Raw genomic sequence first — 131,084 nt, 5'->3', positions numbered from 1 at the left:
AGTCTTTCAAGTGAACAATGCAAGATTTTTTTTTTCTTTCTCTCACTTTTTTTGCTTCACGCTGCACTCCTTGTGTTGGCGCTGAGCAGAGATGGGAGTTTGCGCCCCTCCGCCCAGCGCTGCGCGGGGGGGGGATTACAGTCGCATTTTATTGTGTTGTGGTTTGCAGTGTTTTGTGTTGTTTCCTTTTAAATTTGATAAAAGGAAACATCTGAAAATTGAAATAGTTAAAAGCTGAATTGTAAATAGTTGATTTTTGTATATTATAATTTATCTTTTTTTTATATTTTGTGTGGTGTGAGTAAATAAAATAATATTTATATATTAAATATATATAAATAAATAACATTTTTTTTACATTAGTAGTTCCTTTTGTGCATAATTTTATATTGCTGCTGATAATAAATTCATTAAAGCAACAAAACGACCTGACGAGCCTCAGGACCGCTCGCCAGATCGCACTCCCAGTGTTTTGTGGATGGTTTGTACATGAAGCAGGAAACAAGCTGACTACTGAAGCCGGGTGAAGTTAACAGTTAAAACCAGTTTATTCTGTTTCTTGTGTTTTCAACATTAGTATTAATATAAATACTCTGCTCCATCTGAATTAAGTATTTACCAGATGAAAAACTGCAGCGCAGGCAGGCAGATGTCGACTTTGTTTCCATGAACACTACAGCTTCATTCAAAGAAACACAGATGAGACTATAACACAGAAATTAAATGTTGAGTCTGCTTTCTATGAATAAAGTTACATTTGAACATTAAACAGTTTCCACAGATTGCTTACCTGAGCCTGATTTTGTTTTTTAACATGTATGAATTGTGTGTCATTCGTTGTTTGCTGACGTGTCAGACTCATCGCTGATACGCAGACGTTTTTAAACGTGTTGTCGGTCAGATCAGCAGGACGAGAAACGGTGGGAGGTCTGGGCTTCGAGTGGATTCATCTGTGGACCAAGTGAAGCACAACTTCAGACTTTTGTGGTGATTTAATTTTTGAGAGAACAGAAACAGACAAAGACTTTTTTTTTGTAGTTTTGCTTCTTAACAACATCACAGTGGATTTCAATCAGTCAACACATGATAGAAGTTATGAGTGAACTTGTAAAAAGCATCAGTTCTTATGTACAGTGGCTAATTTTCAGGTTACCTGCTGAAATGTGATTGGTCGATGTTCCAACGACTATAAATGGAAAAAAAAAACTGACATGAAAAAGGACCAAAATGTTCACGTTAAAGTGCAGAAATGTACCTGAGTAGGACATGCTGCCAACAAACATGTTACAGGGAGACTACTGCACTGACAGCAGCTCTTCATGTTGACCTTCAGATGGACAGAAACGTCCACGGTCAGCTGATCCACTTCAGACTCAGCTGGTGTGTTTCAGAGGATGTCGACGAGCTCCGTGTTGAGTTTCAGGTCGTTTGGTTGAGCGGTTCTCGTATTTTGGGCCAAAGATGTTTCCTGTTGGGGCGACTGCTCCACTCTGTGTGCAGGGGGAGGAGCTAATACACACACACACACACACACACACACACACACACACTTGTTTCACTAACTTTGTGAGGACATTCAGTGGCATTAATGCATTCCTGAGTCTCTTATGTTCACGTTTAATCACCACATGTACACATGTGGTGATTAAACGTGAACAAAGGTTGTTTTTTTTCTTATTACTAAGACGTCAGGCTCTCTCGTCTGCACAAAGAGTGGCTGCATCCAGAGAAAACCATGCTGCAGGTCCCTGAAAGTAGCCGCCACCACTCAGTTGGTAACAGAAATCTGAACCCAAGCATTATTTTTCTTACTGTTGTAGCAGTCTGGAGATTTCCTCTAATTCAGCCATGAATACTCAGACCGTTGAGTCCTTTGCAGCTTCTACAGGAGGATGTGGCGGCCGCAGGGTCCATAAAAATGCTGTTTCAGTGTCCGTGTGTCAGCTAACCTGGCTGATAACCCAAACCTCTGACTTCAGGAAGCTAACATTTCAGCAGGCGTTACGCTAAAGCTGAAGTTTCGAAACATGGAGGCCAAAAACTAATGTATAAAAGATGATTCAACTTTTAACCCATTAGTTCATTTCTGTCTGATTTTCAGATTAAGAGTTTCAGGGTTAAAGGAAGAATTTGGTGAATTTTGGGTAAGTTTGGCACTCTGAGGGTGAACATGGGCACACTGGGGTTACATACTGCTACTGCAAGGCTCTTTTAACCTGAAACCAATTTTATTTTGTTTTAGCTGCTGTGTTACGATGCTGAAGTTCAGACAAATGAAATCCACAGAAAAATCTGTGAAATATGTGAGATATGTGTGGCAGCAGCACACAAATCCGACATTAAACTCTTCACATGGAACAAAAAACAGAGCCTGAGTTTTTATTGTCAATCACACGAGGTGAAACAAACAGAAGACGTTCTTACAGTGTGAGTCAAGTACAAACAGACACTGACAGTGTGGTGGGGAGTGCAAAGACACATCAGGTTTGTATGAAAGCTATAAAATCTGGTTGAAGACGGAGATTAACGACGCCAAACTCGGACAAAACGAATCTCTGATGACCGAATGGCCCAAGAATGTCTCTCGAAGCCGTCTTTGAGGGTTTTTGGGGACCCTGTAAGCAATGAGACTTTAAAATGAGGTTCTTTTCTCCCCGTTTCCTGGAAAAGTTGACATTTAGGAGGTTTTTCCCAGCTGGCGGCGGTGGCCGTTGCTGTGGAAACCAGGCTGCCTCAGAGAGCTGAACCCCACGCAGGCCGCCTCGGTGTTTGTCTCCCAAGCGGGCCCACCGGCTGGCGCCGAGCCCACATACCTTCCCTCGGCTCTCAGAGGCCAGAGGATAATGGAGGAGGGGCGGGGGCGCTGGTGGCGCTTTAATTGGCACAGACAGCGATTATGTTCAAGGTGAAGCTGCTGAAACTCCCTCGGCCCACCATTCAGCTCTCTGAACCCCGCTGCACTCGTTCCTCTTGTGTTTATTTGCATGCAAGGCGACCCTTTAGCTCCACACTAAATAACTGCTCTGACTCTTTACCACGACTGCAAAAGTCTGCACCACCTTTCAAAAACCTCCGCACTACCAGGACACCGTGCACACGTGTTTACTCCTCACAGTACTGATGCATCATGGGATCATAAATTACTGCCAGCGTTCTCTCCCCGGGCTGTCAGACGACTGAAACACTTTGTGCTCGGCCGGTTTGTGGGAGTGGGTACAGCGAGTCTCTGATAAAAAAAAAACTATTTTCAGCTGTGCACCATAATTCAAGATTAGGCACAAAAAACCTGCCGAGATGAATTTAATGAAAGCTGGTGTAGAGGCGGAAAAACAGGAAAAATTGATGCAGAATCGGACGAGTTTAAAAAAGAAAAAGAAAAAAAGATTTTGCACAGCATCATTTCTCTGAGTGCAAATTTTAAATCAGCCTTAAAATAATCTTTTTCATTTTTATTTTAATTTTCATTTCTTCTCGTGGCCACTTTGGTAGAAAAATCCTTTAATTGTCCCACGAGGGGAAATGTGGGTGTAACAGCAGTAAGAAAGACACATATACAAACAAACAGAAACACACACAGTTTTTACATATTTATATCGAGGACTCTTGGGGCTGCCTTCAGCAGTGAGTCCGCCCTCATACACTCCTGTGTTCAGCTGTCCAGCAGAATTAAGCGTGTTTGGTCTCAGTGGATAGTTTCCTGCTCACGAATGATCCAGCTGGATACTGGATTTAGGGGCGTGGCTACTTTGATTAATCAAGTTTGTTAATATTACCTGAAAATTCCAGTATCATCCAAATATGGTCACTTCTTACTGTAAAACAAACAGACAGAAAAAGCAACAGGACAGTGGTCCACGCACCAAAGTTGTTTCTTCCAAACGCAAAATCCAGAAACTAATGGCCACGTCCATCTTTTATGTACAGTCTTTGTCCGTGTGTGACGTATATTTGAATCCTAAATGTTGCGTTGCAGCTTTTTCCAAATGCACGTGACAGTTTTTGACAGCTCGCTCTGCTCGGCCTAACAGCAGCATGAAGGCTCGACACGTGAAACTATTCATGGCTTTGTGTGGAGCTGAAGGGGTCTGTCAGGGGTTTTACAGGTGAAGGAGACCAAAAACGGAGCTAAAAGACGGCGTGTCGGTCAGAGTGTGTTGAGCTGTCATTTTTAACCTTTAAAAATCTGTTTGTGATGTTTCTCACTTTCAGCTTGCTGGATGAAAACGAAGAATGAAGACTAGTCCCGCCCCTCGTTTGTTCAGTCAGAGGACGAGGTCTGAGCGTGAGCAGCATCGCTGGGTCTGACGCTGCCGACATCAGGACTATCGATCGATGATCGATTACAGCATGTCGGTGTGCTGAGTCAAAACAGTTTTATTATCTTTGAGTTTTTATTTTACGTTTTGAATGAATAGAAACACAAAGCACAACAGAAACACGTCAAACTTTTAACTTCAAACTGTGAAAATCTTTGACTTTCAGGTCGATTATTGTTTCATTTTTGGAGTTCGTCGTCTGCCCAACTCACAGCAACAGTACAGAAAGGTTTCACACCTGTCCTCATGTACGGAAGCAAAGCTGGGACACAAACAGGAAACGTGTCGACGTGCTTCATCGGGAGGACGAGGAGGGTCGGATCGATGATGTCACATCAGGAAAACAAAGGGAAAAGAAGTGGAGGAGGCCGAAGGAGAGAAGCCATCATGGGCAGAAGGAAAGGACGAGCTGCTGCGCCGAGGGAGAGACCGAGCATCCTGGAGGACCACGAACGCCGGCGCCATTCAGCAAGGCACTAAAACAGAATCTGACTCTACACCATCGGCCTCTTTTACCCGGCCGCCGTCGTACCGGGCAGAAAACGTTTCCTTTGTGGTCGTTGTGTTGGTGCTGAGCTCATGAGGGCCGCCAACAGGATCCTTTTCTTTCCAACATAGGGGCGTGGCCTGTGTGACTGACAGGTGGAGGTGACACAGGCGAGTGTAGCAAGTTCTTTGGTGTGACGCTGCTGCACGCTTTGTTTCTTTACTCCAGTGTCTCCAAAAACCAAGATGGCGTGACCCAAAATCCAAACTTGAGCCGCTGACGTCACCGTGGCTTCGGTTTCTGGTTTGTACCAATCCGCTGCAGTTTCACTAACAGCGGGCGGCCGGACACCGCGAGGTTAAAAACAGCGACCTGGGTTTGAGTCCCACCCTCCTCCGTCTCCTCCTCGCTGCACCGTCAAAGATGAAATCCTCCAAAATGAGCTTGATGTTTTCACTCTGACATTGAAGACAGAAGCTCCACCTTTGTCAGTACTGAAAATAATGACCTCACGACTGGGATTAAACAGCGACCGCTCTCTCACACTCAGGGTTTCGTATTTAAACTCACGATTCGTGCAGTTCAGTTTTTGCTCAACACAGAAGCAGTCTTAGTCTTTTCTGTTTTCCTTCGTTTAAACGAGTCTCATATCCACTTGGTTCCAGTGAAAGAAAATAAGACGCAGGAACAGAAAAAGTAGGAATCTGTGACGTTCACGCACATACAGGATGTTTGGTTCAATCTCACACGCTCTTATTTTGTAGTTTCCAGCAGATAAATCGTTGCTGTTTCTTTGCAGTAAAAACTGGAGGAAACAAAAGGTTTCTCTGGTCCTTTGTCCAAACCTCGCTGCTGTGTGACGGCGGGGTATCGATTGATCCATTGATCAGCATCTACATCGGGACGCCTGGAGGAGGAGGCAGACACGTGGACAGATGGAGGACAAAGGAAAAGCAGAGGTTCACTTCCCATCTGTGGTCTGTGTGTGAGACAGAGCGTCTCCCCTTTTGTCCATCAGCAGTCACGTCTCTTAGTTTTCCTTTGGGATCAAATAGAAGCTCCACAAATCCAAACTCTTTGTCATTTAGTTTGTCTCTAAGCTCCTAAATCTGCATCCTCCGATGACTCGACGCGTTTGGATCCTCTCAAATGAAAGATGTTTATCAAGAAATTATGAAGATCAGACGCTCCGAATGTTTCCGTCCAAGTAAAGAGGCGTCGGGATGTTGAAACAGATTAGAGCAATAAAAAAACTGTGTGGGGGTGAAACGAGCTGAAGATCAGCTCTGAACGCCGTGACCGCGAGCTTTAAACCAGCATGTGTGAGAGCACCTTCACAGAGCTTTAAAGGAAAAGCCCGAAGATCTCACATCACCAGGCATTAATCGTTCTTTGGTCCCGTCTCATTCATACACGAAACATCACGAGACCTGAAAAAGGGACAAAAAAGGAGAAGCTGAAGTTTAAACCCAGTTAAAGATGATTAATTTGCTAACTGGACTCCTTCAGTATCCTGTGTTCCTGGAGAAACTAGCACAGGCGTTGCTCTGGTGGGATTTTTATCCCATTCTTCCAGATGAATGTGAAAGTTTGACTTCTGTGAACTTTTGCTTTTTTCCACAGATTCCTTTGGTGATTGAGTGGGCCGCTGCAGCAGCTTTATTTTCCTTGGCTGTGTGCTGAAAATCAGCCTCACACCACAATGTTCCCACCTCCAGACTCCACTGTTGGAGCCTGATGGGCAGTATGGTCTCGCCTTCAAACACGGTGAACAATGACATCCAGCCTCGTGTGACGGATCCTCCCAGGAGTTCGTTGGCTTTAAGCGAGGCAAACTTGCTTCCCGCAAGCGACCCTTCACTCTTCTGACTCCTCCGTCAGGCGTGTCGTCAGTAAGGTTCAGAGCGGCGAGGATGTGAAGGTTTTGGGAGATTTCTTTGCTTTTACCTGTGCGACAAACTGATGCTGAAAACGTTTTATCGGCCATCAGTCCGCCTCAGTCAGCTCATATCAGTTTGGGGGCCGGCTTACTTTCTAATCACAGGTTTCAGCTGTTTCTTGGCTTCGTGCCTCTTCGCTGTGCCATTCGATTTTATTACACAGAGGTAATTCTCACTGAGCTCTGAAACGGGGATGCTGCTCCTCCACATCCAGCCACGGTAACATCTGACTGAGGTGCCTCCTACAGGTGAGGCGTTTCAAGCATGTCCAGCGTGGAGGAGGCCCTGTTACACCTCTGAACTCTTTTATTGCACCAACTCTCAGGAGGATATGTTCTGCAGCTGCCTCCCTCCCCACTGTGATGCAGTATAAACAATGTTTTTATGACTAAATGTGACCAAATCAGAGTTACTGTTGAGTTTATAAATGTGTTTAACGGACTGGAAACATCTAAGAGACATAAGATAACTCTGAGTTGTGTTTTCACTGGTGGATCAATCAAAAGCTCCTAAAGCACGTCCTGTGGTGCTGTCAGTGTTTCAGACATTATTTAGGAACTGTAGATTCGATTTTACATGTTTCAGTCACATCGTGAGTCTCTTTGTGACATCCTCCATTTCAGTTTCAGGGAGTCGTGACGAACAAAAGGAACCTCTGATCAATAAAACATCTCGTCGTGACTTTTTCTTGATATTTAGTTTGTTTTTGTCAGACGATAATCTGCACTCGCACCGTTGCTTCCGAAAAGCCGTTCTTGTTCTGCACGTTCTCAGTGTCAGACTTTTCTGTCTTTGCTGCTGAAGCTGTGTTTTCATTGAGATTATTAGATTTCTTTCTCCTGTCTGGGTTTTATTTTTACAGTTGAGCGCAGACAAAGACTGGAGACTTCAGAAAGAAATATTTATGAGTCTCAAGGGGTTAAAAGTCTGCAGGAAAAACACAACTCGCATACCAAACCAATGAGACGGAGCCCCACGGTGAGTTCTGTAATCCAGAGCAGAAACCGAAAGACACCGAAAGACACAAAGTCTGCAGGAACACAAACGTCTCACAGAGGCTCAAATGTTCAAAATGAAGTGGCTGAATCTAAACTTTCAGCTGTTTTAGACACAGAAAAATACATTTCCTCATAAGGTGAATAGAAATGCTGATATTTGAATCAGACTCTCAGCTCATCATTCAAACTAAAACTACATTTTTTATTCCCAAAAAGGAGCCAGAGTTTGAATCTGAGCACAGATTTACAAGCTGAGGCCGGCAAGCATTTCCAGTTCTTTCCAAGGAGAGAGAAGAAAACAACAACTATATTTCGAAACTATTGACTGTATGTAAAAATGGATGGTTGCCACCTTGAAGTCACCATTGTTTTAAAGCTCCTGCCTGTGACCGTATTTGAGTTATCAGCTAACACGAGCTAGCCTGGTCAGTAAGCTTATAGCTAATTAACAGTAACAGCTGAAAAGTGGTCTCAGAGAGGCTGCGGCACAAACACAAATATATAACATCATAATTTCAATAAAGATGGCGAAGACTACAAAATTATGTGAATTCAGGGTTCCTGATGGACACGTTAGCAAAGAATAAACTAGTCTGCATGTTTCATTAGTTTCACAGTTTTCTTTTTGAATTATTATAATTTGAAAAACTATGTCAGATGAGAGGTTGATGTTATTCTATGACTGGTGTAACAAAACAGTCACTGATTCGAGTCTCAGCGTTTGCATTAACGCTGAAACATCTGACAGTGTTGTTATTATTTGTGTTAATTTAAACATCAGTGTCGATTAACACACTGAGCTTTGGTTTAATTGAACTACATCACCCTCCTTAAAATTCATCTCATTGTGATGTCACCTCCATGAGTTTGGTCATTGGTGTCAAAGGTCAAACCTGCATGTCTTCATCTACAGACCTCTGTAAACAGCACGCACACACACTGTGAGTAACAGTGCTCCTGCAGCAGACTCAGGAATGTGCTCATTTCCTCTTCGGTTTGAGTGTTTGCTCTCAGGATGCCTTTTCTTTTTTTTAAAACACGGTGAGTTTAAAAGTCCAGCAGCAGAGGAATGTGTGTGTGTGTGTGTTCTTGTATTACTACTGTTGTGGGGACACAACTCTGTCTAATCACTCACAACACAAGGACCTGCGTTTCATTAGGCATAAAGCTGGCAATAAAAATCTGAGGGCAAATATTTTACTTTAAATTTAGACTCAAAACTATCTGGAGGATATTTTTTAAAGAATGTTTAATTTAATCATGATTAAATAAATAACAATTAAATAATTATAATCTTAATTACATTTTTACATGACAACAAATTACACAGAGAAGCTAACATGAGAGCAAAAAGATGACTCGAGAAAACTGGTCAGTGTTTCTGCTCTCCATAATAAAAGCTTCCACACGGGACTCAATTCTTCCAGGTCTCTGGCTCCATCTAGTGGTCGGATTGAGGAATCACAAGGTTTAGAAAAAAATCTGGAGGTCATTATTGTTTCTGTTCAACTTTAAAAAGCAGGAATTTGCTCAAAAAAGAAGAGCAAAAATCAAAATGATGCTGAAGAGTTTTCATCATCATTCATAATTAACATCCAAAAATTAAGTCAACATAATTTTTCCTATCATATATGTGCAGGGTGGGCCATTTATATGGATGCACCGTAATAACATGGGAATGGTTGGTGATATTAAAGTCCTGTTTGTGGCACATTAGTATATGTGAGGGGGCAAACTCCTCAAGATGGGTGGTGACCATGGTGGCCATTTAGAAGTCGGCCATCTTGGATACAACTTTTGTTTTTTTCAATAGGAAGAGGGCCATGTGACACATCAAACTTATTGGTAATGTCACAAGAAAAACAATGGTGTGCTTGGTTTCAACGTAACTTTATTCTTTCATGAGTTATTTACAAGTTCCTCTTTGTTCACAGCCATTGACATGTCGAAGAGGTTAACACGTGAGGAGCGGATCGAAATTGTGTTGATATCTGGTGAACGCAGTAACCGGGTCATTGCAGCAGATTTCAATGCAAGACACCCTACGAGACCACCCATCTCCCATGCTACAGTTAGCAAACTGCTTGCTAAGTTTCGTGAAAGTGGTTCAGTGTTGGATTTGCCAAAATGTGGACGCAAGAAAACTGTCACTGATGAAGAAACATCAGTGGCTGTCCTAGCTTCATTCAGCAAGAGCCCACAGCGTAGCACTCGCCGCATGTCACTGGAGAGTGGCATTAGTCGAACATCCCTTCGGCGGATATTAGCTACTCACAAATGGCACCCTTACAAACTCCAGCTACTGCAGCATCTCAGCGAGGACGACCCAGATCGGCCACAGAATTTGCAGAATGGGCAAAACAAAAATTGGAACAGGACCCTCAGTTCACGCAGAAGATTTTGTTCAGTGATGAGGCAAACTTTTATGTGAATGGTGAAGTTAACAAACAAAACCACCGCTATTGGTCTGACACTAACCCACATTGGATGGATGCCTCCAAGACTGTTGGAACAACAAAAGTGATGGTTTGGTGTGGTATATGGGGTACAACGATAGTGGGTCCATTCTTCATCAATGAAAACCTCAAGGCCACTGGATATTTGAAATTGCTACATGATGATGTGTTTCCCTCTTTCTGCACTGAAGCTGGCACGTTCCCTGAGTTTTTCCAGCAGGATGGTGCACCACCACATTATGGGTGCCAGGGCCGAGCATTCCTAGATCAACAGTTTCCTGGAAAGTGGACTGGTCGTCGTGGGCCAGTTGAATGGCCCCCAAGGTCTCCCGATCTGTCCCCCTTAGACTTTTATCTTTGGGGTCATCTGAAGGCAATTGTCTATGGTGTGAAGATACGAGATGTGCAGCACCTGAAACTACGGATACTGGATGCCTGTGCTGGCATTTCTCCTGCGGTGTTGCTATCAGTGTGTGAAGAGTGGGAGAAGAGGGTTGCATTGACAATCCAACACAATGGGCAGCACATTGAACACATTTTATAAGTGGTCAGAAACTTGTAAATAACTCATGAAAGAATAAAGTTACGTTGAAACCAAGCACACCATTGTTGTTCTTGTGACATTACCAATAAGTTTGATGTGTCACATGGCCCTCTTCCTATTGAAAAAACAGAAGTTGTATCCAAGATGGCCGACTTCTAAATGGCCACCATGGTCACCAGCCATCTTGAGGAGTTTGCCCCCTCACATATACTAATGTGCCACAAACAGGACTCACCAACCATTCCCATGTTATTACGCTGTATCCATATAAATGGCCCACCCTGTAGATATCCATATTATTGGGGGGGGGGGACGACACTAAGTGTTATTAGTATATTTAATATGTATAAGGATACAAAAAAATTCTTACATCATTTCTATTATTATTATTACACCTACACTTGTGATGTTAAATAATCTGACATTAAATTTACTATTTTTAACAAAAATTTATTTAAAAACAACCCCCCCCCCCCAAACAGACAGAAAAATGTCCAGAGTTACAGATTTAGAGACCAGTTAGCAAACATCTGTAAATGCTAACCCCTGGCTGAGTGGTTCACGCTAACAGTATACACGGGGAAAAATTTGCTTACCTGCAAATATCGTACAGCTTTTTATAATCAAGTTTACATCTGATATAAAATAAGAATAATGTCACAATCAAAAGATTATTTTAAACAGTTAATTCTTATTTTGCTTACGGAAACAAATGACTTAATATTTGTACTGCTGAGCAGGACAGGACAGGCTGTCTGTAACATTACTGCTTTTATAGAAGTTCTCTTTTGTTACTTTAGTCACATTTTGTGTTTTCATAAAAGACAATTTCCAAAAATCTTCAAATCCAACTTCCAGCGTCATTTAAGAGGAAAACTTTGTTCTAAAAATAACCCACACAACTTGTAACTCAAAGTATTTTGAAAGCTTGATTAAAAAAATAAAATAAAATTCTAATTTAATGAAAGGACTAGATGTTACAATCCCTGATACCGTGTTGCTTCAAATTGAGAAAGTCTTGAGGGATGGCTACTATGAGGGAAGGCAGCCTGGAAGCTTTACCAGCAGGACACAATAATAATAATAATAATAATAATAATAATAATAATAATAATAATAATAATAATAATAATTCCAACTTCATATATTTCTACTTGTTAACATCGTCTTCTGTCATGAGTGAAACGCTGGCTGCTATGGAAGCTTACTTTTGAAACTGTTTGCAGCAGTAAAAGAACTTTTACTTTGAAGGTGAAAGGTCTCCGGTTCTGGTTTGCATTGGCTTTTGTTCGACTTTCTCCACAGCTCACCAGGTAGTGTTTTCAAAGAAGTCTCCCTGTTTCATGCAAACTACGGCCAATCTTCTAGCAACCAAAGCAATCACAAGGCTTTCGGGGCAAATACTGTGAAGCTGTGGTTATCAGATGGCAACTAACCCGTCTCTATGCCTCTGTGACCGAAACCTTAGTTTGGTGTGTTTGGTGTAAAAGGTCAACTAGCATTAGCTGATCACACAAGACTCCACCCTCTCTTCCAAATATGGTCACTTGTGGCTCCATAAAACCGACACAGCAGTGGCTGAAATGTTAACGTCCACTGTGACAAACTTTTACATACATTCTTTTTAATTTGCCTGTAAAACACTATAAAGATAGTTTATTCTGAGAAATCTACTTTACTGCCATAAAAATTCTATAAAAATTCTTGTTTTCTTTTGAAATTCTAACTCAAATATTTGAATATCATCTCATACAAATTTCCGTGACATCGAGACTTTTCCATCTGAACACCGTCCTCAAGTGAAGGAACATCGTGAATACTGGAGGAAACATTACAAAGGAATTATTAACAGATTACTTTTATTATAAATATACAGTGTTAAAATGGAATGGTACCTGACACTGCTAGCTGTTTACAGAAACAAAAAGGAAGTTCTGTTTAACATAATCAATCGAGAGGGTTTAAAAACAAACTCCTGCAGTTCAAATCAAACATCTCGGGGAAGTGTTCGTTCTCTCCGGTTGACTGAGACCAAAAGTTAAACTCAGGTTGCAGAGAAAAAAAAAAAAACACGAGATGCTTCTGCTGATCCAGGGTTCGTTTCCATGGGAAAAACAAACAAAAACAAAGCGGGACAAAAATCATGAAAACAAAAACGTGTCAGGTGATTTAAAAATGAGATCACAGGCAGATGTGAGTGAGACATTCGTCAGTGTGTAACATCCAAGAGTTTTTAAAGGTGCCACAAGCAGCATTTTTAACACCTGGAAACATTTAATTTCTCTGCCAGAGGACCATACAAGGGAAATCCCCTCTCTGTGATGTCATACAGAGCCAGGAGGACTTAGACCAACATTTGAAACTTTGATCTTCTCCTGGAGCAGGAGATGTGCAGCAGGAAATAAAGAAAATCACATAAGTAGAAACAACAACGTCCCAGTTTTTTAAATCTGCTGAATTCTAACTCAGTTTAAAAAATTTCTAATATTTTTTTTGAAACACTTTATTCGGCCAAACATTCAATAGTTTATTCAAAAATACAGAATTGATTAAAATAGTCGTCTTTAGGAGCATCTGACATGTAGCTAATTTTTTGACACTGATATAGAAGCCAGAGGAAAGCTTTCTCTCTTTTTAACAGTCACATTGATGCAGCAACGTCAGATGTTAAAATGTGGCGTGCAGCACCTTTTAAAAAAGATTTGATCATTTTTCTTCATGAATGTCCGTCCAGCTACTCGGCGTCCTCGTTAGGTCCAGTTTGCTCCAACAGACGGAGCTGAGCGAGCGTCCTGCCTCCAACACCGCGGCTTTACCTCATTTCACCCAACAGGTCAAAGAAACGCCATCCGACTGCAGGAGCCGTTGTTCAAGTCAATGTTGTGAAGGCCAATGAGCTCATTCGCCTGCAAGTATCAACTCCAATCCAAAGTATCAGGCACTTAAATTTGAAGAACTTTACAGAAATGAGCAGTGCCGTTTGAGTCTTGATGCTGGAGTAGTGTGCAAAACACTGGATATAAGATCTGCTGAACATGCATAACAAAATGTAAACATTGGAAAATTTAAGATCAAATGGGAAAAGAAAAAAAAGACTGAAATTATACCTAAAGAAACTTTAACAAACTCAGTTTAAATAACCAGGAACAAACCTAGTCTCACACTGGTTTCACCTGATTCTCCAGCTCTAAACTAGAAGACCTCCCTTCACCTGACTTTGCCTCGTCAACAATAAATGCAGCTAAAAATTACTTACTTAGTTAGAGATTAAAGAGAAAACTGGTCCAGTGGAGTTATGGTTTGACTGGGAGGCGCCCAGTGAGAAGCTGAGGTGAATCAAAGTGAACGAGGTCCTACGACAGAGGAAGACGAGTTGATTCAAAGGTCAGGATGACATAATGGCGAGTGAAGCGATTTTGTGAAGAAGAAGAAAGTTTTGTGAAGTTAACTGCGCTTCAAACACCTGCTTTTTGGCAGCGAGGGTACCCTTAGTGACAAGTTCTAGCACCTCAGTATTAATCGACAAAGACGTGGATTGAAAATCATTGAAAGTTTCCGGGTTCTTCCAAGAACATCTGAACATGCAAAGACCACCCTCGCTAACATTTGATGCAAACCCAGTCATTTTGCTAGTTTTGAAATGTGACCTCGTCTTCATCGGTTACTCCTGGGGTGCTTTTAAGGGGTCATCTGCACACATGCCACTCTACTGTAGGCTTTACTGGCTGCTGCCCCTCAGGAGGCTTACAGCAGTTGGACAATCAGAGGAAAGCAGGCTTTTCAGGAGGGTTTCCTTAGAGACACTGGAGCTAAAACAGCTTGTTTTAGACATACGATAAAGTTAAAGCCCAGTTTAATAAAAATAAGGATTATTTTGAGCTATGAGTCATGCAAAGCTGCTCTGGTAGAGTTGAAGAATAAAAATAAAGGAAATGAGCAGAATCGGTCCCCCTTTGATAAAGTCCTAAGTTGTGCGTTAAAGTAAGCGGTACAGCTCGCCAAAAGCTAAAGGTGCAGGTGGAAAACTTTCACACAACCACTTCTGTCACATTTCTTGTGTAAAATCGAGTGTAAAGCCTGAAAAGACACGCTGCGTCTGCAGGACGATAAAACCGAGTGTACGTGCGTTTTTTGGAAATGTTTGGAGGTTTATGAACTCGTTCCCTCTGAAGCGCCTCACCTACAATAAATAAAGGTGTACTGACAGGAAGAAGCAGAGCCATTATGTACAGTAGTTACCCTGTTCTCACTGTTGTTACTGCATGAAGGGGAATAAGACTTTGTATTTACCGGTATTCACCATCGTCTCCTGGTTACTGCTCATTTTCCCCACGAGTGAAGAAGAAAATCCTGAAGTCCTAAAACTCCGACAGAGGTCACGGAAAAGTCCCGGTCGAGTACTTTGGTGCGTCTGCCCAGCTACGACCGACTGAGTGTGTACATCTCTACTCGCGTACTCATTCACAAACGATTTGCCTCACATGAAGCCAAGAGTCGAATAAATCAGGAGGAAAAAGTCCTGCACGTATTTTCATAAACAAGCCACAGTTTCTTTTAATTAAAATAGACTTTCTTAAAATTCTCAGGAAAATTAGGTCGGCTACGAGGAACTTTTCCTCTCGACACGTGATGGCGATGAAAAGAACAACAACAATAATAGCAACAATAATATGGCAACAAAACTAAGCAAACAGCACCACTTAATTTCGGTGTCGTAGTTGATTCGACTACTCGGGCAGGAAGAAAGGAAACGAGGAAAAGCGAGTGTGTACAGTAGGTGTGCAAATCTGAACCAACGTCTGTGGCAGAAAACAAACAGGAAAAGGCGACTTAAAGGGATACCTTGATGTTTGTTGGGTTTCATGTACGCACTTTAAATGACAGGATGATGATGATGAAGTGATGAAGGATCCGTTTCGCAGTCTTTGGTGGAGCTTTTTCCTAAACACGACTGAATCAAACAGAAACCGAACCAACAGGTCCGACGCGCATCGGAGAGCGGTGCAGAATCGTCTCGCCGCTCCCGCAAAGGACGGCGCCGCTCTCAAAACGAGATGTAATGAGGTCCGGATGGAGACGACTCGAGCGCTCGTGAAGCCGCAGGAAACCGCGACGAGGTGATCAGAAAGTCCCAGACATTGGCCCGTCAAAGGACCGGAAACCTGGTTTCACATTAAAGATCCTCTTCTCTGAGAGGTCCAGAGTTGGAGCTACGGAGTCGCACTCTGACCATCACGGATGGCGAGCGTTCGCTCTACGAACCAGACGAAGACTCCAGACTTCCTGACAGGCTCAGCAGGTGAAGTCCGTCATGTTCTCCACATTCATCAAGTTGTAAACCGTGAATTTATCCCTCACCTGCACCAGGTGATTCCTAATCTTTGCTCACCTCCTGAACCCCTCCCTCAGATCCCTCCGTCTGAGTTTGTGCACTTTGAGAAATTAAAAAGAAGCCAAAAAATCAACGCTGGAGGTCAGCTAGTGCCTGCCTCCCGAGCAGCTGTGCTGGAACTTTCTGATCTCACGCTGCCCTAAACACCCCTATATACGGATCAATCCGCCACTAAAAGTAGTTCCTAACAGTTTGTAGGAGTTGAGGAGAAGACGTGTTTTAACAGTTTAACTCCACATGCTTGGCATCCATCTATGTGCGTTTATGGACTGGCCTCCTACCCTAATGCATGCTGGGATACTCCCCTTGAACATATGAAGCAGGCGAGAAACTATAAAAGAACCTGAGGTAGTCTGAATGCTTGGGCTACGAGTTTGGTACGAGCTCTAATGTGAAGGCTGGTAGTGATGAGGGCGCCATCGTAGCTGCTGAGGGTTTTATAAGGAAACCAATGAGGTGGAGGGTCCGCGCAGTCGTTACGAGCTTAACGAACTCTGAGAAACACTGAAACGCCAATTTTTCTCAGGCCTGGAAGCAGCTCTACAAGAGAGCTGAGGGACGCAGGTCCATCATCAAGGTATCTCTTTAAGAGAATGTGTTTGAAGCCGGCGACGAAGCAGCTCGCAGGCTGATTTAAGGCACGTGTGTGAGAAAGTTTACATCATTAGAGCTAACGAACAGGACTATAAACGCTTCACTTAACGAGCTATAACGTGAAGACTGAGAGGAGCTGCTTCTTTTTTCTTTTGCTCACGTAACATCTAAACACCTTATCAGAAAATAACTCTGTCTCTACAGACGTAGAGTACAATTTAAAAGCTACAAACTACAGTACACTCTTAATGCTAGTTAATGAAGTCCCGATGCATAGCATCACCCATAGATGGACACTGATTCTGACTTTGTGGATCTCTGACGGCGGAGTCAATCGTAGTGTTATGGAGGTTATGGCAGTGTGTGTCCGAGTCCGTGTCTCGTCTCCGGTGAGATGCGTGATTGTCATGAGCCGTCGTTCCTCCGCAGAGTTCGTCCGACGACGTGAGTGGAAAAAAACTAAAACGCGAAGAGGAAGAGTTGGTGAAGATGGAGAAACGAAAGCTCCGCGCTCCCGTGGGTTCAGGCGCTGACGTGATAGGGCATCTTCCAACAAATCAGAGCGGCGGGGGTTAAAAACACTGCGTGTCAGCATTGGCGGCGCCGCGGCTGGAGCAGTCTCCGCAGTCTCTCCCTTCCATCGCCATCTTTTCTACTGCCACCTCCTCCTCATCCTCCTCCTTCACATCTTTTAGCGGATCCTCTCCGCTCTCGACTTTAGGGACGAACTTCCCGAACCGCACGCCATTCAGATCCTCCTCCAGTTTGACTTTGAAGGGCGGCAGGCCGAGCAGGAAGGCCCGGATCCTGCTGGGCGAGCTCAGATCTGCGGGTTCATCCTGGTTCTTCATCTCCACCTCGACCTGCCCCCCTCCTCCCACCACCGCCGCTCCTCCTGCTGCACTTCCTGCGGAGCTGGAGCGCGTTTCCTCAGCTGGCTCTGTGAAGCCGGTCCTCACTCTCTTGGCCGGCAGCTGGTCGGCGTTCCCATTGACGACGGCCCGGCTCGGCTCCGGCCCTTCCGCGGCGGGTCTCTTCGGCGTGAACCGTTTGCTGAGGTTGAGGGGCAGCGCCTGCTCGGGGGGAGGGGTGGGCTTGGTGTTCAGGTCCTGGGAGAGAGCCTCGGACAGGCACCGCGTGAACATCTGCAGCTGGGACGGGCCCAAGCAACGAGTCCTCATCAGCTGACACACCTGAACGCTGCAGTCAAGGTTCACGGGAAGGACTCGGAGGGGGGGCATGGGGGGCCGGGTTCTAGCCTCTCGCCCGCCTCCTCTCAGCCCCCCCTCGTCCATGTTACACCCTGAGCAATGGGTGTGGTGCTGCTGGAGGGGGTGGGGCTGTGGCTGCTCCCCGCTCGGGTGAGGGGTGTCTGGGCTCCCACTCTTCGGCTGGGGGGTGTAGATGATTGGATGGTGCTGGCTCGGGTTCTGGGGCGTCAGGGCAGGGCTCTCGGGGCCCCTCTGCAGTCCCAGCCGGCTCCTGAACACGTCCGAAGGACACAAGCCTTTGATGGGGCTGAAGCCGCTCAGAGAGCCTCTGATGAAGTGGCGCGGCAGCGCGGAGAGGAGCACGCCCGTGGCGGGAACCACAGACTCCCCTCGCTCTGTCTTCACCTCCTTCGGTTTGGGCTGGAAAGAGATGAAGGGGCCGGCGAGGGGGGCGAGGTCCGGGGTGAGGGGCATGGTGATGGGCAGGATGGCCGGCTGCAGGGAGCAGAGAAGGAAATGAATCACATGCAGTCAAATCAAACCTCCTCACAGGCGTGTACGAGTGTTTCGTGGTCGTTACCCTGTGCATGCCGCTGGCGGCAGTTCCTCCGCGGCCCACGGCTGGAAGCTGTTGCTGCGTCATCTCCACCGCACTGCCTTTGACCTTCGCCTGCTGCAGTGCCAGCAGCTTTGCCTGAGCGAGCACCGTGGCCTTGTTTCGCGTGCCCGGCGGCCGGCCTCGACCTCTCTTTGCCACCATGGTGCCGTTCGGGTTTGGGACCTGTTCAGAGGCAAGAGAGGCTGGAGGTGAACCAACTAAGCCAATTAAAGCAGTGACGTTTGCAGGGTTACTGAAGTGGTGGTGGCTAGCAACACAGCTATGTTAGCATAACATAAACACAGTGAAGCTGGAGGATGAACGCTAACTTTTTCCACCTGATAAAAGTTAACGTGAGGGTTCCTGATGGTTAGAGACAAATACAGTCGCATGGCAGGATGCTGTAAACGGACCAAACGTCAGTCAGGAGAACAACTGAGATAATCCATCCACAGGTGAGTCATTAATATACTGCAACAACATGGGAACAGAGCAGCTGCCAGAGAATTCAGCATTAATGAATCAGTGGTACAGAAGTGGAGGAAGCACAGTTTTTGGCTTCCCCCATATTCCAAAAGTGCTTCATCTCTTTGCTATGACTGTCGCCCGCCATAATTTGCAGATGATGTTGTTTGCAGCTGCTGCCATGCTTTCGACCAACACAGGGGCAGCTTGATGACACCATCAACATGCGCTATCGCCGTAGAGCGGTATAAATTTCTACCGTTTCTACCGCCCACCCCGAGGCGGCAGTGTCAGCGTCCCCCCATCACAGCATCACCCGAGCATCTGTTACGGAGCATCAGCGTTCAGCAGTGTTAGTAACAGATGAAAACAAAGCTGTCAGCTCACGTCATCATGCATGGTGGGAGAAGCAGCAGCAGGTGGTGTGGCCATCTTCCTCTCCCGGGGTCTGGGTCCCGGCTTTTTGCCTCTGGGATGTGGTCTCCTGCCTCTGATGCCTCTGGGCTTCAGCACCACCGGGGATTCTGGGACTTTAAACTCTGCTCCGCCCGCTCTGAGGTGTTCTTCATAAGGAAGCATCAGCCTGAGACACAGAAACCTGAACTTTAGCATGTGGACCCTTTTAGTCACAGGTCAAAGGTCAAGGGTTTAGTTTTCAGTATTTCCATTACATCTGTCAGGATATTACGGAGCCAGAATAATAATGTGCACAGTAATGCACATGGTCTACTCAGGTACAGGGAGCTTTCCTGCTCTCTAACACTAATGACCGCTTCATCCAGCGCTGACCTCTGCTGGATGAAGGTACGAAGCCCACTGGCTGGTTTTCCTCTCTGCTTCCTCTCGTCACTTCCCTTTGCTCACTTTTGAGTGTAAAACGGTCTGAAATGCTCGGTGAGCGCAGTCAGAGATGATGTCTGTCTCACCTCTCGTAGTGTCTCCTGGTGCAGGTCGCAGCGCTGGTGCTGCCGGGGCATCCGCCCAGCTCGTTGTAAACCACTTTCCACAGACGGTCTGTCGTCACCTGCCGCACGAAAACAAGCAGAAAGTCAGATAACGAGGAGTAACCCTCAAAGGACTGTGGTGACCGGTTCACGATAGTTCAACTGGAGACTCCCAGGTATTCAGCCTGCAGTGGAGACCATGCACCAACTCTAAGGCCTTCACCCCACTGCAGGCTGAATACCTGGGAGTCTCCGTCAGCTGCCTTTTGATCCTGGAAGAGGTCGAACCGCCTCCGACTCCTCAGAGTCAAAGTATCAGAGTCGACTTTGAGAGGAAAACTTGACCTAAATCCTGGTTTACATCAGTTTTAGTGCCCCCTACTGTTTAGACACGTGTAACTACATCCTCAACCATTTGGAAAGGGTGACGACTGATTTATACTTTTAATTTTGTTGGCAGTGGTTTCATCTACAAAGACTCTTCTGTGGAACCAGCTTCCAGTTTGGATTCAGGAGACAGACACTATCTCTACTTTCAAGATCAGGCTTCAAACTTTCCTTTGTGCTAAAGCATATAGTTAGGGCTGGACCAGGTGACCCTGAATCCTCCCTTAGTGATGCTGCAGTAGACGTAGGCTGCCGGGGGATTCCCATGATGCACTGGGTGTTTCTTCTGCGATCACTGTGTGTTTATACACCTCTCTGCATGTAATCATTGTTATTATTAACCTCTGGCTCTCTTCCACAGACATGCAGCCCCATAATGTGTTAATTATAAAAATCAATGCAAAAATGTTTTAAAACACTTTGTTGGTGATAATTTTAGACGAATAAAAACTGATGTGACTTCAAATCCAAATATCTGCAGAGATGATCTGATCCTGATCTTCAGCTCTGGCACTTGTTAGCGTGAGCTTCAGACGCTTCATTAATCTCCACGTTTGTATTAAAAACAGCAGTGTGACAAAAAGCTGACGTCTCTGCGATCAATGGAGACGAGGCCAAACAGACGCTCTGCAAACATGTGGACAAAGTCAAACTCTGCAGTGGATCAGTTTTTATTTTTGAGCCGTCTCCATCGTCTGTGTGTTAATCCTGATGTAGACCATCAGACGTGCAGCGACACTGAGACAAATTAAAACTCATCTGTGCAAATGAATATTTAATTATATTTACAATAAAAACTCCAGTCTGGCAGTTACTGCATGTTTCAACTCTTCAGGTTTAAATGTGGACCGATAACGTTTTAGTTTGGCTGCAAACACGTTCAGTGTCGCCGGTTTCAGTTTCACTTTATTGAGGGAGCGGCTGCAGAAACTGAACCAAAGGTCGGATCATGTCTGATCAATTTACACCGTCAGCACATCCACCCCACAGGGGAATTTAAAGCAGTCGGACAGGAAAGACCGCTCGGCCTCGAGTCCCAGGGCGCCTCATCTAAATAAGCTATAAAACAAAACCTGATGAAACGCCTCGAGCGAGCGGCCTGCTGTCAGCAGACTAAAATCAGTGTTTGCAGTTTTCTCAGCAGGGACGGAGACAGAGCTAACGAGCACAAAAACTTCATGATTTCACTTTAAAATAAATCCCTGCAGGCTGATTTATAATCTGACCTCATCCTCCTGGATTAAACCAAACACACAGTCGCACTCAGATGTGCCGTCCTCGCAGGTTCGATTTAACCTCACGTGAAACAAACTGAGCTGAAACACGTTCAAACTCTTTATTTAAACCTCACAGAAAACCTGAAAAGTATCATAAACGAGTTTTTAATAACAGAGTCGTGCAGCTTCCCGTCTTTATGCAGCAAATCAGCAGCTCTTACTATTTTAGAGAAACTGAAATAAACTGAAGTGACTCACCTTTTTGTAGCCCCCGAGCCGTTTGACCACAGAGTACATGAGGAAGAGGTCGACTGAGGACGGCGGCGAAACATCAGACATGCAAAGGAGACACAAAAACATTTAAAGCAGGCGGTGAGGACACAGCGGAGGCAGGATGGTCCTCACTACACGAACGTGGTTTCAAACCCCCCACAGATCAAACATGGAGTCTCGATGAAGCTCAACAGTCACATGTTTACCTCTGACACGGCACCCAACCTTCATTCAACACCACAAAACTTTATTTAACACGCAGTCAGAGCACATCTGTCTCTGGAAGGAAGGAAGGAAAGAAGGAAGGAAGGAAGGATGGATGTAAGGAAAGAGTGAAAGAAAAAGGGGATGAGAGAGAGACAGGGAGGGAGGGAGGGAGGGAGGAAGGAAGGAAGGAAGGAAGGAACGAAGGAAGGAAGGAAGGAAGGAAGAAAGGATGGATGTAAGGAAAGAGTGAAAGAAAAAGGGGATGAGAGAGAGACAGGGAGGGAGGGAGGAAGGGAGGAAGGAAGGAAGGATGGATGTAAGGAAAGAGTGAAAGAAAAAGGGGATGAGAGAGAGACAGGGAGGGAGGGAGGAAGGGAGGGAGGAAGGAAGGAAGGAAGAAAGGATGGATGTAAGGAAAGAGTGAAAGAAAATGGGGATGAGAGAGAGAAGGAGGGAGGTAGGAAGGAAGGAAGAGGGGATAACAGAAGGAAGGAAGGAAGGCAAGGATGGAAGGAAGAGGGGATAACAGAAGGAAGGAAGGAAGGCAAGGATGGATGAAGGAAGGAAGGAAAGAGTAAAAGGTCATGAAGGATGGATGAAGGAAAGAAGGAAAGAAAAGGAACGTTCTGTAGAGCGCGGAAGAAGAAGCGGCGGCGTGGAGGACTCACTCTTCTTGAAGCCCAGGTTCGGGACTTTGTGGATCGGCGATCCGTGGCGGTCCATGAAGGCGAACAGCTGATCGAGGAACAGCTGCTCCTCGGGGTGAGGGAGCCAGTCGCCGTCACAGCCAACCTCCACGCTGCCCATCACGTTCTCCTGAGGGGGAAACACGCAGTGAGACCATCATTGCACGCCTCAGCACTTCCTGTTATTTTACTCGTCACATTAAAACTGATCTGCGCCTTTATTTTGGCGGTCAGAAACTGAATCTATTAAACGACTTTATTTGCTGCGAGGCTCACATGTTCACGTCTGCCACTAGAGGGCGCTGTGAGAGGCCTCGCAGGTCAAACCTCGGAGCAGTTTAAGGATTATAATCCAGCAGCGCTCAGAGACTCGAGCGTGTTTGTTGCTTCGTGGATCCAAAGCCAGCAGCTCTAAAATCCACTTCCATATGTGAGTGCTCTGGCTTTCTTAAATGAACAGCAAACCTGCCTCTGCGTGGGGGCACGAATGCATTCAAAGCACTGACAAAGCGACTGGGTGCACGTGTGCGCTGAAACAAAGCAGCTGAAACTGCACGCCCAGACCTGCCTCACAGCAGAGCTCCGAGCGTCTAATAACAGAGACCAGGTTCATGTTTTTACTCCAGTCTCACAGCTCTGCGGGACCAGATCTACTTCCTGAAAGGATTTGATTTCACTTTCAGCAGAGTTTGTATTATAGGAGGATCTGGAGCCTGAAGCAGAGCTTTCTGTAAACACGCCGTAACGACGAAGAGGAGCCTGAACGTGACAGTCAGCGATGAGATGATCGCCACACGCACCTTCATCCTCTCGATCCACGACTCCGACTGGCTGGAGTTTGGCGAGTCTTTGCTGTCGCGGCCTCTCCTCTTACGAGGTCGTCCTCGCAGACTGAGAGAAGGACATCCTGCAGGAAAAATAAAATAAAGGCGTAAACATTTACAACATCTCCGGAGGCCTTCCTGTGTTTGTTTGAGGCGATCTTTGTGAGGCATTTACGAACTAAAAATCAGAGAACTAAATAACAGCACATGGCTCAGGTGCAGCGCTCTGCTGTGGGCGGTGGTCTAAAGGGGTCACATGACGGAGGTTATCCGGTCTAAAACGGACACAGGATTTATTCATTTAGCTCCGAGCGCAGGGCGACAGCAGATGATCTGATTTACAAAAGTTGAGCAGACTGTACAAACATGTCAGACACACGAGGAGGCTGGTTTTATCTTCCGATGAGCACTCGAGCTGCTTCTTCACCACAGCAGGTCATCTGCCTCCACCTCACCCCGTCCTCCTCCGCCACACCACCCTCTGCATGTCCTCCTTCTCCGAGGTCGTCCCCTCTCCTCCTCAGTGGATAATCTAACAGGTTGATTTGAAGCCTGATCTGCTCAGTAAGCGTGTTCTTCTTCTTCTAAAGCACTGATGTGGACAAGTTTATCCAACCTTCAAATAACCTGAAAACATCTCACTACAGGCTTTTATAACCAGCCTGCAGACACCAGAGAAACAGCTCAGGACTCTCCAGCAGGTGGCAGCGTTTCACAGGCAAACAGGAAGCTGTACTGAGGAAGGAAGTGATGCTTTCAGGTCAAAGGGCTTTCAAAAACCAGTTATATGTTTCATCTTACACACAAACGTCGCCTTTCAGCAGCAGAAAACATTTATGGGCTCAAATTGTGGTCATAAATATTTTGCACTTGTAAATCAGGATTTGTATGTGGACCAAAAAATACGTGTGAAACTCTGCACTCAAGTTTCAAGTTACAAGTACGAATTTTGACCCTATTTTTCTTCCTTTCATCTGATTGGTTAATGTCATGTCAATCACAAATTTAACTGTCCAATCAGAGAACAGATGGGTTTGGCTGTTTGAGGGGCGCTTTTTTGAACTGCAGGTCCTTGAAGGGTGATACAGGTTGAAGCTGGAGGATCTCTATATAAATATCCGATATAGCAGCTAGGTCCGCTAACTTTCAGCAGCTGTTGAAAGGATAAAGTTTTAGTATATCAGTGGTTAGAAACACATTATTACTTTAGGATTAGTTTAACACAAAGTCAGGGCTGACCTTAGTCGACTAATCAGATCATCATCCATTGGACGTAAAACTACAGCTTATTGCACCAGCAGCATCTGCTCTTATATAACTATCATTAGCTTACAGCTTTAAGTGTTTCAGGTCTGTGCTAACTAAAAATAAAGACAAGATGATAGTTTATTAAATTTTAATGAAATTTGCAGATTGTTTCGGTAAAGTTTAATAAACTCCTTGCTATCTAAAATATAACAGGACACTGGAGTAAATTCTGGAGCATCTCACACTTCTGATAATCAGCTGTCTGCTTGACGTTTATTCAGCTGTGTAAAAACTATAACTTTAATCTCAGACAAACTGATTTACTCAGGAACAAATAAAATACTAAAAAAGCCAAACAATAACATTTTAAGTTATCTAAGTGACTCATATATCATGTTTAACCTGAGTAGCGAAAGACGGCGGTGGGTTTGAAAACAATTTGCGGGGAGTCCGGTGTTCTCACGGCTCTAGTGAGCCTAGCCCCCGGCTCGCTATCGAGCTAGTGGGTAACAGACGTCTCCGAAAACGTCGGAGCGCTTTTGAAAATATGTGGTGTCTTGATAAACTGAGCAGATATTTGAGGTTTACACAGCTACATTCTCGCCTGAAAATATGTTAAACGTTTATTTTGTGACCCAGAAAGAATAATAAGAGTAACATTAAAACTAACTAGCTGCCGCCATTGTTGGAAACTGCGCTGGGCCGCGCTATGAATTCTGGGACACAGCTACTTCTTCTTCTTCGGGGTTTAACGGTAGCTGACATCCTTGTACATGCAGTGCTGCCATCTTCTGTTTCAGTCCGTTATTACACTCTTAAATCCTGCTACTTATTCCTGCGGCTTTTGTGATCTTACAAAGCTTCAAACGATGCGTCGACTATTAAATCAGTCGTCGACGATTTTGATAGTCGACGTAATCGTGACTAGTCGACAAATCGTGGCAGCCCTATCGCTAATTCATAATGAAGAAAGCTTTGTAACCATCCCCACTAGTGAAGACTGTCTCTGGAGGTCCCTGTATTAAGCAGGTAAACCTGTGACACAAAAATCACCAAACTGAGACGACCACAGACTGTTTGCCTTCGTGGTGATGAAGGAAAACGCTGGGCTGGCATGTAAAAGGGCATTTATTCCCTCCGGACCTGAAGCTCCATAAAGCATCCATCTGTTCTCTGATTGGATTGTCAAATTTGTGATTGACATGACATTGGCCAATCAGATGAAAGGAAAAATAATAGGGTCAAATTCGTACTTGAAACCTGAGTGCAGAGTTTGATACGTAATTTTTTGGTCCACACACAAATCCTGATTTAAAGTACAAAATATTTATGACCACAATTTGAGCCCGTAAAGATTAAACAGTCATTCAGAACGTGATGTTTAGACCGTATGTTTGTTATTCTAATGATTTAAATCCATCACACACAAACGCTGTCAGCACACTCACTGAACTGCCAGGAGAAGCCGGAGCTGCTCTCCAGCGTCGGGTGGTTGAAGGTGTCCCTGCAGTACATGACTCGGGTGTTGGGCGTCACCTTGATGCCTCCCAGCGCCAGCAGGTGGGGGTCCTGCAGGGTAGACCCCCTTGCTCCGTCCTGGATGCGCCGCTGCAGCGAGCGGAAGCGGCAGTACTGGGGGTAGCTGATGACTTTGACAGCGTGATGCTCCGCCGGGCCGTCTGAGGGGAGGAGACACAGGTGGGGTTATTTTTGTTTCGGTGGCTTTAACTCGTTCGCTCCGTTATGCTCTGCAAACACAGCGTTTCCCACTTTCCGTCAGGCCCCGGATTTGTCTCCGGGCTCTGAACATCTCTGTATACACGACAAACACGAGTATCCCAGTTACTGATTACCGCTGTGCAGGCGCCGGGGGTGTTTGCAAACACCAGGCGGCACTTTTGAGATGTTTAATTTGACGTTTCTGTAGCCGTCACCCTCAAATACATCCGATTTGTTTGGGAAACCACTGAAATTACAAAGAAGGCTAAACTGTGCTGCAGGTAGTCGGCAGCATTCATAAACATGCAAACAGCGTCCTGCTTCCTTTCTCAGGACTCTGGATTAAAAACCTCCTTTTCAGTGACCTGACCAGCAGCGCAGCTGACACAGAACAGAAAAACAATAAAAGATAAAGAAGGAGAGCAGCTCCATATAAACCAGCTCGTTCTGCAAAACCCTTTAACCCACTCTGATTATGGTTTTATTAAACATGTATGCACAGAGATAAACAAGATCCCACCCAGGCTGACACTCATGGTTAAAATCCCATCAGTGGGAAACGTGCACTCCCTTTCCACAGCACAGGTACTAAACTTGCCAAGAGTTTCCTCACCTGGAGACAGAATCGAGATTTATGTTTTTTTGGGCCATCGTGATGCCATCGCCATCATGTTCAGGCATCAAGTCCGGGTCCAACCACAGCACCCAGAGAAGTATTTAATCAATATTTACCTAAGAACATCTTTGATAAGCAAAAGATGTGTCGGCATAAAAACTGGTCACAACATATTCAGTTAAATTTTATAGCACAAAATCACAATAACAGCTGCCTCAAGGTGCTTTATACTGTGAGGTAAAGACCCTAAAATACTACAAAACCAATCAGACGAAAGCTATGAACAAACTCTTGGCGACAGTGGGAAGGAAAAACTCCTTTTAACAGGAAGAAACCTCCATCATAACCAGGCATTGACAGCCATCTGTATAACATCACACAGATGATCTTTATAATGATAAAATTACTCCTGTTCACAGAAAACGGCAGCGGTCCAAGTGTGGAGCCATGAGGAACTCCTACTGATACAGGAAGTAAAGCACTGAACATCCCGTTCGCTCTGCTCAGCAAGCTGGAAAGTGAAATTTGATCAAATTCAGAATAAGGACTGAAAGGTTTCTAAAATCGGGAAAACATGTCTATATGTACAAAAACACAAATACAATGATCTCTGGGTGGGTGGCCAGTTCTTTATGAGGAAGTGCAGTGGTCCCACTGTGAAGCCCTGAGGAACTCCTCTGGATACAGGAAATACACAGGAAGAAGATCCAGAATAGAGACCCAAGAGTTTTCAAAACACATGCAGGCTTTATGAAATCAGGATAAAATGTTTAGATCATTTAGGGCTAATTTATAGTTTTATGCCTTCTCTCTGTGCACGTCTTTACTTCTTTTATAGTGGTGGGTAGGAAATGACCACAGCACTGAATCCATCAGATGATTTCAATGATTCTGTTCTTTTAATGCTGCTTTAGCTGCCTCACTGCTGACCTTTCAAAATAAAAGTAGCTCTAACAGGGAGGCTGGAACATGTACAGGAGTGTGACCGGCAGCATTTCCACACCAACAAACTGGCTCTGGTTCACATCTGCAAACATCTGCAGAGAGTTTCTTACTCTCAGTTTTGTCTTTGAGCGGCTCGCTGCTTTTGTCCGTCGTGCCGTTGCTGCCGTCGCCGCTCTGCGGAGGTTTGTGGAGGCCGTTGGTCCCGCACGCCAGCGCCTTCAGGCTGCTGCTCCAACCTGCCGGCTGCGCACACGACCATCGCACCAGGTCCTCCACCCGCACCACCATCTTCCTGGACACCGCCAGAACTTCATCCTGATCAGACACAAACAGAAGATTCAGCGCTGAAGTTATCATCTGCTTCAAACCATTTAACGCCCGACAGGCCGACACCGAGTCGCTGTACTCTGAAGGCGCCAAACTTGAATTGAGCATCACTTTAAAATCAGAATGTGAGCGTGAGAAAAACAAACCCCATCAGTTTGATTAAAGTGCTGCTTTAAACATCTACAGCACCTGTCAAACTATCACCTGCCGATTTGTGTTCAAACATGGAGGCAAACAGAGAGCTAACGTGTGCAAATAGAAGGAAACGCCTCGACTGGTTTGTCGCTGGAGTCTTGACTTTTACGTGAGGAGAGCGAGGGAGATAAGACGGCTTAAAGATTTAAAGCAGAGAGTTTCTAATAAATGAACCAGTTTGAACTAAAAAGGAGAAACCCTTCAAAAAGATGATTGGATGTTTAAAAAGGTGTTTGAGGCGCCGCTTTAACACCGACTGATGCTCGAGGGTCGGCCCTTCACCAAGCTTCATGAGATTTCTGATACCAACTCGTGACGGGCAGCACCGCCTTTCCATCCAGCTGAGATCCACTTTTCCGTCTCCATTAAAGCGTCTTTGATAGTTTGACTCTGCTGAAGTTGTAACCACAGGCCCTCTGGCTCTGCCACAGGTCAGCTTTTCATGTTTGTCTTGACATTTAGAGTTGCTGCTCAGACACACGTGATGATGTGTAAGTCAAAGTGACGCAACACCTGAAAACGAAAGAGGAAGTTTACTACGGCAGGCAGAAGTCCGTGCAGGACTCGCATGTTTTCATGTTTTGGTGAATAACACACTGCTGGAGCTGCGTTTAAAGCTTTTCACTGAGTTTGTTTAATGTAAAGAGAACAGTTACACTTTTGTTGGCATCACGTCGCCTTTGACGACACGGCCACTGATCAGAAACATCCAGTGTGTCCCGTTTGATAAAAAGCCGAGTTTCACATATCTTTGTGGGCCAATTATTCACCATCACACATAAAAATGCAAACGTTAAGCTTTAATTAAACATTCACAGTTGGCGTTAGATAAAGATTCAGCGCGGTGTGGTTGATACGAAGGCGCAGAATCGGGTTTTCGTAGCTGTCAACGTGTTTATTTCTGCTGAAAATTTGGACATTTTAAAGTTTGAGCCTGTGAGGACGGACTCGCCGCAGGAGCCTCGAGTGGACATTAGAGGAACTACAGGTTGTTTGTTTTTCCCTCAGGTAAATGGAGAGGGCTGCTTTAAGGATGGGTGTACAACCTTTACGAGGTATGTTAGCAGGCAGAGACTCCATGATGTCGTGATGATGCAGAGGGCTGGGGTGATAGAGCGGGTGGCGGGGTAGCGTGAGATGACTCCGTTGGTGGCTTTGCACGTCAGCGGTGACGTTGCCACAGCTTTGTACCACTTCGGTATTCTCCTGAACGACAGGTGTTGCCACTCAGACAAAATCTCATCTTTTCAAACTGCAACGTCTCCCCTGAATAATCTGTTAATCTCAGAGCTGCCGGACTGAGAAACCATTAAAATGGTGTTAGAAGCCGATATGATGACCCCACAGCGGCGGCATCCACCAGTGGATGTGAATCTACTCCAGTTAAAGCCGGCTGGGTCTAACTGGTCTGGTACTATCTGTACAAAAGCACAGCTAAAAGCTGCTTTGTCTGTGAAAGAGGAAAGAAAACAAGCGCGAGCTTCCACTATTTCCATTAAACAGACTCTTTGCATATAATCTTAAACTTGGTTAGAAAGCAACCGGACCTGACCTCGTATCGTGTCCTCCTCTGCTCTCATTTGGTTTTTGGCCCATCTTTTCATGTCCCTTCAATACATTGAACTTCCTGTACAAACTGTCTGTTTAATGATTCCCGTTTTATTAGTTTTACTTTGTTAGATTTTTTATATTTTTTCTCTGTTTTTGATTTTAAAAAAGTCTTTAAGGGGAATTAATTAGTAATTAAATCTTCCAGGATTAACAGACGATATCAGAAGAATAAGAAAAGTCACCCATGTGCTGCTCTGAGGAGATATCAGCTGAAGCCGAACTGGAGCTGGGCTGTACTGTCAGGCAATACCAGTTTGGACCACAGGGTGGCGTTGTGGTGAGTGTAAGCTTTTTAAGGTTGTATTTTGAATTAATTTAAAAACATTTAAACACACTGATAAAAACGCTACATGCTCACAGGCCTTTCAAAATAAAACCGAGGGATGAGCTGTGAAGGAGTCAATTTCTATAAATACCTTGGAGTACACATTGACAATAAACTGGACTGGGCTAAAAACACCACAGCACTTTACAGGAAGGGCCAGAGTCGTCTCTATTTTTTGAGGCGACTGAGGTCCTTCAGCATCTGCCAGAAAATGCTGAGGATTTTCTATGAGTCTGTGGTGGCCAGTGCGATCCTCTATGCTGTTGCATGCTGGGGGAGCAGGCTGAGGGTCGCAGATGCCAACAGACTTAATAAACTGATCCGTAAGGCCAGCAATGTTGTGGGGATGGAGCTGGACTCCCTCAAGGTGGTGTCGGAGAGGCGGATGCTGTCCAAGATAAAGACAATGTTGGATAACACCTCCCACCCACTCCATGAGATGCTGGTCAGTCACAGGAGCTCGTTCAGTGAGAGACTGAGATTACCGAAAAGCACCACTGAACGACACAGGAAATCATTCCTGCCTGTGGCCATCTCCCTGTACAACGCATCCACTTAACACACTGTTTGCTGCTACAACTACACATGTTTCTTTTCCAAATATTTATTTATAAGTGACTTATGTATGTATGTATGTATATATATGTATATATTGTACTATTCTTAGTTAGTGTATTGTCTGTCTTGTCTTAATGTTGGTTTATAATGGAGCACTGTAACAAAAAATAATTTCCCCCAGGGATCAATAAAGTATTCTGATTCTGATTCTGATTCTGATTCAACCTCAAAGCTTCCCTAAACCTAACCAACCTAACCTACATGTGAAAAAGAGATAAAAATGGGTCAAATAATAAAAAACGAGCAGGGAAAAAAAGTGCAAACATCTGCAGCAGGATCAGAAATAAGCAGCCATCAGGTCACAACACGGGTGGTGCAAAGACCGCAATGAGATCAGCTACTGCAGCGAATTAAAGCCAACACTCGCCGGATCCCTCTGGGTTTGAATGAGACACAGAAGCTTAATTAAAAGCAGGCCCGTGATGTTATTTTAACCTCAAATCAAACATTAAACAAACAGCACGTTTCTGCTGATCTGGCTCTCAGATGCGCTGCACTTTATGCAAATAAGGCCAACTGCAGCTCATTTACATATGAAGTCACTGAAGTTTCACTGAATCAAAGAAGCCCACAAACATCTGAGTCACCGATCGTCCGGTCTGCAGCCGAGGTGCAGCCGCAGAGGCCTCCTCCCATCCCAGCTCGTCAGCTGTGATCTTGTTGCGTCCTTCAGACAAAAGAGCCCAACCTGCCTCTAAAAAACTCCAGCACCCCTCTCCCCGCCCCCTGGGCTGCAGCCAGGTGAGAGCTCATTAACACCGCAAAGGAGGAGCTCTGCAGGAGTCATGAATAAACAAAACGCTCGACTGAAAGACACACCGAGCTTCCACATCTGAAATCACTCGTCCTGCGAGAGGAGACGAGAGACTGAGGCAGGAATTTATTTTTCATAGTGTAAGAGCCGTGTTACACTTCCTGTTTCCTTATCTAACTCACAACACGTCCTGTCCTGCACCTCAGCTGGTTCAACGAGAACTCGCTCAGCGGATAAAAGCCGCTCTGCTAACGTCAGCTAACACATGAAGCAGCATGCAAGCGTCACTCCGGCACTTCTGCGTCCAACACCACCAACGAGTCCTGAAGACTCACTGAGACACAAACCTTCAATGCCCGGCTCCAAACGCTCCTCAGGTCCCAAAAATCAGAAACTCGAGGAACCGCCGAGACTCCAATAAAACCATCATCATCTTCTCAGTCACGCGGCCTGGAGACTGGTCAGGACAGGGCTGGGTGTCGGTTTTGATCTCTGTAGTTGATCTGATTCGATTCTGACTCGGACAACTTTCAGACTATTATAATTCTGATCATTTATCAGCACGTATGCATATTTTATATCGATGTATAAAAACAAAGCTGACACTTATCAGAGGTGTGAGCATCACACAGATGACTTCGGGTCAAAGGAACTGAGGATAAAACAAGAAAGACACGAAGGAGATAACCTCAGAAAAATAAATGAATAATAAATAAAAAAATATTCTACAGTAGAAGAAAACAAATCATCATATAAACATTACCTGATGCTGCTGAAGTGGAGCCGAGCAAAGTTTGATTTGAGTTCTGCAATTTGGCATCATTTTAAAAAGTTCCATTTCTTTGGTACTGAACAGCAGAAATTAGGCTTTTTCTTCTCAGAGGTCATTAAAAAAACAAAACAAACCACAGCGGCCAGCAGCACTGTTCACAACGGAGACATAATAAGCAAGCAAATAATGCAGAAAACAGATTTGTATGGTAAACTGGTCCCCGAGTACAGAGAGAGAGCTGTGCAGGAAGTGTGATTTAATCGTGGTGGAAGCAAAACTGTAAACGTGAAGCGTAGTTTTCATCTTTTGCTGCTGGTTCAGTGATTTTGGTTGGAGAGAGAGGAAACCTGCAGCATCAGAATCAGCGAGCTGTCGGCTTTCAGCCCTGACGGCGTGTCCGTGCCGTCGGGCGAGAAAGCCGACGTCTCGCTGATTCTGATGCTCGTTTGTGTTCACGTCTTTGTGCTGAATCCGTGTACCTGCTCTCATTTACTGTTTTCGTTTTGTGAGCTTTAACCTGAGATTCTGGCGTTTCTGGGAAAATGCATTTATAATTAAAAATGGATTCAGGATTTAATGAATCGATTTCACTTCTGAAATCAATTTGAATTGGGAAAATCTATTTCTTTGGAACCACGTGAAAACCAGCGGCTGACTGGTTGAGGATGAAACTGGCTGTGATGATGCTGCACCAAAAACCTTTTTCTCACCTTCAAAATAAAAGTTTTCTTTGTGAAACGTGTTGGTGGCAGCAGTAAGACAACTTTTACTTTGAAGGCCAACGTCCAGTTTATGTTTGCGCTGCACTTCCGGGTTCAGTGAGTTGCGAGTATTTGCAGACAAACTGGTGAATTTCATGCAGACTGTGGCGGGCCGGAGAAATCACAGGCAGGATGTTGGCGCAGAACCGTGTCCCTACTGTGTTTGACAGCCGGCTGGTGTCGTGTGACCACGTTTACCATTTTCTGTACAGCTCAGGAGAGAAAAGGAAACCTACAGACAGCGACGATGTTTAGGGATTTAAAGGGTTAATGAACTCAGGTTAGGTGCCTAGAGAGCTGTGGTTAGGTCAGAGGTCGGCCACCTGCGGCTCTTCAGGCCCTCAGCTGTAGCTCCCACAGGCTTTGTGAACAAGGAAGAAGTGGGAATGTGATTTTGTTTCCCTCATATAGTTTTAAAAACGTTGTCATAAATGCACAGATTCGAGCTCACAGCTCCACACGGAGTTTAACTGAGAGGAAAACTGAATGTGAAATAGCTCACTCCCCTCTTATTACAATGATCACACACTGTCCTGACAAATGAGCAGCACTAACTGCTCTTTTATAGATTAGAAATTCAGCTTTCTGATTAAACTTATTGAGTTAAAGTAAAAATCTCATTTTAAAAGCAGCCAGTCCCATAAAAAGCTGTTTTCTGCAAACAGTGGAATATCCCCGCTGAAAATGTGGAAAATTTGGTTGCAGACAAGTCACAGGATTTACATTTGGGTAATGCATTAGCCTCATTCCCAGAGGTTTCTTTTTATAATGTGGAGGCTGAGCTGCAGCCTGCATGTGAACTGTGTTAATCAAAAACACATCTGACCCTCTCTCCCTCTCCTCTGACATCTGCTCGTTTTTTAATCCAACACTTGTATGTAACTCGTGCCTTCAGACACCAGCGCGTTCATTAAGCTGATCATGAAATGATATCGGGCCGCGGAGAGCAGCGAGCAGATGGAAAATATCGTTAATGTTTGCTCCTGAATGCTCGTTTGTTTTAGCAGCAGAGAAGAAAAAAGTCACATTAAGACTTTTTTATCAGCACGAGGAGACGGCGTCCGAAGGTCAGCCTGCTCAGTGTTTGGATTAAAAAGAGAAGGAGGCCGTGTTCCTGTGACAAGGTTACTAATGGATGTTGTTGAAGCATTTCCCAGATTACACGCGGGGACGTTCACTCTGCAGGAATTCTTCTCCGCAGGAGACGCTGATGGAGACCAAAGACGGAGATTAAAGGGCAATTATTAGAATATTTAATGAGGCCAATTTTACCTTCATACTTCAAATATTTGCAGTTACAGGCCCTCAACGTAAAGATGGTGAGGCAACATTTTGGTTTTTAATTCATATTTTCCAGCGATTCAGGATGTCTGTCCATGATTTTCAAATTAAAGCTCCTCCAGGACCGGGACGGACGGAAGTCGACTATATCAGAAAGTTACAACAGAGACTTCCATCAGATCGGCGATTCAGCCATCGGTTTGCTATCCTCAGTTATGACCACGAGATCATGACCGAAAGAACGAAATTGTGGATGCAAACAGTGGAAATGAGGTTTTCTTTGACGCGTTGCTGGGCGCCATAAGCTGGCGTCCACCTCCCGAGAGATGCAACTACACGTCGGGTTGACACCGTCTGCAGCTGTTGTGACTGGCCTGTTCAGTGCCATCGATTCTTCCTGCGCACTTCCAGCTTTTTTCCACAGCAGTGTTTGAATTTATCCTTGAGAGCATAACAATCATCCCCTCAGTGTAAGGATTCAACAAGATGCATTTGATACCGGACGTGAGGGAACGTACGAAGACATGGAAAAACGTCAGGGACGTAAGTTGGTTAGTTTACGCTGCAGGCTCTGCAAAGACTCCCTGCTGAAGTCTGAGTCACATCGACATGAGCCACTCGAGCTGGTTCGGTATCTGACCGGGATGTCTCGTGGGCACGCTCTAGGGGAGCTATTCCAGGTGAACGACCCCGGACTCAATGGAGAGATTAGATCTGCTGTTCGGGTTGGAAACGACTCACATGAGCTGTAAGAGGTGACGAGTGTGAGGGAAATATTGATATCGATCCAGAGGGAATCAGGGCCAGAAGATGAGTCTGGTATTAAAATGTTGGTAAAGGGACGTTTTTCTGAGCAGTCACCTGTCACACAAAGTTTACCCAGAATGCACTTTTTGCATTTTCCCTTTGGTGAATTGTCAGAAATCAGATCAAACAAGCTTCTGTTTCTCTGCTGCACCGACTTCAACCTGCTGCTGTTTATTTGAAGCGTGACGCTGATCCTCAGACTTTGACTTGGATCAAAGTTGATTTGTTTGCAGTTTTTAGCTGAGCTTAAATGTGTTTTCAAACCTGACGTATACACGTGGATATCGCCTGCATTTGTCAAGTTATCAGGATTCAAACGTGAGGGAAAGTTTATACATAACGCTACTTTCACAGACAAGGCCACCGAGGAAAAACAGATAAAACAGTAAATCAGACACACGGACGCCACAAGGTCGGATGCATAGTTACCCAAAGGCTTCAGCACTCCCGTTTAGACCAGCTCTAAACCTCTGAATCCAAAACAAAGAATAACTGAGGAAAACTCATCCCAGAGTTTGTGAGCCACCACCTCGAGGGCCCGAAGTCCTCGTGTTTTAAAACTGAAGGGATCGATTGGACGAGTGAGTCAATAAAAGCTCTGAGATATACTCTGGTATACTCTTTACCCCCTGAAAGCCTACTAGGAGTAACCCTTTGTGAGCTGAGCAGCTTCTGACATATTTCAGGCTGCTAATAGAACCAAACGACTGGGTTTGCATCTCCGCCCAGGCAGCTACCCTTGGAAACACCTGGAAACTATTCTAATGGTCATCAAACCACGACTTCATGGATATATATACACTGAGGGGTCAAAACTCGTCTTTATGCGGGAAAGAGCTGAACGTTAAAATTGACTCTGAAGCCAGCATGAAGCCAATGAAGAGGCTTTGAAACAGGAAAGATACAAGATCGGAAGCTGGCCGTGGCGGCGCTGTGGGGACACACCTGCACTTCACGTAAATAAACTGACAGGGAGGTGACTCACCTCTCCGTGCTCCCTGGTCCGGCCCTTCGGTGTGTCCTCAGGCAGGAAGTAGAGTCTGGCACTGGCCAGCAGGTGGCGCCGGGTCTGGTCCTCCCACAGTAAGGTCACCTGATGCACACGAACGACGTTTATTTTTCAACCGTTCTGACTGATTTATTACATTTACAGCCTCCACACAGAAGCATCTGCCTAAAAACCACGACTGCCTTCGAGCCGAGTCGCTGATACCGAGGCCCTAAATATTAAACAGTCTGTCCACCATCAGCTTGATCAATTATCACAGCAGAGCCTTTGAATTTGAGCCTTTCACACCTCGACTGTGCACCTGCAGGAACGCTTTGTCCCGGCACAGGCGGCAGACAACATTACGCGAGCGTGCGCGGAGCTGAAGCGCTCCACGCCGTGCAGAGTCACGCAGGGGGGAGCACACAAACACATGAGTTCAAGTGATTTTTGTTTTTTTGGTGTCAGAAAAACAGAAAACATTTATTTAAGACCTGAACATAAAACTGCACACAGCCTTTTCTAGGAAAGCGAAACCAAAAATTCTTCACATTTTACGAATGACTTCATCACATTGAGACGAGCTGCTTCCTGGATCGAACCTGCAGCCTCCCTGTGGCCTGGTCCCGATTCCCATTTCCCCTCCCAGCATGCTGCTGGTGTGCAGCCAGCTCTGGGTTTGTGTCTCTGCAGAAGCTGCCCTCGTTTCAACAGGTTTCAGATTTACTGAGTTTTTGCTGAAATTATATAACATACTCACGCTTTTATTAACGAGCAATAATAAAATAAACAGTCTGATAATTTGCTTTGTCACATGTGGCGCTCAAAGTAAAGCTCTTCTCTAATACTTCTATTAGAAGCTGGCGGAGACCAAAAACAGAGGACACGCTGACACTGGGCGAAGGTTCACCATGAAAAGCAGAAGACAGATTAAAGGCGAGTTTATTTTCTTTGAAACCTGAGGCTTAAACCACAGAGAAAAATGCTAATGAGCATGTGCAGAAGCTATTAAAACTTTTGACTAAGCATCTCTCCTAACCATCAAAGCTGATTGGTTTAATGTGCTAACTTCACTTTGGATTAAGAGCGCAACAGAACGAAAAGTAAGCAGCAGGTTAATATCACAAAAATGAGGAAATCCATTTAAAGCTCTGAGCTCCACTGTTCACGAGGGGCTGCCAATCATAAGTGACCTGGCTCAAAGGGGGAGGAGCTCAAACGGCTTGTTTCACGCTGGCAGCTTGCTGCCCACCTGCCTGTCGAGTGACCGATACGGCCTCAGTATGTAAAAAGCCTTCATTAGCTTCCATCAATACCATCAGCCTAAATACGAAGTAATCTCATTACACGAGTCCTCGCTGGCTCAGCCCACGACCTAAATTGACTAAATTTAGCCTCGCCGTGGGACTCAATAAAACATGATATTAGTCTCGATTAGCTCACGTAAGGCAGGAAGCAGGAAGCAGAGCAGGATGGCGACATATTTAAGGCTCGATCTGCAGCGTCGGCGCGGTTTACTCATCGTGGTCGGCCCGACTCAGTGATGTCACACACATGCATTATGGGAAGTGTAGGACCTCAGAGGTTTAATTGGTTCATCTCATCTACATTATTAGGGCGTGGGCACTCTGACCTGGCTGACGTTCTCATCTCAAACTAACATTAAGGAGCTGCAACATCATTTTCTGTGCTCACGTTAAGGACCGACGCTCAAAACACCAAGAAAGTCTAACTTTTCTTGTTTTTGTTCCAAAGCGAGTTTTAAAAAGCTTTTTTCTCCTCCTGTAAGTTCAACACAGAAACAGCTAAAATATTCCTGTTTCTGGCTGCTGATTGGCTCTCTGGGGAGCAACAGCGGGACAGCCGCCATCTGTAGCGTTTCCAGTTTTCCCACAGCCTTCATATCTGCCGTCCTTATATGAAGGCTTAGTGGCTGCGATGCTAAATGCTAACATTCATATTTATATAAACTGGCAGGTGCCTCAGAGATCCGTTCTGCTCAGGTCCAGCTCCTTATTTGTACTTTCAGACTGCAACAGGAAACAGTTTTAGCTCCTCCCCTTGTTTAGAGTCTTCTTCTACCCCACGTAACCGCCTCTCAACGACCACCCTCAGGACACGGTCCCGTTTCCCTCCAGAAACCCAAACAGCGAGCTCAGGAGACATTTTCAGTCTGAAGCTTTCTCACCTCGGCGATGCACGCAGGATCCTGCGGTCCACAGCGGATGAAGTAAAACTCGCCGAGTTTCCACACCTGGACGGGCCCGTCGGGCTGAGCTCGGCTGCTAACCGACTTGTAGAAGGCGTAACTGCCTCGCTGGCAGGAGGGAGCACCCAACCACTGAGAGAGACAGAAAACAGAGTCACAGCCTGAACCTCACCCCACAGGAGAGTTATATCACAATCATTTAAATTCATGTAAAAGACACAACAATCGAATAACGGTCAAAGAAAAATCTGCACATTTTTGTTTTCACAGGTAAGAAGAGAAAAGGTGAGTCCACGAGAAAATGTAAAATGTGTTTATGAAAGAAAGAAGGATGAGAAAACATGACGATACGGTTTCACTGTTTAGCATTGATCAGCCCATCAAACTTCAAACTGAAAATCTTTTGTGTAAAGTTGATCCCCGTCCTCTCAGGGACACTTCCTGTAACATCACACTGAAGTGTTTTAACAAAGAAGCCATTTAAATGCATCACAGGCTCCTTCATAAAAACCAAAACGTTATCAAATCAGCTGACTCCTCAGAATCAGCTGATTTTATCCCTGGACATTAACGTCACTGTATTTCATGAATTTCTACCTTTGCACAATAAAAGTTTTCAGAGTTACGGGACGTTGAAGTGTTAGACGTTAACCACTGAAATTTCAGAGCTTAAAATCACATTTACACAATCTAAAGGTAAAATCTGCTCTGAGCGTCAGCATCACAGGATCTATCGGAGGAAGCAGTTTAATGTCCGTCTGAAATAAGCTTTGGTGTCCTGGATGTTTGAGCTGTTCAAGTGCATTCTGGGTAAAATCTAAAGGCTCATATGACCGTGTGGTTAGAAACCAGGCTCATCTTCCTACTGTGCAGCTGTCTCTGGTGGTCCTGCAGGTTAAACTGGGTCAAACGATCACTGAGGCTACAAACCAGCCCGAATGACACACTGCTGCTCTCCCGGTCCAAAAACCACAATCTTCAGACCTTATTCCTATTTTTTAAAAATAACTTCAGACCCATAAACACATCAAGGCTCTTTGAAGTCAATAAATGCTGCAACGATTCACAGACCTAATATTAGACTTGCCCGATACCTCAGTGATGGAGTCAAAGGAAATGCCTACACAGAGCTCAGAGTCCTCCCCACATTTTCAAGGGTTTGTTTGAGCCATAAACTCTGCACACCTCTGACATCGACACTGATGATGGAGCCGTGCCATCTTTTCCCGCGTGGAAACGCCACTCAGAGACGACACTGTCAACACCTTAAACACCTCTGAGTGACGGAAACGTTCAAAGTTTGATTTAAAATGCCAGAAACTCGCTGACACATTAAAAACACACAAACAGCGGCTGGAGCAGCGTTTTCCTGCGGGTTTACTCTCTCTTTCACCTGCGGCAGCACGAAGGACACACGTTTAGGAGAAAGCCACCATAAACTCATCTGCTGTAGTTAATCATTCAGCCTCTGTAATGCGGAGCCTGCTGCGTTACTCCAAACGGTTCCTGCGAGCGGCTGCAGCCATGTGACCAAGTCATGCTCAAAGGTGTGAATCTGACTGGAGCCAAAATAAAAACTCTGAGCTCAACAACTTTCATTACGACGAGTTTCTGACATCATCACCTGTAGACATGTTAAAGTTGATCTGCTCTAACACGAGAGGCTTTGCATGAGCCAGTGTGAAATAATCCTCCTTTGTCTTATTGTACTGTCCTGAAAGAAGCCACTTAAGCTTCTGCTTCTCTTTTAACTTTCCTGTTGTGTTCGGGTCAAATCTTACTGGCTCCCCCTCGTAAAAAAGGAGGGGGCGGGGCCAGAGAACTTCTAAATACTTACAAACACCTAATCTCTGCACTTCCTGTTTTGAAAACTTTGAAAACAGAAAGAAGGGCTGAGTTTCTAGCATTTTTTAGCTCTGTGTGATGTCACAGAGACAGGAAACCCCTCATTCGGTCGTGTCAGGATCTCAGCTGTAGAACATCAAAGTCAATTCTGTGATAAACTTTTTTATTCTGCAAATCTTTGTGGTTTAAGTGTCTGAGAAAATAGATCAAGTTAAATAAATAAATATATTCTAGATTTTAGGCAAGTGTCCTTGGAATATACAGGATGTCACAGCAGCCGCCATTTTGATTTGGGGCAGGAAGCCAGCAGCTGTGGAGGATTTCAGTTACCTTCAACCAACAAAACCAGCACACTGAACTTTCTGTTGGGCTTTAACTGCACACACAGTCATCCTTTGTAAAGAAGCGCCGCTCACCAATGTAAATCTTTACCTGACCAATCAGCAGGCGTTAGCACTGGTGAAAGGACAGAAGTGCAGACTTTTCCCAGTTCAGCCACATTATCAGTTATATGATATTTATATGGGAAACGGCCTGTATTTGAATAGCGCTTTACTAGTCCCTAAGGACCTCAAAGGGCTTTACACATCCAGTCACACACACATTCACACACTGGTGATGGCAGCTACGTTGTAGCCACAGCCGCCCTGGGGCGCACTGACGGAGGCGAGGCTGCCGGACCCTGGTACCACCGGCCCGTATATGATATAAAAACTGTTTAAACCATGAAATTGACAGCAGATTGTGGACTCCCCCGTGACACAGGAAGTCCAGACACTTCTTAAGTTTCAGTGGGTAACGTTTGAACGTTTACCTCAGCTGACAATGCTGGGTGAGAAGCGCCCGGCCAACACCGTCAGTCTGACAGGAGTCACGTGATTCAGACAAACTCATTTCTGATGACGCGTCGCTGAGTTTTTGAGGACAGGCTGAACTGTTGGTAAGCGCTGCCATTTCTGCAGCAGTTAGCTGCTGTTAGCCTCTGTCTCCACTCAGACCGAGCTAGTCAGGAAAGAGATGCTCTTCACAGCCGCTGTGTTCAAATATGGTGGGACAACATGGCGGCTTCCACAATCCACAAACCCGCTTTAAGTTTATGACAATGCATCAGTTTGTTCAAACATGTATTACATGCAACTACATGATTTATGAGTTAAATATTTATTTTTTATCTATTAAATAACCTAAAAAATTACCTATTGCACCTTTAAACTCTTTCAGGGTGGTGGGAGGGGTGGAGCTAATCTAAACCATCACGTGGCGAGAGGCGGAGTTCACCGCGTACAACAGCCGGAGATGAACACCTTTGGGAAATCCCCTCATCTCTGTAAAAATCACACAGTTCGGAGCCGAGTGTTTGGCTCACGGGAATTAAACGTTCACACGCTGACCTCATTATCTGAAACTATAACCATGTTTAATGTGAACATCCACCATTGTTAACGTCTAAACAGACAGATGGAAAACCCGAGAACGCCACGCCTGCAGTCCTGGCACAATTCATCCTGGATGAGCTGGAAGTTTTTAGAGCCGTCTGATAAGGAATTACAATAGTCCGGCCTGGAAATAACAAATGCACGACTATGTTTCCTGTCTGAGACAGGATGTTTCTAATTTAGGCAAAGAAAGCTGAAAACTCCCTGCACATGAAGTCTCTGATTAGTACGAGAGATTTTCTCCAGGACATCATGACCACGTCTCCTCATTTCTCTTGCCAACCTTCCATGTCTCACTGAATCTTTAATGTCATTAAATATACATAACGTGATCTAAATGAAGCAGAAACCACCTTCTGTTACAGTACAGTAAAGAATCGCACCATTATCCGCTTAATGTACATTAATAAGCTGTTAATAAGCATTTAATATACGTCTTACCGCCCCCTCACTGTTCGTGGGTGTTTACACGACGGGAACAATAAATCGAGCACACCTGGAGCACGTTCATGCATCTGAAAGCCAACACTGTCCCCGCCGCCGGGTGAAGAATCCCACAGCTTTGATTTCACCGTTTTTGTTTTTGTGTGAGAGACCCAGAGCTGAAACGACAAAACCCAAACACGCCTCGGAAACCGAAGGAGGCAACTCCACCGGATCTGTGCCCGTCAGGAGGGCCCTGCGCTGCCATTTTGGATCCTGGGCCACAGCTTCAGTCAGCAGACTGTGTGATTATTCCACACGATAAACCCACAGGAAAAGGAAACGTGCACCAACAACCTCGACTCAATTCAGAACATAAATATTCATATGAAAAAACATGTTTCCAATCGGCTTTTTGGCTTAAAGTTGCTTCAGAGTGCCTCATTCAAAGACGTGTTAGCGCATTGGACAAAGGAAACTCCGGCTCACACGCTTCTGATCAAAGTTTCAGTTCAGGTTTTAGCTTCAGGTCACGTTATTTTTATTAAGATCACAGAGACGTTTTGCAGAAGTGGGCTTCTGATGTAACCACAACTACGTATACTATATACAAACTATTACTTTCTCCACTGACAAAGTCATCGTTATAAAAACTGTCAAACAAATCTAAATGCTTGACACGAGCCTATAACAGATGCATAGTGTTGATATGTCAGATGTTTAATGAATCCATTCTAAAAATAAATATTTTATTCTGTTACAGGTCACAATGTAGAAAAGAATAGTTGGTGTAAACTTTTCTTTGTCCAACAGAGTGAAGCTGCAATTTACAGATGTCCCCTAAACACATCAAAATAAACCTGTTTTCAACACTTTATCTGTTTTTCTGTGTTTTTGATAGAAACTGTTTGAAGTTTAAATGAAAATCTTTATTGTTTTTAGCTCGCATTAGCGACATCACAGCACCTTAACCCGCTTTACTGCAGCCGCCATTTTGGTTTAACGCGTGAAGCGAGCAGAAGCGGAGAACCTCTGTGACCTTCAACCATCCCAAATCTGCCTCGTCCACACACCTGGATGCTTCTGTTAGATGTTATAGGCATAGCAAAACCTATTTATCATCGAGCGAGGGTGTGCTGTGGTAAATCCTTAACCGACCAATCAGCACGCGTTAGCAGACGGCTAGTGTTTGATGGGCAAAAAGCTTCACGGTGAGAAAAAGGATGCGAGTGCTTCTTTAAACTGCACTTTTTGTGTAGAAGTGAGCGGTTATCATTATTATTTTAACTGCTGAGCTCCTTTCACTGCTGTTTACTGAGGCCTCACTCATGAGCGCTGTGACAGGAAGTAGGAAGTGGGATTAGCACGATGTAGAATGGATTCCTTAATTGAGCGAATGATTCAGGTCACATGTCGCAGAAAACCAAATACAAAGTAAATTAACATATTAAGCATTAGACCAAAGTGTTGTTTTTTAAAGGAATTTTAAAGAGCTGGCAGCTGATTTCAGGGCTACATTTATGCAGCGGGGGGTCAAACCTGATGTTTAAGAGGCATTGGGAACGCATCAGTGTCAATGAATGACTCAGAAATGTGCCTGTGTGTGTTACATGTCCTTAAACGCGGCACTGCACTACATCTGGTCCCAAACAACAAATCCATCATGTCTGAAACACACTGGATAAAGACAGGCGAGACCGAGACGTCTCTAATTATTCGATTTTAAATAACCTGCATCACCACTGCAGACGGAGATTTTAGATTGCTTGATGGCTGCAGCTGGACTTTCAGGTGAAAGTCAGCAGCATGTAACATGTCGCAGAACAAACAGCAGATACATGACAAACAAGTATTTTGATGTGCAGAAGATGACGATGCACACGGTGAAACATTTTCTCCATTTTGAATGCTGACTGTTTGTTTAAAGGCTGCATTCCTGCCTAACCCGAGTCTTCTACTTCTAAATTAGGCAGCGCCTCGTTAGCGCTCAGCAGCTTCTGTTAGCTCGTTTTAGGCCCAGTTAGCACCTGCTCCTTTAGCCATCATCCACTGAAACACTCACAATGATAATTGTAAGTATAAATGTGAGCAGCTTAATATCACAGAACAGGGACAAGCACTACTTATGTGAGAATATCTGCTTAAACGGCCCCGCTAACTTGGTATGAACGTCCATTTCCTGCATATATTGTGATTTATTAGAGGCGTAGCTGCTTTGGATTCTCAGTTTGGGAGATTTATTTCAGCTCTAGTTTGAACACATTTCTCCTCAGATGTTGTTTTAAAAAAATCATCATGAAAAAGATCACACAGGAGTTTCCATGAAAGCATGAGTGTATTCAAAGATTACTTATATATTGCTGTGGCCGTCACCAAAAAAGACCAGATCCAATAACGTGTGTGTGTGTGTTTCGCAACACTTTCTGTTTGTGTGCCTCTTGGCGCTGCTGGTTCCCGAAGACGTAAATCTTTAAAAACAGCAGGATGATAAAATGAAAGGAAAATGCACGCATGCTGTTTTATGTAGAACGCAGCAGACATGCTGATCTAGATTTTACAGCACTGCGTGGAAAATACTGCAGCTGTAAAAAACCAAAAAAAGAAAACAAATGCTGCTGTTTGCTGATACTGAATCCATCATCCAGCCTCCACCGCTCTGTGATCCCCGCTCAGAGCTACAGGCCAGAAAAAAACGAATATCTACAACAGCTTTGAATGAAACCTAATATACTCCCCACAGCTGCAGCATGAAAGCTGCAAACGACCTGAAATATTCAGCAAACATTTCTCCCTGACAGAAACAAGGCTGTGGATGCTTCAGATAATAAATAATCTGCAGTTGTTTTCAACAACAAACTGTCAGCATCCTGTATTAAAATGATTTCATATGAGCTTCCTGTTTAAAGCCCCAAAATACTCACGTTACAGCTGCAACAATTATGTGACTGACCCACAGCTATAGATCTATGTGTGTGCGTCTGTGCACAATGTTTACTTTTCATCATTATGGCTGGAATCTGCGCTAAATAACTGTTGGATCAACAGACAGTGACACTGGAATAACAATGAGTCACAGCTGCCCTGATCGTCCATTTATAGCCGACCAGGTGATACCAGTAACTGATTTATAGTTGACGGGCAGATGAGTTTGCATTAGTCGTCATTACGGCACCACATGGACCTCCTCTGGGTAAGCATTCAATTATTTCACATTATTATTCTTAGAAACCAGTTATATAGAATTTTATGTATATTTTCAGAAATTATGGGCATACATTGATACATTTTATAGATTTGTGGTCACTATTAGACATTTTTATATAACTGCCATTATCTGAAGTTCAGCTAATGTAATGTTTCAGTTGAAAGCCTGTTGGGATTTCAACATTGCGTCAATTATAACTGAGGGTTCAGAAAACTACAAAAAGTAAAACATCAGTGTAGGAATCCAGAGTTGACTCTATAAAAGCCGCCACTACAATGTTGATTTAACACACTTTCAGCTATTTTTGGCTACGTGGGTGTGGACACGTGCTGGTTCATGAAAGCTTCAAATTCTCCGATTCCATTTTCAATAATTAACCTTTTAAGACCTACCACAGAACCAAGTCCGCCAGAGCTTATCTTTATATTTTTGCATGCTGTAGTGTAATTTTTTCGGAGCATTTCAAGTTGCTATTAGGGCTGGGCGATATATCGAGTTTTTTAAAAATATCGATATATTTTCATACGAGATATAAGATGTGACAATATCGTTTATATCGATATAGTCTATGTTACGTTATAATTATACTTGTGGAGCCGCAGGTTTGCCTCTCTTTCGTCCACTTTTGTCTCTACGCAACGTTACTCGGCCTCGCCTCTCCTTCACTGAACACAACTCCGCCTCCCCCATAACTTCACCTGCCGGCAATGACAAGATGAAAGCGGAAAATCTCCGTTAGCGAGTTACCGTGCGTGGGGCTGGACGGCGTCAACGTGTTAGCGAGCTAACCGTGCTAACCGCGCTAACGACATGCAGCCAGGAGGGGCTGCACGGCCTAAAATCCTTTCATTTTCTCAAAAATCGACAGTGCGCCTTATGTATGAATTCTGGTTGTGCTTACTGACCGCGAACCGATTTTATGTGGTACACAGCGCTCGGCAATCTGTCAAAAAATGTTTTAACATGACTTTGCTAAGCTACGGAGCTGCACCGCTTGATGGATTGTCGGAGGATTACGGCTACCGGGGAGGAGCCTCGCGGAGTGATACGTACTGTGCTTCAACGTAATATTACCGTACTGTGTGTGTATAAGGACCACAAACTGCACCTGTTCAGAGACGTGGTGCAGCTGTGAAATCTGTCTCTTTGTTATTACGCTCAGCGTCTATTAGTTTACATTTTGACTGCACAATTGTGAGCTTTTTGTTATGCACAAAAACAACATTGTTTTCTTTTATTTATGGACCATGATTATTTAATAAATGCTGATAATTTATTTTTGAGTAATTTCTTCATGTACATCTACGCTGTATATAAATAAAAGTGCCCGTGTGACATCTGGGACACAGTGTGACTAAGAACTCTCTTTTTGTTCTTAACTTATGGCTTTAAAAAAAAAATCGAGATATATATCTTATATCGCCATCCAGCTAAAAAATATCGAGATATGAATTTTGGGTCATATCGCCCAGCCCTAGTTGCTATACACCAATGCAAGCGTTATAGCCCAAATTTTAATAATATGTATGCATTAAGTCCATAGTTTGCAAAAAAGTGCAATAAACTACAAAAAATTTTTAAATAGTTTTTGTTTATCCCTCAAAATTGTAAATACAAAAAAGTTGCACAAAATAGTTTCTAACAACAGGAAATTTGAATGTTTTCATAGTTTTATTTTTGAGATACACCAATTTTTATATGCTGCAGGAAAAACGAAAATAAATATTATAATGCAAATTTGCAACAAAAAAAAAACAAAAAACCCCAAAAAACCAGCATATGCATCATAATAAACAGTTTCCAGCAGTGCAATTTGAGTTCTAAGCATCCCAGAAACTAAACAGAAAAGCAGTCCCTGAATGTAAAAAGCTACATTTTCCGGGAAAATGACGTCACTTCCGGTTTCGCGCAGGTAATGACGGACATGCGATAGTTCGCGCTGACGTCTATTCCAAAGTAGGAAGTGTTATGAACAGCTGATCTTATCGGCAAAGTGTGTTTCTGGAATATTATGTTTTTGTTGCTGCAAGTGCTTTTTAATGCAGTTTTTGCAAAGCTATGTGTGGAAGGAAACCGTGACCGAGGACAAGCTGAATGCATAAGATGTAAGTATAACTCCTCCAGTTTCAAATGCAAAAAAAAGTATTGTTCTACAGAGATTTAAAAATAGTTAGGCACAATTGAGCATGCCCGCTCTGACTGGTTTTAAAGGGTTAAATTATTAATAAACTTAAAAAAACAAAAACAAAAAACATTTAAAATATTTAAGCTTGAAAAAAACAACAACAACAAAATAAAGTATTTTTTTATATTAATATTATTAAATAATTATAACAACTTCCATATTGGCTTCACTTCTCAGATCCACAAGCTAGGTCTAATTTTAGAGATGCTAAAGTCTGCGTTAGCACTGAAGCTAAGGTTAGCCAACATTAGCCAAATTAGCCAACATTCGTTTTCTGAAGCTAATCTGGTGAAAAGTAAAAATGATTTTCACCAGGAGAAAACTATCATCAGTTTATAAAGGCAGTGTTCAGTCTTTATGATAAAAATCCAACCCTGAGCTAGCTTTCTTCTGGCTAATGTTAGCAGGCAAGCTAGTGTTAATTAATACCTATTTTTTATGAGCTAAGCTTTTTCAAGTCAACAAATTAGTGTAAGCTCCCAGAGGTAATCTAATAACTTAGCTTTTCATTTTATAATTGTCTTTGTATCAGCTAACTTTACCAAATAACCAGCACCATATTCAGCTAGTTTACCAGCATCACCAATAACAGAACTGAGAGCTAGCTGCAGCTGTAGTCTTTTTGTGTTTTTGCCAAAATCCCTTCAGGAGCTAACGTGCTCCATGATACCAGGTTAACAGTATTGACTTTAGAGATGAGTAACGAGAGAAATAACTTTCTACAGTAACAGCAAACATTGGGCCAGTTAGCCAGTAAGCATAATATTAATATCAAGGTTTCTGTATTTAATCAATATTTAACAGTATTTAATATAATACTGGAGTATAGTTAACTTGTCTTTTCATTGTTAAATTACTTCTCTTGTGGGGATAGGTTAATTGGATAATCCAAATGGCCACTAGGTGTGAATGTGCGAGTGAATGTGAGCACGAATGGTTGTCTGTCCCTGTGTGTTGGCCCTGCGACAGACTGGCGACCTGTCCAAGGTGGACCCCGCCTCTCGCCCTATGACAGCTGACAGCTTCTCTTGATGATCAACTTAATTTTATATGTTAATACCCCACAAAAACATAATAAAAAAATTAAGCAATGGGAAAAAAGAAACGTTTCTAATGAATTTTCAGTTAATCTTGTAATTTTTAAGTTAACCCTGTGAAGGAAATTACAGTATTACAATACACTTCACATTTTAGCTGAGTCTCTCACTAAATTTGTATTTATAGTATTATATACAAACATAAGAAGAAGATTAGAATGTCTAAGACAAATATCATCACAAATACACTTCAAGAGTCTCATAAACTGGATTAATGAATATCAAGTGAGTAACATCGAAGTATATCAAAAAGTCGGTGAATTTCCTAAATAAGTATTATGGAACCTTTTGGGAAAATTTTAGGCTGATTAATTATGATCAAAGCACCAAGTTTCCCTTAATATCACTGACTAAATATTGAAATATTGATCATTACAGCAAATTGAATTGTAGGGTTATATAAACATCTACAGAGGCCTTTAAAAAGTTTGATCAATCAACACTAACAAAAAAACAAAAAAGCACACGCACCACCAAACTCTTTAACACAATTATTTGGGACTTACTTATTAATACTAGTGACTTGTGACAGCCATACGTGTTTGTTTTTAACATTATACAGACAGGAAAAGGGAGAAAACTGATCAATCGAATTCACTTCAGTGTTAAAAACAGTATGAGGTGCATGAGAAAGGCAACAGAAGTGTAAAACCTAACTTTAAATATACTTTGAACATTTGTTTAAAAGCAGGATTATGTTAATATATTAAAAGTCAGATACCAGGAAGACACAGATTACGTCATATATGTGTATGTGTGCATATGTGTATATATATTCTTTAAACTTGCAAACTAGTCCCTGTAAAGTATGATACGAACTTTAAGATAGAAGAAGAAAGAGGAAATTGGTCATTTTAAAAAAATAATCTTTAAATATTTGGGACCAAGTTTCTGTTGTAGAGCTAAACTTTGAGTCCACCAACTACTGAAGTCCTGATATTAAAGGGAACAGCAGAGAGTTGGGTGGTTTGGAGTTTTTTCCACATTGCGTGAATTGAAATAAATCAGGCAGAGGTCACATTCACCCAGCCTCTTATCCACATAAAAATAAAGAGAGCTCAGTGTATAAGCTCAGGGTGTGGCGGGCCGTGCAGCTGCTCTCCATTTACTCATGATCGAAGATTCACAAAATAAAATCGAGTTCATTTTCTGCTCTTTCCACAGCAGGATCAGCACAGAGGAGACTCTGCTCCCAAACTTCAACCAGTCCTTCCTGTTCGGCCTGTAGCCGCTGTGACGTTTCACCTCCTCCTTCACCCTGAATATTCACAAATTCCCACTCTTCTGTTGATTATCCACAACCCCCACCCTACCCCACCCAGAACGCCCTCCCCCATTTATCCCACCACCACCAGCAGCCCTCCCCCCCCGCTGCTGCAGCTCTGCAGACCAGCTGCAGCTGGCCCAGGATCAATTTTTAGAAAGATAGAGCAGAAAATATACATATCAGCTACACATGGAGTCAGGTAGCAACACTAACAGCACCACAATGTAAAAGCAGACAGCGGATGACATTTAACTACGTCACCGTGGAACTCAGCAGACTCACGAAAACAGAGTTTTATATTAACAGTGTTCTGCTGCTGCAGCAGCACAAGGTCGCCGCTGCTGAATGTCAGAAAAACTCAGCTATAGGAACTGAAATTACAGAACCGCAGGAGATTAAATAAAACACAGCGTCACCGTGGAAACATTGCAACATACAAGAATAAAACACATGTAAGATCACTGGAGACAAATACTGCACAATTACAGCAGCAGCGCGGCCCCAGAGGACAATTATTAAAACACTACAGAGGAAAAATAAACCGTCAGACATGCAGACAGTCACAGAAACACGGGTTTGACGTCCAAGTGAAGAAGCAACAGAGTAAAGTTTTAATTTTAAATGAGTCAGAGTGACGTGGGAACATTATTGACATTAACAAGCCTCAAAGCTGCCATAAAACTGATGTGTTTATAAAATGATACTCATCAAAGATGGAAACATTACATTTAGATGAAAATCACCCCAGAAGAAGCAACAACAACCAGATTTTCTCCGTCCTAATAAAGATGCAACAGTTTCAGCTTTAAGCAGGTTCATTAAGGACCGCAACAACGTCATCTCAGTAACAGACACTTCTGTAAAGCACTCACTTAATACTCTACATTAAATGAGTGGTATAATAATAATACACTACGCACTGAATTAGGGCTGAACGATATATCGCATTTGCGATAATATCGCGACATGATCAAGTGCAATTTTCTAACCGCAAAGGCTGCGATTATACTCTGGACATGTCCAAATTCATGGGCTGCATCCTCCTGAGGCCGCATTTGTAGACCGATTACGTCACAGCGACGCGCCGAAGGCTGTCCAAATTACTACCATATCCCAGAATTCATAGCGCGGCCCAGCCAAACTCCAGTTTCCAGCAATGGCGGCCGCTACTAAGTTTTAAAATTACTCTTACTAATCTTTCTGGGTCACAAAATAAACTTTTAACATATTTTCAGGTGAGAAAGTAGTTGTGTAAACATCAAATATCTGCTCGGTTTATCAAGATATCCCATATTTGCAAAAGTGCTTCGACGTTTTCAGAGGCGTCTGCTACCCACCAGCTCGACAGCTAGCCGGGAGCTCGAGGGTTACTGATGCGGCCGAGAACGGCACAACTCCCGGCACATCATTTTCAGATCACCGCGGAGTTTCGCTGCTCGGGTTAAACGTAATATATAAGTCACTTAGACAACCTAAAAATGTTATTGTTGGGCTTTTTTCAGTGTTTTGTTTGTTCGTGAGTAAATCGGTTTGGCTGAGATTAAAGTTATTAGATTAGATAAAATAAAACTTTATTAATCCCCTGGGTGGGTTCCTCCTTGGTTTTCACACAGCTGACTAAACGTCAAACAGAAAACTTATTAAACAGAAGTATGAGACAGTCGAGAATTTACGCCAGTGTCTGGTTATATTTTAGATAGCAAGAAGCAGACGGCCGAGTTTATTAAACTCCACCGAGACAGCGGCGACGCTAATCAGAACTAGACCGTCCAATTTCACGCCTTTAAACTTTAAAGGCGTGTTTGTGTGTGTGTTTATACAATTGCTATTATGTTTGCACTTTATGTGTAATGTTACTGACTGCAGAGATCAGTAAGATGTGTGTATTTTTTATTTATTAGTTTTATTTATTTAATATTATTTTTTAATTGAATGACTGTCTAGTAGTTCACAGATGTCGAAAAACTGAGTGTGGTAAAGCCACTGATTTTGTTTATGTATATTTCTGCAATCTGCACATTGTACTGACTTTCATTTTAATGTTTACACCAGGGTTCCTTGTCAGCACTTTATGCTCAGATGTTTGTAAGCTAAAAATAAACTATTGTGTATGTTCAAATATACTGTTGTGATTGAAGAAGTTAAATAAAAATGTCAGTCATCAATTCATGCATCACCTCATGTCATCATAACAGAGGTCTGTCTTCCAGGAAAGAACAGTTTAAAATTAATGTAATATAGTATTGGCCATACTATATGATGTATTGCTTGTCTTTGTTTAATAATACAGAAGACAAAGACCTTAAAAAATAATCGCATATTGCATCGCAATCGCAATATTGGGGCAAAAAAATCGCAATTAGATTATTTTCCATAATCGTTCAGCCCTACACTGAATACTGAGTCTCATGACTGCTATAAATATGCATTTTTAACCTGTAATAACAACATACAACTAGAAACATGCCACATACATATTTGATCTAAAATCCTAAATGATATTTATTGGGTCACTGTAAGAATGTTTTGGGTTTATTCGTAATGATAAAAACACTATTATGAGATTAAATATCGACGAGTCAATCCGACTTCAAATTACATTTTAAAAAATGTCAATAACTAAAAGAAAAACAAAATCAAAGCTCAATATTATGTCAAAAAAGTAAGAGATTCTTAAGTTAAGTTAAAATTGTATTTAATTATTAGCATTATAATGCAAAAACACCAGATTCATATCAAAGTGTTGAAGCAGGTTTAGATTTGTAGCTGAGCACCAAACTTATGACTCATCTTCCTGGTGGGAACAACGTGGGGGTAAGAAAGGGTTTGGGTGTCCGACACGTTACAAGGAACATGTTGGGTATTAAATCTTCTATGTACTGATAATTCGTCATTAATGTCACAACATATGTTTATATGATTTTAATTTACTATTCATTTTACATGTTGTTCAAACACGTCACAACTTCGTCATGTCATTACAGTCAGTATGGTAAATCTGTAGGTCTCCACTCAAAGGTTTCTGCGATACTGACGGTCAGATTGAAACGTGTTGACAGTTAATAGGTTCAGATATCAGGTGAAAAATGTTCATTTCACAATTTTATTTATGTTGCAAAAAAATAAAAAATCTTTAGATATCACGATAATATCGTTACTGCGATTTTTGTGAAAGCACCGATTGAAACAACCTAAATATTAGACACACGAGTTTCAGCTCTTAATAGAGCACAATATCTGACGAGAGAACGAGATGACGATGAAGAAAATGCAAAATTGAGATTAATATTCGACATATTCAAGATGGCAGGAAGAGACCGAGTTCCCACAAAATGTTCCCAAACGTTGTGCAGACTGCTAAACACAGACATGAACTCTTCAAGCACAACAACAAACCAGATTAAGGACATAAAAATGAAGGAGGGTAAGAACGCTGTGAAGTCTTGTAAAGTCTGACACAAATACCCAGAATGAGCAGAAAAGTATGGAGGACGTGATCGTGAACGTCTGACAGCGACTGAAATGACGACTTTTTCCATCCCATTATTTTATTTCCTCATCAGTTTCCTCAATATCACATTTTTAGTTTAGTTTTTTTTATTTTTCTTGGATTATAACAAAGGTTTATGGATCTTTTGGATCTTCTGTATGAAAGACAGGCTTATAAAAACCAACCCATCGAATCCACAGATCCACAGTTAGTGTTATTGCGAAATACTGACCTCAATTCTGGTTTTTACCATAAAGAAACGTATGCTGTGCTTTATAAAATTAAGAAAATAATACTGTAATATCATAAAATTAAGTGAATAATTTGGTTAGTCATTGATGGATTATTGGCTAATAATTGACTCAAAATTTCCTGTACAGGACTAATAAACAGTTACAGCTCGGGTGATGTGCATTCAGTGCTACAGACGTACATATCAGTCACAAATATGAGAGATGTGGTTTGGAAAAAGAGAAACGATCATTCCCAGGAATAATAAAAGCATGTTAAAGGTTTCAATGCACTTTTACAAACACAATAATCAGCTTTTTTATACATATACGTGTATATAAGTGTAATAAAAGTGACAGTTAATTAAACCTCAGACATGACCTTTAATATATAATAAGACTGGAACAAATGTCAGTAAATATTCACATCTGAGAGCTGGAGCCAAACTGATTTTGTATTTATTATTTAAAAAAATAAAATCTGGATCAAATTATCAAATTAATTTATCAAAAATTATATTACTAAACACATTTTTCAGCTAAGAAGCTCAGCTGAAAAATTGTAAATGTGTTTAGTCAGGAAATGAAAAATTAACTTATAGTCGTCCAACAAATCAATGAATCATCAATATTGTTGGCAGATCAATAAGAAAATGCAGCAGAAATATTCAAGCAGAGAAAAACAACAAACCACAAGATGAAAATAAAAAATTGGGATTTTTTCCATGAACAAACGCTGATGTATTGACGAAATATTGTTATCAGCTTGTTTGGTAAATCGATTAAGCAGATTATTTGTAGAGATCGAACCTTTTACAGCCAAACGAGCAGGAAAACAAAGATAACAGGATCAAAACGACTGCTCAGCTAACACTCAGAGAGCTGGGATTATATTTTTGCTTAGTGATTGTAAATGAGTCGTTAAAACTGCTACTTTTTCACTCCTCTGTTGTCGACTAATCAATTAACCCTGAGGGTGTAGATGTCTGTGGATATAAGAGCTGTAAAAAACAAGAACAAATACCACTGAGCTCAAATTTCAACAAGCCAGAAACGAAAATGTGGATGATTCTTGGTGAGCAGTTAGACAATAATGAGAAACAGGACTGGGTTATCTTCTGTCCATACCCTGCTCCATTCATCCATGAAACTTTATTTTCTTAATACACAAAGGAAAAAATAAAGGAAGTAAGAAATTTAGTTCAAGCTACAGAAAAACAAGCCCAGCAACTAATCCTACGACTACTGCGTTAATCCCTGGAGTTGTAGATATGTGCAGGTATGGGCAGGAAAAAACAAAAGTACAGCAAGCTAAGACATAACCACAAATCATCTCACGCTGACACAGGAGGAGAAACTTTAAAACCATACACGGGCAAAACTCAACTCTGCTGATTATTTGTGACCCAAATCAAATGATCTGAGACGTCTCGGAGTCTCTACATGTGCGAGCAGGAAAACCAGAAATGTTCCGTTCAAACCCGACGAGCTGAAAAACAAACTTTTGATTTGTTGGTCATCAAAATTTGTATTTTAGTGAATCAGTGGTGCTTTGTGGAGACTGAATAGGAGAACCATAAATTTAATTAAGCTGGAAATAAGAGGATTTTCTTGCTTAAATTGTGATGTGAGTCATTCATACAAACTGGAAATTTAAGCACAAATCTCATTTTTATTGAGAAAATTTACTTTTCAGCTCCACGTCCACAAAGTTTAACCTTAAAAATGACCAAATCATTTTCTGATAATCTACTAACCATAAATCCACTCACTGTTAGCAACGCAGCTGCAGATATTTAAACCACGATATTTGCTATATTATAAATATAACACACCAGTAATCATTCAGGAGCCTATATTCAGATATTTTGAGAAATAAAAGTCATTTTTAAGTAAACACGTAACCGTACCCTGCTGTGCTTCTGATTTATCATCTGAGGACCAACACAACACTTAGTTTAATGTTGGATCATCATTTTAGTTATTAAAATGTGTCCAAGTAGAGATAGTAAGTTGTATTTTTGTCATCTATGTACTTATTACTCAGGTTATTACTCAAACACATAAGAAAGAAACGTACATTTTGACCTTAAAGATCACCATCACATTTGTTTGATTCGTGTTCAGCTGCTAATCTACGAACCAAATGACTCACTGAGCAATTTAGTTTAAAAGATTTAAATGGCAGAAAAAGCAAAAACCCAACAAAGTAACAGCTTTTCTCTTCAGCTCACGTTTAACACACAGCTGCCCCACGCAGACAAATCGGTATCAGCGCTCGTTCATTTCCTTCCAGGATCTAAATCAATTCATCTCAGATGTCTTGACTTTTATATACGTTTAAATACATAAAGAAATTCTATTTACTCACAAGTTCAACGCTGGGTTGGTTAAGTTCTGACTAATTGTTCATCAAAATGTTTGAGGCTCTCCTAATCAATGAATCCATGAAATGATAACTTTAGATTGGAAATCTGAGTAAAGTGAACACAGCACAGAAATATAAACGACTTCTTTTATCAATGAGATCATTGTTTTTACACTTGGGAATAGGGCTGCCACGATTACGTCGACTATCAAAAACATCGACGACTGGTTTAATAGTCGACGCGTCGTTTGAAGCTTTGTAAGATCACAAAAGACGCAGGAATAAGTAGCAGGATTTAAGAGTGTAATAACGGACTGAAACAGAAGATGGCAGCACTGCATGTACAAGGATGCCAGCTGCCGTTAAACCCCGAAGAAGAAGCAGCTGTGTCCCAGAATTCATAGCGCAGCCCAGCTCAGTTTCCAACAATGGCGGCAGCTAGTTAGTTTTAATATTACTCTTATTATTCTTTCTGGGTCACAAAATAAACGTTTAACATATTTTCAGGTGAGAATGTAGCTGTGTAAACCTCAAATATCTGCTCAGTTTATCAGGACACCACATATTTTCAAAAGCGCTCCGACGTTTTCGGAGACGTCTGTTACCCACTAGCTCGATAGCGAGCCGGGGGCTAGGCTCACTAGCGCTGTGAGAACACCGGACTCCCCGCAAATTGTTTTCAAACCCACCGCCGTCTTTCGCTACTCAGGTTAAACATGATATATGAGTCACTTAGATAACTTAAACATGTTATTGTTTGGCTTTTTTTAGTATTTTATTTGTTCCTGAGTAAATCGGTTTGGCTGAGATTAAAGTTATAGTTTTTACACAGCTGAATAAACGTCAAGCAGACAGCTGATTATCAGAAGTGTGAGATGCTGGAGAATTTACTCCGGTGTCCTGTTATATTTTAGATAGCAAGGAGTTTATTAAACTTCACCGAAACAATCTGCAAATTTCATTAAAATTTAATAAACTATCATCTTGTCTTTATTTTTAGTTAGCACCTGAAACACTTAAAGCTGTAAGCTAATGATAGTTATATAAGAGCAGATGGATGATGATCTGATTAGTCCACTAAAAAGCAAAAATGATTGGTGACTAGTCGACTATCAAAATAATCGTTTGTGGCAGCCCTAGTTGGGAACAGAAAAATCGACTTTTTTGGGTCACATTTAACAAAAGAAACTAGCAGAAAAATCACCTTTAAACTGGTTTCTGAGTATTTTTCTACAAATCTATTAATTTACAATCTTTGCAAGCAAAGCTACGTTCACTGTTCAGCTCACATTTAACAAACTGAAGATCAATCGATATCGACAGCGGAGGCGAATAATTTCCTCCAATAAGATCATCTGTAAACATTTATGCTGCTCATATCTGATCAAACACAATCAAGAAACACAACAACGTAACACAAAAATGTCTGCAGGTCATTTGTGTGATCAATAACCAACCGATCAGTGATCTTCAGTCAGACACTCGTCTGACAAAGTTCAAACATAAACATCACCTTGAAATTTGTTTCAGATTCATTTTTATTAATGTGTAAACTCAGCTGAATACTCATTAACCATGAAGGGAAGATCTTTGTAAGCATGGAGGCAGGAAAAGACGCACAACAAACTTTCTGAAGGAATTTGGAGTAATGGGAACACAAAGAGCTGTAACAGACAAACTAGTTCATAGGCATGTTTTATGGGTTCATTGTCTAACCAATCAATCACCGACATGCAGGCATTTGAGTGGGAGAGCTCATTTACACCAACAAACACAAAAATCACCTTTAAATTAGTTTCTGACTCATTTTCGTATCAATGTGTCCCCCGACTCTAATTACAAGCAGGAAAAGGACTCAAACTAAGTCAGTATTTAGTCCTGCAGAACCAGTTTCAGCCCCTGAATTAGTTGCATACATGTATTTAAGTTAATTACAGTGAGAATATATGATAAATGCCAGCATGAAGTGAGCTTTCTGTGTCATAAACATGCCATTATCCAGTGTAGCCCAGTCTACCAGTATCTTTTTCCTTTTTTCCCCCGTGGCCCTGGGGGAGGGCTGAAGCAGTGCTCCAGCCTACCACAGGCAGGGAAATAAGAGGCACATAATATAATCTGAGCTGTGAGAGGCAGCCCTCTGTCTAAAACGCGCGCACACACACACACACACACACACACACACACACACACACACACAGGAATTTAAGATGGAAACCCTTAATCTGCACCATGCCTGCGTCAGTTCTCGTGATATTTCTGACAATAATGCAGTGAGATTTTTTTTCTAACACTGTTTTCAACCCAGGAAGGAAGAGAAATTAAAAAACGTCTCCTGCTTTGCACATAAATAAATAAATAAACTAAATAAAGCGAGCAGTATTGACCTTGGGTATATCCTGTTATTCAAAAGCTCACAAGTTCAGCACTGAAGGAAAAACTCTCAGTGTTGCAATAAATTAATATTTAAACAGAGACATTGTAAAAATATACAAGCAGCACTGGAATATTAAATATCTCTACATCCACGCAGCGCCACACATGGAGCATTTCAGTCCAAATAAATGACTTTTATTTCTTATAAAGCCCACGCTGCCCTCGCTGTGTGTCCTCTGGCGTGTTTCCTGCTCGCTCGATTTTTATTTGATTTTGATTTTTTTTTTGCACTTGAAATAGCCTTGACCAAAAAAAACAACAACTCCACATTTCAGTTCCCCTTCACGCAAACACACAATAATAAGATTCCTCCTTAAAACTGTGCCAATTACAGCGGAGACAAAATGTCGGGAGGATTTGATCATAATATCAATATGCTTCCTATTAAAAGCAACACTGCTCCACCTAGTCCTGAAAATATTTCTAATCTCTAATATCACGTCGGGCTGGGAATTAATTCTCATAAAAATGGAGAACATGTCGATGGCAGCTCGGCTGCTTTTTCTTTGGGGCTGGAAAAAAAACAGGAGGGTAAAAGTTTCCTGATATTTTCAGGGCAAGAATTTAATTTTATTTTGAGCTAATGTGCTTCTTGTTAGTGTGGGTGGGGGTTGGTAGCCGGAGGAAGAAACTGTCGACACGACACACAAAGAAATTAATCATTAACACGGAGAAAATATCAGAAATATTAAACTGGAATTTAACGGCTGGGTAGGATAGGAAACGAGGCGACAGCTCGGTGTCACAGCCCATTGTTTCCCCCCACGAAAAATACAAATATCACCGATTTATTAGGAGCCAGAAAAAAGTTGAGCCTGGCTGAATAAAGTTGTAATTGCAGTCAGAGCAACTCTCCGTGCCTGGGTTTGGCTGATATGAGAAAACACTCAATACGACATGGCCAAAGTAAATGAAATAAAACCCAGAATTCAGGCTTCAATCCGCGCCGACGCTAGCTTAAAATATTCTCCACGTCAACAGGTCAAAAAACGGCCGGCCACCAGCGACATAAACGGCTTTATTTGGAAATTACATCGGCTTTACCTGTATTGCATTGTGCTCCATTGCAGTCCTGCATTCCCCTCTCTGTGAGGCCCTTCTCCGGTTACGCCGCCGGGACTCGCCGACACACAAACAAACGCACCAGAGGAAGAGTAAAAAAAATAAAAATAAAAATAATAAAGCTTTTTTTTTTTTTTTTTTGGACAGGATCTAGGTGTGGCCAAAGTTTGCCACAGAGTACAACTTAATGTTAAAGTCACTCTCACAGCGGAGTTGGAGCATCTTTAGCTTCAGAAACGTGACGTATTTCCGACCGACACGGAACACGAGGGCGGGGTTTACACACGGCAGTTTAAACCCAGTAACACGGTTATTATTTTATTTTACTCTTTACTTCATTCCATTTCAAACAGTTTAACCGCAGCGGCTCCTTTTAGCGGATTCTAAAAAGTAATAATATCGACATGAAGGATGTATATACAACATATAACTACATTAGGTTATTAAAGGAAGCTAATTATAAAGCAATAACTAAAATTATAGCTGTGGCGATCAATAAATTAAAAAATAAAAATAATTCACTGAAATAAAAGTAGGAACAATAGTATGAAAAAATATCTTAGACAACTTTATGTACTTGAAAAAAAGGAAAGAATCAGGAGATGTAATCAGTCCTTATCTCTTTGGGTTGATTTAAATCTTTACCCTGATGAATACCCCCTATATCAGGTTTGTCAAACATGAGGCCCAGGGGCCAGAATCAGCCCAGGAAATACTCGGACTTAGACATTCATACTATACCAACGTTATTAAGTAATATGCAAACAAGTAAATGACAGAACTGATTTTGCCAGCTGCTGTAGAAATATGTTTTTACACTGTCTCCACAGTTTAAAAATGGATTAACAAAACTTCTTATTTTACACATTTATTATAATTTAAACCCACAGAGTTGTGCTGACAGATTCCCTTCATGCATTTTTTTATCATGTACAAAGACTCAGCTAAACCTCTTTAACACCAACATAAATGAACTTTCACTGCTTCAGTCCACTCAAAGTTTTTATAATAACAAAAAATTGTAAAACAAATGCTCAACTAATGACAAACTAAACTGAGCAGCAGTTGGGTCGTCGAACATTTGGGTCCATAAAAAAAGCAACAGGAAAAAAAAAAATTTTTTTATTTCTGGTCCTGAAGGAATTTCCCAACTATGTTTTTAATGCGGTACATCTTCTCTTATGTTAAACCACGTGACTAAAAACATGAAACAAGCCTTTTTTGTTGATGTTACATGTGTGTACCAAATGTCACGCATGCAGGTGAAACACAGCCCCGGGCCTGCTTTATGAAACAATATTGTAGGTGCTGCTTTTATGTGCACAAGCCCCTCGCCTCAAAAAATGTCTACATTTTTCAGGTTTTCTTCACCTGCAACAACATTTTTTTAAACATTTCTGTATAAATTTGACCTCCTGACTAACATGTATTTATTACACAGAGACTCAAAGTAACAATCAGTCAGAAATTAAAAGACAGGATTATTCCTTATCAAATCTTCCGAACAAAACCAAATAAATAAGTCACGTAGCTATAAAACTCTTTTTCTTTTCTTCACCTCTTATCCAAGAGGCTTCTTCAGTTCTCCAACCAAAAGGTGGAGAGTCCCAGGTCTTTAAATCTTAGTGGGGGTTGTCCCCTTTGGAGCTGGTCGTTGACCCACTATTAATCATGCATGTCATGAGCCAAGGTGTGAATGGGACAACCCCCAGTAGGGTTTACAGACTCCTTCTGGTGAAGCATCTCAGGCTACGTCCACACGTACACGGGTATTTTTGAAAACAAAGATTTTCCGTTTTCGTTTATTAAAAAAATCCACACATAAAAGCCAAAAACGAAGGAAAACGCTGCTAGGAACATGCCAAAGCAGCAGGTGGCGCTATATTCCTATCCGTGTAGAAATGTTGGCCAATCAGAAGTCAATAAGCCTGGGCGGGAAAGAGTAAACAAAGATGGCGCATAGAAGCAGAACCGAGTCGTATGTGTGGAGGGACAGTAACTGTGTGTGTATGTGTGAGCATTTAAACACTGCAGAGAGTAAAATTAACAGTAACAATATTTTGTCTATGTCCGCCATTGTAGAAATTCATTTCACTGAAACAATAACGTGGCGCACAGTGTGACGTCAAAAAATGCGCACACCTTTGACACCTCGTCCACACGTAAACGAGTTTTTGAAAATATCCACCCTGGCAGGAGTTTTTAAAAATCTCAGTTTTCAGTGACCAAAAACGGCGTTTAGGTGTGGACGAAAGGCACAAACACGTAGAAAAATCTGCATTTTCATAAATACCCGGGTACGTGTGGACGTAGCCTCAGAGTCCACACTAGTTTAATTGATCACATGACTGCATCATATGACTAACATGCGTCATTCTTTTCGAAAGTCTCCGTTTTTGCTGTCCACACTGCGACGCGATAGCACCGTCTTCAAATGTACGCGTTTTCAAGGGCGTGTTCAAAACGCTGCGTTTTCCTTCGGGGTAAACGCCGTCTCAGTGTGGACGGGAGGTCAAAACGGAGAGAAAACAATGCGTTTTCAAACGAAAAGGCATTAGTGTGGACGTAGCCTCAGAAAAAGTCCAGCTCTTATGAATATCATGATCTGGATAACTGAGAACCTACACAGACTCTTCGTACCATGTTTTTATGTTTTTTGTTGCAGTTTTGAAATTATAGAAGTAAAATAAGGAAAACTGCTGACTTTTGAGTTTTTCTTTCCTTTTTTTTACTAAGGAGGGGGGATTCTGAAGTGGAAGGGAATATGTATATTAGCATAGGGCTACGACACCTTCATTGTTTTAGTTCTATAGTTTCATAATATCCTACAAAATCACAGCATTATTGTAAAGAACTGGAAGGTTAAGGTACCAAATAACCATGGAAGGCCTCTGCAGATACCCACCGGTGGTGAAAGACTCATTCCTCTATTTTTGTTTCAATGACAAACTCCTTAAAATGTCTTTCAGAGTTTTTCAGTCCAGTCTTGTACCTGACCATTTTGAGCATTTGTGTCCAAACATAACAGACAACTTGGCAAAGAAGAAAGTTTTAAATGGTATCTTCAGGCACTTTTTTATTAGCAGCTTTTCACAAAAACACTTTTGTTCCTATTTCTTTAGTCTAATCTATGAAAAATACCAAAGATAACACAGTTTGACATAAAACAGGATTTTTGCACCAACAAGCTGATTCCCAAACAGCTATTAGCTGAAGACTTGGCACATCTCAGCCTGCTGTGCAGTCTGTTATTTAGAATTTGAGGAATCTGAACAAGTGGAGGACAAAAGAAGTGGCCTAAGAAAAACTATGTACAGCAGATAAACATTGTCTGAAAGTCAAGTCCTTAAAAAAACCCCAAAACAAGAGACACATGTGGACCTTCAGCAGGTCTCAGTGCGGTTGTCAAGGAGCCATCGTTAAGGAAGGGAAACAGGTTTTCAGCTCATGCATCGTCTCTCGATGTATGTTTCAGTCATTTCACATTTTCTGGAAAAATGTAAAGAAATGAGGAGTGGCTCAAGACTTTTGCACAGTACTGCAACTCCACAACTATAAGGCCAATAAGAATAACGCTGAGTGTGTGGATAGTTCATCAGTATCCCTGTGACTGTTTTTGAGAGTGTGAGGTCATTCAGGACCTCCCCGACTATATCTGCACTGAAATACTTAAACACACTACAAAACTCGTCGATTAGAGGTTTTAGTAAAGACACGGGGAGATCCACGCTCCAGTTTTTGCCTCTTCACTCTAATCTGACTGCAAAATATGACCGTGTCCCACTGCAAGAGGTTTTATGGACATATGCAACTTTTTCTAACGACCACTACATGACCAGATCCGACCATTGTGCACAAATATATCAAAAATATGCTACAATTTGGCCTCCAGATGGACTTTAATGATGGGGGTTGGGATCATGTGTTGAACTTCCAGAAAGTTATGCAGGATGTGCAACCGTAAAACAAATGAGTCAAACTTTCCTGCTCAGACTTGCACAGAGTTCATTTGTCGTCAGCATTTAGAAGCCTGATGTGTTTTTGGGACACTTATTATGTAATGTTTTCACATTTCATTCTTTCATTTCTTTGTGATCCAGAACCTAAAAGAAAGAAGGCGCTTCCTCCAGCTAATCGTGTTAAAGTGACACAAGTCTGGGATTAAAGGACTTAATAAAGACTTCATTCAGCCTGCAGTCACTTCATTAGTAATAACTGTGAACGTATATTTGAAAGACACGAGGCTGGATCAGAGCAACATTTACAATTAACTTTCCAACAGGATATTGTTTAAGGGTAGAATCGGGACTTATGTTATGTTATGTTATGTTATGTTATGTTATGTTATGTTATGTTATGTTATGTTATGTTATGTTATGGTAGAGTCTATGCAGAGTCGAACTAAAGGGATAACTCCTAACACAGACCGGAGAAATAAAAAACAAGCTTTTATTTAGGAAAACCGAAGAAGCGGGGAGGTCACCCAAAGACCAGACAACAGACCAGAGGACGGTGGGACTTTCTAAACCCCCGAGGTAATCAGGGAAACAGCCAAGGGAAAGAGACAGGTGAAGACAATCAAGCCAATCACAAAACTCAAAGTGAGGCAGCTAAACACAAAGACACAACACAGGCAGGAACAATCCACTCAAAGTCTTCACCAGCAAACAAAAATCACTGATGAGTAAAGAAATGCAAACTACAGCGACACTGAACAGTGACAGAAACTCAAATACAACAGCTGAGACTCCAGAGACTGAAAATGAAAAAGAGGAATCCAAAAACCCAACAGGACTCTGAACAGATCTATTTAAATTTAAAACCTCTAAAACAGCAAACAGTGTGTGGTTTGGTGCTCTGTGGAGTGGGTGTCTGGGTGGGTGGAGGCCTTGGTGGTCCAATACCTGAGACACAAATCTGGATTTAGGGACTTTTTGTCCCTATTTGTTTTTATGAAACGAGCCTCTGCTTTAATGTAATTCTTTTTCTTTACAGTGATTGTGGTTTATTTTACTGCTCTGGTGTGTTTATTATTTTAGACTGTTATTCATTTCACAATTATTTATGGACAGGAGAAAGTCTTTGTTTGAATTGACAACATTAAGGAAATGATATTGGTTATGACTGTGTTAGCGAGCTGAAGGATGGCATTTGTGCTGTGGATGGTTCCTGTTTCGACAGGCAGATGTTTTCTGGATTGTGCGTCTTCTTGTCATGTTGGTCATGTGTGTGATGACGTTGTTTCCTTTGTGTGTCTGTTGGTCTTGTTTTGAAAGAGATTTCTTCAAAGTGTCGATTCAAATTCAAGAATCTGAGCAGATTAAATAAACATACAAAACGTAACATTTTCTTTATATGCACACATATTTTTTATTATTATTATTTTTCTCCATTCCTTTTTCCAGATGTGTGAAAGTTAAAGGAAATGTTTGCAGCTGTCTCTCATTTAACTGAACGTTCGTTGACGGCGTCTTGCTTGGATTTTCTTTTCCGAGCCGTCGGTTGATATTCGAAGCTCTCTGTCTCCTTTTCAGCAGGTAAAAATACTTGTCAGGGTTTAAATATGGCGACTGACTCTGACTCCTGAGTACACAGTGTCTACATTTCCAAGTCTAAAAATAGAGCCAAGGCAGGAATATTGAGCATCTTTCAACAAGGCAAAGGATCTACATGTAAGGAAGTATAACAAGCATGATGAGCAAATATGAGAAATATTCATGCACGCAGGTGAACTTTAATCATATTCACAGCAGGGCTCAGCAGAAATAAAATGAAAATCTCAAAACCTGATGTGGAGCAAAGACAGCAGGACTGTAGATACACTGAGAGCTAATTAGGAAACAAACGCAGGTGAAAGTAATGAGGACGGAGCCGAGGATCGAAGAAGGAGAGCGAGGAACCACAAAGAGGCGCACAACAGAGGTTGTGAGGAGGATTACCAAAATAAAACAGGAAAGAAGCACAACAACACCAAAAACCTGAAGTCCAAAAACAGCTGCAGTTCCTCTGAAGGCCACTGGAGGCTCCAGCAGTTCTCCCAGGTTAACGTGTTTACAGACTGATACAAAACACAGCTGTGGTCTGTGTAGATCCTCCTTCATAAAAACATACAGGAGGATCATTTTAATTTTATAGCTCCTCTAACTGGATGCCATTAAGTTGGGCGGATCGTGTGTTTGATGAAGTGAACGTCTTCACAGGTGCTTACATCAGAATCAGAATGAAGGATGGAGTAAAGCACTAAAGTGGTGCAGTCACAGAATTTTTTATTTATTTTCAACTAAATAAATCTTTAAAATCAGCAGAAAGCTAAAAGTGGAACTGAATCTGCTGTCCCAGCCTCTTCTGTGACTGATAAGATGAAAACTGTTTACCACACAGGATTTACAGCTCCATTCATTCTGCAGTCACTCGAGCGCCCCCTGCAGGAACGAAGAGGGATTTTTGTCCTCCCCTATCAACCACGGGTTTAGTAAGTTGACGTCAAAATTTTTGGTGGGGCGGCCAATCAAATTTCTGGTGTGCAGTGGCCCCCACCCCCCCAGGCTGTCTGTTCTTTAGCTGCAGCCCTGGTTGATCCTTGGATCTCAGTGTTGTTCAGTGTTTTTGCAGATAAGGGGTTAAAATGTAAACAGTTTCTGATTAGATCAGCAGCCTGAAATCATCCGGCATCTCATTAACCAGTTGAAGAAATATTTGTTGAACTTTTTAAAGGAGTTTCTCCTTCCCACTGTTGCCAAAACACTTGCTCATATAGGCTCATGACTCTTGGGGTTTTCACTGCATTATTGCAGGGTCTTTATCTTGCATATAAAGCACACACAATGTGCGTGTACGTGACAAATAAAATTTGAATTTGACATTGAGGCAACTGTTGTTGTGATTTGGTGCTATAGAAAATAAAATTGAACTGAGTTGAAGTCTTCAAAAAACAGGAACTTTGTCACAAAATCCACAAAATCCAAACTTTAGGAGTTAAAACACGTGAAACAGCCCTGCAGACTCTGAGTCCTCATCACTCCAATATACCATCTGCTTTTGAGCACGTGCACATGACGTGCTCACTCCTGCCTCTCTGGTGGTGATTTGAATGTACGCTGCAGTTACCAGCTGCATCCAGCAGAGGGAGGAAGCACGTGGTGAACTGGACCCACCGTGGGGCCAGAGCAGGAAGTGCATGTGGCGGCAGGCCTGGACTGCAGAGCTCAGTCTGCACATGTGAGGCTTTGAGCTCATCTGCGAGGATTCGTGGAAACAAAAGCAGCTTTTATTCGTGTTTTCCCTCTGCTCGCTGTGACACACTCTGAACTACAGGCCAGCGAGCCTCTGTGGGCCCTGGGTACATACTCAGCTTTTCAGGAAGGTTTCTCAGTGAAGTGACCCTGAAGAGCTGGCTGAGTGCTAAAAACGGTGCTTCAGAGCTTCCTTTATTACCTGTTTTATTAGCAGAGGACTCAGGTGAGTGAAACCACGTTAAAACCAATCAGAGGACTTTTAAATAAGTCCTTAAAGTCCTGCAACAGCATCACCGCTTTAACGTGTCAGGAAATATGAAATATCCAAGTACTGAGTGTTAATTATGAGTCAATCTGCACCTCCAGCTTTAAACCATCCTTTTTATTTATTCCCACTGAAGAAGAGTCGAGCGCCTCAGCAGCAGCTTCATCACCTCTCACGTCATCATGAATAAATCAAATTATTTCCAGTATTTCTTTACATTTGAATTTTTCTAGTTTTCTTATACTACTAATCATAAACTCCGTTCGTAAATGGTGTTTTATGATTTATGATTTGCATGTGTGTCCTGTATTTGACCTCCGATGAGGTCAGTGTTTCTGTCTCTTTATATTTCAAACCTACAGATGAACTCTGAACACCATAAAAACTTCTATAAATAAATATGAGCTGAATTAAACTGATCAGAGTGATTTTTAGGTTCTCCAGTTTTCAGCTTCCAGTAGCTTTTCTAAGCTGCCTTTCAGTCTCTTGGGTGAATTAATCACGAACCACCATCACATCTTGGAATTTTTACACATAAAAAACCTAAAAAAGAAAAAAGGTTACATTTTTAAGACAAAGAGGTCTCCATCGTCAGGTTCAATCTCAGAGGCTGGACACGGTGTTAATGATGCGCTTGCACAGCGTCGAACGACTTGGCACAGGAGAAAATTATTTTGAGGGAAGAAAAGTTTAATTTGAGCGACTAAAATTCACTGCTGCGTGCAGGAAATGTATTTCAGTGTTTGCTATTACCCATATACAGACACAGCAACAGCCACTCTCGCTCAGGTCTCTGCTCTGTGCTACTCTCTGTACACTTATAAATGTGCCTCAAAACCAACCAATCACAGACTTGGATGCAAAGATTCTGATTGGCTGTTTTGGTCTCCAGTCAGCTCGCTAGCTACTGCTTTCCAGAAACATGGTCCAGAATGTAGCTAAAGCCATTTTCGATTAATGTGTTATTTTATTTTAAAATATATAATTTTTTCAGACCATTGTTGGTTTAATCCAGTTTAAACCATCCACTGGATCAGAATAGAGGCACAAAAATAACTCCATACAGTTCTTGTACCTGACCATTTGAAGCATTCAAGCCTTTAAAAGACACCAAACTCTTGGTTAGCTCACAGAGTTTCTGTCTGCATGTAACAAACATAAAATAACATAAAATAGGAATTTTACACCAACAAGGTGATTCTCAAAGAGCGATTAACTAAAACCTCGGTATATCTCAGCTGGGTGTGCAGCGTGCTTTTAAAAACAGCAGATGAAAGTGTCTGAACGGCCTTCAGAAAAAAAAGAAAAGCTAAAGCAAGTGTCTTTACTGGAGTAACTGAAACATAATCCTTTTAATCATGAGAGGGAGAGCAGCAGAAACAGCTGGAAACCTCTGCAGGAGTGTCTCAAACATCAAACTGTGTTTTAAAAATGCTGAATGATTTTTCTCTCTGACGGATTCTTTGCTTCTTTCGTTCGCAGCAGTGTTGAGTGTTTGTGAGTGCACGTGAGTGCACGTGAGTGCACGTTCACGGCGGCTCGTTCAAACATCACCGTCAGAGCTCATGGAGAAATCGTCCACCGTCTCTTTACTTAAGCAGTCTGTGAACTGTGGCGTTTCCTCACATATTCTCTTTGCATCATGATGTTACTTCATTGAGGTCAAAGGTCACTGATTTCACCTGTTCAATCATACCTACTGGCCAATTTTCCAGCCTCTTATTGTCAGATGGGCATCGGCACAGCGAGGCTTCTTCTCAGTAGTTTCCTCCTCACCTGTTTATTTGTCATCAGCACCACAGCATCAGTAATGAAAACACACAGGCTCATTCTGATTGGACGGTTTAACATTTTTATTTATTCACTGGCTTTAGTGCACATTGTGCTGCAGCTCTTCTTCTGTGGTTGTTTGTACATAAACTCTTTATTCCCCATTAAAAAAAAAGAGCAGGAGGATTTTTGGCACCTTAAAAAACACATTTCACAAACATCCTCTTCTCCCTCTTTTCTGCATCAGACTGAAGCATCTGTTATCTTTTACTTGGACACAAACAGATCACTGCTGTTCAGGATGACTGGAAATCTCACCAAGCAGCAAACGGTGCATTTCTCTGATAATTCTTAGTCTTGTGTTTTTTATTTATTGAGATTGAGGAAATTAAAAAAGCCAAATTATTTATTCCACTCTTTCTTGCCTTGTACCACCATGTGTGCTGACAACCGTCACAGATTTATGTTAATAAAAATAATCTTAAAAGCGTGACATTTCTCAGGGAAGCTCTGAATTGTTTCCGTTCCTTTAGCCTGTTTTTCATCAACATCATTTTCACACATTAAGGTTTGTAAACTGTCCATTTTTTTAAACTTTAAAATATCCTGTTATATAATCAGAACATCAGCTTTCAGTGGTTATTATTATTATTATTATTATTTAACATTACCGAGTTACACTCACAGTGACACACTGAGGAGGAAAACACTGTCTCTAACCAGCAATAGTGGGATCTGGGCCCCTCTGCCCCCCCTGGAGTATACGCCCCTTGCTGCAGTGATATAACAACACTTATTTTTAGGAATTGTTGCCACCACAAATCCCCCTGAAGCTATGCCCCTTATTAATAAATACGTTTTTAATGGATCAAAATCTCCATAGCGACCTATAAAATGACTTTAAATCTTCTCCTTTTGACGCATCGTTTACTTTTTAATACCTTTTTCAGTGAGTCTTGTGCAAGTTTTTGTGCTTTAAATACTCTGATCAACATGTTTTCTACTTCTTTTCTAATAAAATCTCAACATGATAAAATACCAGAGGATTCCCTCCACCTCTCTTTACATGATATGAACAGTTGCAGCTGCACTGAGGCATAGATTGGTCAAAAATACATTATTGACCCTCTTCCTCCTCCTCCTCCTCATTGTCCTCACCGTCGCTCTCCTCTAGCAGTCGGGACTGGTGAGCCGGCCTCTGCGCCACAGCCGTTACCATGGCAGCGCCCTTCCCGCTGCCGTCCTCCGAAACGAGAAAGGTGATGTCACACTGAGGGGCGAGCAGGCGCACCGCCTTCTGGAGCTTACTGCTGAAGCTGGAAAAGGAAGGAAAGAGAGAGGGAGGTGTTGAAAGGACAGAACTGCCAGATTTCACCGTTTAATGAGTTGCAAAAAACAAAACAAGAAATGGGTTTCTCTAATCTACACAAGATCAGAATGATAGCTACAGGCTCAAATCTATGCGTAGACCCAAACGCGGTGCTGAAGGTACTACAGTGTCTATTAAGTCAAGGCCTATTCATATAGTTTCTCTTTGCCAGAATAAAAAGGATTTGATAGCAGATACTGGATTGACCGATTCAGAAAAATGGGAAAGTTTGTGAAACTCAGGAAATCTAGGTTGGGATGTTCTCTTGGAGCCATTTCTAAATAACCGCAGATTCAGAGATCATCAGCTCAATGTGTCTCCACTTTGAGGGTCTGAAACAAGATCCAAACTGTCCCCCTCAGAAGAGGGAAAACCGGTCAGGATGTTCAGGAACAACCCAACAACCACCAAACTGCTGAAGCACCAGCGTCACTGTCCATCAACTGAAAGGGTGTCCACCAAGAAAGAAGTTCCTCCTTCAAGCTTAACTGAAATTTGCAGCATCCCACATGGACAAGTGCTTCATAATACAGCCTAGGACTACAGGTATCATTCCCGTGAAATTAAATGGAGTTTTATTTTAAATTACAATTTAATTATATTTTAAAGGTGGACATACACAATGTAAAATTACTTACATAGTACATATATTTACCCAAACGCATCAGAACTGTTTGCGGGATGAATAAAGCAGGCTAACATTAAGCTTGTGGAAATGCCTTCCCAGAGCCCTGACCCCAACCCTACTGAAAATATGGACTATGCTTAAAAGCCGGGTCTGTGCCAGGAACCCAACCAGTTTAAATGAACTCTACCAAAACTGGCAAGAAAAGTGATCAAATATTCAACCAGAGTTATGGCAGAGGCTTGTTGACGGCTACTAAAAGTGTCTGGTCAAAGTGCAACTTGCTAAAGAAGACTTAACCTAGTATTGATGGGAGTGTATGAATATATCTGAACCTGAATGTACAGAATAGTGCACTCAGTTCTTGTTTTTAAAGTCATTAAAAGTGTACTCTGTACAATCTTTCCAAACAATATTTAAGTATGCCTGTTAGAAAAGACTGGTTACTTAATATCAGCAAACCAACTGAAGTTTGGTGAAATGTTCAAATGCCTTTGCTCTGATCACCAAATGCCTCTTACGTGGGGTGTTTTCTGTACACTGTCCCGTCCACCCCGACAGTGGTCTTCAGGTGGCCCAGTTTGCGGTTGTTACGGATGCGGTTGACGAGGGTTGCCAGGGCGGCAGCACAGAGATAGGCCGAGCGTGAGGAGATAGTGTCGCAGACCAGGCGCACCACAGAGGCGTCGACCAGACTCCAATCCAGACCCAACTCAGTCAGAATCTTCTTGGCGTTCTCCAAACCGCTGTCCGGCCTGAGCACCAGACAAAGTGGTTAGATAATGAAGACCAGGAGAGACTGCTGGAAACAAGGAAAAGGCAAAAGACTCACTCCTCAATCTCAGAGATAAACTTGGTCTCAAACAGTCCATGGGTCCCCAATGCCTCCGATATCTGTCCTTTAAACAGCAGCTTGTCCTTGGTCATCTTCACCAGCACCAGTCGAACGATTTCTCCCAAATACATGCCGCTGATCATCTTCTCAAAGCTACAGGAGAACGCACATAATCAGGACAGAAACTCTCACAAACATTAGCTATCAGTTTCTAACTTCTGCTGTGGCAAAAAATTATTGTATAGAAGTTGTGTCAAAGACTTATCTGGAGCTGATCACATGAACGGGAGAGGTGTGTTATGATTCTGAATAGTTGTGAAACATACATGTGCACGCCGGGGTTGATGGAGGTCTTGTCCACCTCCACGTCGAACTCAGTCAGGATGTCATCCAAGCATCCATCATCCCCAAAGCCGCCCCACTCCGTGTTGATGCACATCCGTCCGTCCTCGCCCTCAATACGCTTCACATTCTTTATTTCCTCCATGTAGCAGGCGTTGGTTCCCGTACCTGCAGGACAATGTTGTTTAGATCTGTCAGTGCGCCCCAGGGTGGCTGTGGCTACAATGCTGCCATCACCAGTGTGTGAATGTGTGGATGACTGGTTGTGTAAAGCGCTTTGGGGTCCTTAGGGACTAGTAAAGCGCTATACAAATACAGGCCATTTACCATTTAAACCGCGAAGCATTTAGCAGCTTAGAAGAGTCAAAATCATAATAAAAGGGAATTATTCGCAACTCTAAATTGACCCCAAAATGTCATAAAATTAAAATATAATTTTCTGATATTTTAAAATATAAAAATTAAAATCTAGGTCTTGGAGGAAGCCCTCCAGATATAGCAATGAACGTTTGGCCCAAATATGGCAAATATGTACACTCGTGGGCCACACCGTTCTGTGACTCCTTCACCTATGGGCAGATGTCACTTGTCATTCAGACAACATCTGGCTCAGACAGCAGCTCCTGTGACATCATTCTCTGTTGTTTGAGTAAATTTGGGGGCTTGTCCGGGATTCTTTTTTTTTTTTTTTTTTTTTTTTTTTGGCCTGTCCCGTTTGGCTCTTTTGCCATCAGAATTGTTGTCTAAAGGCAAAGAAAGATGCCCAACGGATTTACTTTACCAAATTGACCATCCCAGCCTTGCCGTAATGGTCCATTTGATTCACCTTTTATTGTTTATTTTATTTTCACTTACTGAATACGGGACAGACTTGACTGGGGGAAAGAAGGGGAGAAAGAAAGAGGGAAAGAGAAACAGCTGAGAAGAGGGACGGGGGAGAAGGGCAAAAGACAAAAACCAACAGAACGGGCAGAGAAAAAAAAATGCATATATCAATCACCTGGATCACCTGCTGAGAAAGAAAAAAGAAAGCAAGCAGAAGAGAACAAGAGTAATAGAATAAACAACATCACAATGATATATGGGAATATGACAGTAAATACTAAATGTTAAACATTATTGTGCAGCACATAAGATCAACAGAACACAGTGTGCTTTGAGGTAGGAGCCAAAAAGGGTGTAGTTTGTGGGTGTGATCACCCGTGTGCACACCTGTGAGCATGGACGCGCTTGTTTTTTGTTTTTTTAAAAGGTTCCTTCATGTAATGATCTGCTAGAGGGTGTGGGGGGGCCACAGCCCCGTCCTCCAGGGCATGAAGCAGGTATGGAGGAGATCAAAACTCCAGACATCCAGAGGCCCCCAGAACACAAGAGACCATGGAAGACCAACAGAGGGGCAGCCGCGCCACTGTCCCAGAAAGAGCTGAGGAGAGCTTGTCCGGGATTCTGAGCCAAGAAGCATCATAACCAAAGCACAAATCATACAGTGGGGCAAAAAAGTATTTAGTCAGCCACCGATTGTGCAAGTTCCCCCACCTAAAATGATGACAGAGGTCAGTAATTTGCACCAGAGGTACACTTCAACTGTGAGAGACAGAATGTGAAAAAAAAAATCCATGAATCCACATGGTAGGATTTATAAAGAATTTATTGGTAAATCAGGGTGGAAAATAAGTATTTGGTCAATAACAAAAATACAACTCAATACTTTGTAACATAACCTTTGTTGGCAATAACAGAGGTCAAACGTTTACTATAGGTCTTTACCAGGTTTGCACACACAGTAGCTGGTATTTTGGCCCATTCCTCCATGCAGATCTTCTCGAGAGCAGTGATGTTTTGGGGCTGTCGCCGAGCAACACGGACTTTAAACTCCCGCCACAGATTTTCTATGGGGTTGAGGTCTGGAGACTGGCTAGGCCACTCCAGGACTTTCAAATGCTTCTTACGGAGCCACTCCTTTGTTGCCCGGGCGGTGTGTTTCGGATCATTGTCATGTTGGAAGACCCAGCCTCGTTTCATCTTCAAAGTTCTCACTGATGGAAGGAGGTTTTGGCTCAAAATCTCACGATACATGGCCCCATTCATTCTGTCCTTAACACGGATCAGTCGTCCTGTCCCCTTGGCAGAAAAACAGCCCCATAGCATGATGTTTCCACCCCCATGCTTCACAGTAGGTATGGTGTTCTTGGGATGCATCTCAGTATTCTTCTTCCTCCAAACACGACGAGTTGAGTTTATACCAAAAAGTTCTACTTTGGTTTCATCTGACCACATGACATTCTCCCAATCCTCTGCTGTATCATCCATGTGCTCTCTGGCAAACTTCAGACGGGCCTGGACATGCACTGGCTTCAGCAGCGGAACACGTCTGGCACTGCGGGATTTGATTCCCTGCCGTTGTAGTGTGTTACTGATGGTGACCTTTGTTACTTTGGTCCCAGCTCTGCAGGTCATTCACCAGGTCCCCCCGTGTGGTTCTGGGATCTTTGCTCACCGTTCTCATGATCATTTTGACCCCACGGGATGAGATCTTGCGTGGAGCCCCAGATGGAGGGAGATTATCAGTGGTCTTGTATGTCTTCCATTTTCTGATGATTGCTCCCACAGTTGATTTCTTCACACCAAGCTGCTTGCCTATTGTAGATTCACTCTTCCCAGTCTGGTGCAGGTCTACAATACTTTTCCTGGTGTCCTTCGAAAGCTCTTTGGTCTTGGCCATGGCGGAGTTTGGAGTCTGACTGTTTGAGGCTGTGGACAGGTGTCTTTTATACAGATGATGAGTTCAAACAGGTGCCATTCATACAGGTAACGAGTGGGGGACAGAAAAGCTTCTTACAGAAGACGTTACAGGTCTGTGAGAGCCAGAGATTTTCCTTGTTTGAGGTGACCAAATACTTATTTTCCACCCTGATTTACGAATAAATTCTTTACAAATCCTACCATGTGAATTCATGGATTTCTTTTTCACATTCTGTCTCTCACAGTTGAAGTGTACCTCTGGTGCAAATTACTGACCTCTGTCATCATTTTAAGTGGGGGAACTTGCACAATCGGTGGCTGACTAAATACTTTTTTTCCCCACTGTACTCTAACATCACATATTCCTGTGTCTAAAACCTGCTGCTACTACAGTACTACAAATAACATCTACTTTATAATACTATAACGTAGATGCGTAAACAGTAGCTTTCAATGTAAGCCTGGTATTTTCTTTGGGGACCATCATTTAGATCATTTTGTCTTCAGTAAGACTCAAAAATAGTGACTGAGAAGAAAAACCTTGTCAGGAAACTTTTTACAGGAGGCTGAGTCCATCCTGTATAAAAAGACTTTCATGTTTTCATGTTTGTGTACTTCTTGCCTTCTTGTGACTGTGGCTCTTTAGGGGTCATTTTCTTCTGCTTTGCGTCTCTTTGTGGTTGTTTTGTGTATCTATATAGCTGCTTTTATGTCTTTGTTGTGGATGTTTTATCCATTCAGTAATTTATTTATGACCTCAATAAACCGACTACTCATCATCTTGTCAGTGTGTTCGGGGCGTGCAGGCAAACACAGCTCAGTCAGACAGATGTGAGGTTTATCTATTTATAAAGCACAACAGCATGGCTGATTAAAGTGCAATAACGGCAAACATAAAAGACCAACACAGACAAAGACATCCCAGAGTGAAATTATGGTTACCAATGATCATGCCGATTTCACAGCTCTGGTCCTTGTAGCCACAGCTCATCATCGTTCCCACTGTGTCGTTCACCATGGCAACCGAGCCAATATGATAGTCCTGCAGAGAAGAAGACAGGCAGACAGGTGCATTTATATCTCGCCTATTCACAAATATCCTGCCTACACAGAGAGAGAAAGTGCCACGGTGCTTTTAATCTGCACCTCAGCAGCATTCACAGAGAGGTGAAGTGGGAAGAATTACTCGCAGATTCAAATATCAGGCCCACAAACAATTTAACATAACATTTTCTGTCAGCACATCAGCACGTGGTGCTACTGGGTTTATCCCTTACTGTTAAGTCCACGTCTCTTTAGACAATGACAGTTTTTTTGTAGCTTTGCCTCTGCACTCGTGGCTCGTATACGAGCTGCAGTTACTCTGATGCTCGAACATCATGAGTGAGTTAGCATCAACTGAAACAGCAATCAGTGTGTGCAGTGTCACTGAGTGTGTGTGTATAAAGAAACATTGTGCTGAAGGGTAAAACACTAAAACGCCGCAGCTGGAAGAACGGCTCTGCAGGCCAGAGCTGAAACACATGAATGTGATTTCTGGGAGTGTTTGTGGACCGACCCCTCTCCTGTGAATGGCCTCTTTCAGTAACTGGACCACGTCTTTCCCCTCCACCCCGGAGCAGTTGAAGCCTTTGGTCCAGCGGATCAGGATGCTCTGTGCAGAAAAACACAATTTACAGAATCTATCAGTGACATCGGTGTGAACGCGAGGACTGACACCGAGTTCACCTCAGAAGGAAAATCTGCTTTCAGGAATGTTTGGACTGTAGGAGGAGGCACAGAAACCCGGGGAGAGTCCGGGGTGTCTAAGGGTCAGTCGTCTTGGATCTCTGTGGTAGTTTTTTTTAAGGTTTTGTCTCTTTGTTTATGTTTTCTGCACTTTAGTGAAAGTTTTCTGTCTGTGATTATTTCTGATCATTTTCTTTTCCTTCTAAAAACTCATCTAAACCACCTTTAAAACCACGAACAGCCTAACAGCTACAGGCTGATGTCTCCTCAAACAGCCGAAACACACAGGTCACTGTTGTGTGTGTGTGTGTGTGTGTGTGTGTGTGTGTGTGTGTGTGTGTGTGTGTGGGAGACCTTGTCGATTTCCAGCTGTTCACAGGGGAAGGAGAAGGTGAAGCCCAGAGGAAGAGTTTGACCCTTCAGGTTATGAGACTCGAGGAAATCCCCAAGACAGGTGGCGATGTGGTCGAACAGCTGTACAGAGACACACGTGAATTTTGGGGATTCGCATGTTTCCGTTTGCTTCGTTTTCCTTCAGTGTGCATTTGTGTCACCTGTTCTCCGGTTCCCAGCATCATTTCCTGTGGGATGGCGCAGATCTGACTGTCCATCTTCAGAACCTTCTGCGCCTCCTCCTCCACACGGACGTGAAGCACACGGAAGTTTGTTCCTCCCAGATCCAACGCCAGGAAGTCGCCTTTCTCTGCCGACCGCATGATGAAGATTTAGTTACAGGAAGCCATCTTTAAAACGTAATTATAGCTTTAATAATTATAATACCGCCCTTTTATTTCCCTGCAAAGGTCTCTGACAATCTAAAGTGGAGGAAGTTGTGAATTACTCTGAGTGTTTTCATCGTTGCTGCAGTGCCGGTGCAGACATGCTATCAGACCCTGTTCAACTCCCGGCCACCAACTGTTCCACCTGCGAATCACTGAAAACCCTCCCACAGCCGTTTAAGCTTTAACTGCTTAGATTCATCAGCAGCTGTCCAGGGTTCCTCTACTGTAGCCACGTGAAGACGGCTGAAGCCTTCAACATCCAATCACAGCACGTGCCAGTGGGGAGTCAGCTTTGTCCCAGTGTGCACAAAACACAAATATGCAGGACTGCTTTCTTTATCTGCACAATATCTAAAATTAGAAAGACCCTGTCTCAGAGTGATGCTCAGAAACTAGTTCATGCATTTATTACTTCTAAGCTGGACGACTGTAAAGCTTTAGTATCAGGATAATAAACAAACACAGCAGCAGGAGTACAAACAGGAACTATAAGATATCATCGTTCTCTCATACTGGCTTCTCTTCACTGGCTCCATGTTAAATAGAGACTGAAATTAAAGTCATTCTCCTCACACGTAAAGTCACAAATGTCTTAATTTTAAGAGAAAGAGTCACAGAGCTTAATCATTAGGACACATCTGGCCTGTAGCTCCAGGTGTAAGCATGTGTAGAAAGCAGCTGGAGGGTAAACCACACAGTTCTGGTTTTTATGGGAAGATTCAAAGTTTGGCTTTTACTGAAAATGTCCTTACCCGTCCCATCAGGCGTGGCCCTGACAAAGGTGGGCAGCATCTTGACGGGCGCCTTGTGGTGCGAGTGCTTCCCTAAACCTCGGAGCAGATCCTTCCTGAGCCGAGCCGAAACCTCCTGCAGCGTCTCCGGGGACAGCTGGAAAGGCTGCAGGTACTTCTCCACCTGCAGAGGGAGGCCGTGTCACGTGAACAGCATAAAGACATAAAGGTGTTCAGGGCGTCGACACCGCCCGCACGTCGGTGCCCTCCAGAGAAACCCAACTGTGTCATTTAACCACAAGATGGCGACATTTCCTCAAAATCTGCAGAAGAACACACGACTGTTTGAAGCAGTGTTCAGCAGAGAAAAGCACCGCCCGGTGCAGAGGACGTCTGCCCGGGGGCAGCGGGCTCAGCAGGCGTGCTGACCTCCGGCTGCTCCTCTGGGAGACGCCGAGGTGTTCAGCAGAGAGGCAGGAACTCTGCCCTGAGATCTCCTCCTGCTGGACATGCCTGAAACACCTCACCAAGGAGGGGTTCAGGTCTGAGTCAGACTCCACTCTAATGACTGAGCTCCTCACCCTCTCTGAAGGAGGACCAGCTCTTCAGAGGAAGCTTCAGCTGCTCGTAGTGACCTCATTCACTCCCTGCAGCGTGTGGTGAGGCTTAAAATACAAAAACAACATTTAAACGCTTCTGCAGATACGTTCAGCACATCAAACCCACGGCTGAGCCTGAAAATCAATCTTTACTCATTTCTGATCACATGTTGTGACTCAGCTGCTGCTCTGTGAATCCGTCTGTGCTCGGAGACAGAACGGGCTGGAGTTTTGTCTCTAACAGCATCAGGCTGGAAGTCAGGCTGACACGGACGAGCAAACGAGATAAAGAAGGCTGTAACTGCGCTCAGCGACACAGCGTTTTAGATTCACGGTGAGATCCATAGACTGGCTTTACATTCGAAGAAGAGACGAATGTCCTTCAGGCGTCTTTTAAACAACTGGACACAGAAACTCTGAGTCAGATTTGATTCTGTTGTCTGTGATGCTGCTGACTCCGTTTACATCGTTTTGAATGTGCTTTCGACGGCTCCATTACTGCACTGAAGCCTGCTCGCCTACAGGCGGCACAAAACACAGCTGACGCAGGCAGCGAGCTCATCGCTCATCTACGAACCGAAGAGCTTTTATTTGTTTGGAGTCTAACCTTTGTGTCCGGTTTTCGTTCTCTCCGGATCACCTGACTTGTTCCACAGACGGGACACAAACTCCGAGCTGATCACGCTTAAGACATTTAAAACAGGCCTTCCACCCAAAGTTACAGCTCGTTACTCTGTGCCCCCTCGCTGTTTAACCTGCACGACTCTGTTGTGTCTCTGTGGTCGCCCTGTTCTTGTTTCCAACAGAGCTTTATAAATGAAACGCTGCGGTTTAAATACTTTACAGATAACTGATGATTATTATTCACTGACCCGTCGCACTGTAACAGGATCTGTTTCATTTGATCTCTTGTGAAAGTTGAAAGTTGACACACTTTGAAGCTGATTTCACAAGATTAAATTAAATTAAACGGAGAAGTTGCACAGGGATTTTTGCTTCTGCCGGATGTTGTCTGTTGAAATCAGCAGAATCAAAGTTTAAATTCTAAAACCAACCGAAAGTTTTTACTTTGAAAATTTGAGGGATTTCTCAGAAACATGATTTATTTGTACAACAACAGTCACCTCGGGGCGCTTTGTATTGTAAGGGTGAGAGAAAACCCACTGAGCGAGCACTTTGGTGACAGCGGGAAGGAAAAACTCCCTTTTAACAGGAAGAAACCTCCAGCAGAACCAGGCTCAGGGAGGGGCGGAAGACATGACTGAAAAGAAGAGACGAGAGCCAGAGATTATTAACAACTAATAATTAAATGCAGACTGGTGTCTAGAACAAACACTCAGTGCATTATGGGAAGCCTAAAGGAGCGCCCTGATGGGGTGATGTGGTGCCACGAAGTCTTAAAGAAAAGATGGAGAGAAGAGGAAGACCTCCGGGAAGACTCGTGGGTGTAGTAAAGAACAGGGTGTGGTAGAGACAGTATTCGATAGATAACTAGCAAAAAGCCGACCCACATTGCCAGACCTGCAGCACATGTTCGTCTCATTTATGTTTAAAACACAGAAGTCTGTTTAAATTTATCATGTTGTTGTTTTTTTATATTCTTTATATCACTTTATAAAGTCACACGCTATAAACACCAAACACATAAATCATGAATACATATTTTATCGTTTTTCTTTGCAAGCTAGATATTTATTTTATACAGCAAAATAATAATTACAGGCACTTTTAGCTTTGCTGTCTCATGAATATTTATTTAAACATGTGACCACACATCCCACTGCACAACAATGTACATGTAGCGTACATGTCAGCATTCATTTAGAGATTAGTTACTAGAATCTGAGTGTTGAATAGAGCTTGATAATCCTGGTCTGGTCAATTATTTAGTACATTTGATTGTGATTTAGTCGCACGTCTAAGACGAGTTTGGGATGATGCACATGCACATATACACTACGATCAACATATTAGGGTCCAGTGAACACAGGATACATGTCTTATTTCTGCATGTCGGCATGCTAATTAATGAGAACACAGCATTAAAACGTCCCTGTGCAGATACAATATCAATTAAATGTATTTTATTGGTTATTAACAGTAATTATAAAATACCTTTTAAAGTAAATATCACTTTAAAGGTTCCTGCATGTTTGCTCAGTCTGCCACAGTCTAACGTTATGGTTTTAGCCTCTTATTGCACTGATCAGAAGGGAAAATCCAGAAGCTTTAATCACATGATGATGATGTCTTTATCTTTGCAGATAACTTGTCAGAAACAAAGAATTTAACACTTTAAATGTGCTGAGCAAAGCTACCAAAGTTTATTGAGAATTCATCAGAAACTTCAGGCTAGCTTAAGTCACGGGGATTCTTCTTTCGGTGAGAAATGATCCAGATGTTGTCTTACACATTGCCACAGCTGCTAGCATTGCTCAGTGAGGTTCAGCATCAGGCTCCAGGGCTGGAAAATGAAGCCAGCGCTCTCAGGACCACTCAAAGACTCGTACAGCCTGGTACCAAGTATCTTACACATTGAAGAAAGGAGAGTCCATAAAGTATGTGTGTATAAATATCTGTGTTTGTTTACAGCAGTGGAAAAAATGAAAATGGGCATAAAATCACATGAAAAACCAGCATTCTCCCTGAGTGACCAACAGCAATATAATAATCTTCACACAAAAGCACCAAACACTCGTTACACAGACGTAAACAGAGCAGGTGAATATTTAAAGCACGCAAAGAACAGGAAGTAGCTGCGAGCTGCCGTCAGGAAAAAACAGGAAGAAAGGATCATATTTTTCATTTGTCAGATTCATGGTCAGTCATTGGTTTACTAACTTAAATCATGACTTTATGTATTTCATCATTTTTAAAGTGACAACCTCCAGTTTTTCAGCTGCAACTTCATGAATAAGAAATCGGAGCCAAACCTCCTTATTTCCACGAAACCGTGACAAGCAGCACGATCGCATCGATTTCTATGACATCCAGGGAGTTTGTTTTTTAAGGGCGAGGCTCTGATGACTCCCAAGATGATCGCCAAAGACTGTCACCAAGACCAAAGGTTTCAGCAACCTTCGGTTTACTGGTCCATGTCCATGATGCTGACAACAATAAGCAAAACAAACCAAACGTGACTAAACTAAGACTAAAAACACCGGTTTGTTCCAGGATGAAATCAGTCAGCCAGTAAAGCTGAAATTGATCCTCTAAAGTATCTGTGCCAGAAGAAAAATCAGAGTGTTCACCAGATGAAGAGTTAAAAGTATCCGAGAATATTGGAAATAGTATTTCGGGACCATAACGGACATCTAAGGAAAAAGTTGAAGTTCACAGTCAGAAAAGACGGAAATGAAGGAAACTGTGAGACCGCAGCAAAAATGTGACTGAAAATCTGAGAGAATTTCTCAGAATCGTTACTCAGTTCAATTCAGTTTTATTTATATAGCGCCAAATCACAACAACAGTCACCTCGGGGCGCTTTATAATGTAAGGGTGAGAGAAAACCCACTGAGCGAGCGCTTTGGTGACAGCGGGAAGGAAAAACTCCCTTTTAACAGGAAGAAACCTCCAGCAGAACCAGGCTCAGGGAGGGGCGGAAGACATGACTGAAAAGAAGAGAGCCAGAGATTATTAACAACTAATAATTAAATGCAGACTGGTGTCTAGAACAAACACTCAGTGCATTATGGGAAGCCTAAAGGAGCGCCCTGATGGGGTGATGTGGTGCCACGAAGTCTTAAAGATAAGATGGAGAGAAGAGGAAGACCTCCGGGAAGACTCGTGGGTGTAGTAAAGAACAGGGTGAGATGGAGGAAGTTGGTGCTGTAAAGGAAAGAAGTTGTAATAAACTTTATTTACGCGATGTTTTGTTACGGTTCTGACAAACCTGTCCAAGCACATAATTCTGCCCTGAATCCGAAGCTGCTTTTCACCTCTGACCTTTCACACCTGCGCTCAGGTACCTGCACAGTAACGTGGACACGGTCTGAAGAGCTGTGCAGTGATTTTCCAGCTCTGAAGGAAGCCGGGAAAACAGCAAGGCTGAATTGTTGCTGCCATCTCCAGAGGATCATTACTCGCTGTGTCAGCCCAGCCTCTTCCTGCCTCTGATTTCACGTAAACATGTTTGTTTTGCATTCAGGTTCGTGTCACCATCACAAAGCCTGATGAAGGCCTGTAAGCTGCTGCGAACACGCCCTGGCAGCCAGTGTTGTGAAATGTGTGTGTGCTTCCAGGTCTCATGTTGTAGGACTTCTTTGGCAGGTTGGCTTTTTTCCTCCCACCGTCACACATGTTCTTTACGGTAAACAAGTTTGAACAGCCCTGCCGCTGCAGCTCCGTCCTTACTTTAAGAAGCTTTTAAAGTAATCTGTGTGGAAGTTTGACTTTACATTTAGAGCTCAGCAACTCTGCTGTATCAAACTGTTATCAGTGGTTAAATTATTGATTCGCAGTCAGAAATGAACCTGATATCAACCTAAACAGCAGCTGTGGTTGGAGTTAAACTTTGTCCCAGGATCAGATGCTGCCGTGAGGCAGGGATACAAACGTGTCTGCCTCCTCTTTGTCTCTGACTGAGTCCTCAGCTGCAGTACTTTTCCAGGAGCGAGTTTTCTCTCCTCCACTGTCCTCGCTCCTCCTCGTGCCTCCACACGCTCGTCTCTGGGTTCCTCCCTCCCAGCAGGCGAGGCTGACTTCATTCCTCCATCAAGACGGACAGGTACACGTTTAGCCGGGAGGACATTCAACATTTGGAAGTGAAACTAAAGTTTTATGTGCTTCATTCAATTTAAAATAAACTTGAAATAAAATAATGGAGAATAAAGGTGCTGGTTTGAGCAGGTGAATTTAAGGGGAAGTGTGAGGGAGATATTATCCTGTTAAAGCACAGCATCCAGACCACTGTGGTTCAAAAGTAACCGGACACCTCCTAGCTTAATATTTCTTCTGTAGTATCAACACTGGCTGCTCACAGCTGATCCAGAGGAAGTGAAGAAGAAGAAGAAACCAGTCGCTGGCACTGTAGCTGCACAGCGAGTCAGGAAGGTGTTTCCTGTCGTAAAATGACTCAGGGCGATCTGGGTTCGGCTGCCACTCTTGTGGCAGTTGAAGAACTTCAGCGCTCAGAGGAAGCGGAGAAGCCAAGCCAACAGCACGATGACTGAGTCAAACACATTTTCACTCAGCAATTCGTGTGTTTGATCCATCGTGTGGCTCGGGTACAGCTGCTCCGTGCTACTGTACAGAGTCAGTTATACGTTTTTGCTTTGCTGATTTTCTCGCTGCCTTTCTATTCCCTCACATAGAGCCTACGTGTCTGTGTAACAGCCTTTGTGCTGTGTATGTATGTAGAGCGCATACATGTTCTGGACAGTTCTGCATACTTTGAAGCTTCAGTGAGACACGGCAGTGAGACCTGCTTGCTGCCACGGAGGCCTTTTGAAGCCAAATGTGTGGATGAAACGTTGGAGTCCAAGTAACAGACTCATAAATGTGTGAATTTTACTCACTGAAACTGAAGCACAGACTTCAGAATGGTCTGAAACAGTAATATTAGTCAGAGAATCTACTAAAAATGCCCCAAACATCATAAGCGATGAAGGCGAGCAGCTACATGTAGACGTGTTTATCTCTGACAAAAGGTTGAGACTGACTGCTGGAGCCTCACATGGACGCTGGAGGAACTGCAGCACTCCTTTATCCAGCTCCAGAGGTGGAGCCGTGGTCGTTCTGATGATTACTGATAAAACACATCTGCAAAAACAAAGCTGATTTATGCAGAACAAAGTAAGCAACAAGGAACGCATTCCTGGAAGATGAAATCCTCGACTTGGAGACATCGTCGTGAGTTAACAACCCGAGGGTGGATGTGTTCATGACTTCGCTCTTAGTTCATGTTTAACGTTGGAGCCATATTTTTTCTGTGGCGCTGGTCTCAGAGTTTCTCTCATGTCTGTATTTTCTGTCTGAGAATTTAAGTCTTCCCGGAGGTCTTCCTCTTCTCTCCATCTTATCTTTAAGACTTCGTGGCACCACATCACCCCATCAGGGCGCTCCTTTAGGCTTCCCATAATGCACTGAGTGTTTGTTCTAGACACCAGTCTGCATTTAATTATTAGTTGTTAATAATCTCTGGCTCTCGTCTCTTCTTTTCAGTCATGTCTTCCGCCCCTCCCTGAGCCTGGTTCTGCTGGAGGTTTCTTCCTGTTAAAAGGGAGTTTTTCCTTCCCGCTGTCACCAAAGCGCTCGCTCAGTGGGTTTTCTCTCACCCTTACATTATAAAGCGCCCCGAGGTGACTGTTGTTGTGATTTGGCGCTATATAAATAAAACTGAATTGAACTGAGTAACGATTCTGAGAAATTCCCTCAGATTTTCAGTCACATTTTTGCTGAGGTCTCACAGTTTCCTTCATTTCCGTCTTTTCTGACTGTGAACTTCAACTTTTTCCTTAGATGTCCGTTATGGTCCCGAAATACTATTTCCAATATTCTCGGATACTTTTAACTCTTCATCTGGTGAACACTCTGATTTTTCTTCTGGCACAGATACTTTAGAGGATCAATTTCAGCTTTACTGGCTGACTGATTTCATCCTGGAACAAACCGGTGTTTTTAGTCTTAGTTTAGTCACGTTTGGTTTGTTTTGCTTATTGTTGTCAGCATCATGGACATGGACCAGTAAACCGAAGGTTGCTGAAACCTTTGGTCTTGGTGACAGTCTTTGGCGATCATCTTGGGAGTCATCAGAGCCTCGCCCTTAAAAAACAAACTCCCTGGATGTCATAGAAATCGATGCGATCGTGCTGCTTGTCACGGTTTCGTGGAAATAAGGAGGTTTGGCTCCGATTTCTTATTCATGAAGTTGCAGCTGAAAAACTGGAAGTTGTCACTTTAAAAATGATGAAATACATAAAGTCATGATTTAAGTTAGTAAACCAATGACTGACCATGAATCTGACAAATGAAAAATATGATCCTTTGTTCCTGTTTTTTCCTGACCTCTGTCAGGAATTCACTCACTAACAGTTTGCGGCAGCTCGCAGCTACTTCCTGTTCTTTGCGTGCTTTAAATATTCACCTGCTCTGTTTACGTCTGTGTAACGAGTGTTTGGTGCTTTTGTGTGAAGATTATTATATTGCTGTTGGTCACTCAGGGAGAATGCTGGTTTTTCATGTGATTTTATGCCCATTTTCATTTTTTCCACTGCTGTAAACAAACACAGATATTTATACACACATACTTTATGGACTCTCCTTTCTTCAATGTGTAAGATACTTGGTACCAGGCTGTACGAGTCTTTGAGTGGTCCTGAGAGCGCTGGCTTCATTTTCCAGCCCTGGAGCCTGATGCTGAACCTCACTGAGCAATGCTAGCAGCTGTGGCAATGTGTAAGACAACATCTGGATCATTTCTCACCGAAAGAAGAATCCCCGTGACTTAAGCTAGCCTGAAGTTTCTGATGAATTCTCAATAAACTTTGGTAGCTTTGCTCAGCACATTTAAAGTGTTAAATTCTTTGTTTCTGACAAGTTATCTGCAAAGATAAAGACATCATCATCATGTGATTAAAGCTTCTGGATTTTCCCTTCTGATCAGTGCAATAAGAGGCTAAAACCATAACGTTAGACTGTGGCAGACTGAGCAAACATGCAGGAACCTTTAAAGTGATATTTACTTTAAAAGGTATTTTATAATTACTGTTAATAACCAATAAAATACATTTAATTGATATTGTATCTGCACAGGGACGTTTTAATGCTGTGTTCTCATTAATTAGCATGCCGACATGCAGAAATAAGACATGTATCCTGTGTTCACTGGACCCTAATATGTTGATCGTAGTGTATATGTGCATGTGCATCATCCCAAACTCGTCTTAGACGTGCGACTAAATCACAATCAAATGTACTAAATAATTGACCAGACCAGGATTATCAAGCTCTATTCAACACTCAGATTCTAGTAACTAATCTCTAAATGAATGCTGACATGTACGCTACATGTACATTGTTGTGCAGTGGGATGTGTGGTCACATGTTTAAATAAATATTCATGAGACAGCAAAGCTAAAAGTGCCTGTAATTATTATTTTGCTGTATAAAATAAATATCTAGCTTGCAAAGAAAAACGATAAAATATGTATTCATGATTTATGTGTTTGGTGTTTATGGCGTGTGACTTTATAAAGTGATATAAAGAATATAAAAAACAACAACATGATAAATTTAAACAGACTTCTGTGTTTTAAACATAAATGAGACGAACATGTGCTGCAGGCCTGGCAATGTGGGTCGGCTTTTTGCTAGTTATCTATCGAATACTGTCTCTACCACAAAAATATCATACATACCAACCAGGTGACACGTACCTTACTGAGCGTGTCTGGAGGGATGCCGTCCAGGTGCAGGGCGGCGGTGTCGCCGCTCATTTTGGCTTTCTTGGTTATCTGAACGTTGGACTCGCCGTTTGCTTGTGTGTTGCTCATCTGGATGAAAACAGGTCAAAAGACGATTAATTAAGCTGACAGGGTTAAATTATCAGAAAAAGAGGACAATAAGACTCAGATAAAATTAAAGAATTAAAAGTAAGATAATATGGCGTCTTCTGAGACGTCACCCCGTTGTTGCCCTGACAGGTTTTAGAAAAATCAATCAATGATTTTTGATTTGCAGACTAATTTTCCCAGAGTCAACGTCACAGCATCTCACGTGCCCGCGAGTTTATAGCGTCAGTGGTCTGCATTTATTTGAGCTGCGCCATAACCACAATGATTGTTCGTGAAACCCGACCGGTCTTATTCTGTGGTTCATACAAAACGGGAAAGTACGGATTTATTTAGAGAAATTAAAACACTGGGGGGAAAAAAGTATTTTTACCACACTCACGATCAACTAATCAAGTGGACGCTTGTTGCCATGCAGCACCTAAAATATGTGTAAATTTCTACTTACTAAGGAGCAAGTTGAAATTTTGATACTTCAGCTGCATGAAGAAGCTTGCAGATGAATCAAATCATCATTAAAATAAACTCCATTACTGAAACATGTTGCCTGAATGATCTGTAAAGATTAAAGCTAGCATGCTAACTCTTCATTAGCAGCTCCACGGGTGTCATGTCACAGGCAGATTATGTTTATTTTATTTAACAGATGTGATACACAGCAACGAACACGAACGCTGAAGTTAATTATGTAAATATGCCCAAAAAAGCTGTTTCAGTTTAGAACCAGACGGCAACCTCGTGCTAATGTGGACAGTGTGCATTCTGCTGTGGTTTGCTAGCTGTTGCTAGGCAGAATTGGCCTCAGAAGTGGTGCTGCAGTAAAAACCTTGTTGCAGTTGCTTCGGTTGCTGTCAGCTTGCTGTGTTCTCTATCATATCGAGACTCTCTCTTCCCGAGTAGAGAGATAGTCTTTTATTCAGAGAACCAAGGTTACGGCGTAACCATAGAGTCGCTCCACAATTTGGATGGAAAACTCCAGCTGTGATGCAAAAAGTTGCACCTGTTGAAGCGTTTTCGTTTCAGCAGTTAGACACAGCTTTTCATTTAACAGCGAACTGTTTCTGTTTGCATCGCACTTTTTCCAGGTTTACTGAGCTCGGAGGTTAGCTCATGATTTTTAATGTAACACCTTTATCTCTTTCACCAAGCATGAGCCTCAGTGATCCTGTCACCAGGGAAAATGTGTTGTTCCCTCAAAGGTATCAGCAATCGATTTCACAGCAGCTGCCTGCAACCACTTACAATTTTACAGTAAAAGTCACAAAAGTAAAATTTTGCGCACTGTGATAACCCTCAGAAGTCATTATTAATAAACCGAACACTTTGCTGTTAGAAAACATACATCGTATCCTTTTTAAAACATTTTCTCCCAAGTGTTGGAAATCAGCAGACAAAGTAATCACACTGACTCATAAGGGTGTTACAGTGCTCAGAGACCTCATAACATCCAGTGAGCTTTACTGTTATAGTCAGGGTTAGGGTAAGGCTGAGGTCACGACCCATCACCACGTGGACCTGACAGTGTCAGATTTTACCCACTGAAATGAAAAAGCTTTAACAGAAAAAGCTGCAAAGCATCTTTAGTAGAGCTAAAATATATTTATAAAAGTAAGAATTACTGTTGACCTGCTGTGCTGATGCGTCCTCGGCGTAAACTCAGGTTTTCACGCAGGGAAACAAAGTGAGCGCCGTAAAGCAACGATTAAACGTGCCTTTGAGCAAACATCTCGAAGCTTTAAATGCTGTTAGATGCAGAATTCAAAGCACACAGAAAGGAAGGTGCAGCGAGGAGCACACGAAAGAGGAACAAGATTTTTCTTCACATCCTGCAGTCGACTTGACGTGGACATGAATAACAACAGGTCCAAATGCAAACATAGGCCCGGAGTAAACGTCATATGTCCCGTGTTACTACCTGAAGTGTCAACAGAGCACACCTGAGAACAGCTGGGAGCCGTAACTGGAGTTACGAGCGGCGAGTTTAAAGGAACCTGAAAAGCTGCTTCCACTTCACGTCCTCAGAGTCAGCAAAAGGACTCCCGAAATCCAACGGCGTGACACTGTGACCAAAATAAAACAGTTTTCTGAAGTGAAACTGGACAATGAAGAGACAAATGCATGACTGCGTCTGATGACAGCAGGATTTTACCTTTTTTTGAAAAACTGGGAATATTGATGATGCAACACTTGCAGTCAGCTTTCACATGTCGCAGAAAGTTTTTATTTCACTCTAATAGTTACTAAATGATAATGAAACAGTTTTAAATGCAGGAAGTTGACAGTTTTAGTGATGACTTTAAAGCCACAGCAGATTTTCCTTCATTCAGTAACATTGTTTTAGTTTATTGGGGTATTTTTGTCTGTTTTTATTATGTTAGTGTTTTATAATCAGCTCTTTATAGAGCTTGTCTGGTCTTGATGGACGCCTGTTTCCAGAATGGTTTGAATTCGCTCCTTCACTTCAGCAAGGTGAGGGAGTCTTTTGGCCGTGTTGACATGAGAGCGTCACACAGGTGCTGCAGACGTGTCCTCTGCACATCCTGTTGTACTGACCTTTGACCTACGATTCTCTGTGAACCCCACAGACTCAGAGCCGACAACCACATCACGTTCAAAGTCACTTCCTTCCACACTCTGATGCGCGGGGTGAACTTCAGCAGGCCGAGTCTACGTGTCTGAACGCTCAGAGTTGCTGTCCTGTGACTGGCTGATGGTTTTGTGGTTCTTTATTTGCTTCCTGCCTCTTTCTCTTACAGCATCCAGTAATTGAGTAAATTTAAAAACCCGTGCAGAGCACCGAGTTACACTAGAGCAGGGATCAGGTTGTGACACCCGTGACCTCCTGTGGATTAGGGTTTTTGGGTGGAGTAGCCTCTGAGATCACATAACAAACAAACAAACAAACAAACAAACAAACAAACAAACCAGCTCCCAGGTAAACCTGCAAGCTTCACTGCTCTCCACACCTGTCAATTCTGAAACCACGCCCCATATTTTTCAGGTGACACCTCATTAGTGACGTAAAAATTTCTGATTCCTTTACACTTTTATTTTGAAACAAGTGAAACAAGTCTGACTAGTTCTAACTGAGCCAAAGATTCCGAGCAGCGCAAACCCGTCAGAGAGACCGGGCTAGTGACAAAAAAACAAAACAGCGGCTCGGGGTCCTTTACCAGGACGCAGGGGGTCTCAGGGTGAGACAGGATGGGCGGTGAAGTCACCAATCAGCCGCTCGCACTGATGCAGACACTCGTGCAAACTCCTCATCCTCTCTGCGTAAAAAGCCACGGACTGAAGCGAACTCAGACTCACCTTTGCGTCCGGCTCCGCGCGCTCAGCCTCACAGCTCTGAGCTTCCTTAATGAATGAGAGGCAGGGAGAGCGCGTGAGGTGCTCATTTTGGGAATCGTTTACACCCACTTCGTGTCGCAACACGGCAACCTCCCGCTGTTCACGAGCGGATCTACAGCTGATCGCGCGTAAAAATGCCGGGGTCGTGCCAGAGAGTTTCCGATGTTTCTGCGTGTTTTACGTGGAACATCTTTAACTGTATTACTTGTATTAACACACGGTGGTGATGTAGAAATATGACGGAGGCACATATAAAGTTCTGAAGTTCTCTATGATTCTGCGTAATTGTACCCACGCTTCAATCACTGACAGCGTGTTTGTGGAGCTGTGATGTTCCTGCTGCTCTCTCCGTCTGAGCTCTCATCAAAAACACATAAAACAGTTTGTGACCGGAGCTGTTTCTGGACCAAAAGGACTCCACATCACTCACGTTTGACCTGTTCGTGACGGATTACAGGTCAAAAAGTCATTTTTAACAGTTTAACCAACCTCCAGGGTGGAGGCTGGTTAAAAGGGTGGGGGTGAAGCCGGTATGAAACCACCCACACACACACACACACGCACAGAAATGATTCATTATTGGTGATTTAAAATGAATCCGAGTCACGTGGATCAGTTATCACGCGGAGTGAGGCTCGGATTTATTTGTCAAAATTAACCTTGAACCGGTCGGTGAGTGGGTGGTAATTGGAGGGGGTGGGTGGGTGTCTGAGTGTGGAACGTTTCAGCATAAGACACTCCGAGAGGAGCCGCAGGTGTGGGAACCTCCTCAGAGATATGACACGTTTTTCTCTTTTCTCTCTTTCATGTTTGATGTTCTTAATGTCCTGTTTCTATAACGTTTTATTTATTACATTTTTCTCATATCTCTGCTGAGTTACTGCATACACTGTGCTGTGCAACAGTTTTATTTCTTAATATTTCCAGGAAGAAACAGGAAGAAAGCACCAGCAGAACCAGGCTCAGGGAGGGGGGCATCTGTCACTGGGGGCAAATAGGTCATGAAATCCAACATGCAGTCACCTTTCAGTGGGAGCGCCGGACGAATTCCTCCCGTTCATTTCTCCAGCTTTTCCTGCACAGCTGAACGTCACTGTGAACATCAGTGTTTCTCTGGACGTAGGCAGACGGCAGCATGTGAGTCAAAACGAATTTCAGGAAACTAAAAGCAGTGTTAAGTATCTGAAGCTGTCTGCGACCCCCCCTCCTTTTGCTTGCCATTTCCTACATGCACAGACTGCAGGCTGGTGACAATTTGGGAATCTCCAGCTCCAGAGGGAGGAGGCCCTTATAAAAGGAACTCACCTGTGGCTAGAGGTGGCTCTCTGCTCCTCGCTGCTAAGGATCATGTGGCACATGTGCTGAGCTGCCCTGGATCTTTTCATTTGTTGTGTAAGGTTTGTGGGGGGGGACCCTGCACATTTCATGCATGTAATGTTTGAGTTTATTTTGTGAGTTGAGGAGTAGCACTTTCTTTTCTTTTGTTTTCCTCTTAGAGTAAACCTCAGCTTAGTTCTGGTTTTTGTCTTTTTGGTGTTTTTCTTTGGCACAACCTTTCTCCCCCACATTGTTGTATGGCTTGGAGACATTGGTTTCTTTGAGGAACAGCCCAAAAAAGCTCTTATCTGCTACAACACTTGTACCGACCTATTGGAGTTGGTGCGTAACAACCAGACTTTGGTTTTACTCTCTGTGGGTTTTATTGTCCAGCAGCCCGAGGAGGCAGATGTTCCCGTCTGACGAGGGTCGAGTGTTCCTCGAGAACGTGAAGAAGTTTGTTCGGTTTTAGTTTAAAATTGACACCTGGAAGCAGCAAATACGATAAAACGGCCGGACTGCTGTCTCTAGGTAAAACAATAACAGCGCTTCATTCCCTCTGGCATACTTCAACTCCATCCAACCACACCTCCGCCTCCCACCACCTCCTCCACTGAGGCGTTCTAGAGCCAGCTGCCACTAGGACACGCCCACAACACCTGAGGTGCCCAGACGCCTGAGCCTGAATGTCCGAGCTTTCCCTGTGATCCCAGCAGGACGGGAGATGGTTATCCTCGAGATGCAGCTACCGACCCACGTGGAGTCAGGCCTGGTGGGCTTCAGGAGCTCGAGCCGAGCTGCCAGAATACAGAAGCGTTAACAGTTTTCCAGCTTTTCTGGAAAAAAGAAATGTTTGACAAGAAAACGAGCAAGAAAAACCTCCTGTGAACCAGCTGACTTATTTCAGTACACAAACGTCACATTTCACCTTGATCCTGTGAATATTTTCAGAGTAAAAGCTCTTAAAGTACACACACCGATATTCCTGCATATATAAAGTTATATACATCTCATCATACATCGGTCAGGTCACAGCTGGAGCTGTCAGGTGACTGTGTGGTGGTGTATGAAGAACGTGACTCACTGATTACTCATCGTTGAGCAGCTCGGTGGTTTCTTCGTCTCGTTTCAGAGAACCTGTCCACTAAATAAACCCAGGAAGTTGCAGAAACCCCGGCTCCACCTGTGCTGCTCGTTATTCTAAGAAGCTCATTTCTTCATCCAAACTTAAGTTGCGCCTTTATTCTTTCTAAACTTTCGCCTGGTGGTGCAACTCGCTCAGCGTTGAGACAGCGAATGTTTCAACACAGCGGCCACAGAATGTTGCGAGGAAACTGAAACCTAAGGCTGGAGCAAATGAACCCGACGACAGGCCGTCTGGGGCCTCCTGAAGGTGCAGAGATCGTGTGAAGGACGAACGATGAAGGACACGAAGTGTTCGGAGTTCAGCGCAGTTCATTTAAGTCTGTTTTCATCAAAGAAATGGGAAGAGGTTCGATTCAAGTGTTTTGTGGCCAAAGAGGTGAAAATGAGGCAGAAAGATCTTACAGGACGGTGATGTTTTCAGATAACTCATCAGTGCTGCGTTCACTTACATCGGGAATAATCAGTAAACTGACTTTCACTGCAAAGTAAGAAACTCTCAGTGTTCAGACACAGGACGAGTCAGTGCAGAACAGGAAACACTCGTTTATGAGATTTTATAGAAAACATTCACAACAATATTGATTTTGATCATTTTTGTCTTGTGAAGACAAACAAAGCACTTCTAGTTTTTCTTTCTTTAGCTCAGTTTGGAGGCTGAGTAAGAATAATGCACATTACACTGCAGTTCCTCCGGCGCCACTCGAGGCTCCGGCGGTGACGGATTTTACAGACAGCCTGTTCCTCAAAGCTAGGGGGCGTGGCCTCTGTGACTGACAGGCTGCTAGCAGGACTCCCTGGGCCTCTGCAGCGTGTTTGTGCTGTTGAGCCTTTTTTAAATTATTTGAGAACTAATATTTCATGCTAGGCGTTTATTCAGTGTGCTACTCAGCAGGTACCATGCAAGGGCTAGCTTGCCAACAGCGGGTGAACAGGTTAGCAGCCAAAATGGTGACGCTGAGGCCTCAAAACCCAGAAAGTGACATCACAAGCCTTCGTCCATCTTTGATCGAGGAAACAATGCACAGAGCGGGACTCGACTCAAGCACCGACACTGTTAAGTTCATCTGTGGAGCAAACCTCTCTAACCGTGGTGTCCTCTGGTTTACAGGAAGTCTTCGATGTTACTGTTACGTTACAGGAAAGTGAGGTCTGGATGCCGTGGCGTGTCACTCTCCTGGAGCGATGACAGATGCAGTTTGGTGCTGTAGTGTCATTTCTGAGCCACGACGGAGGAAAAGGCTGGTCCAAAAGACACCTTCACCCAACCAGCTGCAGGCCCGTCTGTCTGATGCTGCTGAGGTGCACCAACTGTGATGGCACAACACCCTTGCTTGAGGGCACACCGGACTTTCTGCGGTGTTTTTCTTGGGTAATCTAGGAAACTCTGAGCTGACACAATCACTCAGTCACGACTTCAGCACAGCCACATTCAGCACTTCTTCCTTCAGTGACCTCAGAGGTCACCACGCCGGACCACCTGCCTCCATAACCAGCCTATCCTGCTCTGGATGACACCCAGAGAGCTCCGAGGTCTCCCTCTTCTCCTCCTTTGTCCAGACCACGTCAGCCTCGCCTCTCTAACCTGAGGCGTCCCTCTGACAGACTCATTTCTAATCCCACCCATCCCAGTCGCTTGGCAACACAAAGGTGTGTCAGAGCACGGCGAGCAGAATGTTCACCGAAGGCCAGCGCACACAAGCACACCGAGTGAAACGATCAGCTGAAAACTCGACTGTACTGTGAGAGTTTATGGGGACTGACTCACTGCCGCCTCATGTGGCCACTAGAGGAACTGCAGGTACTTTGGTTTGGCCTCACCTGTAAATGCAGTGAGCAGCGCCTCAGCGCATCTAACCCGCTGTTTCCACACGAGTATCCATGACGACGGGACAGAAAATCAAAGGCAGAAAATCCAACATTTAATTTCATTTCATGTTTGAGCGAAGCTACAGTAACATAAAGGAAATGTTCATGAGGAGGTAGACTGAGACATCTTCAGCGTCAGCCCGACGCACTTTCAGCACTCAAAAGTTCGATCTGCAGAAATGTCCTTCAGCCCGCTGTGGGCTCCAGTTAAGGCTCCGCCCTCATCGGCGTCTTTGGTACGGCTTCTTGGCTCGCTGCTGTTTCTTGAAGTCGATAAGGCAGTCGGCGGCTTCTGAGATGGGTGTGAAGGACCTGATGGGAGAGTTACTGACCCTGAATGCTGACACTTCCTCCTCGTCATCATCATCATCCCGCAGATCGATGACATCACTGAAAGAATGAAGACAGAGAAGATTTCAGGCGTCTAAAACTTGAGCAAACAGGGTGTAGCAGGAAGATTTCAGGTGTCTTTACAGCTGGACTTCAAACCCAGAGCTGTTTTAAAGGCGCCTTACCCGGGCAGGACTTTGGATCCAGACGGGCCAGCATCTGCAGAAACACAGCGAGGCAGGAAAACGTGACTTTATGAACCCTGATTCAGCGGTGACATCACATCAGCAGGACAACAGCTTTCCCCGTTTCTAGAAACATCCCGACCCCGTGTCCCTGACTTTTAGAAACGGGAACGTTGATAACAGAAGAACAAAACCTGGAGCTTCATCTATAATCAGTCACATCAGAGTCTCAATAATCATCATAACAAAAGACTTTATACCAGAACTATCAAAGTCTCCACTCAGTAACTTCATCTCAGGGTTCAAATGTGTGAGAAAGTTCTTCACGGTGAACCTTCGGGAGGCCAGACTGTTTGATTTAGGACGCCTGTGAAACACGAGGGCTGTAACTGAGTCCTGCTGCTGAAACGTGACGAGCAGCTCATCACTGCTCAGTGAAGCGCGGCTCAGTTTGGTGAATAAGTTAAATAAAGAGATTATAAATTGACTCCATCCCAGTCTGAAGCCTGAGCGCTGAGCGTTTAGCTTTGGACACGTTTATCGTGGACATCTGAGACTCATTCCTCGTGTTTTCCTCCCTTTAAGCTCGTTAGACTACACTGCAACAAGGCCAAGGCCGGCGCGGGCCTCGCCTCGGAAAAACAAATTCCAGTGAGAACGGAAACAAAAGACAAAGTCTGACAGCGAGACGCTCCGCTCTGCACGAAGGTCACGGCGAGTTGTCGCTGAAGATGTTTAACTGTGACTCAGACTTTTGGGTTTTCATTTAGCTCCTGTGATCTGCAGAGAGCAGTCGGGACTCTGGCATTTTTCTCCCATCAGGTCCACAGGCGGAGGCTTTTATTTTTGAGCATGCTCCTTCACATGTCACTTGTGTGACCTTTGACCTGCTGACAGTGCTGTCATAAAGAAAAACGAGGAAGCAAAAACAGATATGAGCGTCAGACGCCCTCTGGTGGTCAGCGTGAGGAACTGCAGCCGTCTCAAACAGACCTCTCTGCTGGAAGCTTTGAGCTCACAGGAACGTCTCATCAGTGTTTACTCTATTTTACTTTTTCTTTGTTTTTTATCATCATTGTTTTATTCTGTGTAAGTTAAAGAAAATCACCTAAATAAACTCATAATAATAACAATAATACATACAGCTAATGATCCGACAGTCTTTTCTTTGTCAGCTCGTTTCCACTGAATCAAACGCTCACGCGGAGCCTCGGGCTCTCTGACATCACATCAGCAGCATCACACGATAAATCGATAAATGAGAAGATTTCTTCATCACTGCTCAGAATAAAAAAAACCTTTACTTTACGTATTGAACAGTAAATTCAGCAACGTTCCTGCAGGCTGCTTTATTGGGGGCGTGGCTGTAAAAACATGGCTGCCTCAGACCGTCCAATGACTGTGCTACAAACATGGTGATTTCAAATTTGTTATTCAGCAACTATTAGCAGGTATCTGTGATACAACCATGCAGTCAATTATACATGCTAACAAAGCTAGCTAGCATTAGCCGATAGCTTAGCACTCCGCGCTCTCATCTGAATCTGGCAAATTCTGCCTTCAGGAAAACCCCCTAAAAAACAATGACATCAAATGACAAACCACCGTAATGGGGCTACATCCATCTTTTATATACAGCCTTTGCTTTTTTTTATCATTCAGATTTTTGTGTTTCAGAGGAAGAAAAACAAAGAGCAACAACGATGACGTACCCGAGTCTCTGCTCTCCGTCTGATCCAGAGCCAGCAGCAGATTTCCCCTCTGCAAGATCAGAAAACAACAACTTTTAAACATCTTTAAGTTTCTTTACTGAACTTTTACTCTTTTAACACCAACAGTCGGCACTTTGAATGAAACTCTTCAGCTTTTCAAGCAGCTTCTCTTCTTCGTCACCTGAGCTATGATGTCCCTGTCTGTTGTCTCCTGCTCCGTCTGCTCTGCTTTTAACCAAAAAACAATAAAAACTAAGTTTAGGAATAACAAAACAAAAGCCTGCTGTAATTTAGGATCAACAGCTGTCTGATTTCAAAATAAAAGCTTGCTGCTGTTACACATTTTCCTTGATGTTTCTCCTGGAAAAATGCTACGAACATCCTGCTTCCTGTCAGACTGTCACCTGTGGATCTACACCGCCAAAGCCATCTGGCAAAGGGGGGTGTCAAACATAAGGCCCGGGGTCCAGAGCAGGGCTGCCAGAGGGTCCAATTGGTCCTGTATTTTCATGTTTTACATGTTTTAGTGCTGATAAAGACCTCACCGCTCACACTACAACACAGTAGTAGGGCTGGGCCATATTATACCGTTCACGGTAATATCGGTACAATGTTAGGCAACGATAAGAAAATGAAATATCACGATAGAATATGGGTAAAACGCGCATGCGCACATGGCCGAAAAAGCACGGTGGTAACGGAGAATGAGAAGGGAGAAGGTGGATCGTTGAGTGAAACGGATGATCCAGAATTGGTTTGTAAAGATGGTCCCACTTCAGTGGTGGTGTTTGTCTGTCACATACCCACCAAAGAACTTTTTTTTTTTTGTAGAACATGCAAGCGGCCGTTGTTATTGACTATGTGCACGTTAGCATATGCTACGTCCGGTGCGGAAACTCCTGTGGGGAGCTTTGTTTCCGGTGTCCTGGTTTACGGTCCAAAACAAGTTAAGCAAATGAATGAATCAAGCGGCGATTTACATTTCTATAGATGTCTCGGGCATTTACCCAATATATTTGTAAATGATGTTCATCGACTTGTTGATATTTTTCCCCCGCGCCTCAGAGCAAAAGAGAAAAAGGATTCAAATGTTATATTTCTCAGCTGTCCCTCGTTTATCGCGGGTGTTATGTTCTACAAATAACCAGCGAGAGGTGAAATCAAGGAGCCGATTTTATTTTTGACGGTGCAAAACGTTTGGTGGACATCGTGGACATACAGCGCTGCACTTCAGAGTCACACTGCTAGCATCGATGCAGCGATTCTGTACTGTACAGGAGAGACGGAGGAGATCGTCAGCAGTGATCAGGACGCAGGACACAATGTGATGTAAAAAAAAAAAAAGCGCAAACTTGCACTAAAAAAATCTGCGAAACAGCGAGGTGAAAGGTGAACCGCGTTATAGTGAGGGACGACTATAATTTTGAAGGCAAGTCACAACATACCCTTTGTAAATACTAATGTATAGAAACCGTTACCAGCAATCATTCATTTTTTGTGTGGCTTTTTTCACGGTTTGTTAACATGCTGTGTAGGTGTGTACTTGACGAGCTGATCTCGACATAACGGGGGAAACATCTGGTTTGACTATTGTTCACCTGTAGTTTGAATGCTGAACATTTGCCTGTTTAAATCATGAGACCAGTCACGATACAGAGATGTGCTTCTGCATGTGGACGATGTGTCTTCTGCTGCAGTAATGCAGTTCTGCTTGTGTTGAGTGATGTAAACAACTGATCGATCTAAACGCTTTAAACATCAAAACTGATCATTAGATTTTTATGACACAACAGCGGTGAGTGTTCCCACCTTCTGCTCTTTGTAACTTAACGCCATCTTTCCGTTTTCCAGTTTTGGACATGATTTTGGAGGATATCTTCGCAGTAGCGATTGACCGCAAAGTAAAGCTACCAGAAATGTACAACCCCACATCCGGTCTCAAACCAGGAAGTTAGCGTTTTCTCGTGCACAGGGTCTATTGCCGTATTTGTCGGACTAAGGTGCTCGTAAATCTGGGAGTAATCTGGGTCCTAAACTCCGTCCCCTTCAGGTCCCAAAGTCAAACGATCACTGCAGCATCGCTGAGAGTTAAAAACTGTCTAAATTCTTTCATCTTTAATAAAACGATCAGCATTGCTGCTTTACCAGGTGTAACTATGAAGTTTAACATCCAGGCATCCATGAAAACAGAGTTTATTACATTTAACGAGTTAGAAGTTAGCAGGAAGTTAACAGAAGTTAGCTCGCTAGTTTCGCTAGTTACCTAAGCATGATATAGCATGTTCTGACTGAGAGATTTCTGAAAAAATTCAAACGTACAGCTCTGCTATCACTTCCAACATAAATGAAGACAGGAAACTAAACAGCAGTGACGTTTGTAGGGTTACTGAAGTTGGGCTAGCTGCTATATAATGATGTGCTACGTGATCGCTAGCGACACAGCTATGTTAGCATAAACACAGTGAAGCTAGAGGATGAACGCTAACCTTTTTCCACTCAATAAAAGTTAACGTGAGGGTTCCTGATGGTTAGAGACAAATACAGTCGCATGGCAGGATGCTGTAAACGGACCAAACTTCAGTCAGGAGAACAACTGAGATAATCCATCCACAATACGAGGTTAGTCATTAATATACTGCAACAACATGGGAATAGAGCCGCTGTGATAGAATACAGCATTAATGAATCAATGGTACAGAAGTGGAGGAAGCAAGAAGAATGAGTTTAATAAAGTTTGATTTATCTGACTGCTTTGTTGTCTTATAATCCCGTGCACCTTATGGTCTGAAAAATACATATTTGGCTTTTTATTTGGCACACTGCAGTTTAATGTTGCAAAGCACCTCTTTTTAACTTCAGTGGATATTATACATGGTTATGCTTCAGGATATGTCAGCCCATTTCTACTGGAAATGCCTTTTGGTTAAACTTTCAGCAAGGAATTTGCATTTGCACTGTTAAATTTTTATATAGCTTTAATGTACATAAAAAACAGCTGCTTGTTTAAGTGAAAATAAATGGGTGTTTTTTGCGCTAGTAAAGTTGTGGGGCTGTATTTTGTCTCGCATCAATTATATCGTCATTTATAACGCAAATTTTCAAATGTACATCGTGATAAATATTTTTGGCCATATCGCCCTGCTCTGCACAGTAGCATGTTTGGTTTTCCATGACTTACTATAGAAATTTAAAAACAAGTGGGTCCAGAGTAAAAACACGAAACCAAACCAAGATGACGAGCTAAAGTTTCACTGAAACGAGCGGCTCAAATGTGCCTGCTCTTTCTTTGTAAACAGATTTGAGTTTACACAGTGAAAAAAAGGCTGATCGCGGTTTGTTGCAGACTAAACTGGTGGACTGTCTAAGCTACAAGCAGACAGGTGTGTGGTTTCAGAGCGTCGCCGGCTTACAGCTGCAGTCTTGGATCCGTGGCGCTGGATGCAGAGCTCGGTGTGTCGGCTGTAGTCCTTCAGAGGCACGGCTCTCTGACAGATGTAGCACTTCTCCTGGTTCCTGTTGGATTAATTTAGAAGAAAGCAGCGAGTCAGAAAACAAAGAGCTCTTGCAGCTAATGTAGACATCGCCGCAGACACACCTACCTGCCAACGTCAGCGCCCTCATTTGTGTCTTCGGCGTTCGCTCTGTGTGTTCTCTTCCTCTGAGTCTTCCGTGACACTAAAGAGGAGAACAAAGCTCCGACTGAAACCACAAATCAAACCACAAAATGCCACATCTGACTCTCACCGGTGACTCATGTTGTAATTCCCAGTTTGGCCTGAGGGTGGCAGCGTTTTGTCACTGTTAGGTTTAAAATTGGACACACTGATACAGAAAAGCATCCAACTAGCTTCAATGTGAAGGTTTGGAATAAAAAAATCTTGAGAGAACTGATTTTCTACCTGTGAATTACTCCAATAATCTAACGCCCACGCTCGCCACGCCCGAGTTTGACACAGCCTGAACTCCGATTTCATTCAAAACGTGAAGCACTGTGTTCTTTATATATTTGGCTGACGCAGAATGAATCATCATTTAAAACCATCACACAGGATGAGTGTGACTGCACAGTGCAGCTTCCAGCAGAGCCGCGATCGGCTCGGATATACGAGACGCAGCACAGAGGAAAGGTTTTGCTTCTGAATATGTCCGAAAGATTTCCACGATGACGACAAACCAAAACAAACGTCCCGATCATGGAAGCTCGGGTTTATGATCGCAGCTTGCTGAACAACAGTGGAACTTCACTATTATATAAAAGCTTCTTTATTCTATGATTTATTTCATTTCTATTACTCCTTCATTCCTTCTTTTTTCCTATTATGTAACTTATGTTACTGAGTTACTCTGTGGCTGCTGTAAGACAAAATAAACCATCCTCTGTCATCTACAGTGCATGTGTGACAGTTAAAGCATCTTTCCGATCTATGAACCTTCAGCAGTGTTTTATCATTTTGTTCTTTGACGTCTTTGTTGTTTTTCTTCTTCTGTGTTTTCTTTCATCGCAGATTTCTCTGAGCTGTTCTTGTTTCTCCTTTTTCGAGCCGCTCGCTGCGTTTGAACGATTAAAGTTCCTGATGAACTCTGCGGATTTTTAAAAAAAACAACTCACCTTGTATGTAGTCGACCTTGGGCCTCCTCTCCTCCACGACTGCTACCTCGCCGTCGCAGTACGCGGCGTGCATCTCGATCCTGCTCGCGGGGAAGGACGCTTGGCAGAGCGGGCAGTCGACGGCGGTCTCGGGGCTGCGGGGGACGACGGCCGGCTCCGGCGCTTGGTCCTTTATCTCCTCCACATCTGGATCCCCTCCGTCCTCCTGCACCTCCTCCCTGCTCGCAGGCTGACCGGCGCCGCCCTCGCTGCTCCTGACGGGGACGTCCGCCTCCATCTGTTCACCTGTTGGAGCTGAGGATAAATGACAGCTTCAGCTTCTTAAACACGCAGCATGGAGGGTGAAAATGAAGCTTTTCTGTCTGATTACCGTCGGCCTCCACCTCCTCCACCTGTGGCTCGCTCCTGGAGGGAGGATCAGCGTGAAGGATCATCTGAATCTCCGGAGTTTTAGCTGCAGGCTGCGGACAAACTTTTCACATTATTTCAGCACTTTAACACATTATTTACTGACTGCTGCCACACACAAACCCACCCAGCACCTCCACCTGCTGCTTGTACAGTTCAGGGTCTCGTGTCTCTGAGGAAGAGAACATGCAGAGGTGGTGCTGACCTGTGGACTTGAACCTAGAACATCCACAACATGACGCATCAGTGCTAACCACTGCAGCACCGTGCTGCCCTGGAAACTCAGGACCAGTTCCTGTCAGAGTCGGCCAATCAGCTTTAACGCAGTTAGATCAGAACACATGAGCTCAGATATAAAGGATGAACACACACACACACACACACACACACACACACACACACACACGGCGACGTTCATCAATGAAATCGTCACTGTGACGGTGCTGCAGGTATCTTCTCTAACACCATCCATTTACTAGCAGACAAGCTCCACACTCTTATTTTGAAAGTCTAGTTGCTGCTAATCAGTTGAAAGCAGTCCTTCCTGTCAGACTCAAACTCCACCGTGATGGAGAGGAGCCGCTGACGGCGGTCCCAGTCTGCTCTGCAGGTCCTGCACGCGACGAACCGGAGGCTGAGCAGAGCGAGGACCGCCAGCTGCTCCCGGGTGGAGGAGGAGTCAGTTGGGACCTGCAGTTAACCTCCTGACTTCCTGTCTGCGAGTTTCTCCCGCACACCTGAGCAGACTCACCTGATCTTCTGCGTCACACACCAGCGTCACGTCCTGACTGCTGTCGCCGCTCAGCTGCGTCTCTGAGGTCACATGAAGAATAACGTTATTGGAAAACACAGATAATAAAACACACAAACATATCACAGCATCGTTGTTCACTCCTCTCACTGCATTCAGGTCCTTTACACTCACATCAGCCTCGGCGTCTCAACTTCCTGATTAGAGACAATCTGATGAGTTTCTTCTAGTCTGAAGAAAAACGTTGAACTCAGGCTCAGGCGTGAGGACAGCGGAGACAAAATCCTTACCTGGACAAACCTCACAGTCCTCAGCGTCCATCGGTTCTTCGTCTCCATCCTTCTTCCCGTCCTCCTCTTTGTTTTCCGTCTTCGTTTGCTCCTCTTCCTCCTCCTTCTCCTCCGTTGTCGGAGTATCAGCAGCTTCATCCTGAGTTTTGCTCCTCAGCCTGAGACCTCGTCTGAAAGCCAGTTTGAACAAATCGAACGTTCCTCGTCAGATCAGACGGAAATCTCCTTTAACCTCCAAACACGAAGCAGACGCCGCTTCACGGCCGAGAGCAGAGTTTTACCTGCGAGCGGCGTGACGCTGAGGCGATCCAGCGGGCAACTCGTGCGACGGCGATTCCTAAAAACATCACACGTGTTCAAACATCTGGAACAGAAGCAAACAAACGTAATCTTCTGAGACATTTTTGTACCTCCGTTTGCGGCAGGACGGCCTCGCCCCACTCCGCCTTCCTCAGCAGACGCCGCTGAGCCCGTTTCAGAGTCTTCTCGTAAACCTCCATCTGAGCCACGATCACCTGAGCGGCGACAGGAAGGACGAGTGGACACACGCTTATGATACTCGGGTCAACATTCTCCGTCACACACGCATCACGTTACTGATTTCACAGTGACTCAGATTTGATTTTGACATTTTTAAGAATAAAAACAAACAAATTTATTTTACACAATAAAATAAATTTGAAACAATCCCTGGACTTCATTAAAGCTGCTTTGCATGATTTACAGCTGAAAATAATCCTTCTTTATCCTAAACAGGGGCTTCTGCAGCCTCTCGGCTCATCCTCTGTCTCCGCCTTTTATGACTTTGTTCTGATTGGCTGTCCCTCGTAAACAGCAGGTGGCGGGGCTTCTCTGACTGACAATAGCCATACCCCCCCTCTGTGACATCATAAAGTTCCACAAGTAGAAAAAAAACTGTGTAAACATTTCAGGGATTATTTGTAGACACGCTGACTTCACATTTGAAACGTCGGCCATGTTGACTTCTGTCACATCTAAGACCAAAACTACATTTAATTACTGAAAGAGTCACTAATTATTTTTGCAGAATTTCATGCATGAAGTAAAAGACAGCAGCGAAGCCTCGTCCTGATGTCAGAACCATGATGTGCTGTAAACGTGTAAACGAGTCCGTTATAAATGATCGTAATCTGTAGCGTGACCACCTGCGTGTACGTGTCTGGGTCGAGGCCTCGCGGGCAGAAGGGAACGCCCCAGTAGTAGTGAACCGTGGTGGAGTCGGCGGACTCTCCAGAGCCGACAGAGGAGAGCGTCCTGCTGCGATCAGGCCGCGGCTCCTCTGTGCCGGACTTGGAAGAAGTTTCAGGCGAAGTTTGTCTGTTGGAGCTGCTCTGAGGACGCAGGCTGCAAACAGACAGAGAGAAGACGGAAACTGGTTTGCATGATTCGTTCGGCAGCAGGACTTCACTGTCCTGTCTGTGTGTGCACAAACGTTACAGCTGGATTCAAGTAACGTGCACAAAACCCACAGACACGTGTTTACTGACTGTATTCAGGCCACGCCTTCTTTGTTTCTAAGGAAACACTTCCATCTATCTGTCCGTTCAAGCAAAGCTTCCCAGTCCCTCTCGGGGGTCCTCAGGGTATTTCTAGGCCATGAAAGACTTATAACATCGCCCAGCTGGATCTGCCTGGATAACCTCGACAGGGAGGAGGCGCTGGGACGAGCATGAACCACCTCAGGTGACTGAGGGTGGGTGTAACGTAGGCTGTGAGACAGGTGAATGTTATTTCAGGGTTGAAAAAGAGAAACAGGTGAACATCCCGCTCCCCTCATCTTTTACTCACCAGAGTCTCGTGAGCCTGACAGCTGACACGTGAGGTTTCGTACCTGCAGTTTGATCCAGTCGCCCCTGAAGCAGCAGCCACGTGGTTCAGGGAGGCCGCCGGGCTCTCTGCCTGATGAACTGACGTCTCCTCTGGGAAGACGGGGCTGGGAGAGCCGGTCGGCTGCAGGAAAAACAAAAAAGCAAAAAACGACATTTTTAAGATGATGTGACAGAGATGAAGACATCGCCCCGTCTTCATCTGCAGTCTGTGTGGACGAGCTGAGCTGTGTTCTTGTAGTAAAATGATCAGCTGTGTACCGTGACGTCCTCGTCCCCGTCAGACCAGACTAGCGTCATATCGCTGGTCAGCTGACTCTCGGCCGGGTTCGGGGCTTTGGCCCGCCCGCTCAGCTCGTCTGCATCGAGGAAATCCAGAATAAAAACACCGTCAATAAAAACAGACACAGTCCACACAGTCCAAAAGCAGCGCGAGCGACCTTCCTACCTGACTCGGACGCTTTCAGCCCGTCCAATCGACTCTGACCGTCCTGCAATAAAGAGCAACGAAAATAGAGAAAAGAGTCTGAAAAGTCACATAAACATCAAATAACTGAGTGCCCAGTGTGGACCAGTGAGGCACACGATCGAGCGTCTCATCGTGACGCTTTCAGAGAATCCACGTAAATGTATCGAGCGTTCGGCTTTCTGGGGGAAAGCGCGCTCTGACCCTGCATGCAGCACTGCGACCTCTGAGCTCACCTTCCTGTTGGCTGGAGGACTCTCGCACCTCTGCTGCTGCAGTCCGAAAACGGGGCTCTCGGAGTGGGCGTGGCTCGGCTCGGCCTGTCCTCTATTGGGACTTTCTGGGAATGCTAACCGTTCTGATGGAGGAATGCCGGGGCTTCGTGGGAACACGGGGGACGTGGGTTTCACGGAGGGGGTTAAACTGTCCTGAGAAGAAAACGTGAATCCTGAGTTTTCACCGTCTTGGCTGCGCATGGCGTCTCGGGGTCTGCGGGCGCTCGGCGACCTCTCGTGCTGAGCGTTCCTGCCAAACACGGGGCTTTTAGCGCACTCGGGGCTCGGCTCAATCTCGTCGCTGTTATCGGGATCTGTGCCAGACAGGGCGGGGCTTTTGGGACATGAGGCGACGTCACTTTTAGGGAACGTCGGGCTCTCGGGACGACGGGACTTTTGGGTGGCGTTCGAACCATTCTGAGAGCACAGCACGAACCCGGAGCTCCTGCAGGTGTCCAGCAGGTCCTGGCTCAGCCGGCCAATGCGGACCTCCGCCCGGCAGCCCGTCAGTGGAAAGACGGGAGACCGATGCAGCTGTGAGTCCTGGATCTGCGTGGAGTCGGAGCTCTGGGAGGAAACAAAGAGATGAACCTTTAAACGACTTTTCTGACGCACGTTTTCCTGCAGATCGCAGACGATGACGAACCTGCGGCGAGTCGGGGAGAGCCGGCAGAGACTCGGAGCTGCAGGGAGACGCCTGAGAGTAGACCTGAGTCTGCGACAAGTCTGGCATCTCCGGCAGAGGACTCCCCGCTTTCCTCTTCCTCTTTAAATTCCCGTTGTCACCGTCTCCAGATCCTGCTGGAACAAAGAAACAGTGCCTTTCATATTTATTTCCTGGTGTGAAGTCTGACCTCAGATGGACGCCGGTGTTACCTTGAAGGCAGCCGTCCTCTGAGGCTCCTCGATCGATGGCGAGCGTTGTCTTCCCGTTCGAGTACGCTAGTTTGCGGCGGGAGCAGAGCCTGAGGGAAACGTCGGCGGGCTGAGATGGACTCTTGGGGGTCCGGCACGCCTGCGTCTGGCCGACCATCTGTGAGAGGAAAAGCAGGAACATCTTTCTCTGCATTCATTTGTCTGTTCGCTCTGATTTGTTTATTTACTAAGATTAGCATTGTAATCTGTGCTGTTCTGTAGCTTTTAGCTAACTTTAAAGAACATGAATGAAACTCTCAGAAGCGCATAAAAGTAAACCATGCTAATGTCAGGATTCACGCAGATCTGTAACATCGTCTTAGAGAAGAAGAGCGGGCGCTCTGCAGAGAGGCCCTGATTGGTGCAAACTGCCATCAGCTGCTGATCGACAGGTAAACAGGACAGAAATAAAACCCAGATGCGTGCACGCCTGCTCCAGCTCTGTACTCACGCTCTCCTTGATGGCCCTCATCATGGCCTCCTCCTCCTCTTGCTGCCGTCTGAGTGCCGTGGCGCTCGCTTCCTGTTCGCTCAGGCGCAGAGCCAAGTCCATCATCTCCTCCTCGGACATCTCTGCAAACACACACACAGAGCTTCATCACCAAAGTCCTGCTTACACCCTCAAAATGAAACAGGTTCAGCAGTTCTTGAACCTCCCGAAATGCCCTGATTCCACCTCCATGCTTCTGCACCTTTAGGTTTGGATTTGCTCTCCCTCTGCCGTTTCTCCCTCGCCATTGACGTGGCGAGCAGCGACGCCGAGAGCTCGTCCTGCAGAGACAAAAAAGGACAAACAGTTCTGATGTTGTTTTTCATGCGGCTGCCAGATTATCAGTCAGATTTTACTGATCCTGGTTCCACGAGAGCGACCTCATGTTCATTCAGGACGCTCGCGTTTCTTCACCTGCTCGTCTGCAGCTTCGTCCTCCTGCGAGTCCTCCTCCTTCTGGTTCTCAGAGGCCACGTCGATGAGCTTTTGCTTCCTCAGCGCCATCTTGCTCTATTCCTGAGTAACTGCAGCCAGCAGACACACAAAACTCTAAATAATAAACCAACCAGCCGTAAAATCATTGAGTTAAAGTTATTAGTAATCATCTTTAGATCCACTGCTTCCATAAACACGTAATAAAACATGTGGCTGCCGAGCTCCAAACAGGGTTTTATTAACACGTCGTTTCTGATCTCAAATATCACCACAGTCCGTAACATTAGGATCCACCCAACCATTGTCTTCTGCTCCAATCATCATTGGATTGGTGAAGTCGATAATTGGTCGGATCACTTCATCCTCCAGCACAGTCCGAACTCTCTGAGGAATCTTCAGAAATGATTCTCCAAGCGTCCTGAGGGACATTCAAAGCTCTTCTTTGGATGTTTCTGTTTTTTTTCCTGTTCTCCATCAGAATGATCTCACTCTGCTTCAGGGATGTTGAGGTCCAGGCTCTGTCGAGGCCAATCTGTGACTGATGGTGTTCCTCAGGCTTCTCCTGCACTGGCAGTGTGTTTGGCATCAGCCTCATGCTGAAAAACGAAGCTGCTGCCAGTCAGATGTTTCCAGACTGTACTGATGGCGTGTGGAAATCTGACCGCACTTTCATAGAGTTGATAATTCAGTTTCGATGAGATCAACACACTGATTGAAGGACAGCAGAGACCACGACACAGCCTCCACCATGTTTTACAGACGGCTGTAGACACTACTGTTGTAGCTCCCTCCTGACCTCCTCCACACATTCGGACCATGATTTTGATTGGTTGCTCTACCAGACCTGTGTCCATTAATGTTAAATCCAGTTCAGGTGTGATGAGGCATACCTGTTTCCCTTCTTTAAGAATGGCTTCCTGAGAGCCATCCTTCCCCTGAGACCACTCCTGATGAGGCTTCAGTGATCTCTCAGGTCTTCTCTCTGAAGGACATGACTGTCACCTGCTGTTAACACCTCTCACTTCTTCTGTCCTCCACTCGTCTAGCTTCCTCCTCTTTGTTAAAAACACACAGCACACCATGCTGAGATATACCTAGTTTCAGCTAATAGATCTTTGGGAATCACCTTCCTGGTTCAAACATACTTTCCATACCCCAAACTTTGTTTTTTCTTTCCACATTTTTTGATTTTAAATGTAAAGAAAAGTCCCCAATGGAGTAAAATCCCAAATAATTATGAGTGGTGGCTCAAGACTTTTGCACAGCAGCTGAGAAAACAAGCATGAATGTGTGATACGAGTCTGAAGTTTGCTTTGATGGTCACGATTAAATAATTTAAGTTTGTGATTGTTCAGCGGGATTATTTAAAGGGTCAGTTCACCCCCAAAACACGAAGCTTTAATCCTTCGAACCGCTTGTTTCCGTCTTTAATAACAAACAGCAGAATGAATGACAGCCCTCAGGCCACGCCTACTACCTGCTTCACCTGATGATGGTGGGTCTCCTCCTCCTCTTCTCCTCCCTCCTCTCATCTGTCCTGTGGTGGGGCCTGAACAAACTGCCCTCTGCGTTAACACAAAGACAAACAGAGGCGCGTGAGCGGCCTGAAACATCGCACACTGGACGTAACGTTAGCTCACACGGCGCGAGGGCAGCGGTTGATATGGAAACAAGCTGACCACACGAGTCAGCGAAAAGAGGCCGTTAAAAGTTGGCGCTTTTCGGTTTTCCCGCAACTAAAGCGTGACGCTAGAGAGCGGGTCAGCCTGCCGCTCCTGCCCGGCACTCCGAGCGGCTGAGGCGGCGGTTGAAGGCCAGCGCTCCGCTCACAAACACTCACCCAGCACTTTTCCTTACTTTCGCGGCGCCATGTTTGTTTCTGTCCACCTCGTCATGTGACTGCGACGTCGGCGGGGCCGCCGCTGTCCACGATGCCTTCACGGACTGTCGGTGAACACAGATTCCTCACCTCGTGTTCCTGATGTCAGAATTCTAATTAGAGTTGATTTGTGACAATAAACGAATTAACAATAAATAAATAAATATAACATAAAAAGAAGAAAAATGTATATTAAAATTAAAATGAGTGTCTGTTTGTCTGTTCGCAAGATGAAATGCTTGATAAACTCTTGAACTTCCCCTTAAACCTGTAAAAATGAACTTTCATTTCTTGGTAACCAGCTTCAGTTACTGGGCGTGGTCCTTACAGTTTTTATGATCGCCACCATCCTTCATCTAATCATGGAGACGCGAAAAAACCGCAGAGACTATAGAGAATATTTTGTAAGGGGTGAACACTTAAAGCTGAAAGAGCTGAAATCGAAAGCTCGACATTCCTACCTGGATACGAAAAGGAAAAAATACCTGTTCAAAAATAAAAAATACATCCCTCCGTACCCCCGGCCGGAGTTTCACGTGTCTCATGTGAAACACGACACAGAGAGAGGGTCACTGTGCTGGATCTCGAAGGATGGAGGCTTCAAGGATCCACACGGAGGCGTCAAGGACCCTGAAGAGCCGTCCCTGGTGTGGTGGAGTCTAGCTGTTGGACCAGAGGAGATCCGGTCAGCTGAGAGGAGGCTCCTGAAGAAGACCTTCCCATACCGGACCAAGGAGCAGGCCCGGAGGCAGCAGAGGTTCCTGTGGAAGTTCGCCTCCTCTCCAGCCTTCAGTGAGAAGTCCAGGTATGGATCGTACCGCTTCACCTTCAGGGTGGAGGAGGTGCTGGAGGCCTACAGCGAGCAGGTACGGACTCCTTCAGTTTAAATTTGAAACACTTACTAACCTTTGATAATGCTGTTTTATTACAGCAGACACTGATGAGACGCCTGCTGACTCATTACAAACTGAATTTTATTTATTCACAAGTGTTCAGTTCATCCAGCACACAGCCCCTCAAAACTCTGCTGACCACGTTATTGCAGTTTAAAAAAAATTGATTTAGTTTAGACTTTTTTGTTTTTAAATCATTTCAGTTTCAGGAAGTCTCCAGTTCAGTTTGCTGGTCTCAGTTTAGTTTTTATAGTTTGAAAATGTTTCGTTTTCATTTAGTTTTATTAGTTTCGGTCTCAGTTTTAGTCTTTGTGACTCATTATTGTATTTATTGAAAAGACCAGAGAAGATGTAATTTATCTGCATAGATATTCAAATATGAGGAGAAGCCTCATAAAAACTTCCATCTGACCTGATCAGGCAGTTTGTGATTTTACCAGAATATTAAATCATGAAACAAAAACATTTCCTTTGTAAATTAATTTTACTTTAGTTTTTCATGTTCATTAAATTTCATTTTGTTCAGTTTCAGTTTGTTGTATATAAGGTCTAATTTTGGTGTAGTTTTATTACCGTGTAATAACCTCGGTGTAGAGGTGAGTAAACGTCTTCCTTACATTTTGCTTCCAACAGCCAGACTTGATTGTGATATCTGAAGAGTCCTACAGATTTCCTGAAGCCTTTTCAGAGCTTTTATTTAGACATTGGCTGCTTTTTCACTTATTCTCAGTCTGGTCCTTGTACCTGACCCAAAAGCACCAAACACATGGGAGGAACCAGTGCTGCAAAGATTATAAGTCTGTCACCAGCCTTTCACGAAACAGTCTGACACCAACAAAGAGCTCTAAGTTGAGCACTTGTCACATCTCTGCGTGGTGTTCCCTCCACTGAAACCTGTTTATTTGTCTCCAGTTTTGCTTCGGTGCTCCACCCGTCTTGCGAGTGTTCAAGACCTCCCTGTACAAACAGGAAGTGGTGTATACTGTGCTGGTCCACAGACCGCACGATGACGGGCGCTTCTCCGAGTACCCCGAGCTTCCCGATGACGACCCGAACGCCGTCTGTGCTTACAGACGAGAAGAAAACATCTTCATCTGGAGACCAGAGGCCATGTGTGGGACACACTGGTAAGAAACACATAAAGATTTCCATGGAGTCCACCGAACCACACACTCACTGCCAGTTTATTAGATACACCTTCTCAAACATCTGAGCAGCAGCTCAGAACATGTAGACATGTAGACGTGATCAAAATGACCGAAGCTGAGCATCAGGATGGGAGGGGGAAGGTCTGACCCAGAGTGTTTCAGGAGCTGCTCATCTGCTGGGAGTTTCCCAGACAGCCGTCCTCACACGACCACACTGTGCCATCTTCTGATTGGCTGCTTCCAGCAGGGTAACACGCCATGTCACACAGGCCAGATCATCTCAAACTGGTTTACTGAACACCAGTGTTTGTATATGATGTCATGCCACTCCAAGTTTAAACACATTTAAAAAACAGCTGCTAGATTCAGAATCAGCTGATTTGTCTGTAATTTGTAAAATAACTTTATTATCGTTAATGAAACTTACTAACACATAGACTCACGGTGAGAAGATGATGGTGAAAGGAGGACCTAGTTCCTGTGCCACAGACAGTACACGGGTCCAGTTTTACTGTGATGTAGTTCAGAGTTAGTGAGAGACAAACACTGATGCTGAACAGAAACCAGGCGGTGACTTCAGGACACTCAGAGTGTCTTTACACTTCAGCGCTGACCTGAGCAGCGTCAGTGAGGCGCAGTGATGCAGTTTAACCTCTGTGGGCTGATTCAGATGCTGCTTCCTCTCAGGTATGAGCTGAACTACAGACCTGAGGACAACCTGATGGAAGCCTGGGAGCTGGATGATTGGCCACAGTATTATGTTTGGGATCACGTCGCCCTCGCCCTGCATGTGGAGAGCGGACAGGTACGTTCGCTCAGATCTTCACGTCGAGCATTGCTACAAATCCAGCTGCACAGACGTGTTAATTATCCTCTGTTTCTTTTTCAGGTGCTGAAGTTCGACTCCGATCGACTGAGACAGAACCTCAAGTTCTGTGAGCGAGACGACGTGACCATCGCACCGAAATTCTACTTTGATGATTGTGAGGAAGCTCAGAGCGTTATCGAAAGTCTGTGGCCCGAGTCGTCACTGGAGAAGAATTTTGCAGGTAATAAATCAATAAAACTCTCAGTTACAAACCTTAAAGTTATATGACAGAAACTCAACTCCACATAGTTTTTATTACGTCAGGCAGCCTGTTTATTTCTGCTGGAACATTTTACCATTGGAGTCTATGGGGACTGAACCAGCCTGTAGTGGTCGCTAGAGGAACTGCAGTTTTCGCTCCTGGAGCGTTGGCTTCATCTTTCCTCCATCTCAGTTCGTCCTCTGCCTCTCTCCTTCTCACAGGTCTCTCTCTTTAGGGGAAGAAAACCCCACAGCAGTGTTAAAGAGGCCTCAAGACTCGGTGCTGTGAGACAACGATCGGGTTTAACTTCTGCAAACTTTTCCTTTTTCCCTTTTTAAAGAGACCAAACGTACACACTGCTGTGCAAAAAGCTTGAGGCACCTCGATAAGAAGCAAACTAGTGAGAGAGCTGCTTAAAGTCTTATTGATGCTGTCAACGATAAGCCGCGCTGCTGAAGCATCAGCGCCTCTGTGTGAGCGCACTGTCACTGTCAAATCATCAGCAGCACTGGACGTTGTCACTCTGTCCTGTCTGCAGGAGACCAGTCTGCAAATTTAAGATTAGAAGACGATTTCAGAAAGTAAAACTATATACAGTATTATTATTATTACGACTGTTACTGTAGTTATTCTTATGGGTGCTGTGTGAAATTTAGGGTGACCACCTTTATTCTCAGGAATCCTTCTCCAGGCTTCCTGAATTCATTCAGAGCTCTTCTTTGTATGTTTCTGCCTTTTGTCATGTGATATGTGATTGTTGGGGTTTCTCAGTATCACTGTGGGGTCTTTACCTTGCAGTGTGAAACACCTCGAGGTTACTGTTGTTGTGATTTGGTGCTAAAGAAATACAACGATGATCTCACACTGCTTTGGAAATGCTGATGTTTCCTCTGAGGAGGCCGATCCATGACTGACGGTGTGTTTGGGATCGTTGTCGTGCTGAAAACTGAGACTCTGGCCAATCAGATGCTTTCCAGACTGCTGGTAACAAAGTGTCTGAAGATACAATTTAAACAGCTTCTTTGATTGGTCGTCTGTTACGTGTAAAAACGACACTGGTTCATGTGGGTGGGGTTTCTCCACTTCTATGCTCCATCACGGTGGAGGTTATACATGTAACAGTGGAGGGGCGGAGACAGAAAAACTGCTTCACATGCTTCGCTTTTGCATTTTATTAGTTGATTTCAGATATACGACTTCCTGTAATACCACAGATACATAATTATGTATGAACATGTATGATTATGTGTTTTTATGCAGTGTGTTCATGTGCCTGAATTTCATACACATTTCTACCTTTTTATACAATAAGACAATAAAGTTCTTTTGAATCTGAATTTGTGTATTTATTAAGAGAACAATCGTACAATTAATTATAAACACAAAGATTAGTTTATTTATATTTCTAGAATAATATTGAAAAGCTCTGAGACATGTTAATCTAATTTGATTGACCCCACCTTGAAGTTGGACCTGTGGGCGGGGCTTGTCAGAGCCTCTTGTGGGTTTACCACACATAGTTAAGAGCACCACCCTTCTCTGGCTCCTGGAAGGTGCTCATAGTGGGGACCGGGCTGTGACTGGGAGGAACGACCTACCTGATCTCTGAGCGCTGGAGGTCGACGGCAGGAGGAGCAGAGTGCAGCTCGAGCAGCAGCTGAAGCAAAAATCTACCATCAGTCATTAGGTTGGTTTAAAGAGAATCGTGGATGCCAGCAGCAGGTGGGGCTCCATCAGTGAGGTCAGGTCACATTGTCATTGTTGTAGTTTGAAGTTTGTCTGCCCTCAGCACACATACTGTGTGTCTGTGTTGGGCCAGTAATATGTGTAATACTATAAAAGCTGAGTTTGTGAATGAGTCAGAATTTGTGGGTTTATTGCTGATTTGAGTCCGAACTGCAGTTTAAACCTGGTGAGAAGAACAAAGAAAAGTAGAAAAAGAGCCTGAAAAACTCTTATCAGGGGATCTGCAGCTGCAGGTGAGGCGAGCTCGAGAAACTGTCAAGAAATGCAGCTGGTGGGAGAGGCAGTGTTTAACAAATAACAACCTTGAGATGGTGACAGCGTGGTCGAATGATGCTCCACCCAAGAGATCAATGCAAACATCCACCAGCCTCCAAAGCAGCAATGAGAGATAAACGAACTCCATGAGACTCTGGACCTGTGTGGTTCTTCTTGTCACTGCCTCGTTAACACGAGAGAAGAAGAATGAGGACGTCTTCTGTGCTCAGATGTTGTGTTGTGTGTATCAAAGAGCCATGTAGGGGTCAGCAGAGGTGGGAAGTAATGAAGTACAAATACTTTATTACTGTACTTAAGTAGAATTTTCTGGTATCTGTACTTAAGTATTTATTTTTTGGACTACTTTTTACTTTCTACTCCTTACATTATCAAAACTCGTCTCTTTAGGCTCAGCAGTATCATTTCTATGTGATTTCTGTTATGTAAGCTGCTATAAGTGACTTGTTGGCCTATAATATGTGAACCACATCTCACATGTATCCCTCATGAATGATATAAAATCATCTTGAGACACAAACGACATTCACATCACGAGAAACTGGAATCAAACAGACTTATATGTGTTCTTTATCTTTAGGTACAACGACGCCGTTTATTGGCACTGGGAGCAGCGCCGGTGTCTGTCTGTGGTATCAGCTTCGAGCGGGGCTGCAGAAGAAGCATGAAGGGAGAAACGTTTCTATCAGCTCAACAAACATGTGAAATCACAGAAAAGTGTCCGCAGGGCACCAGACAGGCCGGGACCCCGCTGGGTAGAATCGCCCTTCAACTTTTTTTTTACTTTCTTACTTACATTTCGGTACTTTTTCACTTTGACATGAGTAAAAAAGTTGCTTCAGTACTTTAACTTTTACTGGAGTATTTTTTTACCACAGGTATCTGTGTGTCGTTAGAAAGTCTCGTCGGTTATGATCTGGGGACGGAAAGAGGATTTCCGTTTGGAGGAGGCGGAGGGAGTAAAAAGGTCAAGCTGTTCACAGATGTTGAGGAGACGCGGACAGTACCGGTACTTTTGGTTTTACTGCGTGAAAGGAGCAGAGCGCAGGTAAGCGAACACTGATAATACTAAAGGAAAGCTTTAGTGGGGTCGTTGGTGTGTGGCCTCAGCTTCACACGGTTAACTGGTAATAATGTAACAGCGCGTTTGTAACAGTGACTTTCTGATGTGTAATTAAACAACATTCATTACTTTGACGATGAGCTGCGAGATCACATGTAGTGAAAGGCCTGTTGGGATGAACTTGTAATAAAATACATGTTTGGACTTGAGTGAGCAGAGAGCTCCGAGTCATCTCAGCAAAACTTTATTATTTACTTTTCGCTACTTCCTCTTTCTGTGCGTACGGCCCAATCACGTATTCGGTACGTTCATCAGCCGGTGCGGACTTTACAGCAGTTTCGACATCGCGGTACTGAACTGTACTGCCTGGGCTCTTTTGTTTAAGCCGAGGGAGACAAGACACCTCTGCCCAGCGTCCTGCTCGCAATCGGTCAGTCTCTGGACAACAAACTGGACGCCCAGCGTCCCCGACTGTACCGGGGAGACAGAACGAAGGACTCAGGCAAGAAAAGGGGAGGAGTGTGTGCTTCATGGTTAAGTCTTTGTGGGCTATGCATGTGTGTATCTTAAAAACGCACTGCACTCAGACCCTCCAGCTGCTGACCTTCAGTTAAACTCTCCTTCAGCTGTTTACATCCCCCCACGTGGTGATAAAGCTATGGCTATGGACGACCTGTATGACGTCATCAGAGGACTTGATTACAAAAATCCTGAAGCTGCCTTTATTGTGTTGGGAGACTTTAACAGAGCCAACATGAAGAAACGTCCCTACAGCAGTGATCAAACACTGGATCACTGCTACAAACCCCTCCCCCGTCCAGCTTTGGCAGAGCATTGTCCCATACTGCTGCTGCCTGCATACAGACAGAGGCTTAAACAGGACAAAACAGTTTCCAGGGTCATTTACAGATGGGACAGTGAGGCTGAGGGCGTCTTACAGGCCTGCTTTGAGACAGCTGACTGGCAGATATTTGAGAATGCTGCTGATCGCAACATCAGTAAATTCATAGACTCTGTTATAGGCTATACTGGAAACAAGCATGCAGCGTTCAGTCCACTGTGTCTCTTGCAGATGAGCTCAACAAATTCTGCACTCGTTTTGATGCAGAAAACATAAAGCAGGTCCTTTTCCCTCAGGCAGGCAGTGAGGCTGTAACCTTAATACTCGAAATAGAAGATGTGAGATGGTCTTTCCAAAAGGTCAACCCAAAACTTGCCTCGAAGCTCGTTGACCTCGGGCTGGAAACGTCTCTCCTGAACTGTGGGTGGTGAGAGTTGGTAAGCACACCTCCTCAACACCTATTTTAAACACAGGGTCGTGTGCTTAGCCCCCTCCTGTGTTCCCTGTTCACACACGACTGTGTTGCTAAACATAAGTGCAACACCATCATCAAGTTTGTGGATGACAAAACCATCATAGGCCTCATCACAGACAACGAAGAGACGGCCTGTAGTGGAGGTGATGGCGCTGTACAAGTGGTGTCTGGATAATAACCTGTCTCTCAATGTCAGCAAAACAAAGGAAATGATAGTGGACTACTGGAAACGACCAGTCGGGGAACACCAGCCCATCCACACCAACGGTGTCAAGGTCCAAAGGGTCAGCAACTTCAAATTCCTTGGAGTAAATGTCACCGAGGACTTCTCCTGGACCTTCCACACGGACACTGCAATCATGAAAGCTCATCAGCGACTCTACTTCCTGAGGAAGCTGAAGAAGTTTGTCATGAACGCCAACATCACCTCAAATTTCTACAGGTGTGCGATCGAGAGTTTGCTGACGAACTGCTTTACAGTTTGATACAGAAGCTGCTCTGCCAGCAGCCGCAAATCACTACAGAGGGTGGTGAAGGCACACACACACACACACACACACACACACACACACACACACACACACACACACACACACACACACTTCATTTCTTATCATACTGTCTGTGTTTCCAGCTTCATCAAAGAGGAAATCTTCAGCCTAATCATCAAACTTAGAAAGCGCGTCTGCCTCCTGGATCCAGCTGCGACAAAGCTCTCAGGCTCCTGTATGTGAGTTCCTATAATTAGTAATCACCCCTGGGTGCTTTAAGAAATCTTGTCCCGTGACTCACACCCAGTGCTGATCATGCTGATTACAACAACAGTGTGTTATTGTGTGTGTGTGTTCAAAGATGAACTTTTATTTCCAGATAACCAGCCGATGACACTGCCTGACTTATACTGAGCTGTCAGAGCTGCTCTCCACATCAGCAGAGCGACACTGACGGTCTGGACGGTCTGTTTGATCGACATCATCCAAATCGGATCATGCAGAGACAAGGAAACGTCAAAAAACAAAAACATTATAAAGCGAGGCATTTAAAGCTGAATGATTTGAAACAGGAAGCTCAAGATACTCATTTGTACAAGAAGTACCTCTACAAAGACGACATCCCTCCGTACCCCGGACCTGGAGAGGTTTCACTTGAGTTTCATGTGTCTCGGCTGAAACACGACACATACAGATTAGAAGAGATCAAGAATGACGGAGGCTTCAAGGATCCAAAGAGCGGCTCAGAGGATCCAGACAGACTGTCCCTGGTGTGGTGGAGTCTGGCTGTGGCACCAGAGGAGATCCAATCAGCTGAGAGGAGGCTCCTGGAGGAGGCCTTCCCAAACTGGACTGAGGAGCAGGCCCGGCGGAAGCAGGGCTTCCTGGTGGACTTTGCCTCGTCTCCAGCCTTCAGTGAGAAGTCCAGGTATGGATCGTACCGCTTCACCTTCACGGTGGAGGAGGTGCTGGAGGCCTACAGCAAGCAGGTACGGACTCCTTCAGTGTAAATTAACATTAATTAGCTCAATGAAGATTTTTAAACTTGATTTTGTCAGTGTAGCCCCTCAGACTGAAAAAGCTCCCTGACTCCTTCATGTAATCAATGATTTTCTGTTTTAGCTGGTCAGCTTCACCTCAGTGGAACATTTTGTGTATTATGTGTTTGGCTGAGACGTCTGTACAACGTCCCGGCTCACTGATGAAGCCCGGTGTAGCTGGTGTGAGTCTGTCATCAAAACATGGTTTTTTTTCCAGTATTGCTCCGGCCGCCCGCCCGTCATGCGTGTTCTCAGGACTTCCCTGTACAGACAGGAAGTGATGTATGCTGTGCTGGTCCACAGCTCAGCCAATGACGGGCTCTTCGCTGAGTATCCCATGCTGAATGACCCTCCGAACACCATCTGTGCTTACAGGGACGGACGCTTCACCTGGAGGCCCGAGGCCATGTGTGAGACACACAAGTAAGAAACAGATGTTACACACACACACACACACACACACACACACACACACACACACACACACACACACACACACACACACACACACACACACACACTCAGACAACATTTGGTGGATGTTCCTGATCCTTTAACACTGTCAGCTGATTCAGACGCTGCTTCCTCTCAGATATGTGCTTTTACAAAGACGTGACAAAAACCTGATGGAAGCTTGGGAGCTGATTCAGGATCCACAGTTTTATGTTTGGGACCACGTCGCCATCGCCCTGCATGTGGCGGGAGGACAGGTACCTTCACTGCTCCTCCTCCTCACACACCTGCAGAAACATCAGCAACATTATTGTGTTTAATCATCGTAAAGCTGGAGGAAGCTTTTTGATTCTTGTCTTTCTGAGTTTTTGGTCTTTGTGTGTTTCTGCCAGAGCTGGTGTGTTTGGAGGTTTGATGAATAAATGATGTTTACTGTAAATAAACTAAACGTTTCAGTTGTGTTTTTGTAGGTTTTTTGTGTAAAACTGTTGCTCGTCTTTTTCTCTCTGTTCATTTTCTTTTCCAGGTGCTGAAGTTTGATTCTGATGATCTGAGAAAGAACCTCACGTTCTGCGAGTGTGACGCTGTGACAGTCAGACCTGAATCTGACTTTCAACATTACCAGGATGCTCAAAGCCTCGTCACTCGTTTGTGGCCACTGAAGAAGGAGGTTTCACTCCAGCAGAGAATCAGAGGTAATAAATCAATAATCAATAACAGGCTGACTTCCTGCTTCACCTCCTGACACAGCCGATGAGCTGTGAGCTGTAAACGTCTCCTGATTAACCTTCTTCATCAACAGGCTCTACAGAGTGAGGCTGTCTGTGGAGTTTCTCCACCTTTATTCTCCTTTTCCTGAGCGACTGCAGCATCACCGGCTGCACAGTGAACCACGGTGGAGGTTACACAGAAGGCAGCAGCCGAGAGGAACGAACACAGAAAAACTCTTTGATGTGACTTTTTTATTCCATTAGTTTATTAAAGGTTTATTACATGAATTTCCAAAGTGCACAGCAAAAGACCAAAGACAGATAAAACATAAACATGTGATCATGTGTTTCACTGCACTCTGTCCTGTCTGTGTGTGATGTGTTCATGTGACTGAATCAAAGACTAATTACTTTGTACACACAAAAAGTGGACAATAAAGTTGTTTTGAATATTTTGGGTGTTTTCTGTGGTGTTCAGGTGCCTTCGCTGCTCCTACTCCTCACTCTTCACACACCTGAAGCTTTTCACATCAGATCATTTGTTGCTGTCTTTGTTAAATCAGTCCAACGTGTCACTAAAAGTGCTTCGAACGACCATCTACTCCTGATTCTGAAGAGAGGTGAAGCACATCAGCAGAGTGTCTGACAGATGACATTCAACTAAAATGAAAATAAATCTGTAACCTGAAAAGGAACCCAGAGGAAACCGTTTCCAATCTTTCATTTAAACCATCATTTATTTCAAAAATAAATACAGTGGCTTGTAAAAGTATTCGGCCCCCTTGAACTTTTCTACATTTGGTCACATTACAGCCACAAACATGAATCAGTGTTATTGGAATTCCAGGTGAAAGACCAACACAAAGTGGTGCACACGTGAGAAGTGGAACCAAAATCATACATGACTCCAAACTTGTTTGACAAATAAATAACTGCAAAGTGGGGTGTGCGTAATTATTCAGCCCCCTTTGGTCTGAGTGCAGTCAGTTGCCCATAGACATCGCAGTCCAAAGAACACACCAGACCGGCCAGGGATAAAGTTATTGAGAAATTTAAAGCAGGCTTAGGCTACAAAAAGATTTCCCAAGCCTTGAACATCCCACGGAGCACTGTTCAAGCCATCATTCAGAAATGGAAGGAGTATGGCACAACTGTAAACCTACCAAGACAAGGCCGTCCACCTAAACTCAGGCCGAACAAGGAGAGCGCTGATCAGAAATGCAGCCAAGAGGCCCATGGTGACTCTGGACGAGCTGCAGAGATCTACAGCTCAGGTGGGGGAATCTGTCCATAGGACAACTATTAGTCGTGCACTGCACAAAGTTGGCCTTCATGGAAGAGCGGCAAGAAGAAAGCCATTGTTAACAGAAAACCAGAAGAAGTCCCGTTTGCAGTTTGCCACTAGCCATGTGGGGACACAGCAAACATGTGGAAGAAGCTGCTCTGGTCAGATGAGATCAACATGGAACTTTTTGGCCAAAATGCAAAACGCTATGTGTTGTGGAAAACTAACACTGCACATCACTCTGAACACACCATCCCCACTGTCAGATATGGTGGTGGCAGCATCATGCTCTGGGGGGGCTTCTCTTCAGCAGGGACAGGGAAGCTGGTCAGAGTTGATGGGAAGATGGATGGAGCCAAATACAGGGCAGTCTTGGAAGAAAACCTCTTGGAGTCTGCAAAAGACTTGAGACTGGGGCGGAGGTTCACCTTCCAGCAGGACAACGACCCTAAACATAAAGCCAGGGCAACAATGGGATGGTTTAAAACAAAACATATCCATGTGTTAGAACGGCCCAGTCAAAGTCCAGATCTAAATCCAATCCAGAATCTGTGGCAAGATCTGAAACTGCTGTTCACAAACGCTGTCCAGCTGTCCTGTCTCCCCCCCACCCTGGACCCCCACCAATTCGCATACCGCCAGAACAGGAGCACAGAGGATGCAGTCTCCATCGCACTGCACTCTGTCCTCTCACACCTGGACAACAACAACACCTACGCCAGAATGCTGTTTATAGACTTCAGTTCAGCATTCAATACAATCCACCCCTCACAACTCATCAGGAAACTGACAGACCTGGGCATCAGTTCCCTCATCTGCAAATGGTTACTGGACTTCCTGACCAACCGCCCCCAACATGTCCGGCTGGATAACCGCTGCTCATCTACCATCACAATGAACACCGGTGTACCACAAGGCTGTGTGATGAGCCCTTTCCTCTACTCCCTCTTCACCCACGACTGCAGACCTGCTGATGGTTCCAACACCATCATTAAGTTTGCAGATGACACCACGGTGATTGGCCTCATCAGTGACAACGATGAGGCCGCCAGGGAGGAGGTGGATCGTCTGGCTGAGTGGTGCGACAGAAACAACCTGCTGCTTAACACCGAGAAGACCAAGGAGCTCATCGTGGACTACAGGAGGAATGCTGACCCACATCCACCCATCCACATTAAGGGGACGGCTGTGGAGCGTGTGAGCAGCTTCAAGTTCCTGGGAGTCCACATCTCCGAGGATCTCATCTGGACGACCAACTGCTCCAAGCTGGTCAAGAAGGCTCACCAGCGCCTCTTCTTCTTGAGGACTCTGAGGAAGAACCACCTGTCCTCAGACATCCTGGTGAACTTCTATCGTTGCACCATCGAGAGCATCCTGACCAACTGTATAACAGTCTGGTACGGGAACTGCTCTGCCTCGGACCGGAAGGCGTTGCAGAGGGTCGTGAAAACTGCCCAGCGCATCGCTGGAGCACCACTTCCTGCCATAAAAGACATCTACAGGAAGCGGTGTCTTTTATTACAGTTAATACTTGTACAGCTGCTGTTATTGTGTATATATTTATTTATATTTAGATTTCTTCATACATTCTTATATAGTTCTATACTGTGTATTTTGTTGTACAGTTATTTTATTTTCAACTTTAATTTATATATTTTATCTTATTCTCCCAGTTAAATTTACCCTTCATTCTAATTTGTGTTGTACAGTTATTTCATTTTTAACCTTAATTTATATTTTATTCCTTCCTAGTTAAATTTACCCTTTTTAATTTTTCATATTTATTTCCTATCTTATTCATAGCCTTTTCCTTTTTTGTTTTCTTTAGGTCAGGAGCAGTTGTCCAAGCATTTCACTGCATATCGTACTGTGTATGACTGTGTACGTGACAAATAAAATTTGAATTTTGAATTTGAAAAGGGCTGGGAAAATCATCAAAGACCCCAGTCACCCATCACATGGACTCTTCACCCTCCTGCCCTCTGGGAGGCGCTACAGGAGCCTCCGGACTAAGACCACCAGGTACCGGAACAGCTTCTTCCCCACAGCTGTCAGACTCCTGAACTCTGCCTCCTGACATCTGACCCACGTTAAACTCATGGACTGAACATACACACACCCACAATGGACAACTGTACCCTCAAACACAATAATAACATGGAGTGAACCACCACTCACAACCACTAGCACTTTATATAGCCTCTGTAGGAATTATATCTCACTTATCTTAACTGCACTACTGTATAGCTCTGTGTAAATAATCATTCTGTACATTCGATAATCTTTAATCCTACAACTGTTTACAACTTGCATAGTTCCCATTTCTGTATAGCTGTATATCTCAGATTCTGTAAAGTTATTTATTTCATATTCTGTATAATTTTTCATATTTATATCCTGTTCATAGCCTGTACATAGCTTGTACTCACTACAGCCTGTACATACTTATAGTTATAGAATATTCACAACATACTTCATACCGTGTACATTATAACATACCATAATAGACCCATTTCTGTAATATACTCACATATCTATACTATTGCTAATATATATTGTAATCTATCTATATCACTAAAGCACTTCTGGATGGATGCAAACTGCATTTCGTTGCCCTGTACCTGTGCATGTGCAATGACAATAAAGTTGAATTCTATTCTATTCTATTCTATTCTATTCTATTCTAATCTGACTGAGCTGGAGCTGTTTTGCAAAGATTTCAGTCTCTAGATGTGCAAAGCTGGTAGAGACAGACCCTAAAAGACTGGCAGCTGGAATTGCAGCTGCGAGGTGGTTCTACAAAGTATCGACTCAGGGGCTGAATAATTATGCACACCCCACTTTGCAGTTATTTATTTGTAAAAAATGTTTGTAATCACGTATGATTTTCGTTCCTCTTCTCACGTGTGCACCACTTTGTGTTGGTCTTTCATGTGGAAGTCCAATAAAACTGATTCATGTTTGTGGCTGTAATGTGACAAAATGTGGGAAAGTTCAAGGGGGCCGAATACTTTTGCAAGTCGCTGTATAAAACAAAAAACGTTCCTCCTTCAGGTCGTCTTTTTCACTGAAGCTAAGGAGCCGAGCTACTACTGAACTACAACCAAAATAACTGAATGTAAATATGAGGAAACCAACACAAAATAATTCTAAAAAGGCACAAAACTGCAAAAAACCTACAGTAACATAAGACTGAAACAGAAACGTTAAGGAACAGAAACTGAAAGTGCAAAACTCCTGATTTAATATTGCTGACTGCAGATTTCGTTCATCTCACAGGCTCCTACGTCTGCTTGAATGTGCTTTTAAGACCAGGCAAACGATCAATATCAGATGACCTGATTGATGCGACGTGAAGGAAGCTTTTAAAACTGTGACAGAGCTTTGCTGCAGAAACACAGAGCACTGCCAACGAGGCGGCTGAAGGAAGTCACGCAGCTGAGAGGAAAGCGGTCTGCAGCAGAACATCAGCAGAGACAAAGTAAAAGGCGAACATGGACAGCAATCCTGCTCCACCCTGTGAGTAATTTATAACTGGAGAATATGAGGTTTTGTATTCATTACATTGATGAATTCATTGTTTTCAGGCAGCTGATTTCTCTTTGTGAATGTGTGTGTGTGGTGCTAAAACTGCTCTCTCTCATTCTGTTCTATAGTTGTTTCACTTTCCTGTTACAGCCAAATGTGCTGTAACACATTTTAAACAAATGCAAGTGAATTCAACACTGAAAAGCTTTTGTGACAACAAAGCATAAAATCCAACAGTTAACAACCAAATGAACTGTATTTAGACAGCGTTAAAATGAAAACTCTTTCATGTATTGGTGAAAATTTCAGGGAGTTTTAATTCAGACTGAAGCTGCTCCACCATTACAACCAGTGAGTAGATCTCACAAAAACAGACGACCTGAACATTAAAGTCAATTTATTTGTTGCTGTGTGAAGGTGTGTGTTACGTGCAGTGTTGTAATGTGTCAGAGGACCTGTATATGTAAAACCCTGCTTTACTCAGCACTCGTTGGTCGGACCAGAGAAAAAATAAAAACTGTCTTGGCTGCATCTCAGAAGGCTGCAGCGGATTGATGCTGACAAAATCTGCCTTCCTTAACAGGAAGAAACCTCCATCAGAACCAGGCTCAGGGAGGGGCGGCCATGTGCCGTGAGCGGTTGGAGTTGAGCGGAGGAAGACAGGAAAAAGACACGCTGTAGAAGAGAGCCAGAGATCAATAATAAGAAATGATTAAATGCAGAGAGGTGCATAAACATTTGTGTCCCTCCCCTCAGAGGGCGGCCCCTCCATGAGACTGAGCTCACTGCTGAACAGAAAGTGTTCTGTCTGCGTGTTATCAGCTACTGACTCATGCAGGAAAGTCCTGATATCAGTGAAAGGAGTAGAAAAGGGGTGTCAAACTCAAATACACAGTGGGCCAAAATTCAAAACTGGAACAAAGTCGCGGGCTAACATTGATATTTATTGAAATATATTTATTCCTCCTGATATAAGAATGAATCTTTTCTTATGGACACGTTTTGCTGAAAAACTGAATATGGAACAAGCAAAGCTTAATACTAAACAATATATATATTAGCTGTATAATACCAGTAGGGCAGCTCTGATAGTAATTTGGTATGGCTTCGCGGGCCAAATGTAATTAGGCTGCAGGCCAAATTTGGCCCGCGGGCCAGAGTTTGACACCTATGGAGTAGAAGGAGACGTGAAACAGCTGGGCTTATAAAACTGCTGCGTCATCTGTGTAGCAGTGATATCATTTCATGCTGATGAATAATGCCACTCAGAGGTGTGATTACCAGTGTTGGTCAAGTTACTTGAAAAAAGTAATCAGTAACTAATTACTGATTACTTCCCCCAAAAAGTAATCAGATTACAATAACGCATTACTTGTAACGCGTTACTGTAATCTGAAATTGAAAAAAGTAATCAGATTATAGTAACGCATTACTTGTAACATGTTACTGTAATCTGATTACTTTTTTCAACGCGTTACAAGTAATGCGTTACTGCCCATCTCTGGTGATTACTAATAAAGTGGATGTGGAATGCTTCTCTTTGGAAAACCTCATCGATGACATGTTGATCTTCTTCAGCAGATGCAGCAGACGATCTCAGGATCGTGATGGTTGGGAAAACTGGAGCTGGGAAGAGTGCAGCAGGAAACATCATCATAGAAAGAAGAGTTTTTAAATCCACTTCGGCTTCGTCTTCAGTAACAGCAGAGTGTCAGAAGGAAACATCAGAGTTTGGGGGTCAAGCACTGGCTGTAGTTGATACTCCAGGTCTGTTTGATACCAAACTATCTCAAGAGCAGGTGGTGAAAGAGATCAGTAAGTGCATCTCCTTTGCTGCTCCTGGTCCTCACGTGTTCCTGGTTGTGATCCAACCAAACAGATTCACCAAAGAAGAAGAAGAAACAGTGAAAATCATTCAGAAGATATTCGGAGATGAAGCGGCACGCTACACTATGGCCTTGTTCACCCATGGAGACGATCTGGAAGCAGATGAAGTCAGTGTAGAAGATTTAATTGGTGGAAATAAAGAACTCAATGACTTCATCAGTCAGTGTGAGGGAGGATATCATGTTTTTAACAACAGACAAAAGGATTCCTCTCAGGTCAAGGAGCTGCTGAAGAAGATCAACACAATGGTCCAGAGAAACGGAGGAAGCTGCTACAGCAAAGAGATGTTTGAAGAAGCTGAGAAAGCAATAAAAGCAGAAATGGATCGACTCCTGGAAGAAAATCCAGAGATGTCAGAAGAAGAAGCCAGAAGACGGGCAGAAAGAGAAAACGAGTTCACCAGGGCTTGTTTGAAAGGGGCGATCATTGGAAGCATCTTAGGCCCACTGGGAGCAGCAGCAGGAGCAGGACTGGCAGCTGCAGGTGTAGCACTGAAAAATAAATGTGTCACACAGTGAAGGTGAAGAATGAAGGTTCATAATCTACGTATTTCCACCTCAGAGTTGGTATGCAGACGACTCAGCACTATACTCAAAATTAACTCAGTGGAATAGAACAGAAATATATCCCACTATTATAAATACACAGCAGTATATGGCCACATCAGACCTATAATGGAATAATTCTAGTTAACCCTCACATGTAGATTTAGGTGGTCAGAACTTCACTGCATGGTTTTGCACAGCTATGCATGTTTAGATGGCTGAGAATAAAAGAGGAGCTGAGACGTCCCAGAGTTGACTGTGAACTGTGGTGTTTGATGTGTGTCTGTTCTGCTGTGTGTAGTAACAAATACTTTGACCACAGCTCTTTGCAGACTTTATTTATGTTTTAATTCCACGACAGAATGCAAACAGCTTGTTGATTGGATGAGAATCTTGGAGCTGCACGAGCAAAATGTAACTATGTTCACTAATAAAGGTCATGTTTACTGTGTGTTTCCATTTATGCATAAATCAATACACTTGTGATGTAAATGAGTATAGTAATGTTAATGTAGTCCTGTTGCATACTGAATACTGCATGCTGCGTTGTTCATGGCTGCATGAGAGCGAGGCGCTCCTGCTGGTACAGCAGACATTACTGTCTCTTCATGCTGGAGGTGGGACATAAATTCCCACTGTGGGCGAGCCGTCACTCTGACCAGCTGCTGCTGAATGTGTTCCTTGTGTTTGGACCACACAGTGTGTACGAACAATAAAGCTTTGCAAAATTCTCAACACTGTGTTTATTACTAAAGTCATAGCTTATGTCGTTCCAGCGGCGGGTCTGTGCTAGACAGACCAATGAGTGGGACATGGAGGTACTGTAGGTGGGCACAGTAGTAACAGAAAGTCTGTTTGAAATATCTATGTTAAGTTATATATTATTTAAATATATATATATATATACATATATATATACATATATATACATATATACGTATACATGTATACATATATATATATATATATGTATACATGTATATGTATACATGTATACGTATACATGTATACATATATATATATATGTATACATGTATACGTATACATGTATATATATATATACATATATACGTATACATGTATACATATATACATATATACGTATACATGTATACATAGAGGTAGAGATATATAGACGTAGAGACCTAAAATTCATTCCAGATACACAATATAACCATCCCTCCCAAACAGTGGTCACAAATCAGTCCGAATGTGTGGTAGTGGGCACATCTGCCATATTGAGATAATCCATCCCACCTCACAGGTGTGCCACATCAGGATGCTGATCTGACATCATGAGTAGTGCACAGGTGTACCTCAGACTGCCCACAACATGCTCAGTGTCCTAAATAACAGATTCAAGCTGACAGCGTTCATCAGAACTTAGAAGTGAATAACATTTGTATTCTCATGTACTAGTATTCGTTTTTTTACACAGCAGAAGTTACCTGTGCATAGGTGGTAGAATCGTTCTTCAAGGAGCTGCTTTCTACTTTTTTACTCTGAGTACATTTCAGTACTTTTTCACTTTTACTGAAATGTTGGTTTAACTGTAGTATCTGTACTTCTACGTACAGAATGTGCACTTGTGCCACCTCTGCTGGTCAGTCTGCGGTTACTGAGGTTTTTTCATCCTTAAAATTTAGCACACAAAAGAATCTTTTTCCCCCGCAGGTTCAGGATCTTGGAGTAAATAAAAGAAAAGCAAACTCATGAATTATAGATAATAGATAGATAATAATCTGCGGACGGAAAGAAAAACAGACACTCGTGTTTCTCTCTGGCTGTGGGCGACAGTCAGCTGATTTCAGTTTGGAGGAGGCGGAGGAAAATGGTGGAGCTGTTTACAGATGTTGAGGAGAGGAGACACGGACGTTACTTTGGTTTTTACCGCATGGAAGGAGCAGAGCTGCGTTCAGCTGTTGTGTTCGTAGGTGAGCAAACACTGATGATAATAAAGGAAAACTTTGTTTGTGTCCTCAGGATTCGTCTTGGTGTGTGTGGCCTCAGGTTTGTACTGTTAACTGGTAATTATGTAACAGCGAGTTTCACCTAATGATAGAGAAACAAATGACTTTCTGGCGAGTAATTAAATTACATCCATTACTTTGACGACGAGCAACGAGATCACAAGGAATAAAAGGCCTGTTGGGAAGAAAGTATAATAAAAATAAGTGTTTGGACTTCAGTGATCACTGAAGTCCAAGTCCAAGTCCCGAGTACTCGGGATGTGTGTTAGACTGTTAAAGCAGAAAGTTCTTACTGGGAGGACACAAATCCCCCTGGGCCTGCGCCAGGAAACCTTTGTGTGAGGTGCCGTGAATAGTTTAATCAGTAAACACCACACAGAGTTGTTAATACTTTGTATTAGTCTTTGAGTGGGTTTGCAGTAAAGTTTTTTGCAAGCATGCACGAAGTCAATAAGTGAGTGCTTTTAAAAAAAAGTTGTCCCCGGTGTGACAGGGGGAGGGATACTAACGCTGTCGCTGTTTCACTGTTACTTTGATATTTACCATAGATCAGCGGTCTCCAACCTTTTCTGCGCCACGGACCGGTTTTTTATTTATATTTTCACGGACCGGCCTTTAAGGTGTCCCGGATAAATACAACAAAATAAAACTAGCACCGGTACCGAAAAAAAGACAATTTATTCATAACACATGTGAACAGACCCAGGGAAACCGAGTTAACGATAAAACGATAACAAAATAACGCTGAAAACCGATAAAAACCCTGAAAACCATACATTTCACACTTGAGCCTCAACTCCTGCGGCCCGGTACCAAACGACTCACGGACCGGTACCGGTCCGAGGCCCGGGGGTTGGGGACCGCTGCCATAGAACGTAAATGTCACCCTTTTTAACTGAGTAGTCCAAAATCAGTCAAATCCACAGTAATCTGTCATACAAAGTCAAGGAAAAAAAACAACATTTGGGGATCTACTCTTGTTGGGTTCAGTTAGGATCGTAAGGAGACTGGCAGTGGTAACTCAACTTAAAGAAGGAATATCCCTCCACTCAGAATGAGACACTGACAACAACTTAAAGGGAGAAAAGTGATTTGAATGTATTCAACATTTAAATGGTCCGAAACATAGACATGAACAAAACATTTAAATCAATTCAAACATGTAAATCTCAACAATGTACAATATATCACTTAAAGTGTCCATAAATGTATCAGGTAGGCTGTCCCTTTCAGTTCAGTGCACTTAGTATTCAGTGTTCTTAGTAAGTGTTAATTGTCTTTAGTCACTGGTTTGCTTTTTTTGATGTTAAGTGGAATCAGATCTGACCCCCCCAAAAAAGAAAAAAGTAACAACATAAAGTGTCCTGAGATCTCAGAAAAAAAACGTTAATCCAAAAAAAATTGCAAATCGTTGTATCCTACCACCCTCCAAGAAAACAGGTGGCCTTCAGATTGAGAACGTCCTTTCTAGGCACCTCCAGTGGCATCCAGTCCTTAGATGGCACCGCTCGGTCCTTGCAGCAGATTTCTACCACATAAAAAAACCAGCCAGGATATTCTTCATAGAAACATTAATTCCGTAGCGCAACACGTTACAGGACTGAATATCCACACAGCTTTGCGCATCTAGCTCCGTGCAGGCGGATGCAGTGAAAGAAAGTCACCACGCACGCGTTATGGTGCATTCACGGTACATGGGAAAACTCAGCATTTAACAAAACAGTAACACTTCAAATTAAAATAAAACAGAATACAATTGGCAATAAAATAACCATGGGTTACATAAACATACCTGTGACACTCACAAACCCACACCTGAGCCTTCATATGTGATCTGTCCTCATTCGTCCTGCGCTCGTTTTCTAATCATATTCATTGGACAGGTTACATAAAGATACTGAGGCGTCAGAAACAAGGGAAATAATGTTGTTTCAGGAAACATGAAACTCCTGCGGCTGTTGTTGTCATTTCAGAAAAAAAAGGGAAGAAATGTTTCCGCCCGGTTTCGAACCGGGGACCTTTCCACGACACTACGGAGACGGACCATTTGTCGTGAAAGGTCGTGTCACAGGTGTCAAGCTGAGGGTGGCAGCTACTATCCCTGC

The 131,084-nt window shown here is 43.6% G+C and overlaps 6 protein-coding genes and 2 long non-coding RNA genes across 15 annotated transcripts in view; 5 read left to right on the top strand and 3 right to left on the bottom strand.

Moving 5' to 3' along the window:
• Positions 1-12,580: 12,580 nt before the first annotated feature.
• On the bottom strand, positions 12,581-60,031 carry LOC309716359 (uncharacterized protein). The gene is made up of 12 exons (XM_082550104.1): positions 59,739-60,031; positions 38,695-38,847; positions 36,504-36,611; positions 28,178-28,382; positions 26,236-26,466; positions 23,516-23,622; positions 22,698-22,845; positions 21,808-21,860; positions 19,928-20,025; positions 19,389-19,584; positions 18,519-18,719; positions 12,581-18,433 (listed from the first exon to the last, which is right to left on the bottom strand). Exons 1-12 carry the CDS (start codon positions 59,757-59,759, stop codon positions 17,300-17,302), a joined length of 2,655 nt encoding a protein of 884 aa, XP_082406230.1. The 5' UTR covers positions 59,760-60,031; the 3' UTR covers positions 12,581-17,299.
• LOC309716360 lies at positions 23,635-25,945 on the top strand. Its single transcript, XR_014279419.1, has 2 exons — positions 23,635-24,103; positions 24,187-25,945. It is a non-coding gene; the product is annotated as an uncharacterized lncRNA (long non-coding RNA).
• A 9,054-nt stretch (positions 60,032-69,085) lies between the features above and the next one.
• On the bottom strand, positions 69,086-91,989 carry LOC309715616 (hexokinase-4-like; the record flags this gene model as incomplete). The annotated part of the gene is made up of 12 exons (XM_082548859.1): positions 69,086-70,342; positions 71,542-71,775; positions 71,853-72,008; positions 72,182-72,365; positions 75,882-75,981; positions 76,498-76,593; positions 77,022-77,141; positions 77,222-77,370; positions 78,202-78,364; positions 87,155-87,271; positions 90,602-90,758; positions 91,946-91,989. 12 exons carry the CDS (start codon positions 91,987-91,989, stop codon positions 70,144-70,146), a joined length of 1,719 nt encoding a protein of 572 aa, XP_082404985.1. The 3' UTR covers positions 69,086-70,143.
• A 3,011-nt stretch (positions 91,990-95,000) lies between these two features.
• Positions 95,001-110,136, bottom strand: uimc1 (ubiquitin interaction motif containing 1). Of its 6 annotated transcripts, none has more exons than XM_082547769.1 (24): positions 110,023-110,136; positions 109,523-109,660; positions 109,160-109,247; positions 107,662-107,771; positions 107,450-107,528; positions 107,209-107,330; positions 106,719-106,875; positions 106,489-106,643; positions 105,804-106,409; positions 105,550-105,592; positions 105,363-105,460; positions 105,107-105,225; positions 104,421-104,619; positions 103,665-103,769; positions 103,536-103,591; positions 103,255-103,424; positions 102,965-103,026; positions 102,176-102,266; positions 101,806-102,099; positions 100,796-100,871; positions 100,607-100,709; positions 97,197-97,245; positions 95,485-95,518; positions 95,001-95,359 (listed from the first exon to the last, which is right to left on the bottom strand). In XM_082547769.1, the coding sequence occupies exons 4-24, from the start codon at positions 107,749-107,751 to the stop codon at positions 95,191-95,193; spliced, it is 2,877 nt and encodes a 958-aa protein (XP_082403895.1). In that variant the 5' UTR covers positions 107,752-107,771; positions 109,160-109,247; positions 109,523-109,660; positions 110,023-110,136; the 3' UTR covers positions 95,001-95,190. The 6 variants fall into 6 exon arrangements, 5 of the variants coding, with proteins under 5 accessions (XP_082403895.1, XP_082403899.1, XP_082403897.1 ...); XM_082547773.1 differs by having other exon boundaries at positions 106,489-106,640; XM_082547771.1 differs by having other exon boundaries at positions 109,169-109,247.
• On the top strand, positions 109,694-114,009 carry LOC309715005 (uncharacterized protein). Its single transcript, XM_082547774.1, has 5 exons — positions 109,694-110,427; positions 111,367-111,581; positions 112,290-112,407; positions 112,492-112,651; positions 112,894-114,009. Exons 1-5 carry the CDS (start codon positions 109,897-109,899, stop codon positions 112,905-112,907), a joined length of 1,038 nt encoding a protein of 345 aa, XP_082403900.1. The 5' UTR covers positions 109,694-109,896; the 3' UTR covers positions 112,908-114,009.
• Positions 114,010-115,652: 1,643 nt separating this feature from the next.
• Positions 115,653-120,221, top strand: LOC309715006 (uncharacterized protein). Of its 2 annotated transcripts, none has more exons than XM_082547775.1 (7): positions 115,653-115,739; positions 117,705-117,796; positions 117,941-118,550; positions 118,819-119,024; positions 119,194-119,311; positions 119,581-119,749; positions 119,857-120,221. In XM_082547775.1, the coding sequence occupies exons 3-7, from the start codon at positions 118,059-118,061 to the stop codon at positions 119,868-119,870; spliced, it is 999 nt and encodes a 332-aa protein (XP_082403901.1). In that variant the 5' UTR covers positions 115,653-115,739; positions 117,705-117,796; positions 117,941-118,058; the 3' UTR covers positions 119,871-120,221. The 2 variants fall into 2 exon arrangements, with proteins under 2 accessions (XP_082403901.1, XP_082403902.1); XM_082547776.1 differs by having other exon boundaries at positions 117,705-117,800.
• Positions 120,222-124,282: 4,061 nt separating this feature from the next.
• LOC309715036 (GTPase IMAP family member 9-like) lies at positions 124,283-127,744 on the top strand. 2 transcript variants are annotated; one of them, XM_082547834.1, is made up of 2 exons: positions 124,283-124,568; positions 126,159-127,744. In XM_082547834.1, exons 1-2 carry the CDS (start codon positions 124,544-124,546, stop codon positions 126,980-126,982), a joined length of 849 nt encoding a protein of 282 aa, XP_082403960.1. In that variant the 5' UTR covers positions 124,283-124,543; the 3' UTR covers positions 126,983-127,744. The 2 variants fall into 2 exon arrangements, with proteins under 2 accessions (XP_082403960.1, XP_082403959.1); XM_082547833.1 differs by having other exon boundaries at positions 126,156-127,744.
• Positions 127,745-128,807: 1,063 nt separating this feature from the next.
• LOC309714999 overlaps positions 128,808-131,084 on the top strand; it is a 2,534-nt gene continuing 257 nt past the window's right edge. The window contains exons 1-2 of the long non-coding RNA XR_014279121.1: positions 128,808-128,943; positions 130,953-131,084. The exon at positions 130,953-131,084 is cut by the window's right edge and continues 2 nt beyond it. This is a non-coding gene — a long non-coding RNA (uncharacterized lncRNA). The remainder of the gene's footprint in view (positions 128,944-130,952) is intronic.

Source organism: Aulonocara stuartgranti (genome assembly GCF_965226115.1).
Source record: "Aulonocara stuartgranti genome assembly, chromosome: 10".
In the NCBI taxonomy this organism is placed as follows: domain Eukaryota; kingdom Metazoa; phylum Chordata; class Actinopteri; order Cichliformes; family Cichlidae; genus Aulonocara; species Aulonocara stuartgranti.
The sequence above is the reverse complement of the archived record's forward strand: the minus strand, read 5'-3'. Positions and strand labels throughout refer to the sequence as shown.

Excerpts from the sequence above, each read along its gene's own strand:
- LOC309715005 (XM_082547774.1), top strand. The coding sequence starts at position 109,897 with ATGATCGCCACCATCCTTCATCTAATCATGGAGACGCGAAAAAACCGC. Across the intron at positions 110,428-111,366 it reads TGGAGGCCTACAGCGAGCAG|TTTTGCTTCGGTGCTCCACC; the intron begins GTACGGACTCCT and ends ATTTGTCTCCAG. Across the intron at positions 112,408-112,491 it reads TGCATGTGGAGAGCGGACAG|GTGCTGAAGTTCGACTCCGA; the intron begins GTACGTTCGCTC and ends TTTCTTTTTCAG.
- uimc1 (XM_082547769.1), bottom strand. The coding sequence starts at position 107,751 with ATGGCGCTGAGGAAGCAAAAGCTCATCGACGTGGCCTCTGAGAACCAG. Across the intron at positions 105,461-105,549 it reads GCTGAAAGCGTCCGAGTCAG|ACGAGCTGAGCGGGCGGGCC; the intron begins GTAGGAAGGTCG and ends TCCTCGATGCAG. Across the intron at positions 105,226-105,362 it reads ACGGGGACGAGGACGTCACG|CCGACCGGCTCTCCCAGCCC; the intron begins GTACACAGCTGA and ends TTTTTCCTGCAG.
- LOC309716359 (XM_082550104.1), bottom strand. The coding sequence starts at position 59,759 with ATGGAGCACAATGCAATACAG. Across the intron at positions 38,848-59,738 it reads TGGAGCACAATGCAATACAG|TGGTTGGGTGCTCCCTCCTG; the intron begins GTAAAGCCGATG and ends TGTCTCTCTCAG. Across the intron at positions 18,434-18,518 it reads CCGCCAGCGGCATGCACAGG|CCGGCCATCCTGCCCATCAC; the intron begins GTAACGACCACG and ends TGCTCCCTGCAG.
- LOC309715036 (XM_082547833.1), top strand. The coding sequence starts at position 124,544 with ATGGACAGCAATCCTGCTCCACCCT. Across the intron at positions 124,569-126,155 it reads CAGCAATCCTGCTCCACCCT|CAGATGCAGCAGACGATCTC; the intron begins GTGAGTAATTTA and ends GATCTTCTTCAG.
- LOC309715006 (XM_082547775.1), top strand. The coding sequence starts at position 118,059 with ATGCAGAGACAAGGAAACGTCAAAAAACAAAAACATTATAAAGCGAGG. Across the intron at positions 118,551-118,818 it reads TGGAGGCCTACAGCAAGCAG|TATTGCTCCGGCCGCCCGCC; the intron begins GTACGGACTCCT and ends TTTTTTTTCCAG. Across the intron at positions 119,025-119,193 it reads GCCATGTGTGAGACACACAA|ATATGTGCTTTTACAAAGAC; the intron begins GTAAGAAACAGA and ends GCTTCCTCTCAG.